Source organism: Carcharodon carcharias, chromosome 3, assembly GCF_017639515.1.
Source record: "Carcharodon carcharias isolate sCarCar2 chromosome 3, sCarCar2.pri, whole genome shotgun sequence".
NCBI classification, from domain to species: domain Eukaryota; kingdom Metazoa; phylum Chordata; class Chondrichthyes; order Lamniformes; family Lamnidae; genus Carcharodon; species Carcharodon carcharias.
In genome coordinates, this window is record NC_054469.1 from 187,349,180 (window position 1) to 187,493,358 (window position 144,179).

Consider the following 144,179-nt stretch of genomic DNA (forward strand, 5'->3'; position numbering starts at 1 on the left):
CCAGCCAGATTTCACCTGAGTGTTATTGACCCAGCAGGACTGCAATCTTTGGCATTCACTTTGATTTACTTGTGAGAACACATCTATTAAACACACTGTTATAAATACAAAGTTTATAAGATTATTATGCTTTGGGACTGTCTCTTTAATTTAGTGTAAAATGGAAGGATGAAGGGGGTCATTTGACATGCTCTGAATCCTGCCTGACAACAGCTTGGGTGGCTTGATAATTAAACGTTAAAAGGGGGTCCAGTTTGTTTTACTGGGAAGAAGATTCAAGATGTTTACATATGTAGACGATGGCAGGAGCATCTATGATGACTCTGGGTAGACTATTAGTCTCCCAAGCCTCACAGGGAGGTGTTAGGAGTATCAGGTTTTGTAAACGGTTAAGCTTTATACTGTCTATTTAATTCCAAAATAGAATGGAGTTAGGGATCTAGAGGATAACTAATTTGCATTTGTGCCTGGACAAAGGCCCATGTGATTTACAATGCCATGGAGATGGGCTTTGAGAGTGGAAGAGTCCATAGCAAGCCTTCTTCTTCTTAGTCAGTCGGGACCGAAGATGACATTCTTCCATTCGGGGTTGTGGCTCCTGAGGTGACTAAAAAATCCAATGCTGGATCCGCACACTCTGCCACAGGTGGGTCAGGTAGTGTTTGAGGAGGCAGGTCGGTGGGATGCTCAGATTTTGGTCCGCTCCTTCCAATGTTTGCTCTTGGCCTCCACGTGGGCCTGTAGGATACATGCGAAATGGTTGGCACCTTCGTAGATGTTTCTTCTTCAGTTTACGTGGTCTTGAGCAAGAGATTCCCAGAGATCGGCGGGGATGTTGCATTTTTTCAGTCAGGCTTTGAGGATGTCCCTGAAACATTTCCTCTGCTCCCTTAGTAACCTCTTGCCATGATGAAGCTCAGAGTAGAGAGTTTGTTTTGGAAATCTTGTGCCCAGCATGCGGATGATGTGGCCCGCCCAACATAGCTGATTAGTCATGACCAGTGCCTCAATACTGGGGAAGTTGGCCTGAGAGTGGACACCGATATTGGAGCACCTATCCTGCCATTAAATTTGCAGGATTTTGCGGCAGAATCACTGGTGATATTTCTCCAGGGTTTTAAGGTATCTGCTGTACATTGTCCAGGTCTCAGATGCAAACATGGGGGCAGCACTGCAGCCTTGCAGACCATGAACTTCATGCTGGATTTCAGGTCTTTTTCCACAAACACTCTTTTCCCCAGATGGCCGAAGGCTGTACTGGCACACTGCAGGCGATGTTGAGCTTCATCGTCGATGCCTGTCCTAGCAGAGAGGAGGCTCCCAAGATATGAGAAACGATCCACATTGTATAATAGTTCACTGTGGATCTTGATAGTTGAGTGGAGGGTGGGGCAGGGGTTAGTGTTGTGGAGCAGGAGCAGACTGGTTGAGGGTCTTTGCCTTCCAGATGTTTAGCCTAAGGCCCATTCTTTGTTACGCCTCTATGAATGTGTCATTGATAGTTTGGAGCTCAGCCTCTGAGTATGCGCATACGCAAGTATCATCAGTGTACTGCAGCTCAATGGCAGAGGTTGGGCTGATCTTGGCGCTGGAATGGAGGCAGCGTAGGTTGAATAGTTTCCCGCTTGTCCTGTAGAGTAGCTCCACTCCAACGGGCAGCTTCATAGAGATGGGGTAGAGTGTTGTGGTGAGGAAGATGGAAAAGAGTGTTGGTGCGATGGCACAGCGTTGTTTGACCCCAGTTTGCACTCGTATTGGGTCTGTGGCAGATCACTTGGTAAGGATCATGGCTTTTATGTCATCATGCAGCAGGCAGAGGATGGTGACAAACCTCTGCGGGCAGCCAAATTTAGGGAGGATGCTCCACGATCCCTTCCTGTTGATAGAGTCGAAGGCCTTTGTGAGGTCAAAAAAGGCCATTAAGAGAGGTTGCAGCTGCTCTCTGCATTTTTCTTGACATGCCTCACTGTGAAGAACATGTCCACTCTTCTTCTTGATGAATGAAATCCGCATTACCATTATTTCAAGAAAAAAAGAAATAGTAATATTTTTCTTCTGGTAATATCACTGTCATATATTTTATTTACTGGAAGCTGTAAATATAGTAATTGCAGTAAGAGCCAGAGTGATGCAAGAGTCTAAAACCAACAGTAAGAAGTGTTTTTGATATGTTAATGAGTCAAGAGGAACTTCAATCAAAGTTTTACATAAAGCAATAACAGGAGTAGTTTTGAATTGAGTTGTTTTAGTTCAAACATGCAGGTTATAATAGGTGTAAGTAAGGTAAAGATAGGGCAAGTTTGTTTTTTATAAGTCTCAGAGTGAGGGTGAAGAAACAAGTTTAATCAATTCTGGGAAGAAAGCATTTCTGAAGAGCCTGGTTGAGATAATAGAGAGATCAAAGAGAAGGAACGCATTTAAGGAAATACTGAAGTCTAGGTAGAGGGTAACAGAAGGCAGCAGGGTAGCTGGTTAGATCTCCCAGCAGACAATGTGAATAATGCTAGACCGGGAGAGCCAGTTGCTGTCAGCCTCGAGGACATCCCAAAGGAAAAGGCACTGTGTAGTAAAAATTACTGGAGTTCTATAAATTTTAAAATCTATAAGGATAGTTGCTGAACAGAAAAGTGGAAGGTTAGCTGGAAGGGTAGTTAAGATCTTGTGGAACCATTTTAAAGTACTGCTTACTGTGTGAAGCAATTCTTGCGTTTAAGTGTACTTTTGATTATTGTTTGCTTTTTAAAAAATAAACACTTTACTATAAAATCACCAGAAGTAGTCAGGGAAATCATTTTCTGATTTCAGAATCTCTACCCATACTATACAAATTGCAAAAACAGTTTTGGCAGCTGTTTCAAGTCTCCCTTTGGGATTTGGGCAGCTCGGCATTTACCATCAGCCATGCCATAACAAAATTAGGGGCTCGTCTGGGATATTAAAAGAATGATTCCTTGATTGGCTTGGAATTGGTGAATTTAAAGACAATGAGAGCGAGTGAGGAGTATACTGAACCAGCAGTGGTATTGTGAGGTTCTACAGTGGGAGACTGCAAAATGGCTTTGGCAGTTGCTAAGACTTGTCTGGGAGTAGAAGATATAACCTTAGATGGTTTACAAAAGGTAATTAATGCTTAGTTAATAGAATTGGCAGATAAGTTACCAATAGCATTACCTGCAGGGGTAAGGGAATCAGACAAATTAAAGTAATAATGCAGCATTTGAAATTGGAAGGAATGCTAAAGAGACTATATTTTTTAGGGGTCAGTCAGTTGAATTAGCTAAGATCCAATTGCAAATGAAGGAGCTTGAACATGAAAAGGGGCTGAAAAGTCTTGAGTTGGAGGCGAAAGAAAAGGAGCAGGAAAAGGAGAGCGCATTTCAAAGAGAAATGAAAATGTGAAAACTTGAACTCTAGAGGGAAAAATTAGCAATGGAGGAAAGGGAGAAGAAAAGAAAATGGGAATATCAGCTTAGAAAGCTGGAAGTTTAAAAATAGATCTCAAAGGTTGAGGGCGGGTCTGAGGATGAAACGAGCATTTCCTATCTAAAACCTAGTACGGAGATGTTTAAATTTGTACAAGCTTTTCTGAGTTTGAGGAAAGAGATGTTGAATCCTTCTTTATCTCATTTGAGAAAATAGTTAAACAGGTGAAATGGCCAAAAGGAATTTGGACATTGCTATTACAGTCTAGGTTGGTGGGTTGAGCTCATGAGGTATATGCATCGCTGTCAGAAGAAATATCTGGGGAATATGATGCAGTGAAGAAGACTATTTTGAGTCCTATGAGTTGGTTCCAGAGGTGTACAGGCAGAAATTTTGAAATGTGAGAAAATAGCCTGGACAGACTTATATTGAGTTTGAAAGAGTCAAAGTAATTTTGACAGGTGGATAAGGGCATGAAAAATAAAGGGAACCTATGAAGCCCTTAGAGAAGTAATTCTTTTGGAAGAATTAAAAGATTCACTTCCTTCAGTAGTAAGAGCCCATGTAGAGCAACAAAGGGTTAAATCTGCTAGGCAGGCAGCAGAGTTGGCAGATGATTATGAGCTGACCTATATATCAAAACCTTTTTCTCAACACACTTTTAAATCTGAGAAGGATAGAAAATGGGAAGGTGAGAGGAAGGTAGGTAGTCAAGGAAGAGAAGGAACAGCTGGAGATTCTAAGGAGATTTCACCTCAGACTAGGAAGCCGAGAGTGGAAGAGTTGTAAGAAAGCTTAAATGTTTTCATTGTAATATGATTGGCCATACGAAGTCAATGTAGTTGGGGTTACATCGGAAATCTTGTGGAACTACGAAAGGGGCTGTAAAGTCAGACGATTTAGAACAAGACAAACTGGTAGGATTTGTTCAAGTAGAAAAACAAGCACATCTATTAGCCGAAGGAATGAAAATGGGCTCACAGCCTTTTCAAAGGAATGTTGAAAGGCAGGTTGCAGACATGTTTAAAGATTTCATCGTCTTTTCACATGTACAAGGTGGGGTTGGCAAAGATGTACAAATTTTAAGGGATACGGGACAGAGTCAATCCTTAATGTTATGGGATAGTGATATTTGTTGTCCAGAGGGAATTTTGCAGGAAAAGGTATTAATAAGGAAAATTCATGGAGAAGCAAAAACTATTCCATTGTGTGAGCTGAATTTGAAAAGTAGCTTGAAAACAGGTGAAGTGATTGTAGGAGTAGTGGAGAAATTGCCTATTTCGGGTCACAGATATTGGTGATGCCTACTGTAGTTGGACAGCCTGTGGAAAAGCAATCCACAGAAGTACTGTGTGCGTGCCGGTAGGGGGGCATTTAGGAATGAAGAAAACCCAAGCTAAAATACAGAAACAAACATCCTGGTTTATTTCCAGACTGTGTATGGCAAGTATGACTAAACGATTTCTGGCTCCAAACTCAGTCACAAACATAGTAAACCTTTAACAAAGGAAATGCCTGAACCAGTAACATGATCACAGACTTATAAGTTGAGACAGGAGGAGGAGGAATCTAGAAGACAGGGCAAAGAGACTGAAGTGCAATTAGCTGATATTATCTTTCATAAGATTGTTCAGGAAGAGAGAATGGAGAGAATGAAGCTGAAGTGTTTAGCTCAAGGAAATTGATAGAGTTACAGTAAAAGATCTGAAAATAAAGCAGTTATAACAAGCAGCTTACTCAGAGACATAGGCAAAGTGTATTCCAGAATGTTATTACTTTAGGGATCATATATTAATGAGGAAGTGGAGATTTTCTCATATTCCGGCGGATGAGGGGTGGGCAGAAAAATACATCAGATAGTAATACCGCCTGGATACAGGAAGGAAATTCTGAGAGTAGCTCATGAAGTTCCAGTAGGGGGGCATTTAGGAATAAAGAAAACCCAAGCTAAAATACAGAAACAGTTTTACTGGCCTGGACTACATAAAAATGTAGGTCCTGTTGAACATATCACACATGTCAGGTGATAGGAAAACTTCAAGCAGTAATAAAACCTACATCTTTAATTCCTATTCCAGTATTTGAGGAACCTGTTACTAGGATCCTAATTGATGGTGTAGGACTCCTCCACAAGACATAAAGCAGAAATCAGTACTTGTTAACAATCATGGATGTATCTAGCTTTCCGGAAGCGATACCATTGAGAAGGATAGTAGAAGAATTGACCAAATTCTTTACCAGATATGGTTTGCCAAAGGAAATAGTATCAGATCAGTGTTCAAATTTCATGTCACAGTTGTTTAGGCAAGTCATGAACAGCCTAGGGATAAAGCAATTTAAATCACTAGCTTACCATCCTGAATCACAAGGGCATTAGAGAGATAGTACCAAACTCTAAAGACTATGATAAGGGCATATAGTCAGGATTACCCACAAAGGGGGAGAGGAATTTCGCTCTTATTATTTGCTATTAGAGATGCACCTAATGACTCAACAAAGTTAATTAGCATATTGTCATGAAGTGACAGGACCACTCAAACTAATTCAGGAGAAGTTCATGAGTAAGAATTCAGAAACCGCACTCTTGGACAATGTATCAAAGTTCAGGGAAAGATTGAACAGAGCATGTGAATTAGCTAAAGAGCATTTAAAAATATCACAGCAGATGATGAAGACAGAAGCAGATAGGAAGGCAAAGACTTGTAACTTTGGAGCTGGGGAAAAATTGTTAGTTTTGTTGCCAGTATCAGGCAAACTTAAAAACCAAGGTTTAGTGGGCCTTACTAAATTGAAAAGAAATTAAATGAAGTGAATTATTTGCAAGAACTCCAGATAGAAGAAAAACCCAGAGGATATGTCGCATAAATATGTTCAAAAAGTACTTCGATAGGGAGGATAACCAAAAAGAAGTATTAGTATTGATGAATCAAGAAAAGGAAGTAGGGATGGAAGATTCTGAAATTGACTTTCCTCAAATTCAATTGGACAATGAGAAAGTGCGAAAAAATTTGAATGAAACACTGAGTTACCTTCCAAATAAGAATTGAAGTGACTTGAGAGAGCTGTTGCAGTCACATAGAACTATCTGTGGGGATAAATTGAAAAAAAACCAGAAGTAGCTCTACATGATGTAGATTTGGGGAATCAAGCAACATCCTTATAGGTTGAATCCAGTAAAATTATCGCAAGTGCAAAAAGAAACTGAATTTATGCTTAAGAATTACATTATTGAGTTGAGTTGCAGCAATTGGAGTTCACCTATTGTGACTGTACCGAAGCCAGATGGAACACAAAGGCTGTGTGTGGATTATTGACAAGTAAACGCAGTGACAAAAGCGGATTCATATCCTATTCCATGTTTGGACGACTGCATTGAGAAAGTGGGACAATCAAAATTCATTACGAAGATTGACTTGCTGATAGGATATTGGCAAGTACCTCTATTGGAAAGGACAAAAGAGGTTTCGGCTTTTGTAACACTAGATGGGCTCTTATCAGTTCAAAATCATGCCGTTTGGAATGAAAAATGCGCCAGCAAACTTCCAGAGACTAACGAATAAGGTTATTGCTGGACTGAGTCACTGTGCTGTGTACATTGATGATCTGGTGGTATTCAGTCAACCATGGGAGGAACGCCTACAGCATCTGGGAGAACTAGTTGATTGTCTACAAGAAGCTAATTTAGTGGTGATCTTGGCCAAGAGTGAATTTGGGAAAGCACGGGTCACATACTTAGGCCGTACTGTCAGACATAGCCAGGTGCCCCTACAAGATGAAAAAACAAAGGCGATTGACGATTTCCCAGTGCCTTCGATAAAAAGGGAAATTTGATGATTTCTGGGCATGAGTGGTTTTACAGGCAGTTCATGCTAAATTTTAGCAATGTGGTTGTACCATTGACTGAGCTCTTAAAAAAGAATGAGAAGTTCAACTGGACATCAGAATGGCAAAATGCATTCAAAAATCTGAAAACTGTGTTGACAACAGCACCAGTTTTAGTGACACCAAATTATGCCAAGCAGTTTAAATTGGCTATTGATGCAAGTTACATGGGTATTGGTGCTATGTTGTTGGAAGAAGATAACGCAGGTATTGAAAAGCCTGTGGGATATTTTTCAAAGAAGTTAAGTATTCATCAAGAAAAATGTTCCACCATTGAGAAGGAAACATCGAGTTTGGTACTAGCATTGCAACATTTTGAAATTTATGTTACCAACAATTCACCAAAAATAATTGTTTACACTGACCATAACCCATTAAGATCTTTGGAAAAGTTTTAAAACCAGAATGCTAGACTGTTTAGATGGCGTCTATTTTTACAACCATTTAACTTATAAATTATACATGTGGCTGGATGAGAAAACCTAATTGCAGATGCATTATCAGTGGTTTTTGGTGTAAGGAAGATTGGACATGTGAAACCTGGGAAAATGGATTGAAATAGTTTCTATTTTTACTCAAATCTTGGGTAAATTATCATGTTAATGCATGCATCTTATAATGTAATAGTATAGCCTATTGAGATAAGTAGTAATTAACAGGAAAGAGGTTGAGAAAATGAAACTGTCTTTTTGAATTATGATGTTTCATTTTCTAAAAAGGGAGATGTTAATAAAACAAGAAATTGCAATATTTTTCATCTGGTAATATTACTGTCATATTTCTTATGTACTGGAAGACAAGATGTTGGGGGCTGTAAATATGGTAATTGGAGTAAGAGCCAGAGTGACTGTAAGAATCTAAAAACAAAAGTAAGAAGTGGTTTTGATAGTTAATGAACCAAGAAAAACTTCAGAGTTTTACATAAAGCAATAACAGGAGTAGTTTTGAATTGAGTTGCTTTAGTTCAAAAGGGGATATATGTTGGTTGTAAAAGGTGTAAGTAAGGTAAAGGTAGGGTAACTTTGTTTTTTATAAGTCCAAGAATGAGGGTAAAGAAACAAGTTTAATCAATTCTGGGAAGAAAGCATTTCTGAAGCGCCTGGTTGAGATAATAGAGAGATCAAAGATAAGGAAATTCTGAAGTCTAGGTGAGGGTAGCTGCTTAGATCTCCCAGAAGACAATAGGATAGCTGGTCAAACCTCCCAGAAGACAGAGTGAACAAGGCCAGACTGGGAGAACCAAAACAGAAAGTGCTGGAAAAACTCAGCAGGCCTAACAGCTTCTGTGGAAAACCAGTTAACGTTTCAAGTCCATATGACTCTTCTTCAGAGCTACAGAGAAGTAGAAATGTGATGAAATTTATACTGTTTAAGGGCGGGGAGGGGGGGTTGTGTGGGGGGAGGGGGTGTGGAGCAGGTGAAGCTGAACAGAAGGCCAACGATAGGTGGGGGGGCAAAAGAGAGACAAAGATGTCATGAACAAAAGGACAAAGGGAGTGTTAATGGTAGTGGTAAGGGCTAAAAAGGTGTTGATAATGGCATTAAGATAGGAAAGCAGAATGTGATAATAGCAGGACAAGGATAAGCATTCTGAAAAGAACAACATGAACAAATAACAGATGGCTCTTGTGGGTGTGGGATGGGGGGAGGGTGGTAGTGAGGAAAAAAGGATTGAAAATGGGACAAAAAGGGAGATAAAAAAGGGGATAAAATAATGAATGAATAAAAATAAATAAAACAGGATCAAAAATAAAATTGAATTTTGAAAAAAAAGGATAAAAAAGGGGTGAAGCTGGAAGAGAGAGTTCATGTTCTGAAGTTGTTGAACTCAATGTTAAGTCCGGAAGGCTGTAAAGTGCCTAATCGGAAGATGAGGTGCTGTTCCTCCAGTTTGTGCTGGGCTTCACTGGAACATTGTAGCAGACCAAGGATGAACATCTGGGCAAGACACAGGATAGTGTGTTAAAATAGCAAGCAAGAAGAAGTTCTAGGTCACGCTTGTGGACAGACCGAATCTGCAAAACGGACACCCAGTTTGCGTTTGGTCTCTCCAATGTAGGGGAGATTGTATTGGAAGCAGCGAATGCAGAAGACCAAATTGAAGGAGGTGCAAGTGAAGTGCTGCTTCACCCAAAAGGAGTGTTTGGGCCCTTGGATGGTGAGGAGGGAAGAGGTAAAGGGCAGGTGTTGCTCATTCTGTGATTGCATGGGAAGATGCCGTGGGAAGGGGATGAGTTGTTTTCGGTGATGGAGGAGTGGACCAGGGTGTCCCAGAGGGAATGGTCCCCACGGAATGCTGACAGGGTGGTAAGGGGAAGATATGTTTGGAGGTAGCATCATGCTGGAGTTGGCGGAAATGGTGGAGGGAGAACCAGTTGCTGTCAGCCTCAGAGGACACCCTAAAGGAAAAGGCACTGTGTGGCAAGAATTACTGGAATTATACAGATTTTAAAACCTATAAGTATAGCTGCTGAACAGAAAAGGGGAAGGTTAGCTCTGAGGGTAGTTAAGTTAAGATTTTGTGGAACTGTTTTAACGTTCTGCTTACTGTGTAAAACCATTCTTGCGTTTAAGTTTACTTTTTTTTTGCTTTTTTAAAATAAATGTCTACTCTATTATAAAATCATCACAAGTAGTCAGGGACATCATTTCCTGATTTCAGAACCTCTCCTCATACTATACAAATTGCAAAAAACATTTTGGTAGCAGTTTCAAGTTTCCCTTTGGGAGTTGGGCAGCTCGGCATGGGTGAGGTCTGTATATTTTTGTCTGGTGAAGCAGGCAAACAAAAAACTATTCTAAGAGTTACACTGATTGTGATAAGTGATGCAAAGCTCTCTCTAAAAGATATAATTAAGGATATAAATAAAGGTTGTTTAACCACTCTGTTGCATAAAGTTAGATTAAAATATGGTTTAATTTCTGGTATTGTAACTGTGAGAATTGTGTCAAAGTTGCCTCTTAATGATGTTGATTTCATATTAGGGGATGATCTCGCTGGAGATAAAGTCCTGCTGTCTCCAATGATGTCAGAAAAGTCTAATGAAATGGTAAAAATTGAAAACATGTCAAATACACCAAGTAACATACAGAAATCTGTGACTAGTTGTACTCCTACTGTGAAAATTATAGTTCCTACCAAAGGTGTGTTCAAAGAGTCAGAAGTTCAGACTGCTGAAGTTCAAGGAACATTGAAACCTCAGACCTCATTGAAACAAGGAGTTACAACAGCTGGAAATGAATTGAAGCTGTCTGAATTAGGCCTGCAGGCAGACCCTAAGCCACAGGTATCAAAGCAAAATACAGCAGCAGCATGCCATTCTGATTGAAAAACAAGGGAAGACAGTGCTTTAAAACAAAATGACTTGGCTTTAACTAATGCTGATACTGGGGAACTACTAGAAAGAATTCAAGTTATGGAACTCAAGTTATGGAAGTAAATTAAAACTTCAGAATGATGAATCTTTTGCTCATGTTCAGCACAGTTTGTATTGATTGGAGAAAATAATGCAAAATAACTAGTGAACTGACAGAAAAGAGTATTAGGATTTTTTGACTGATCATTGACGTGACCTTAAGGAAATTCTTAAAACAGCAGAGGAGGACCATACTCCTGCATTTAAACAGGAGGAGATGATTCAGTTGTTTAGCTGGCTCAGGCTTTCTTTATTAACCTGGGCAAGAGAAATCATACAGCCATGAAAGGGAATGTAGATCCGGAGTTAAATCCTGAACAAACTGGTTCTCAGACTGTGTTTAAAAGCCAACAATCTTTTGTCAACGCATTATCTGATTCTGAAGAACAAAAGGACATACTGAAGCCACATTAAAAGAGCTGTGACAGAGGAATTTGTCTCTTTGTACACAAAGAGCTGAACTCCCGAGGTAAGGTGAGAGTGACTGCCCTTGACATCAAGGCAGCATTTGACCGAGTGTGGCATAAAGGAGCCCTAACAAAGCTGGAGTCAATGGGAATCAGGGGGAAACTCTCCGCTGGTTGGAGTCATACCTAGCACAAAGGAAGATGGTTGTGGCTGTTGGAGATCAATCATTTCAGCTCCAGGACATCACTGCAGGAGTTCCTCAGTGTGGTGTCCTCAGCCCAACCATCTTCAGCTGCTTCATCAATGACCTTCCTTCCATCATAAGGTCAGAAGTAGGGATTTTCACTGATGATTGCTCAATGTTCAGCACCATTCATGACTTCTCAGATACTGAAGCAGTCCACGTCCAAATGCAGCAAGACCTGGACAACATCCAGGCTTGGGCTGATAAGTAGCAAGTAACATTTGTGCCACACAAGTGTCAGGCAATGACCATCTCCAAGAAGAGAGAATCCAACCATCGCCCCTTGATGTTCAATGGTATTACCATCACTGAATCCCCCACTATCAATATTCTGGAGGTTACCATTGACCAGAAACTGAACTGGACTAGCTATATAAATACTGTGGCTACAACAGCACGTCAGAGGCTAGGAATCGTGCGACAAATAATTCGCCTCCTGACTCCCCAAAGCCTGTCCAACATCTATAAGGCACAAGTCAGGAGTGTGATGGAATACTCCCCACTTGCCTGGATGAGCGCAACTCCTACAACACTGAAGAAGCTCAACACCGTCCAGGACAAAGCAGCCCACTTGATTGGCACCACATCACAAACATTCACTCTCTCCACCACCGATGCACAGCAGCAGCAGTGTGTACCATCTACAAGATGCACTGCAGGAATTCACCAAGGCTCCTTAGACAACACCTTCCAAACCCATGACCACTACTACCTAGTAGAACAAGGGCAGCAGATGGATGGGAACACTATCACCTGGAATTTCCCCTCCAAGTCCCTCGGCATCCTGACTTGGAAATATATTGCCGTTCCTTCACTGTCACTGGGTCAAAATCCTGGAACTCCCTTCCTAATAGCACTGTGGGTGTACCTACACCACATGGACGGTGGAGGTTCAAGCTCCCTTCTCAAGGGCAACTAGGGATGGGGCAATAAATGCTGGCCCAGCCAGCGAAGCCCACATCCTGTGAATGGATAATTAAAAAAAACCTAATGGAATTGAAAAATCACAGGGATTGTTAGCAAGTAAAAGTGTGGTTCTTAACAAACTTACTGTGACTAAACTAAATGTGCCATTCTTTAGTCAAAATAACTGGAAAACTGCATAAACTGTGCAGAGTGAGAAGGGTGACATTCTGCAATGCTTAACATAAGGGAAAGCCATTAGCAGTGATGCAAACTTTAATTAATATGAAAGAAAGAAATTAAAGACATACACGACAGGCTTTAAATCTTAATTGTCACATGCATTTGGTGGTGAGGAGTTACTAGGTGTAGGCATGTGGTGTGGATTGTGTAATGGTGAAATGTGACAAGGGGCAGAATATTACTTGTAGTAAGTTAGCTGTTAAAATGTGTAAAATGTTATAAGTTGTTATGTTTGAATTTGTACCTGGGAAAAGTGCCCATGTTGTTCTTTTTGGCATGGAAATGGGCTTTGAGAGAAGAGTCCATAGAAAGCCATTGCAGTATCAGCTTACAGGGTTTTCTAAGGTTTCACTGAACCTGACAGAAACAGGTCAGTATCAGGAATCTGAGAGAAAGAGGAAGGACAGAGAGATAGAAGCAGCCAATCTCTGTTGTTCACCACTCAGAATGGAGGTGGGAACCCACGCTCGGTGTGAAGAGATCAATTGGTGATGATTTATAGGAGACTGGAAGATTCGCATAGTTTTGGCTAGAGGGAGGAATCTCCAGGATAACCCACAATGTGAAAGTCAGTTCAGGGACGAGAAGTTACCCAGCTGGAAAAGGAAACAGGAAGCAAGGCATCGGGAGCTGAGAATAGCTTTGAACTGGTTCCTGGAAAATGAAGTACCCACTTAAGGAACAGAGTAAAGTATAACCATGGAGAGGGATTTCCCATTAAATGGGAAATATTTTCTGGGGTTAAAAGTAAAAGTTGCCTGCTGAATGGTGTTTCGACAATTTTGCATTTAGTTTGTTACGGTAAATGTCTTAAAATTTGAAACCTTGTCACGTGAATCTTCAAGTTAATCACTGGAAATTTTTACAAGTTATCAGTCTTTACGAGCATTGCAACAACACAACCTTGAATAGATCTTGCTGCCAATGCATGTACACATCTGTCCAGCAGTCTCAGTGTCCCCAATCAAAGACCATGGCTTCCATTCTCTATTTCTTCCTGCTTTTGCAGCCATGCCATCAAAGAGTTTGGGATCATGGCTCAGTGATATTAATAAATTACAATGTGCAAATTCACAAGTGAAATAATCCTCAGTGAACCACTCAGTGCACTGAACAACATGGTGACTTTCACTCTCAGCTGCATCTACGCAGTGCTCCCTTTGTGGCCTCAGATGAGGTGGAAGCAGCCAGCACACTTGTGTCTGCTTGCTGCTGAGATGCCAACGGCAGCCGTCCTTGTTCAGGAGGCTCCAGTGGAGACACCTCCAGAGGCAGCTGCACCAATGCAAGTGCAGCCAATTTCACAGAGTCCTGCTGCGTAGATGGTCCCTCAGTCAAAGGGTCTAATGAGGCTGAGGATGGTGATGCTCGTCATGAGGGGTGGCATCTTTATCCTCATCGATGACTGCCTCGGCCTTTGGGTGGTGCTCAAGATTTCTAAGGGAAACACCACCTGGGGCGCAACTGCATCCACTGAATACCTCTTTGTGCCATCAGTGTCATTGACTGGTCAATGCTGCAGAGCTTTTCATGGATTCTGTGCATGTCAGTGCACTGCTCCTGCACCCAGTCTGAGTGCTGCCACATATGGTTCTCCATGAGGTCAGCCACTCTCTCAATGGAGGAGCTCATGCATACAATGTCTGAGCTAAGGTGGTGCTTGTAAGCTGAATGGGCTGCTCCATTTTCAGTGCATGACTCCACACTGTCTCAGGGAACTCTGATATATGAGTGCATATCTTTCACTGTTGGCCAAAGTTGAGCCATCTTGCTTGTGACTGCCAAGGCCTAACATCAGCAGCCAGCTGAGCGTGGCTGTGTCTGTCCTCCATCCTCTGAGGGGGATTGCCTACAACTGTCTCTGACTCCTTTACTTCCTCTTGCTCACTAGTACTACACTGTTCATCCAGTGTCCCCCATCTAATGGTGTGTGAGGATCCACCACTTTGAATGTATCTGTGCTGGTGGAGGGTGTTCTCGAAATATGTGGTGGTTTAGGTTCTGCTCTTTCAGATTTGTCCAAGGCCACTGATGATCTTGCTGCAGCAACATGTTCCCTGTCCCAACTGGTCCTGTGGGAGACACAAGAATGAGACCATGAGAACTAGCCTCTGACAGCTAAAGTCTCTACAGACCTGATGCAGCTTGGTCTTTGGCATATTGTCAGAAGGGGAGGAGTGCTCCAACCCCTTCATCCATATATTTCAATTTCTTTTTACCCTCTCCTTCAAATATTCCCATCTCTCCATCGTAAAATTGGTCATGCAGTGCCACCCTCATAATGCCATTGCTGCCACCTCCATAGCAGTGAGGATGGTAAGGTGGGGCACTCTTCCTCCTGTGCACACAATCTCCTTTACATTCTGTACCCTATTCTTCTGCAAGGACAGAACATAAATAAGGCAATGCTGGCATTTCTCACCAATGCTAATTGTTTGTTTAAACAAGAAGCTTCATTTATCGGTGTTGACCAACAGCTTTAGGGCTCTGAACCTTGCTGAAGGGTCAGTAATTACCATGGGTACACATTCCTCCCATATTCAGGAGCATAAAACACCCTCAGGCTGCTCAGTTCGTGTGTCTGCAGATCTGGAGGCCTGTCATCTGGGTGTCACATTGCACTCACATTGCCAGAGGGAAGGTCATTCATTAAGTCTCTTGCAGCACTGCACCAAGGCCTTCCAGCTAACACTGCAGCTAATGACATCTCCTTACACCTCCATCTAGGCCCCCTTAATGTGGCTGGGTCGCCTTCTCCTGCCACCCTCCTGGAACCAGACTCTATGCCTCTTGCATACTGCCTCCAACATAACCTTAAGAGCTGCATCATGGGGCAGCCCTGTCATGGATGCCTGGCCTCTGCCCATCCTCCTGCTGACCACGATCTTACATAGCTATGCTAGACAGTTACCGCTAGAATGGCTGCCATCATGCCTTTAAATCAGGCCTGTACCTTGAGTCTCACCTCTATCCTATGCCTGCCAAACCCACTTTCCAACCAATTAGCTGCCAACCTCAGACAAAATCGTCGTGACTACTTCCCCTCTCCCATTTTGGGATCAGGAGACCCGAAGTTAGGTTCTGACCCAAAACACAAAATCCTACCCATAACATCATGTTGTAATGTAGGAACTGTGGCAGCCAATTAGTACACAGCAAGCTCCCATAAACTGCAATGTGATGACAACCAAATAATCTACTTTTTGTGATATTTGTTGAGAGGTAAATATCATCAAGGACATCAGAGATAACTCCCCTGCTCGTCATTAAAATAGGGTCATGGGATCTTTTATGTTTACCTGAGAGTGCAGACAAGGCCTCTGCTTAATATCATCCAAAAGATGGCATCTCCAACAATATAACCTCCCTCAGTACTGAACTGGAGTGTCACCCTTGATTGATAAAAGGTGAACCAGAAGGAACTTGGTCCTTTTACATCTAGAAACTCCTACATTTCAAATTTGAGGCTGGGGTTTCAACACATAGGGCAGAATTCAATGCCCTCCCCTGTGGCAAGTTTGGTGGTGAGGGGCATTTAATCAGGTGAGAGGATGGCGGTTACAGACACGCTTCCTTCCAACCTCCACCCCAATTAAGTCCATAGCAGCAAAGTTCATGGACTGCCTTCCCACTCCACCGCCAGTTGAGGCCTTCAAACGGGCAATTAATGCCCACTTAAGGTCCTCATCTCACTGCTGCTATATTAGCCCAGTGGTGGGTGGGGTGGCTCACTATACAGGTGCACGACAAGCAAATCCATGTTGGGTTACTTGCAGGCTCCCAAGTTGGGGTGGGTGTGGAGGGTCTCTCACTCAAAAATATTCAGTGCCTGATTGAGGGTAACCATACTGGAAAGGGGGCAGGGCCACTGAGAGTCACCCCCTTTCTCTACTGCCAGCCCCCCTCCCCCACGTGATCCCACCCTATGACCTATGTCCCACCATCACTCACCTGTGGCCATGGATATAGTGATGATACCAGACTTAGATTAGGTGCCATACTGGCAGGAGCCACTGCCTCCCGGTGACTCTGCCATTCAATAGAGCTACTGGCCTCTGATTAGCCACAGTTCTCAGTAGGTGGGATTTCCACCTCTGACATCCATGATCCCGGGGAGGCCCATGACTGTCCAGTTAAGTGCCAGAGGAGCACTTAATTTTCCAGAACTTTCTTAAAAAAGAGGTGATGCGGGGCTCTCTAGCCAGTGGTCTAGACCTCCATCACCTGCATTAAATACCACTCACAGTTGGCGATGAAGGTAACTGTGTATCATTGTAACTGTGTCAACTGCACTTGACTTGGTTGGGCAACATTAGTTGTCAATTGTACAAAAGATGGAAAAGTGTTCTGCTTCTTCAAAGGAAGCCTTTACATCAATGAGTTTCAGCATTCACAAAAGCAGCATTCTTAGGCCTGTTAAAGCATCGTGCTAAATTCTTGTCTTGTCTTTCATCCATCCTTGTTCCAAGGTTTGGCTGCTCTATGAACAATCTTTCTCCACTGAATTCTATTCTCTACTGCCCTCTCTGCCTGTCCAATAGCGAGGCCAGTTCACATTCTGATATTATCTATTCATGCCATCTTGGGTCTTCCTTGTGCACGTTTTCCAGGTGTTTTGCCTTGTGTGACCTCTTTTTCCAAACTCTGCTCTCCTGTTCACATCATGTGTCCAAAATATGTGAACTTCCCTGTCTCAAACAAGTTCCTCTTAATACCAGTTTTCTCAAGCACCCACTCAACTGTCTGCTTCGCCGTCTATGACACACTTAACATCCATCCAAGTCCTTTCATTTCAAGGCTGCATTTGCTGCCAGCGCCACAGCCAACACCGGGCATGCGCAGTCGATTCTGTTGCTCCCTTATGTCACAGCGAGCGACAGTGTCGGCAGCAGCCAGGACCAAAAATGGTGCCGCTCAAATAATCACAGCTGTGTTTTCTCCTCTGTTTAGGCAACAATCAAAACCATCCCCTTTTTGTATAGACAACTTAAAATGCTGTCTTTAATGCCCTTTAATGCCAGCCTACGGAGTCTGAACTCAGGGGACTATTGGGTGTATACATACACAAACCTAAAAATACCAGCTGTAATTTGTATAACCACAGCCCATGCAAGCTGCAACTGAATACCAGTACAATACTGTGATGCTATTTTCCAAAGTCACCTATTAAAGTCGACTAACACAACATTCCATTGAGTTTTAAAGGCAGAAGATTTCTGTTCAACTGCTACTCTGACAAAGATTCTACATCTGGAACTTTTCATATACCAACAGACTTATTGTGTGTTTTGAATATTTTGGCTTTATTTCAGATTTCTTGTATTTGCAATTTTTCATATTTGAATTAGCAGCAGACTAGTCAAGTGGTCAGAAAAAAACTGGCTACTTTGGTTTTAGTATTTTATTTTTAAACCAGGCATTTCATTTCATGGAAGTGTAATTTCAGTACAAAATTTGATAGCAGGCTTGAAGCTCAGTCATGAAATAAGGGGTGTTTCACACAAAGTATCTTAATGGCTCTTCATCAGCTAAACAATCTTCAAAGTGTCATAATGTGTCATTATTGCTTGATTGCCAGAGATGTGCACAGTATGCCAGGACACGTTATTGTTACTATTGTTACTTAACATTGGAATTTGGAATGATACCTGTCCCTGTCCCTAATTAATTAATAGATAGCTTTATTGTTCCTCAGGCTAAGCCTAAACTTTCAACCATATTCATTACAGGCAATGTGTCCATACAGATAAAAAGTTTTCATGCACGCACAGAGATGTACTTGCAAACTTGGTCCAGCAGAATGATGTCAAGGTGTTCCACACATGAGTGGGCCAGTGCGCATGCGCAGACCAGCCATGTTGTGTTGGCAGGAGTTACAATGTTGTTTCAAATGCTCTTATTTGAGCCTCATCACTCTTCTCGATGGTTCAGCTTGCGCAACCATACATTGTCACCGGCCACACAAAGGCTTTCGGAAGATGAATTTTCGTTATAATTGAGATTCTGTGGTTACTCCATACTCTTTTAAGTGAGTTCCCAGCACCATGAACCTTGTTAAGTCTAGACCAAATTTCTTTGGTAGACTCTGAATTTTCCTGATGAGTGACCCAAGATAGCGGAAGGTATCAACCTGTTCAAGCTGAAACCCATTAATCAGGATCTTGCAGATCTTTGCACCCATCTCCATCACCTTTGTCTTGTCGATATTGATCAGGAGAGTGTATTCCCAGTTAACTTGTTTAAGATGATCCACCAACTCTTGTAGCTCCTCTACTGAGTTAGCGAGCAGAATAATGTCATCAGCATATTGAAGATTTGGAACTCACTGCCCATCAATCAGTATCCCACCTTTTTATCCATCTAGTATTCTCTCTCATAACCATTTCTGCTAATAATACATATGGTGAGATATGGCTAAATTAGCAATAGAAATAGCCCTGGAATTTCTGCCAGTAAATTGTAAAATACCGTATAAATTGTACTCCAAAAAGCAGAAAGCTTGACTGATATGAAATGCCATTTTACAATTGTTCCTTGGTTAATTTTAATGCTCAGTTGATGCACTTGAAAAAATATGTATACCTGGGGCTGGCTACAGATTGTTATCAGTAAAGAGATACTGAGCACACTCTATACTGCTCTCTCATGTTGTAATCTGACCTCAAATCTCAATGCTTTTGAACACAGCTGCCTATTGTGCAGTTTTAGCAGTTACAACACTATTATTTAATTGCTGACAGCACATTTCAGGAATATGCTTGCCTTGTGATTTTTCATTCATGGTGATGACGAACATGATATTTGCTTATATATCCTAGCAGCTGCTAGTCATGGGTACAATATGAATACAGGTATGATAATATAATAGATAATAGTAGCATAGTGTACCTGTTATTGGATTAGTATTCTAGAGCCCTGGACTAATGATCCATGGCTTGAGTTCAAATCCACCACAAGATTAAATTTGCAATAAAAATCTAGGGTAAATTTTTCAACTCAGCAGGCGGGCACATGCCTGACCTGTGCCTGACCTACTCAAGCATAAAAGGATGCACATTGATGTCGGGTGTGTATCCCGACATCAACACGCAGTCGCGTGATATTTTGTTCAACGGGCGCATGCTGGAGTCAGCAACATTCATGCCAACAATTAAAAGGCTTAATAAGGCCATTAAATTATCAATTAAATAGAATTTTCCTGTCCAACCTTATAGGCAGGATGAGGTTTCCTAAAGCAAATAAAGATAAAATAAAAATTTTAAAACTTAATTAATAACATGTCCCTGCTCATGTGGCAGAGTCACGAGAGGACATGTTTCATTACGTTTTTATTTTCTTTATTTTTTTTTATATCTCTTCATCTCCCTTGGGCAGCTCTGTGCCTCAGGGAGATTATGAAGCGCGCACTTGCACATATGCGCGAAGGTTGTGTTCGCCCAGCTCACATTCCCCCCCACCCCCCCCCACACCCCGCCCACACAGGCAGCGCTGCTGCTCGCGTTTCACACCGTGCTGGCCTTAATTGGCCTGCTGGCATGAAATCGCGGTCTGGCCCCAACCGTGAGCAGCAGTCGGCTTCCCAACCGCCCCCGCCAAGCTCGCCTGACATGGGTGAAATTCTGCCCCTAGCATCTATAATGGCGACCGGATGAACATGCCAGATTGTTGTAAAAACCCACCTGGTTTACTAATGTCATTTAGGAAAAGAAATCTGCCATCCTTACCTGATATGACCTACATGATTCTAGTCCCACGCAAAGTAGTTGATTCTTAGCTGCCCTCTGAAATGGCACACACCACTAATTTATACTAAGCCCCAAATCAGAAGTTCAAGAATGTGGCTCACCACCACCTTCTCAAGGATAACTAGGGATGGGCAATAAACACTGACCTTTTCAGCAATGACCAATTGCTTGATGAGTAGAAAGGTAACTGTATGACTCCTACCCCTTCTGCAGAGCCGATGATTTTGGATCTACAGGGCCTATTAATGATCTAAGATTGTTATCTGTGAAGTACTGTCCATGAGTCATATGTATTCATACAAACTATAATGTTATCTCTGGAGAAGAATCTGCTGTCATGGTCTGCAAAGTAATAGCTAAGTAGTAGCCTGTCCAATGAGTCGGTAGTGACTCATATGGGATCTGCAGCAGATTCATCTGCCATAACTTATAGGCATAGTAAAAGAAGCTCTTCAGAATGTCAAATCTTTAACATGCTGGGATATCACATGGAGATGATATTGAAGAAGGGATTCATAAACCTCCTTGCTGTTCAAAGTTTGGCAAGTTCACGGAATAGCAAACATGTAGGAAGGATGTGATTGCACTGGAGAGGGTGCAGAGGAGATTTACCAGGATGCCACCTGGGCTGAGGGTCTGAGCTATGAGGAAAGATTGGATAGGCTGGGATTGTTTTCCTTGGAGCAGCGAAGGTTGAGTGGGAACCTGATAGAGGTATATAAGATTATGAGGGGCATTGGTAGGGTGGGTAGGAAGGCATTTTTTCCATTTGTAGAAGAGCCAATAAATAGGGGGCATAGATTTAAGGTAAAAGGTAGAAGGCTAAGAGGGGAGTTCAGGAGAAATTTTTTCACCCAGAGGGCGGTGGGGGCCTAGAATTCTCTGCCTGTAAGGGTGGTTCAGTCAGAAATTCTCATAACATTTAAGAAGTACTTAGATATTCACTTGCGATGTCATAGCCTCCAGGGCTATGTGCCAAGCACTGGAAAATGGGATTAATATAGTCAGACCCTTGTTGACTGGGATGGACATGATGGGCCAAATGGCCTCCTTCTGTGCTATAAACGTCTGTGAGTTGAGGGGGAGCCCAGCAGCAGTCAATGTCCAGAGAAGTTACAGATTAGGAAGCTGGCTTTCAAGCCAACACCATATTAGGGTTAGTTGGCGGTGTCAGACACCAGTAAAGGGAAGTATGAGAGAACCAGAATTCCAGCAGGTTGTCAGTGAAGCCCTGCAGCCAGTCAGTATGTTGAATTTTTCCACAGGGAATCAGCTTAGAAGAAGCATGTTGGCTTAGGTTAGGTGTCTAATTCTGAAACAAAGGGAAGCATTTTGAAAATCAAGTTTTTCATATGTCACACAATGGATGGAATGAGTGTACCATACTTGCTCCATACATTGTGCTAAGTATTTATATGTTATTGATAAGAACAAAGCAGGAGTCAGTAAAAGAATAGTAATGGAGATACTGAAAGAGGCTGTGTAGGAGTATTTTGGGCACGATTTCATTGTACATATTAATTAGTCTAAGAAATGATACAGCTATAACACTGGTTATATGGAATTTTTCCAAAACCAAAATTGGAATGTGAGCTCATGTGGGTGGGTGTCGAGACTCTGGATGATATTTAACCAATGACACATAAATACTCAGCATGATATATAGAGCAAGTGCAGTGCATTTATTCCATCCATCATGTGGTCTATGAAAAATTTGATTTGCCTCAGCCAATCAGGTGGCCGCCACTGAGACTGCTGTCCAATTAAGGATGGCAGCCCACCTCCCAGTGCGATTGATGGAGGTGGCCACTGCTCAGGCTAAGTTGAAGAGGGCGCATTTGAAGGGCAGGCAAGTTTTTTATTTGTTGTGTGGGAGCCAAGCAGACAAGCCCTGGTGACTGGGGAGGAGGTGTACCTTGCAGTGGCAGCTGGAGCCACTGGAAAGACCATTGCTGCCGGGAAGCCCCTTTATGGGCCTTGAATAACCATAAAGGAGGACCCCCTCCCATGGTTTACCCGACAGTCTCCCCACGTGGCGATGGCTCCTCCTAACAATGGCAAAATGCTGATGTGGACAAAGAATGGTAAATAATTGGCCAATTAATTAGTTCAGTTGGCCATTTGGCTCTGATAGGTGGCCGACTATGCTACTGAGTTTCCTGCCACTGAGAATATCCCAGACTCCCCCTGCCAATGCTTCTCACTGCCATTTCACGAGGCCTCCCAACTCCCAGCCCATCTCCAGAGGGCTGGCAAAATCCAGCTTATTGAATGACATCTTGAATTAGTTCCTTGTAGGTAAGATTGGCACAAGTTTGAAGACGGTGTTAGAACTAATGGGGAAGCAGGAAGCATAAAGGTGTCATTCTCTGCTTGTTCGCTGCTACATAAGTGTAAACTATTGTTATATCAAGGGCACCAGCATTATGCCGAGAAATAATATAAATGTAATCTCTGGGAGTTTTCAAAAATCCTGTAAATCTGTTGAATTGTGTTGCTCGGTCAAGTTGCTGCAATTGGTTAGAGATCTGCTCAATGATATATTGGTGGATGGCAAGCTGGCTGAGATCGTAGACATCTCCAGCCAGCCTGAAAGGTGCTGTATAAAAAATGAGGACCAAGGTGACCTTGGTGACCACCTCCAGTCCTGTAGGCATTTAATTATTGTCCAAACGTCACCCTGAAGGACATGGTGCAGTTACATCACCAATCTCTTGCTGTGCCTTGGTCTCCTTAAGCACAGCCCTTCCACTATTTTCTGGTAAACATAAAAACATAATAAATAAGAGCAAGATTGGGCCATTTGGCCCCTTGAACCTGCTGTGCCATTCAATAACAGGCTGTGGCCTAAACCCCACTTTTCTGCCTGCCCCTCATAACCCTTAAGTCCCTTGTCAATCAAAAATCTGCCTAACTCAACACTGAATATATTCAATGATCCAGCCTCCACGACTCGCTGGGGAAGAGAATTCCAAACACTAATGATCCCCTGGGAGAAGAAATTCCTCCTCACCTCCATCTTAAATGGGTTTCCCCTTATTTTGAAACTGTGTTTCCTAGTTCTAGATTCTCCCTTGAGGGGAAATATCCTCTCAGCCAAGCACCTTCGGAATCTTATATGATTCAATAGATCCATTCTTCTAAACTCCAATGAGTGGTTGTGCCTGGTATATTAGAATAATTGTGTTGTAGACCAGCAGGATGTTGAATGTGCATCAAGGCCAAATCTTGCCTACTGGTTTTCTCCTTATAATTGCAGTGTCCAAAAACCGTATAAACTTAAGTGTGCAATACTTCACCTTAACTGCTGAATAAGAAAACTGCATCCCTCTGCAGCAATATTAATTGAAACGGAGGTCTAGCAATATACCACACTTATTATCTGTTAGCACTGGAAATACTGTTGTGGGAGTGGTAAGATAAAGGAGGACATAAGTAATATTATGGCAGTCCGTTGATTGATGGTGAATAAAGTTTGAAACTCAGCCTAAATGGATTCACTCAGTTTCAGCCTGTGAGCAAACATGAAGGGGGGTACAATGAGACACTAGGGTATAGCTTTTATGGCAGGAGGCAAAGAGATTTTTCTGAAGATGGGTCATATGGACTCTGTTTAACTCTCCACAGATGCTGATAGACCTGCGGAGTTTTTCCAGCATTTTCAGTTTTTGTTTGAGATTTTTCTAATGTTCAGCTGGAGAAGTTAATGGCTTATCTTAATGAGAAGTTAGTCAACACAGTGGTGTCGTGGCATTGAGGTTGATGATGGGAGATAGAATTGGAAGTTGTCTGCATTGATATGGAAGCTGACCTCTTGCTTGTGGATAATATTGCCAATGGGCAGCAGATGGACAAAGATCAAGAACCAAGTCTTGAGGTGGGAAGAAAAACCATTTTAGGGAATGTGTGCAACACCTTGGGATTGGCAGGAATAAAACCAGAATGTGATAGCGCCATGGAAATGGGACACGCGGGAGAGATCATGGGGGAATTTGGAGTCTTTGGCCATGTCAAATGCAGCAAGATTAATTACACTAACTTTTAGCTTCATCATTGTACTGCACCAAAGTCATTTCCCCTTGGGATCAATTTGGCAGCATGAAAGAAACTGGCAGGAAATGTGTGCTCTACTTTGTCCTCAATCTAACTACCCGGTAATCTGCCAATAGTGCAGACTTTAGGGTGAGCATGACAGTAATTTCTAAGCTTAGAACTCTTGTCAAGTTACACAAACTCCATTATACTTCAGTCTCCATTACATCCAAATAAAGCATATAGTAATTACATTTTAGTATTGCTAGTTTCTTCCTCAGCCTGTTGCACAAGGTGCAGTTCTTTGAAATAATGCTGCTTTGCTGACTGATATGAGCTTTAGTAGTATTGCACTCTTTTAGAATGTCCTTAGGGGATTTGTTCCAGATGTGACATACAACAATGAATTATTTTGTTCTACTGAAAATACCTGCTCATCAATTAGTGAATGATTACATATTACCCCTTTTCTACTTCCAATAGAAGCAATTTCCCAATCTGCTGCACCTGTCTGTTTCCAAATTTGGTCTGTTTTATAAATCTAAGTCTAAGTAAGGTGTGCAGAGACTGGCAGCAGCTGGAATAACCATGCATGCACTGCAATTGCTCATGGTTGTGTTCAAATCTTCATAATTGTGGCTGCAGATATTCCCTCATGTCTATCAGGAAAATTTGATTGTTGGCGGATCCAAGAAGGCCAAGAGTACCGTGGACCCATGGAAGGACAAAATCTGGCAGCAAGCCCAACCAATGATGATCATTTATGTTTACCTCTTGCAGCAAATCTCACAATGGCTGCTGGTGGAACTTAAATTCAATTAGAAAAAAAAATCTGGAATTGAAAGCTAGTCTCAGAAATTGTGACGATGCAACGGTTGTCGAAAAAATCCATCTGGTTCACTAATGTTCTTTAGGGAAGGAAATCTGCCATAGTTACCTGTCCTGGCCTACATGTGACTCCAGACCCACAGCAATGTGGTTGACCCTCAACTGCCCTCTGCAATAGCCTAGTAGGCCAAGGGCAATTAGGGGTGAATAACAAATGCTGGCCTTGCCAGTGATGCCCACATCCCATGAAAGAATAAAAAAAGGTATTTTTTCCTTAGAAAAGGGAATTAATTTGTGACATGGCACCTCTTGTTTCAGCAGAATCTTTACAGTACAGAAGGAGGTCATTCAGCCCATTGAGTCTGCACTGGTTCATTGTAAGAGCATTATACCAATCCTAATCCCTTGCCTTATCCCGTAACCTTGCATATTCTCTGTTTTCAGATAGCAATCCAATTCCTTTTTGAATACTTTGATCGAATCTGTCTCTACCACCCTTTCAGGAAGTTTGTTCCAGACTCCAACCACCCTCTGGGTCAAAACATTTTTCCTCACATGACTTCTACTCCTTTCGCCAATTATTTTGAATCTGTGCCCTCTAGTTCTTGATGTACTCTTGAGTGGGAAGCGTTTCTCACTATTTACTATGTCCACACCCCTCAAGGCCCTGAATACCTCATTCAAGTCTCCTCTCAGCCTCCTTTTCTCCAAGGAAAACAGTTCCAACCTCTCAAATCTATCTTCATAGCTACAGTTGTTTACCCCTGGAATCATTCTTGTGAATCTCCTCTGTACTCTCTCCAATGACATCACATTCTTCCTCATGTATAGCACCCAGGACACAGTACTCCAGATAGGCCTAACTAGTGTCTTATACAGGTTTAACATGACCTTCTTACTCTTCTACTCAATGCCCCTATTAATAAAATCTAGGATACCATATGATTTATTAACTGCTCTCTCAACCTGCCCTGTCACCTTCAATGACTTATGTACATCTACACTGAGGTCCCTTTGTTCCTGAAACTTCTTTAGAGCTTCTCGCTTTATTTTATACTGTCTCTCCATAATTCTTCCTGCAAAAAATGAATCACCTCACACTTTTTGCATTGAACATCATCTGCCTCTTGCCTGCCCAATCCACCTACATGTCTATGCCCTTTTGAAGTTCAAGACTATCCTCAGCACAGTTGACAATGATTCTAATCTTCGTATCATCCGCAAATTTTGAAATCATGCCCTGCACACCAGTCTAGGTCATTAATATATATCAAGAAGAGCCAGAGTCCCAACACTGACCCCTGGGGAACTTCTCTACAGACCTTTCTCCAATTTGAAAAACAATCATTTATCATTACTCTCTGTTTCCTGTCACTCAGAAGATTTCTTATCCAAGTGCCTACTTTTCCTTTTATCCATGAGCTAGAATTTTGCTCGCAAGCCCATTGTGTGGCTCTGTATCAAATGCCTTTTGAAAATCCACATACACCACATCAACAGCATTGCCCTTATCAACCTTCTCTGTTACCTCCTCAAAAAATTCCAGCAAGTTAGTTAAACGTGATTTTCCCTTAATGAATCCATGCTGGCTTCCCTTAATTATTCCACACCAAGTCTAAGTGACTATTGATTTTGTCCCAAACTATAGTTTCCAGACGTTTCCCTACCACTGAAGATGAACTGACTGGTCTTGCTGGTATCATTCTTGCATCCCTTTTTGAACAAGGGTGTAACAATTGCAATTCTCCAGTCCTCCAGCACCACCACTGTGTCTAAGGAAAACTGAGAGATTATCACCAGTGCCTCTCACCTCCCTCAGTATCCTCAGATGCATCTCATCTGGTCTTGGTATTTATCAATTTTAAGTAAAGATAGCTTTTCAAATACCTCCTCCTTCTCAATTGTAAATTCCTCAAGTGTACCAGTTACCTCTTCTCTTCCTTTGTAAAGACAGATGCAAAGTATGCATTTAATCCCTCTGCTGCTTCTCCTGCCTCCATATGGAAGTCTCCTCTTTTATCCCTAATTGGCCCTACCCTTTCTTTTACCACCCTTTTATTATTTACATGTTTATAGAAGACCTTGGGATTCCCTTTTATGTTCGCTGCCAGTCTCTTTTCATGTTTCCTCCTTGCTTTTCTTATTAGTTTTTTCACTTCCCCTCTGGTCCTTCCATATTCAGCCTGATTCTCCATTGTGTTTTCTACCTGACATCTGTCATACGCGTACTTCTTCCTTTTCATCTTCAGCTCTATCTCTCTCATCGTCCAGGGTGTTATTTATTTGTCCTACCTTTCCCCTTCAATGGAATACACATTGACATTGCCTGCAATACTATCTCTTTGAAGGTAGCCCATTGTTTAGCCACTGTTTTTTCTGCCAACATTTGATTCTAATTCATTCGACTCAGATGCATTCTCTTCCCATCAAAATTGGCTTTCCCTCAATTAATTATCCCTGCTATGGATTGGTCGTCGTTCTCCTCCATGGCCAACCTAAACATTATGATTACAATGGTCACTGTCCCTTAAATACTTTTCCACTGACATTTGATCCACTCAGGCCAACTCTTTGTCCAGAACCAGGTCCAATAGTGCCTGCAACACTGGTTGGATCGGAAACACACTGCTGCAGAAAATTATCTTGAACGCACTCCAGGAACTCTTGCCCTTCATGTCCCTTTGCACTATTCCTATCCCAGTCTATATTTGGATAATTGAAGTCACCCATTATAATTGTTCTATAATTCCTACACCTCTCTAATTTCCTTGCAAATTTGTTTCTCTACATCCCTTCCGCTACTTGGTGTCTATATACTACACTAATCAATTTGATTGCACCTTTTTCATTCCTTACCACTAGCTAGAGAGATTTCATCCTTGATCCCTCTGGAACATCCTCTCTCTCCAGTACTGTAATACCATCCTTAATCAATACTGTCACTCCCCCACCTTTTGTTCCTTTCCTGTCTCTCCTAAATACCTTGTACCCAGGAATATTTAACACCCAGTCTTGCCCTTTTTTGAGAATGTACACGCAAATTTCCTTGCGGCCTGATGCACCAATCCAGGGTAAAGGGTGTGGGAGAGAACTGGCAACTTTGAAAATTGGGGGACCAGAAATGCCGCTCTCCACCCCAAGGGGTACTAACTTGGGAATCCCATTGGGAGGTGAGAGTGAGCAGAAGTGTCATTCCCCCTATTTATGGGCTGGCATGAAGGTGACAGGTGTATCACCTGCTAGAATTTTCACGATAACCTAGAGGTTGTGAGTTCTATACCATCATAGCAAGTTGTGAAACCAAATCCAATAAATCTGGTAATTTATGGGCTGGCACCACATCAAATGAGGGTGAAATCTGCTGTCTTGTTATAAAAATCCAACTGGTTCGGTAATGTCCATAAGGGAATCAAAACTGCAACTCCTCTACAGTCTAGCCGATGTGTGGATCCAGTGCTACACTAAGGGTGGAACTGTCCCAGATTTGCACTAAGTGCAGTAGTGGGCAGATAAAACATTGTTTTACCCCTGGCCGCAATGGCAGCTTTTCATGCCATACCATCCCAAACTCACCACATTAATTATGTATTCCTGGGATACATGTCGTTTTGATGGTAGGAAGGCTCCGATTCACCTGCCACCACCATCACCTAGCTCCTTCATCACGCCAGGCACCACATTTAAAGTACAACCGCACTCAGTTCTTCCAGCCCAGGACAGCAGCAAAGAAGACATGGCCCCGAAAGGCAAGAAGACTGCAGCCCTCTAGCGCCTTTTGGACACCATAGAGGCCCATTGTGATGTCCTCTACCCCCACTCTGGTCACAGGAGGGGCAGCAACATTACCAGTCCAGCTTGGTAGACGATGGCAGTGGTGATCAGTGCAAATACTGCACAGAAGAGGCTGGTCATCCAATGCAGATAGAGGATGAATGATCTCGTCCATGCAGCCAGGGTATGGCAACCATCTCATCACTCTTAACTCATGCACCCAAGCCTATCACACATTCACTGGCATCTCACTCACTGCCAACTCAAGGGACATCACCACCCATTCTCACACACACACCCTCACATGTCCAGCTGGCCTCACATCGTCTGGAGACTGCCTCCTCAGCCCTCACCATCTTGAGGCCACTTGCACAGATCAACATGTGTCCCCACGCTCCCCCTGGGATAACCTCCTTCCCCAGTACAGCCCTCATCCTGCAGGCTCTTCCCTTGCCTGAGGCCACTTCTCCCCCTCCCCCAAGCAAGACCTTGCCTTGCAGCCATTAAAAAGCCCACCTACATATGGTTGATCTGGTAGGTAGAGACCTACCTGTGAGCCCCCCTAAAAGTGATGTGGCGCTGATGACTGCGAGTGCTGACAAGGTAGGCAAACAAAGCTTGAAGTCTAGAGCATAGTACAGCCCGCCAAGTGTTGTTGTGAAACATGTTGGCATGTTTTCCAGCCAATGTGGCAGAAAAATCCAGTGGGGAGGAATGAGTCCAGAGGCTGGCCTTATAATGATATGATGATGTATTACAATGAGGTTCCCGCCATCCGACAGCAGGGAACACAGCCCGCCATTGGCAGGCAGAGCGGATGATTGCAAACTGGTTTCACGCTGTCATGAAGCCAATTTTTGGACTTCTCACTATAATGTCTGCTCACGCCACTGAACACGCCTGATGCTGGTGGGCACGGAAAATTCTGGCCTACATCTCTCACTCTTAATGCCCTCTGAAATAACTTGGCAAGCCAAGTGTTTCTAATAAGCATCTACCATCTTCTCATGGACAAATGGGGATTTGTTCTTGGGATGTTTCATGTTGGCAAAATGTAAGGTGTTAAAATAGTTAAATGTGATATTGAAAGAGAAATGAGATATTTAGTAGCTTCAAGGCTCAACATGCCTAAACAATGCACATTATTAATCAACAAATCCAACTAGCTGAATGTCAAACTGCTTAGACAAAACAGTGGAATACAAGCCAAAGTTGTGATCAAATTATATAATGCTCTGGTCAGACCACAGAACATTGTGTCAAGTTCTGGTTAAAAAACAGAAGACACTCAAGCACAAAAGGTGAGGTAGTGCAGAGAAGAGGTAAAAGATGATCTCTGGTGTCAAGAGCCTGAGTGATGAGGAAAGACTGGAAAGAAAGTGACTGAGAGGTGCTATTATGGCAGTATACAAGATAGTAAATGGATGGAGCCAGCGGTTGGACAGATTAGAGCTTGGGTTGGGGGTCCTTGAAGGAAAGTGGGGAATGGATTGGACATGGGTCCTGCAGCACCAAGAGCAGTAAAAGCAGAAACATGATGAGTGGCAGCAGGAGGAGGTTTTATAGAGGAACAGCCTGTGAAAGGGTAAGCAAAACCTGGGTATTTTACTGTAAGTAGTGAATGATAGTTTCCACAGGTGGGTGTTTGGGGAATGAGGGGGTGCAGATCAACCAACTTCACTGGAAGAAGAAAGCGGGAGTGAGAACAAGGGTTATCACCAGTGGCTATGATGAGGCAGAGAATTAAACAATTTCAAAGGTAATGGGATATATTTGAAAAAGGAGGAAAAAAGAAAAAGGGCGGAAGAGCATGTCAGCATTGGCCAAATGGTCACCTGCACTCTAATTTCTGTTAATCTATGAAACTACTATTGAGTCCAAGTCCGGGGATGGTTTTAAAATGTTGGCACTCTGCTGACTTTAGAACAATGTGTCAGGTCGTCCAAACTTGAGTCTGCTGCCCTTTGTACAGTATTTCAGTTTCGTTCAGAACAGTCTGTGCCAACTGGTTTTGATGTGTGAAGTGCAAGTATAGATCAACTCTGGCTAAGGCTTCCAATTCAAAGTTGTTATCTTCATACTGAATCTAAGTCCAAACCAAAGTCCAAGGGGACAGGGATATGGCAGCTGTTTTCAAGTGGCATTGACTAAGGACCCACTGACAAAAAATACAAAAGCGAAATACTGCAGATGCTGTAAATTTGAATTAAAAATAGAAAATGCTGGAGATCAGACACATCTGTGGAGAGAGACAAAGTTAACATTTCAGGTCGCTGGCCTTCTGATCAGGTCATCGACCTGAAATATTAACTCTTGTTTCTCTCCACAGATGCTGCTGGACCTGCTCAGTATTTCCGTCATTTTCTGTTTTTATTTAAACCTGCCCACACTTTTTACAGTGGCGTTCTGACTGTAGCTACAGAGTGAAATATCAGTGGGCTATAGGGTTACTAATAATTACAGGTAGGTTATCAGGACGTTATACCAGTTACATGCAGACTTTCATAGTTAGTGTGTTCCTGTTGGTAATGAAGGGAATCTGTGTGCTACCAGTATTACTCTTAGTCAACAGTGAAATTTGAGTGAGTTACTATCAGTTATTGGTGTAATCAAACTTCTTCCCACCCACTCAATCCCCCTCTTTTTACTCCATCCCCATCTTTGGTTTCCCTTCTTCGCCTGCTTGTGGGCACTATTCACTGAATTTCTCACACAGCTTCTGGCACAAAATCACAAAGATACTTGACAACAGGGACTCCAGCCTTTATATGATAAATGCAATAAGATGCTACTGTGATCAGACATGTGATCCAACCTCTAGGAAAACCTCCAACCAGAGTTCATTGGCAACCCTGCTTTCAATGGAGGTCCAGGCAGTGTGGGGGAAGGGAAAGCCTGGAATCTTTTAAGTGCCTGGCTTCTTCTGCTCCACACTGACACTTTGGTGGAGGTTTGGCAGAGATCAACAGAGTTTCTGACAAAATTATGTTAGTGGAACAGGAGAAATGCTTGATATATATTAATAACCTAGACCTTGGTGTACAAGGAACAATTTCAAACTTGGCAGATGTTACCAAACTTGGAAGTATTGTGAACCATGTGGAGGATAGTGTAGAATTAAAAAGGATATAAACAGATTGGTAAAACACTGGCTCAGCTTCAACCAGGGGTAAGAGAGGCCAAAGACAAAAAGGTCTGAAAATCAGTGGCCAAAGACACAAAAATCTGAAATTTTTTTTGCAACAAGGAATCATATAATTATAGCACTTTTTATGATCTGTCGTGAAATGCAAATACTTTCAGGCCACTTCAAATCAGTGGAATTATTAGATTTCATGTGGGTAGAAACATTCATCTCTCTGTTTACTCATCAATGTGTTCATACAAACGAGAGACAGTTCGGGTGCTTCACTACAGGACTGGATTCAAGCGATCATCTCAACTCATTGTGCACCAGCGACTTCACACTGTGGAGAGGCCATTCACCTGCTGTAAATGTGAGAAAGGATTCACTCAAACATCCATCTCTGTTTACTTTCTATTTCTGTCAAGGCTGTGGACCAACACATTTGTATAAAATCAGCAAGGTGACCTCAGCATTTCACTATTCAATGCAGTTAATGCATGTAGTACAGGATGAAGTCCAAACTAACAGCAGAACATGACCTTGCTGGATTATGTACATGCAAAGTGAAGCAGATGACTACAAGCAGTGCTTCACAAATTATTTTCCAATATGACCCCATTTTAACTCACCACAACCTTCTCAAGGTCAATTGGGGATGGGCATCAACTGCTAGCCATCCCATGAACGAATTGGGGATGGGCATCAAAAAATCTTGAAAATTAACGTGAACCAGATGCCAGTAAAACAAAAACAGCAATAAAGCAGCACAGTAACTTTCAGAAATAATTATTAAATTTCACACATTATACATCATGTAAATATGACAATGGGCAGAATTTTGCCCTTGACGGGTGGGAAGGCCCAACCGACTCGGCGGCGGGCAAGCAGCCAATTGCCGCCGCCGAAACGGGCCGCGCCATTTTGCGTGGGCGGGCCAATTAAGGCCTGCCCAGCGGGTTAGCGACTCATGTGTAGAGCGGGAAAATCATTGTGGAGGCGGGCATGTTCAGACCGCCGGTTCCAATGGGGAACCAGCAGTCTGCATAAAGAGTGACCAGGCAGCCTCGTTGAGGCAGTGCACCATGGCCACTGACAGAGATCAACTTGCTGCTTTCAGGGCACAGGAGGAGGAGGGGGAAGGAGGAGGAGGAGGAGGAGGAGGGGGAGGAAGAGGAGGAGGAGGAGGAGGGGGGCAGGCTGCAGGATAACAGCGGGGGGCCACTGTGCCCCTTGCTTCTCAGCTGCATGCCTTGCTGTCCTCCTTGAAGAAGTGTCCAACTGTCAGGATATTTTGCATCCAGAGGCTGGGAGGAGGAGGGCCCCCCACGTCACCAGCCAGGCTTGGCAGGAGGTGGGGGGGGGGGGGCAATAAGCGCCCATGACGATTCAATGATTTGCTGCAGTCTGGAAGGGTGAGTACCATGTCAGCTTTGGCCATTTGACCCAGCAAGTAGCCTTAGCCTTTGAGCACACCCTCACCCCAACGTCTTATTGTCGTTACTGCATTGGGAATTTGGCGCACACTGGGTGGGCAAACAGATAGTGACCATGCGTATATCAGCCTTAGTGATTGAGGAGAAGATAGGTTCTCCCCGCAGCATATGTTTGTCACATTTGAGTGGTCTGGGGGCAACCTGCAGGGGAGGCAGTTAGGCACACATTCAGAACTCCAACACATGTGCTATTGATGGTGATGAGATGGTGGAAGGGGAGCCTCAAGGTGTCGTGGCCAAGAGCCATCTGCTGGCCTCAGCGCCGCACCTAGTTGCGCCTCCTTGCCATGGGTGCTAAGACCCGTGTGTTATTCAAAATGATGGACACCGAATGTGTCCAAGGTGGCCGTTGGGGAGGGGGTTGGGGCCAGCCATACTATTTTCTGGTGACTGACCTCCAGGAGTGTGGACAGAAACCGCTGGAGGCCTCAGATGGTCCTGTGTGGTTGGGGTGTGGTGTGCACGTGCAGAGTACATGAGCGATCAGCCCCAATAAATCCTCTTCTCTGTTTTGCAGGCAAAAACCAAACACAATCTCAGGGAGCGCCAGAGGACTGGTGGTGGGCATGCCATGCTCCAGCGCCTCACCACCTATGAGAAGCAGGCCATGGAGCTGGGGAGGAGGCAGGCGGCCAGGTCGGCAGGTGTCAGTGAGGCTGGGGTGCAGCGGCCAGGTATTTGAAGTCCACAGTTCCATCTACTCTGTTTCCCCACCATCCAAAGCAATCGTTAATGCAGCAACACTGCTCATTCACAAACTGATACAGTCAGACGTGTGGGTCATACACAAAGGTCCCTCGGCCCCTTGAGGATGCGCATCTCTAGCACCTTCCAAAGTCGCCTTATCCCATTTGTGAACACTATCTCCATGGCCTAACATGCCATGGCATCGCTGCTGCACAGCCAAAGGCGTTTTGCATCTTAGGAGGGTTGGTACCTTTCACCCAGTGCGTCCAACATTACTCTGTCCAAAAGGTCCTCAGCACCTCACCTGTCAACCTCATGGCACTCAACTTAAATAAAAGCCAACACGTTACTCATTCCTGCACCAAGGGGAAATGTTGCCTTCTGTCCACCCATTTTATGCCCCTCATAACAGTTTGAAGGTCAATAATGTGACCTGTCAATCTCCTCTGCTTCACGGCAAATGTCGCAAGTGAATGCAATGTTTCCTCATCACCACAACTCTCCAGGCCAGGTACCACTGCACTCTCCGCACTCCAATGCCAAATAACGTTCCATGCGGCATTCCTTAGGCCATCTGACCAGCCTGTCTGTATGCGCATTTAATATTTGGGCCTCCTCAAGACTATTTTCCACCCCACCAATGTTCTTCTCTTTAGGGTCTTGAAAGATGAGCGACTTATGAGGCTGGGGGGAAAGGGATGAAAGGTGTTACTGACTGAATGCTAACTGATGCACTGTCCTTGTTGTTAATTTCAGCATCACCACCGTATGGCAGCAGCAAACAAGATTGAAGAACCCTCTCCACACCTGAGGGTCAAGATGTGCAACTTGCAGCACATCATTTCAGCCAGCCAGTGACAAACACTTCAGTGGGGAATGTAACGTCAGCTAGTGTCCCAGGCACAGTGGAGAGGGCACTTCACAATCACTGGAGGAGATGGCAAGGACATAGAGTGCTGATGGTGCTAGCAGCTGGAGGACTGCAGAGGACCAAGCATGTGCTGAATCTGGCAGTGATGATGTGCCTCTGGAGATGTCAGCCATGCAGCAGCTGGAGGACAAGCGGCAGGATTCGTGGGAGCATCTGGCAGGGTTGCATGAGGGTGTGCTTCAGTTGGTCTCTGCGGTGGAGGAGTCCAGGCAGAGTGTAAGTGAAGGCATGAACATCAGGACAGAGCTTCACGCTTCCTCCACTGAGAGACTGGCGACTCTCATGGAGAGGGGCTTCAATCGGATTGAGACTCTTCTGATTGGGTTACGCTTTGACCTGCAAGCCCTCACAGCGGTAGTGGCCACGGGTGGTCATTCCCAATGTGGGAGATGTTCTGGGCACCAAGTGTCAGCGCTCGGTGCCCATCCATCTGCGGTGAGCAGGGAGGTCCAATGTGACCTTATGTTGGCGCAGCAGCTGCCTGTCTTTGCTGCAAGCTCCTCTCAGGGCGCTCCGGATGAGGGCAGCAGCTCCTCCGCCCCTCTGCCAGTGACCGTTGAGGCTGTGACAACTGGGGAGGTGCCAGTTCTGGAACTGGCCACTCCCTCCCTCCCAGGCAGGGCCATCACAGGCTCCATGGGCCAGAGGATGCCCGCCAAGGTTATCGAGGCAAACAGGACAGCAGTGTCAGCAGGCTGTCTCACAAGCCACTCTGAGCGATGGGGCAGAACCTAGATGTAGCACCTGCAAACGAAAACATAAGGCACATTAGGCACTCCACGGGTATGTCACTGGTGATTTTGTGTTGGCCTTAGATTAGGGAACAAATAGTTATGTTTGTAAGAGAGATATTTCTCTTTGATGTTGGACTGAATAAAGTCCACTTTTCGGACCATGGCTGAGGATGTTTCCTTGTTGCTGCATTTGTATGTTTCACAGATGAGTGTTTGAGTGGACATTGATGTTTCTGCACTAAGCCCTTATCTACAGCTGATAAGGTGGAAGATGTAGCACCTAAGTGTCACGTGTGGAAGCGCCAGGCAACGCTGTTCCTGCTGATCGATGTGTGTGGAGCTAGCTGAAGGTTCACTGGATTAAATTGTCCCGGGGTGTCTCTGCCTCCTTGGTGTAATAGCGGGTCGGCGTGCTGCCCCTCATCATCGGCCTGTGCTTCCTCATCCTCTGAGCCACTGCTGGATTCCTTATGTGCAGCCTCATCCACTGCATCAAGGTCTTCATCGTCAACTGCATCCCCCCTTTCCAGCGCAAGATTGTGCAGAGCGCTGCATGCTACCACTATCAGAGAGACGCGATCTGGGAGGTACTGGAGTGCGTCCCTTGAGCAGTCCAGGCAACGCATCTTGAGAAGACTGATGGCTTTCTCCACCACAGCTCTTGTGGTGCCGTGGCTCCTATTGTAGCACTCCTCAGCTTCTGTTCTTGGACGGTGGAGAGGCGCCATGATCCACCTTCACAGGGGCTAGTCCTTGTCACCCGCCAGCCAACCATCCAGTCGAGCTGGAGCACTGAAGAGCCCTGGCACCTGGGAGTGTCTGAGGATGTAGGCGTCGTGGGAGCTGCCTGGGTACCTTGCACAAACTTGTAGAATCTGCATCCTGTGATCACACACTATCTGCACGTTCATGGAGTGGAAGCCCTTCCTGTTGACAAAGGCACCGGGCTCACCTGCTGGTGCCTTGATGGCCACATGTGTGCAGTCTATAGCACCCTGGACACGGGGGAAGCCAGCAATGGCCGCGAAGCCTCTGGCTCGCTGTGCCTCACTTACCTGGTCACAGCGGAAGTGGATGAAGGTCAATGCCCAACTGAACAGAGCGTCTGTAACCTGCTTGACACAAGTGTGGACAGCTGATTGGGAGACACCGCAAAGTTCACCCACCGAGCCCTGGAAGGAGCCAGAGGCATAGAAGTGGAGGGAAACTGTGAGCTTCAGAGCCGCTGGCATGGGATGTCCACCCACACAGTTAGGGGAGATCTCAGGGCCAATTATCTGACAGATATGGTTGACTGTTTCCCTTGAGAGACGGAGCCTCCTTCGGCACTGCACCTCAGTCATATTGAGGTAGCTGCTTCGCCACCTGTATACCCTGGCAGCAGGATAGTGGTGTCTTCTGTGGCCCCTTCCACCTTGGACAACCTCTTGGCATTGCACCCCTTGTGCCTGCGCCTGGCCTCCCAAAGGTGGCTCCCCTGGAGGCTGATTGTCCACTCCTGGCCTCCTCCTTATTCTATCCCTCCCTTCCTCCTCCTAGGAGCTGCCTCCAGTGGAGATGTCAGAACCCATTCCCAGATTAAATGGAGGCCTCTGGAAAGCTGCAGGCCTGATAAAGATTACTGTCTGCAGACTGGTGAGCTTTAAAGTACACAGAAAGCTCTTGGAAATCGATCTGAACTGCTAACAATCACACAAGCAAGTTTAAAACACTTTCGGCATTAAATACTTCAGGAAAAACATGAATAACCCTCTGAGTCCACATATCCTACCAGTGCACGAGTTTTGATAAAAAATCACCTACTCGCCTGCCCGTTGGGCCCATGTGCATAGCCGAAGTTCACAAGGGCCTCTCAAAATCCTCGTCGATTGGCAAGTTAAGGGCCTTAACAAGGCCTTTAATTAATGGCGGGCACGCATTGTGCTGCATAGCGCACCAGCTGACCTAATTATCATGATGTTGTGCGCTGACGTCAGGACGCGCGTGTGACATTTTAAGCACTGACATGCGGGCTCCGCCACCCGTACATCAGTGGGAAAATTCTGCCTATTGTGTTTTTAAAGTATTTTGTATAAATATTATTTTATATACTCATGCAGATTTCAACCAAGCTCTCCATATTTCCTGGTGACAGAAGACTGAGTGAAGTCTCTCTCCCCGCCAACCACCAGCCCCATACACATTGTAATCAGCCCCTCTCCTCCACCGCACACACACACACCCCACTCTGTTCAATCCCTCTCCCCCACTTATTCACTTATCAGCCCCTGTTCCCAAACACTGCCCCCCATCACTCGCTCAATCATAAGCCTGGCTTTTCCTATAGCCTCACAACAACACTGAGCCACCCTGAGACCCTGCAAACCCCTTCCTAGCTAGGCCATCATGACTGAAAGTTGGGAATAAATATTGCTGAAAATCAGAGGCTTTTGATCCAAGCACATGCTGGGTGCATGTTTTTTGTTTTGCATTTCTTCTTGGTGATAGTTTCCTATGGTTATTGTTGTTTGTTGCTGCAATTTAACAACCAGAAAACTAAAGTGGTAATGTCCAGAAAACCTTCGCCAATTCACCACAGGCCAACAAAATTTAGGCTCTGCTGCTCCCCACCCAAGGAAACCCTGAAACCCCCGGAGACTTGGCTCCCCCCACCGGCCACCAACTTGGCTCCTCCCCCCCATCCACCCGGAGACATGGCTTCTCCCCCCCTCCCCAGAGACTCAGCTGCTTCCCTCTGCCTCAAGTCTACGGAAACCCTGTGGCTCCATGGAGGAGCCAACAGCAAGCACACCTTCCTGCTGGGCTGAGTGATGGCAGCCAGCTCTGCCCTGCTGAATGGAAGCTCCCCTGGGTCCTGCTCCTGATCTCATTGCTGGCAAGGTCGGGAAAAAAATTCAAAGGGCTGAATTCTGTCAAACAGTGGAAATATCTCACCCTTGCCTCAGCTGGAGCATTACATCCGGTTTTGAGCCCTGCACTTTGATGTGAAGGCATTAGAGGGGCTGCAGAAAAAGCTCCAGAGATGATCAGAAACTTCAGTTACATAGAAAGATTGGAGAAGTTGGAACAATTCCCTTCAGAGAAGGTTGAAGGAGATTTGGTCAAGGTATTCAAATCATGACAAGTCTGGACAGAGTAGATAGGCAGAAACTGTTATGATTGGTGGAAGGAGAGAGAGCCAGAGGGGCACAGATTTAAGATAATTAGCAAAAGAAACAATGGCGACTTGAGGAAAAACCCTTTTCACACAGTGGGTCATTAGGATCTGGAATGCACTGCCTGAGAGTGTGGTTAATTGAAGCTTTCAAAAGGGAATTGGATCATTCTCTGAAAAGGAAAAAAAAATGCAGGGGAATGGCACTAGGTGACTTGATCCTTCAGAGGGCCAGTTCAGACACGATGAGCCCAATATGGACTCCCTCTGTGCTGTCACCGTTCTACGATTCAATGAAATAACACCTCTCTCACAAATGGATGCAGCAATGTGGGGAATGTTGAACTCTTCTGAATATATGAATTCAGACAAATTCAATGGCATTCCCCGTTTTAAAGTATCTTGAGGAAAAGAATGATTTGACCAGGTTTGAGCTTTATGGGAGCTGGCGGCTAGCTACGGTTTCAGTGAAATTGCAGAATTGTAACATTCAGGTGGACTAACACAAAAGCAATAATACTATCGGTGCTGGAAATACTCAGCGGCACCTGCGAAGAGTTCACATTCCAGGCGCATGACTTTCAACACCTTGTTGTTATCTCAGTTCAGGAATTACCAGCTTCCTGTTACAGCGTGTTCACGTGTTCTAGTTTCTCCGAATATGGGACCGGGGACAATACCCTGGCCTTCTGTAGGTTATGGGTGGAGCTGTGTATGTGGGAAGGAGTCGGGGCAGCCAATACAGGACGGACAAGAAATGGGGTGGAGTGTCGAGCAGCGGCAGGGTGGCTGGAAACTGGCAGCGCGGACAATGGGAGAGTCGAGCCTTTAAAATCGGGTTCGAAAAGGGGGACGCAAATGAATGCGGCAAAGTGGAGCTTCTTACTGTGCGCCACTGTGAGCGCTGTCATCTGCCTCTGCATCTACATCACCAGCAAAGTCAAGCGCCCCGTGCCCCAGGGCTGGAAGTTTGACTGCGCTGAATGCGGGGACTATCCGGACGAGCTGTGCACCGCGCTTTTCCAAGGGAAGGCGGCAGCCCTGGTCCTGGGAGCCGAGTGCGAGCAGATCCACCGGCCGGAGGCGACGGGAGGCCGCCCGGTCAACTGTTCCCGGCTGCTGGCCTCGCACTCCTACATCACGGAGACGCTGTCCCAGGAGGAGGCGGACTTCCCCCTGGCTTACATCCTGGCCGTGCACAAGGACCTGGACACGCTGGAGTGGCTCTTCAGGGCCATTTACACCCCCCAGAACATCTACTGTATCCACGTCGACAACAAGACGTCGGAGGGCTTCAGGCAGGGGGTTCAAGGGCTGGCCGACTGCTTCCACAACGTGTTCCTCGCCTCCCGGAGCGAGAAGGTGGTGTACGGCGGCTTCTCTCGGCTGCAAGCGGACATTAACTGCATGGAGGAGCTGGTGCTCTCACAGGTCAAGTGGAAATACGTGATCAACCTTTGCGGCCAGGATTACCCGCTGAAAACCAACAGGGAGCTGGTGCGGTTCTTGAGGAGTCGGTGGAAGAATAAAAACATCACCCCGGGGATCGTGCAGCCCGAGCACATGAGGCACAGGACCAGCCATGTTCACAGGGAGTACATCTCCCCGGGCCAGTCCTATGTGATAAAGACACAGAAGAGGAAGGCGGGGGGCGTGCCGCACGGCCTCAAACTTTACTTCGGTTCCGCTTACTATGTCCTCACCAGAGAGTTCGTCAACTTCGTGCTGACTGATCAGCGGGCGAAGGACTTGCTGCAGTGGTCGAGGGACACGTACAGCCCCGATGAGCATTACTGGGTCACCTTAAACCGCATGGCAGGTACACATACAGATACACTGGCATTCAGGCAAAGGGATGTAGAGCTCGGGACTTAACCAAGTTGTGAAGGAAGAGAAACCTCCCTAAGTCCCAACTAAGATCAAGACTGTCAATGAAGTGTTGTTAGAATCAGGAGTTCTATTTATAGTCACAAAATGTTAGAGTGAAATAATCTAAACTCGCCCAAACACTTTTTTTATTTCCCAGGAACTAATTAATTTCCCTTTTAAAATAATTAATGGCATCTGTTTCAACAGCAGCTTGTACCAGAGGATTCCGGCTTCTAACCGCCCTCTGAGTGAAAATTATTTTTCCAATCAAGCCTTTAATTTTGTAGCTGTTTTAAATTTTTATCCTATTTTAATATGATTTCTGTGAAGGGTACAACTGTCGGAGCAAAAGTTGCAGTTTTGTGTTGCTTTATTTATGTTTAGAAATGGCACTGGCTGAGGTGCTGCAGAGCGTGGCATGGAGTCGATGGGCCGAATGGCGGCTCCCTGTGCTGTTAACCATCCTATGATTCTACCTCCCATTTATATAAAAAAAATGCGGTGAAACCATAAGCCAAACGTAAGACAGGGGATGCGAAGAGGAGGAAGATTGAGGTTTTTTTTTAAACTTTGCCCTGGTTTCCTAGCTAGCTACCGGGGTTGTAATTCTCAGAATGCAATGCAGTAATCAGATGGTTTGTGACCACATGTTTATACTGAATTCTGATTTAAATCAGTCATCTGCAGCCCTCTGTGGATCAGAGTAATTGGTGAACTGTTGATCTCGACTTCATACGCCCCCTCCCTTAATACTGACTGCATAGAATTTGGAGCAGCTTGTTTACTCTGATCCTAATGAAAATAATGGTGTTTTTCAGTGAGCAAATTTCCAACAAGGACCGATTTCTTTTCCATCTCTGGGATGCACCCGATAAGAGTCCATAGCTTTCCACAGCCATACATTCTGTTCAGATATGTTTGCTGAATCTTGAGGTGGCAGCATAACAAATAACAGAAATCAACTACAGTAAACTCATGTTTTGGCCGTGATGTGATACCCGTTGACACAGTAGCCCGACAAGTACAGAAATACACTGGGCACTTTGTTTATCTGGTACCGTTTCCCACACATTTGCTGCTAACAGAGACCAAATAACAGCAAGTTGTATTTATCTAGCACATCCACCATGACGAGATGTTCCAAAGTGAAAAATGCCAGTCTGTCTTTTTACATAAATGCTTTCATGCCCAAAGGATATCCCAAAGTGCTTTTCAGCCAATGGGGTACTTTTTGAAGTGTATCACTGTTGTAATTTAGGAAACACCACAGCCAATTAGTGCTCGGCAAACTCCCACAAACAACAATGTGACAATGACCAGATTTGGTGATGTTGATTGAGGGATAAATATTGGCCAGGACACTGGGGATTACTCCACTGTTGCCCTTCAAAATCATGCCATAGAATCTTTTATGTCCACCTGAGAGGACAGATGGAGCATCAGTTTAATAATTCCATAAGAGACACCAACAGAGCACTTCTTCATTACTGCACTGGGGTATCAGCCTTGATTTTTGAGCTCAAGGTCTGAAGTGGGACTAGAACTCACAATCTTCTGACTCAGAAGTAAAGTGCTACCCACTGTGGATGGCTGGCACATAAAGGGGGTTAACAGACACTAGTCAGGGGTGGTGGGGGGGAGGGGGAGGGGAGGAAGAGTTTGAAGAGAGAAGCTTTCAGGATGATTTCTTTTGTGACAGAGAGATGCATGAAGAAGGAAGGATTTAAGAGAATTCCAGAGTTGTGGGACATAATGGCTGAAGGCTAAGCAATTTGGCCTTTGATACTCAAACTAGGAGGAGGCTTGTTCCAAAGCATTTGTTTATTCGTTATAAAAAGGAATTAAAAAAGAAGTTATAATTTATAGTAAATAAATGTTCAGGTACAACCTGTCAAATATTACGGTTTTGAGGTGGGTGATTTTAAATGACCTCATTGTTGTACATCAGGTGCACAGCCTTGCTCAGAGAAATGTAATTTTCTATACTTGAAGTCATTGAGAACTTGATTTTGTGCCTATATTGCAATTAATTTCAATATTTCCAAAGCTAAATAGCTACCTAACAACTCCTTTACATCCCACAACACGCACAAAGTCAACTAATAATTCCTATGATATTATCCCATAAATATAAAGTTACAATAGGGGACATTATGTCCTATGTAGCACAGTTGCACACGTTGCTGACATTAACATCTGTGAATGTGAAAGACTTATTCTACAGATGAGACTGGAGAAAGTATTTTTCTGACTTTTACCAATGGTAGAAGAGAGTGTGTGGAATGCAGAGTAGGCTAAAGATAGAAGAGCAAAGATACAAAATCGAATATGGGGTTGAAGAAGATCAAAATGCTAGGATGGAGCAAAGCCATATAGAGATTAAGCAATGAGGCAAAGCTCCACGAGAGTAGCACATGGGGGAAAGTGAAATGGTTTTTTGCTTTTGACAGTGTGACTTATTTTAACATTGCGGTGACATCTGTTTTACGTTTTGTTTTATTTTGGATTTATTTTGTGAAATTTGATCGAAGGCGATTGGCAACAGTTTGATCCCTGACCACATGATCTACCTCAGTTGTCAAAAATAATTACATTAAATGTAACTATTTGATATTGTTATGTTCCTGAATTAAAAGGAATGTTCTTTGTCCCAAAGAATAGCATGACACTCCTGCCACAGTTAAATTATTTTCTGTTCATAATGAAAATCTAAACACTAATAGTTCATTTTGTGCTCCATAAAAACATTATTGTACACACCTTATAGATAAATGGAAACTAAATTCACCTTTTCAGTTGAAGCAGGTATCACTGCTGTTACTGACAGCACTTTCTACTTTCTGCCTAGGGAAGCACTATTTTCCCTGTTCATGTTGACTCCCATTAGTCAGTGACCATTGCCTTGGGGAGGTTGTCCCCTGTGCTAATGGGAAGGGGCAGACAGGCCAACATAATGGGAAAGATGAGGAGAAGCTCTGGTCTACAGAATCGCACAGCAGCGTGGTGTAATTCAAGAGAAATGAGGTGGAAGGAGATAGAAATTTTGATGTGGCAAAAATAATTTGTGTAATTTACTATGTAAATAGGACATCACTCCAGGACCAGCAAAAAGATTTAGCTTTTGATATATGACTCCCAGGACATTTCAAAAACTCCATCGAGAGTAAATTGAGAGCCATGTATTTTTTTAGGCCCTTTCAGGGTTATGTTCTTTGTAATGCAAAGACATAATAGACTGCTTAAGTGTCAGTATATTCAAGCAAATGGTACAAAGGTGACAACATAGTATCAATGTGAATGTTTTCAGTCAATGTCCTTGAGAATACAAATGCACACAGATCTTTATTCTCTCCTTACTAGCATATCAGTGACATTGACTGGAAGTGTTAGGTTACAATTTATTATTTAAATTTTTTGGGTGAATTCTGCGCTCATCAGATGAATAATTTGAATGCTAGATAATGGAGCACCCCCACATCTGGTGCAGCTGGTGGGATCTATGTTCTGCTCCAACAATGTGCCCCCCCCTCGCCCCCACGCCCACAAGGACATTCCTACTCCAACCCCAGTGTGATTTTTAATTTCTGTTTTCCACACCAGCAATCCTTGTGCCCTAATTAATTGTGGAGTCAGTTTTTGCTGTGCCTTTTCTTAATAGGTCAAATCATTCCAAACTAATTACCTGTAGGATATTTACACTTTAAAGCAGCTGTAAGATAGACTGAACTCCATATCAGGCTCCCAGACTAAAAGGATAATATTCCCAGTCCACCATGGCACCCAGTTCTTAATATGCAATTTTGTGTCAGATGCAGACTTGCATATTTTTTATATACTGTTCAATTGTTGTCAAATAATAGGACACGGTATCAAATGACTTATTCAGTGAATATGACCTGGTGTGATATTATGGAAATGTGATCTTATGTGGGTCTATAGATATTTGTCGGTTATATTCTGTTTTATAAAAGGGAACTTAAAAGCCATCTTATAAATATGCTTGTAGTAAGAGAAAGGTTGGGGCTATTTAGGGAGGACGAAGGAGATCTTTTGGAGGCAGAGGGTGTGGCTGGGATAATAAATGAACACTTTGGCAACATCCTATTCTTCAGTGAAGACAAATGAAGTGTACTGTAGTAGTAAAGGAGGAGGCAGTAGCAATATTTGATATGATAAAAATAGACAGGATGGTAGTTCTCAAAGTAGAAATGTCGCCTGGTCCAGATGGGGTGCATTCTCGATTGGTGAGGGCAGTAAGGCTGGAAATTGGGCTCTGGCCACATTCTTCCCATTCTCCTTGGATGTGAAGGTCATACAAGAAAACTAGAGGATTACAAACATGATACCCTTTTTTTAAAATAAAAGGATAGAAGGATAAACCTGCTAGTGCTGTTGAATGTTTTTATAGACTTTAAAAAGTTGTTTGACAAAGTACAACTTAATTATCTTGTTAGCAAAATTAAAACTCATGGAAGTAAAAGGACAGTGGCAACATGAAATCAAAATTGACTAAAGGAACAGAAAGTAATGGTTCATGATTGTTTCACAGATTTGAGGGAAGTAAATAGTGGTGATCCTAAGGGATTGGTATTAGGACTACTGTCCCTTTTGATATATATTACAAGGACTTGGATAAACAGGGCAAATTTCAAATTTTTCAAATTATATGAAATTTGGAAATTAGCAAACAATGAGATGGATACCGACGGACTTCAGGAGACAGATTGGTGAAATGGGCAGACCCATGACAGATGAAATTTGATGCAGCGAAGTGTGAAGTGATACATTCTGCTAGGAAGAATGAGGAGAGATAACAGCCTGGATTTTAGCACTTAGTGGTGAAGGAACAGCTTTCACCATTCTCTTTGCTCACAGGCATTTTGCGGGCTTTTCAACAGATATTTCTACTATTCTGGCATGTTTTGCTGCAGTGCCCTCTACAGAGGATCTGTGGTGTCTGCACAGGGCAAGCAACAATCTTTAATCAGATTGAAGAAATTTAAATGAATCGTACAGGGTGCAAATTTTTTTTAAACTGGGAAATATAACATTTAATCTTTCTTCCTGCAAATAATTTGATTCAGAAAAACAGATGTGATTAAGGGAGTGTGCACAAAGAGACAAACAGAAAAATAACATTTAAACATATTATTTCTTTCAAAAATCGGCAACATTAATTTTCTTCTGAGGGAATGAGTCTCCCACATTCAAAATTGTTTTCAGGGCCAGAGAGGTGGTTCAGTAATTATCACTTAACTATACTGTTTAAAAATTCATTTACTCCTAAACTTAACAACCCTAATTTTTCAGCCATCTTTAGTGCAGGACCCTTGGTAAATACCCTCAATTTCACACCACTACTGTGATTTCAGTGCTCAGTCTATGGACGAGGACTGCAACAGCACACCCTGTGGTAGAACAGAGCTTCTCTGACAGCAATTTCTGGATATCCACATTTGAACTTGGCTATAAGATTTATCCTGTAAAAACAGTGAGCACTAGTAGCCTTGCTATTGTTACTACAGCAAGATCCAAGCCAGTTATGAACAAAATAATATAATTTTAAAGTGGTTGAAGACAGACCTTAGGGGTAAATGCACACAAATCTTTGAAGTTGCCAGGTGCATTGAGAAGGATGATTTAAAAAAAAATGTGGGATCCTTGAATTTATTAATAGCGGAATAGAGTACAAAGGTAATGAAGTTATGTTAACAACAGTTTGCATTTATGTAGCACCTTTAACATTGTTTAAAAAGTCCCAAGGCATTTCACAGGAACGTTATAAAGCAAAATTCGACATCAATCCACATGAGGTATTAAAACAGGTGAGCAACAGCTTTATCAAAGAGGTAGGATTTTAAGAAATGTTGAAGAGAAAGGGTAGAATGGCTGCCAATTTTAGGGTGGGAATTCTAGAATTCTGGGCCTAGGCTGCTGAACTAACAATACCAGTAGTGGAGCAAATAAAGCTTGGAATTCACAGTGTAATCTGATGAACGCAGAGATTTGGAGGGTTGTTTGACTGAAGAAGGTTATAGGGATTGGACAATGTTGCAGGGTAGAAGTAGGTGAACTTGGTGATTGTGTAGTGAAAGGATTTGAAATTTAGAATTCAATGACTCTGGTCAGCTCAATATTGAGCTGCTTTATTGATACATATGGAGTAAGCCATTAGCTGCTCTGTTTCAGTGCCTCGCTCATGAAGTTATCACAAGAGATATGATTTTGAAGTAAAATTGTACCTTGCTCACAATCTCAGAGATGGCTTTTAGATCTTGGGGTACATGGTCGGAAGCTCATCTCGGGGTCAAATACAACACTGAGGTTGTGAAGAGTCTGTTTCTATGTAACTATGACTCTCTTAATTGGGTCTCTACAGAGAGTCAGTTCTGGTTAGTTACTCCTGTGGTGGTTTTGTGTGTTTTGGCCAACCACAGTAACAAGTCGTGCCTCCCCAGTGGTAACTCCAATAGTGCTTTCAAGTGTCTATTGGTGGCTAAACAACTTGGGAAAAACAAGAGATCGGACGGCCATTAATCCGTGTAGATCAGATACGTAGTCTCATAACAGTATCAGCCTTCAAAAATGGAGAACCCAATTGGTTCAGAGAAGCCCGGTTGGGAAGCACCCGGATAAACAATGTCGTCAGTAGCAGCGTACTGTGCAAAATGTCAATGCTACAGAAGTGCTAGCCTTATCCCAGCCAGGCAAGCCGCAAAATCCTCCTCTACCCAGATTGAAGAGGAAGACCTGAGACTCAGACAATATTACTTACCCTATTGGGAACTGAGTCCGGGAGCCGAGCCAGACCAGCACCCCAGATGGACATTGACAATATCAATGTTATAGAGGAGCCCAGATGGGCCTATTTAACATTGATATGACCAAAATGCACCAGGTTAAGAACATCTGTACCAGGTGCATACTCTGCAATAAAAGCGGAGAATACCATGCGATTGCTTGCCACTACCCAAAATGTAGCGGCAATGAGCCACCCAAGCAGATGGGGGCTTACCAATGCAGCTGAGTGCGAAATGAGATTTACAACCAAGTCCAGACTCAGCCAGCATGAGAGGAATAGGCATGCCAACCTGTGAAATGAGAACCGCCTAGAAGCCCAAAAATCTAATCCATGGTAGGAAAGAGGGCTCATAAATGGTTTGAGGAAGAAATCAAACTTCAAGAATCAGAACTGAAATTTGAACGATGCAGGAACATCAACAAGGAAATAGCAGCATTCTCAAGACAAAGACCTCCAAACAAATTTCAAATAAATGTAGTGTTTTGTGGCACATTTGGGCAGAGGCCTAAGAAACAACAGTGGACAATCCTACAGAAGACCTCCCTGAAGGCATGCCAGAGGGAGAATCCAGCAATCCTGATGGGCAAGTCCCTTGCCCAAAAAGGGTACTCAACACCCACCCCCCCCCAACTTCTCCATCCAGTATCCCAAGGCATCGGGGTATTGATGACTAACCTACTCAGGCTGAAGAACTAATGAATGTTTCTAATGACTCCGAAAGTAGGGCTGTGGCTATTGGGCTAGTGGAAAGCATCACCAAAATCCTGATGGGCAGGGACAGACCCGCACGCAAAGCCAAAGGATCCCCCGAGAGCTCAGGAGGAAAGTTAAGGAAGGAAAAGTGTTGTGGTAACACCAGTGCAAGAAAAAGATGTGCAAACCAGAAAGCATTATTCAGAGCAACCCAGCTTCTCTACAAATTCAATAGGCGTCAACTTGCTAGACAGATTATGGGGGTGCCATCTACATCTTTGTGCTCTCTTACTATGGAAGAGCTGGAGCGGAATTTTCTTAAATTGCCAACACCCAACAATAAAGCGAATCTTAGTAAATTCGCTAAATATTCTGGTCAGAAGGACAACAGATCACTGATGAGGAGTGAGTGCTGCAATCCAGGGGATTGACGAGAAAAGCGCAGCAGGCCCAGATGGGATGAACCTGGAAGCTATCCAGAATATTAATAAGAAAGTTGCTATGAGACTTACTCGATTCCTCTCTCTATGGTTGAAATCCGGCATAATTCCGGACGTCTTCAAGGAGAGCCAAATGGTCCTAATTCCGAAGACTGAGGACTCAGAACAGTTGAAAGACATCAACAACAGGCGCCCTATCGCCATAGGTCAATTGTTGCTTTGCCTTTTTACGAAGATCATGGCAAAATGACTTGTGTGACAGTCAAAATTAACCCCAGGCAGAAGGGCTTCTTGGCAGCAACTCCTGGATGCAATGAAAACATCTTGATTCTCAAACATCATATAAAGAGCTTAAAACAATTGGTTTTTGTTGTCTTTTGCTGATCTCACCAAAGCATTCGACTCTGTGGGACATAAATTATTTGTCAAAGCATTACACAGAATGAGTTGACCTACAGACTTCATTTCATTGGTTGAAGATCTGTATTCTGACAACACTACAGTGGCCGAAGGAAACAGAATCAAGACCTCTGCAATAAAAATCGCAAGGTGGGGGCAACTCCCTATCACCAATTTTATTCAACATCGCATTGGACCCACTGGTATGCTCCCTGGAGAAGGCCAACTTGGGCATCTCTATGCACCTGGGTGGCAGAAAAGTCAACTGTTCTGCATTGGTCTTCGCTGACGATATTGCCCTCCTCCTAAGCGACTCCCATGCTGGGATGGAACAGAACCTTAAACTAGCCCAGTCATTTTGCGATAATATGGGACTAAAGATCAATGTCTCGAAAACCAAAGGTTTCCACTTTACATATAAGGAAAAGACCTTTTTATACAATCATGGTTAAAAAATGGAAGTTAAGGAGTGAATCGGTATCCTATATCCCCCCCGACAGGAGAGATCAAGAAATACATGGGTTCTCGGATAGATTCTTGGACAGGCTTGACCAGAAGGGGATTGGGAGGAGAAGTTTAAGACCTGGACAGAAAGCTTACAGGCAGCGGCTCTCTGGCCAGTACAAAGAATTGAGATCTTGAAAACACATCGTCCCCAGGCTGTATTTCCAATTGATCCTCTCTGAGGTATCGTAGAATATGCGAGACAAACTGGATCAGATTATCAAAAATGCTACGAAGTAGTTCTTACTCCTCCCACACCACATAACTGATGACCCCCTGTGCTCTAGTAACAGGAACGGAGGGCTTGGCATGCCCAAGCTCAAATTCCAGCTGCAATTATTTGTAAACTTGTTGCACTTGAAAGATCTATGGATATGGTATCCTTCGAATTCCGGGGCGAGAGAGATAGAATTAGAAGATTGAAAGAACTTCAGTTCTCAAGGAAATTGATTTCCTACAAGAGAAATATGGCTGTACCTCAGCAGAGGAAGATGCCACTGAATCTATCTTGGAAGCCACAACCATGCCCAGGCCAGACGAAAACCAATGAACAATTACGGGGCTTGGAGGGATTGGGAATTTGCAAAATGATCAAGGCTTATGAGCCAAGGAGCTGGCATTTCATATTACAAAAATGACGAGATCTCAAATACTTGGATTAAATCCATCTACCATATCAAATCATCCCGCTTTATCAATAGTTTGTTATTATGGACTAATTTGCATCCTACACAGTTGACCTTGACTCGGGTTCAGCCACACATGATTAAAAGTTGCAGGAAGTGCGAGGCCCCTTGTGAATTCCTCGCTCATATATATCTGGATTTTGCCAGTTTGTCAAGAATGCTAGAATTAAGCAACATGATAAGATACCGCATGAGTTGCATCAATATGACGCCAGGTACTGCTGGCCATCGGACCTGGAGACTAGGCTTATAGCCATAGATGGTTCCTTATGGAAACCTGACATCATTTTCCGGAAGGGAACAAAGATTGCTGTGGTTGATGTGACAGCACATTATAAGGATGATGATAAGACCCTCAAAGCTGTGGAAGGAAAAAAGTCAAAAGTATAAACATCTGGAATCAGAAACTGTGGAATTGACAGGAGGTCTTGAGCCCAAATTCTTTGGTTTTGTACTAGGTGCAAGAGGGAAATGGCTTGAACTGAATAACAGCCTTATGCGGTTCCTGAACATAGAGCGATGTAAGTAATTTGCCCAACGAATATCCAGACTTGTGATATCCTTAATGCTCAATTTTGCAAATTTTTAGTGATAAAAAGTGTTAAGATTCCTTACGTCGCTCAGCATTGCGCTGGTAATGACACATACCTGTCCTTGGTATCAATGTGCGGTGTCCTGATTTCAGATAGCATTGCATATCCCAACCCTAGTCCTCAACGTAGCATCAGTGAAGCCAGTCCCCCCACCCCCCAGATGTGGAATGCTAGAGGTCTACAAAATGTGGACGAGCCATGTAAATAATCGGATAAGGTGCTCATGTGCGTGTATTTAAATAGCCAGGGAAAGGATTGTAGCTGCGGAGGGGGCTGAAAATGATGGCCTTTCGTCTTCTCTGTATTTAGTTGGAAGAAATTTCTGCTCCTCCAGTACTGGATGTCAGGCATCCTGAGACTGGTTAGGCCCCAGCTGGAGTATTGTTTAGTTCTGGGCACCAGAAGGATGACAAGGCCTTGGATTGAGTGAGGGGGGATATATTAGAGTGGCACCAGGGATGTGGGCCTTTGGTTCTGTGGGGAGACTGGCGAAGCTGAGGTTGTTCTCCCTAGAATCATGAATGGTCCAGATAGAGGAAGTAAAGAGAAACTGTTTCCAGTGGCAGAAGGAGGACACCGATATAAGATTATTGGCAAAAAGAACCTGAGGTGACATGAAGAAACTTTTTTTTTCCCCACAGCGTCATGAAAATGCAGACACTAAATTGACTTGAACTTTCAGTCCAAGATGGCTAACCCTAGTTTGCCTTGTTATACCTTCCCCATTCCGATTAATTCGAGTGGAGTCAGTCTGTCTGAAAAATCCATCAAAGACAATGACTTCAGGTGAGTGTGAAGGACTCATATATCTCCTGTCTCATTAGCAAGGCATCTATGGCAATCACCTGAGAGATTCAACTTTCGGAGACCATGTTTTCTCAGCAGAACGGAGGACAAACATTTTAGGGAGAAGACCTAAGTGGGGCCCCTCCTCCCTACATTTTTCTCCAATCCACCTAGTTATCTCTGAGCCCTGTTTACTGTCTGTGATCTTCAAGGGAACCCTGATGCAGACATTTTTTTTAAAAGAATCCAAACCAGTAGTCTGCCTTTGAATTGGGAGCATTGAGACCATTGAGTTCAGCCTGAAGACAGCAGAGTTCCAAAACTACAGACTGTATACCTGAGTGGCCAAACCATGGCTTGTGAGCCTTGTGTGGCTCTTTGACACAAAGCGTGTGGCTCATTCCTCGTGCTGTGAAACTCGTTAAATCGCGCATTGGAGAGAGGGAAAAAGAGCTGGGTGCAGCCTTGACCATGAGCAGCTTCAGAGGGAGAGAACCAGGGAGCAGGCAGCAGCTCTGGGAAGAGGGAGGGAAAGAGGGTTAAGATCAGTGATTCGCTCTGGCCTCGATGCGAGATTTCTTTCATAGTTTCCCGCCAGCCTTACGTAGGCCTGTATGACCCTCAGCATCAATTTCCTGGCTCCTTAACCTGCCCCCTCACTCCTGACCCTCCAACTTGTAGCCTCTGGAGGAAACTGTTTAATACAGAACAGGAATTGGGACACAGGTACTCAGATTTAAATTTGTTCAGTAGGGTGGTTACAACTTTTTTTTCAAGTAGAATCAGTCATGTTTTTTAACCTCCTGACTGATTTTCCAAATTGGAAGAGCAAAGCTGTCAAAGACAGTTAAGCAGTGAGCATGTGCTAGCTCTATTGTGTGTCAGTGAAACAGGTTTGTTTTTGCCACAATCTGAATTGTGTGAAGGAAGCCTGGAAGGTAAAGGAAAAAGCTGAATGTTGAGAGAAAACCATCATACACACATGAATGGATGAAAATTTGCCTCACGTCTACAGCAATAAACCCTTCACAAACTTTGTGGATGAAAATGGCAATGTCAAATTGTAAGAATATACTTTTAATGCTATTTGCACTTGCATTCTTGTTGAATATATTTACTCACCAGAAATGTGTACAATAGTAATAAAAAGGTGCCTGTATAGGTTATATGTGCCTTGTGCCTCTCAAATGCCTGAAGATTATTGTATGCGACTCAATGCTTCAGAAGGTTTGGCCGCCCGTGCTGTACACTGCGCATGTGTGTTTGGGTTACCCCTTTGTTCAACTGATGAAAACCTGTCCTGTTGGTTCTTCTATGATCACAGTACATAAACCATTTAAGTACAATTGGCAAGTATGTCTTTTTCAAACAAAAAAACTTGTTGCAGTCAAATGAGGAGGGAGCAGAGGGGAGAGCCATTCGATCCAGCCTCACATGGTTGTAACAACAGTGAGCTGCTATCTCGAATTTCACTACCTGAAAGGGTGCAGGAAGCTATAGTAACTTTCAAAGGATGCTTTGATAAATACTCATGTGGAAAAAGATTGCAGGACTACAGGGAAAGAGCAGGGAACTGGGATTAATTTGATAGCTCTATCAAAGAGCTGTTCCAGACATGATGGGCTGAATGGCCTCCCTCTGTGTTATCATTGAGGTTCAATTTCATCCCTCCCACTGAACTTAGAAACAGCCAGGGGTTGTAATCCATATCGATACCAACGATATAGGATGCCCTGCAGCTGCTCAGTGACATCCTTGACCTAGCACCAGGGAGGTTCCCTGCCTGCAGGTGCAGAAATGTCTTAGCTATTCCCCTTACAATAGAATCCCATTTACAGCACAGAAGGAGGCCATTCAGCCCAACGTGTCTACGTCAGTCAACAAAGATCTGATGACACAAATCCCATTTTCCAGTGCTTGGCCCATAGCCCAGGAGGCTATGGCATCGCAAGTGAATATCTAAATACTTATTAAACGTTACGAAAGTTTCTGACTCAACCACCCTTTCAGGCAGTGTGTTCCACCCTCTGGGTGAAAAAATTTCTCCTCGACTCCCCTTTTAGCCTTCTACCTATTACCTTAAATCTATGCCTCCTTGTTATTGACCTGTCTCCTAATAGAAAAGGTGCCCTCCCGTCCACCCTATCTATACCCCTCATAATCTTATACACCTTTATCAGGGCCCCTCTTAACCTTTGTTGCTCCAAGGAAAACAACCTCAGTCTATCCAATCTTTCCTCATAGCTCAGATCCTCCAGCCCAGGTGGGATCCTGATAAATCTCCTCTGCAGTGCAGTCACATCCTTCCTATAAGGCAGTGACCAGAACTGCATGCAGTACTCCAGTTGTGGCCTAACCAGTGTTTTATACAGTTCCAGCATATCCTCTCTGCTCTTGTATTCTACACCTCGCCTAATAAAGGCAAGTATTCCCATATGCCTTCTTAACCATCTTAGCTACCTGCTCTGCTACCTTCAGGGATCTGTGGATATGCACACCAAGGTCCCTCTGATCTTCAGTATTTTCCAAGGTCCTACCATTCATAATGTAATCCCTTGCCTTGTTAGCCCTCCCCAAGTGCATTACCTCACTTTTCTGGGTTGAGTTCCATTTGCCACTGCTCTGCCCACCTGACCAGTCCATTGATATCCCCCTGCAGTTTATGGCTTTCCTCCTCACTATTTACCACCCTGCTAATTGCCCTCAGAGAGACCCTGAATTATCAATTCCCTTTTATGTTGCGAATTCATTGCCAAGTAGAAAAAGTAGCAGTGCCAAGCAAATTGCATATTTCTGGTGTCAGAACATGTGCACGAATCAACCTCCAGTGGTACAATGTTGCATGTACTTTGACTTTAATTACAGACCAACCTTTTGGGGTAGGAAACACAGTGATACATTTCCAATCTACCTCGATGTAGCCAAATAGGATTTATTTGGAAAATCTACAATAGTGGCATTTCCAGGATTGGAAAAAATATATACTTCAAATTAACTAAGTTGCACTTTTCCTTTTAACAGATGCACCAGGAGCAGATCCTAATGCTGAGTGGGAAGGCAATGTAAGATCAATTAAATGGCTGGACCAAGCTCAAGTGAACCACAATGGTTGTAAAGGTAAACTCAAATATAATCCACATTGCAGCAACATTAATGCTTGTAGCATATTAGTTAAGCATTGTTGCTGTTTTTTTTGCCAAAAAAATTCAATGAATAATTGTGGGAATACTGATCACGTTATCTGGATCTCAATGATTTCATAGCCCTGTGGTGGTTGTCACGAGGATTTAAATAAAATGTAATGATGGGCATGCAAACTTGTTTTTTTCCCCCCCAGGTGGTATACAAGACTTGGATGAAATACCACTTAGTCTGTTAGTGGTATTAAACAGCGAGGTGCTGTGTTTGGCTTTAAAATCATAAGCTCTGCTGAGATCAGCTTTGTTCTCGTGTTCAATTACTGGGAGCTCTATGTTGAGTGCACATCCATAACCTATGCCTTTACTCTTTGTATAGTAAACTTGTCTGTTTTTTATTTATGTACTGGACTTCAACCTATGTCAGTTAAATAATACACTTTTATATTGCTGTTAGCTTAGACCTGATTCAGCTTGCGTCAGCTCCCAGTCTTCTATATTACTAAGTCCAGCTACTTTCTCCTTTGCCTGCCCTGCGAGTAACCATCCTGTTACAGTTGGAACATTAGCTGTGAACAGGAGTAGGCCATTTAACCCCTCGAGCCTGTTCTAACCTCAAATACCTGCCCGTCTGTACTAATTATTGCAGCAGCTAACATCCCTTTGAAATGTTTGAGGTCGATTTACATTGAATTTTACTTGCATTTAAATTTGGGCTCCTATATTAATCTGAAGGTGGTTTCCAAGCCGGAAGGATGAGTAGGATGGAAATCCAGAATTCTAATGAGCAACTCAGAATATGGAATTGTTTCAAGCAAGGTCATCAAATGAGTCCATGCAGGCCATGACCACAGCTGTGCAACTTTTGGATATCACCTTATCTGCCACCTTAATTAGGAACAGATTCCTTATCCATGGCCTTAAAACTTGTCACAGGCCTTCACCACCTGTTTGAGTAGTAGGACTGATATGGCCATGTTCCAGGATAAGGGTAATAGAACAGAGGCATATGGGACTGGAAACTCCACCTCACTTACCAGCTGTTTTCACCACCCACCTCCAAAACACCACAGTTGTCAATATCTGACATGCTGTCTCATCTCAATATGGCCACACCTGTCCTGCATGAGTGAAGATGGAGCAGTTTGTGATGAGGCTCCTCAGGCCCTAAAACCTAGAGACTGTAGACCAGGGGTCAGCAACGTTTGAACCTAATGAACTGTCTGTTTTTTAAAAATTGCTTAAAATAAAAACAATTGGAAATCACAAGTTGAAAATTCAACATTCCAAACCAATTTCATGACAAATTGTTACGTGCCTCTGGTAGAGCGCATAATTTACATATACAATATATCTATTTCACTTATGCATTAATACATCACTGCTCACTGATGCTCAGTTTGGGTTCCGCCAGGGCCACTCAGCTCCTGACCTCCTTACAACCTTGGTTCAAACATGGACAAAAGAGTTGAACTCCTGAGGTGAGAGTGACTGCCCTTGACATCAAGGCAGCATTTGACCGAATGTGGCATCACGGAGCCCTAGTGAAACTGGAGTCTATGAGAATTGGGGTGGAAAGCTTTTCCATGGTTGGAGTCATACTTAACACACAATATGGTTATGGTTGTTAATCAATCATCTCGGTTCCAGGACATCACTGCAGGAGTTCCGCAGGGTAGTATCTAGGCCCAACCATCTTCAACTGCTTCATCAATGACCTTCCTTCCATCATAAGGTCAGGAGTGGGGATGTTCGCTGATGATTGCACAATGTTCAGCACCATTCGTGACTCCTCAGATAGTGAAGCAGTCCATGTCCAAATGCAGCAAAACCTAGACAATATCCAGGCTTGGGCTGACAACTGGCAAGTAACATTCACGCCACACAAGTGCCAGGCAATGACCAACTCCAAGAAGAGAGAATCTAACCATCGCCCCTTGACATTCAGTAGCATTACCATCATTGAATCCCCCACTATCAACATCCTGGGGGTTACCATTGACCAGGGACTGAACTGGACTAGCCATACTGTGACTACAGGAGCAGATCAGAGTCTAAGAATCCTGTGGATAGTCACTCATCTGACTCCCCAAAGCCTGTCCACCATCTACAAGGCACAAGTCAGGAGTATGATGGAACACCCTCCACTTGCCTCGATGAGTGCAGCTCCCACAACACTCAAGAAGCTTGATACCCCCCAGAGCAAAGCAGCCCACTTGATTGGACCCCATCCACGAACATTCACTCTCTCCACTACCGATGCAAAGTGGCAGTAGTGTGCACCATCTACACGATCCACTGCAGGAACTCACCAAGGCTCCTTAGACAGCACCTTCCAAACTCACGATCACTACAATTTAGAAGGACAAGGGCAGCAGACACATGGGAACACCACCATCTGGATGTTCCCCTCCAAGCCACTCACCATCCTGACTTGGAAATATATCTCCATTCCTTCATTGTCGCTGGGTCAAAATCTGGGAACTCCTTTCCTAACAGCATTCTGGGTGTACCTACACCACATGGACTGCAGCAGTTCAAGAAGTCAGCTCACCACCGCCTTCTCAAGGGCAGTTAGAGATGGGCAGTAAATGCTGGCGTAGCCAGCGAGCCCCACACCCCATGAATGAGTAAACAAAGAAAAAAATGAAATTAAAATAGACTTGATGTAAGAGTATATTCAAAATAATTTCTTGTCTCAGACATATTAGAAGTGATAATGGTCGCAACCATAAAACCTGTTTCTTGAACCAAAGGAATTATCTATAAGCATGGTGTAGCTATACCACTCAAACAGGTTTATTTAGAGCACAGTGACGTTTTTCGTCAAAATAATCATTTGAACCCATGAAACGCTGCATAAAGATTAGCCTTTTAGCTGCACAATAAAAACACATCTCTTTCTTTTCTTCACTTAATAATTTTTAGGCATTTTTCATGTCCATATGATCCATCTGGAAAAGATTGGGAACCATGAATGAGATGTTAAAGGGCTGCTTGCGGCTCCAGAGCTGCAGGTTGCAGACCCCTGGTGTAGGCCAAAAGTATCTCTGTAATCAAGGCAGCCTGGCTCTCTTTTCTACTTGTCACCTGAAATGCATCATGTAGAAGTGGTAAGAAGCAGAAGTTGAGGAAATTGTCATTCAGTAAAGGTATGCAGTATGGGTATTTTGATAATGCCACAATACATTTATTGTTCAGTACCACTTTCATTTCTTATCCATTATTGCGCCCCATGTGCCAAACTGCCCTTTCACTTCTTTCATGATGAATGTTAACATATGACAGGGCCTATTGCAGATGTGCAGTGGATGTTTGATGGACTGTTAACTGCAAAGAGTGGGGAAGGTGGAGTGTTGATGGTGGGTGTTTGATATAAGATAAAACTTTGCAATGTAAAGGGTGAGTCTAGCAATGCGCGATCATCTTCCTCCTTCTGCTCCTCCACCCCTATGTTTTCCTTATCTAAAGATAAATGATGAGCCCCAATGTCGTCCTCGATCTGCAAACCTTCCTCCTCTGAACTACTCTCTTGTGCATGTGCTGTTTTCCCCCCAGTTATCACTGCGTGGGTCAAGGTGATCTTCCTCTTAAGTGCTGTCAAATAAGTCCATGATGGCTCCTACTCTCATCAATTTGAAATCCTCATTGTTGAAGAACACTCTACAAGCATGCACTGCCAGTTAGTTGCCAAAGAAAATTGAGGTAGCAGCTGCTATACTGATGTTTTATTCAGATGGGACAATGACTAGTTTAAATAACTACCTGAACTGCTGCTCAATCTCACCTCTGTTTCACTGGGTACTTTCCCCGAGCCCCTGGGAACCCAAGCTGGAGATGTTAAGGAGGGGAACTTTAACCCCCAAGAATGGGTGGGGGATGTGGAGGGTGGTTGGTCAAGCATCTCTTTCAAAACTTTGGAGCCTTTCAAAGTGAAAAAATGAGAATGGGAGGTAGGTTGGATGTGTTTGACAGTACAGCAGAAGAGGAAGTCCATTACTATCCATAGCAGTGCTGTGGTAGGATCAGCATGTGCACAGGAGAGGGATTTAAGTCACAAGAAGCACGATACATGTTACTGGGAACACAGAGGCTCAGCTTCATGACCTTTCGGACAACAGTGCTTCTGCAGGCTGTGGTTAGCAGGTCAGACTGTCACAGATTTTTGCAGACTCCTAGAAGATGACCTAATACTTGCTGGACCTGGCAGATGCACATTAACAGTGACTGTGAAAGTCGCACCGGCCCTCAAGTCTTTGACCTATAATTTCTTTCTGGGTGCTCCTGGAAACGTATTGAGGGTCTTGCAGTCCACTGCACGTAAGTGCAAAACAAACTTTTATAAATTTCTCTTGTGATGACAATAGCTAGAATGAGCAAACACTTAGTTTCTCCTATTTGATTATTCCCAGAATATACCAGGTACCAATGATTCACACATGTGACAATGTGAGCACTGACACAGCAACCAGGTGTTTTTATAATCCACAAGTGATACTCCTGAAGTGTAACCACAAGAAGTTGTTCCTGGATGTATGTACCAGATTTCCTGGGTGCTGCCATAGTGCTTTTGTATTGAGGCAGTCCAATCTTTTCATTACAGAAAGCAGATTTGAGGGCTGACTGTTTGGAGACAAGGGGCTACCTCTTTCACGCATGGCTCATGACACCTGGGAGAAACCCCACCAATATCATTGCAGCAAGAGCCACATGACCACCAGGTGTTTCACAGAGCAAGCATTCAGAATGTAGAAGATGCACTTTAGACACCAAGATGGATTTTGGAGTGTTACAATCCCAGTGGGGAATTCATAAACTAAAATGACCCAATGACTGCCATACAAAGAAATTACCAACAAAAGTTCACTTATTGTAACTTTTACTTTAACATGAATCAGAATCAACACAAATTAAATATGAGTTAACAGGAAATGATACTTCAAATGAAAATGTAGATTTTACTTTAAATAGTCAATACAAGAAAAAAGCATCTTACACAATTACAAACATCCACATCACTACCTGCACAAATATGGCACCATGTGCTATCTCTCAGTCTTTCAAACTCAATTGATTCGACTCTCTAGTCACATTCACCAGCAGGCATATTCCATCCCAGGACCCTGGATTTGGTTAATACTGACCAGGCAAATGTCTGTGAACCCTCTCTTACTTGGGTCACGTCATTTTTGACAGCGTAGCTTTCCACAGTTCTTTTCAACTGACCAACCGACACACCTAGTTCACGATCTGGTCCTCTGATACAAGCTGTCAGTTCTTTCCAGTGCCTGAGCTATTCACACTGCTTTTTAGGATTCATTCCCTTTTAGTTTGTTTGTACATCACTTCCCCAAGACCTTCTGAAATTCTACTTTCTACTTTCACTTTCTGCCATACAGAAAATTGACCTTTTCATAGCTTTGCTGGCTTCACCACGCACAAATTCTGTTTTCCTCTTTCTGTCTCTGCTTCCACTTTTTGTCTCCATCTGTGTGCTGGTCACATTCTGCCTCCAGTTCTCCTATGTTCTTTACAACCATAGCTTCTTTGTCTCTTCTGTGTGTACCTTCTGCTGCAACTCTCCTTTGCCTGCAGCTGTCCTTTGTGTCTGACCACATGGCATCTGTCTTAACTTCCTTCCTGGACACCCTGGTCCACTCCTCCATCACCCCCATTCCTCATCCCCTTCCCATGGCACCTTCCCATGCAATCACAGAAAGTGCAACACTTGCCCCTTTACCTTCTCACCATTCAAATCCCCAAACATTCCTTTCAGATGAAGCAACACTTCACTTGCATCTATTTCAGTTTGATTTACTGTATTCACTGCTCCCAATGTGGTCTCCACTACACTGGGGACACTAAACGCAGACTGGGTGACCGCTTTGCGAAACATCTTCACTCAGTCCGCAAGCCTGACTCAGACCTCCCTGTTGCTTGCTATCTCAACATACCATCCTGCTTCATGCCCACATATATGTCTTTGGCCTTTTGCAATGTTCCAGTGAAGCCCAACACAAACTGGGGGAGCAGCACCTCATCTTCCAGTTAGGCATTTTACAGCCTTCCGGACTTAACGTTGAGTTCAACAACTTCATACCATGAGCTCCGTCCTCCAACTTTATCCCTTTTTTAATCCAATTATTTTTAAAATTTCATTTATTCATTTTATTTTTCGTTTATTTTTTATCCTTTACCCCAACCTGCCCCTCCCACCAAACAGGGCCATCCATCACTTGTTTTTATTTTTTGCTTTGACAGACTGCTGATCCTTGTTCTGCTATTAACACATTCTGCTTTCTTACCTTTATGCCACTATTGGCATCTTCTTTAGTCTTTAACACTACCATGAACAATCCCTTTGTCCTGTGCCCATGACATTATTGTCAAATTTCTCCTTGGCTCCCAATAGTCTCGGACCTTCTATTTTGCTTCATCTGCTCCATCCCCTCTTAAACATATAAAATCTAACACATTTCTACTTCTCTTTAGCTCTGACGAAGAGTCATATGGACTTGAAATGTTAAATCTGTTTATCTCACCACATATGCTGTCAGACCTGCTGCGTTTTTCCAGCATTTTCTGTCCTTATTTCAGATTTCCAGCATCTGCAGTATTTTGCTTCTATCTTAATTTATTCCATTGCTGACCAATAATCAGCAACTGATCTAGATAATATTCACAACTGGGAACAGTGTTAAGGACACGGATTGTCTAGACGTATTCTGGGGAGAGCCAGAAATGTCTGCAGGTCCTTGTTTTTTCATGTTGCCTGTCCTTCCAATAGCACAGTTCATTCTCTTTTTTATATATATAGCCTTCTAGTTTCCAACTCTCATAATAAGAGCCTCTCTGGCCTTGTTACTTATTGTTGAAGTAGCCAAAGGCTTGACCTTTCATTTTCTATATCTGTTCTCTTTTGAAGTAGACAGAAATCTGTTATTTGTTGCTGTATTTTTTTTCTATTTCAGCGATGGAAGTAGACAATATCAGTTTATGCTAAAGGTTGTAGATTGGGCTTTTCAATAGTAAAAGGGTGAAAAGTTCATGGCATTCAAATGATGCAAAACAATCCTGTATTTTTTTTTATTCTTTTACGGGATGAGGGCATTGCTGGCTAGACCAGCATTTATTGCCCATCCCTAATTGCCTTTGAGAAGGTGGTGATGAGCTGCCTTCTTAAACCGTTGCAATCCTTGTGGTGTAGAAAGTAGAAACACCCACAGTGCTGTTAGGAAGGAGTTCCAGGATTTTGACCCAGTGACAGTGATAAAGCTCCAAGTCAGGATGGCCTGTGGCTTGGAGGGGAACTTGCAGCTGGTGGTGTTCCCATGCATCTGCTGTCCTTGTCCTTCTAAGTGGGAGAGGTTACAGGTTTGAATGTTGCTGTTGAAGGAGCCTAGGTGAGTTGCTGCAGTGCACCTTGCAGATGGTACATGCTGCTGCCACTGTCCATCGGTGGTGGGGGGAATGGATGGTGAAGGTGGTGTATATGGTACCAAACTAGTTGGCTGGTTTGTCCTGGATGATGTTGAGCTTCTTGAGTGGTGGAACTCCACTCATCCAGGGAAGTGGAGAGTATTCCATCACACTTCTGACTTGTGCCTTGTAGATGGTGTACTGGCTTTGGAGAGTCAGGAGGTGAGTTACTCTCAGCAAAATTTCCAGCCTCTGACCTGTTCTTGTAACCACAGTATTTATTGACTGGTCCAGTTCAGTCCCTAGTCAATGGTAACTCCAGGCTGTTCATAGTGGGGCAATTCAGCAATGGTAATGCCATTGAATGTCAAGGGGTGATGGTCATATTCTCTCTTGTTGGGGATAGTCATTGCCTGGCACTTGTGAGGCGCGAATGTTACTTGCCACTTATCAGCTGAAGCCTGAATGTTGTCCATTGCTGCATATGGACATGGACTGCTTCAATATCTAAGGAGCCGCAAATGGTGCTGAACATGGTGCAAAGATCAGCAGACATCCCCACTTCTGACTTTGTGATGGGGGGAAGGTCATTGAAGTAGCTGAAGATGGGTTGGGCCTAGGACACTATGGCCTGCATGGAATCATTTGAAAGCCTTGCTTGCAGCTTCATGGAGGTGGCCACTCTCCATGGCAGACATTCTGCTGTTCCCCTCCCTCACCCTGGCTTGCCACTCCTTCCATTTGCCACACCCTGCTCTCTGTTCCTGCTCCCTGCTCCCTTCACCGCTCCTTCTCTTCGTCATTCCCTGCGACCAGGAGGAGGGAGCGGGTCATGAGGGTTGGGATCTGGAATGATGAGCGGGAGCCACATCCACTGGCCAAAGAGGGTACGAGGATGGGTGCTGGCCTGTGAGGATCCTGTGAAAACAGGCCATTTTCAATGTAGGCAGCTGCCTAAAAAGCCACTGAATATGAAGTCACTGACTGCATTGCATCCTTGCATAGTAGAGGTTAGGAAAGTGACTTAAAGGCATTATTACAAATATATTCAAATTTACTTGAAAACCAAATAGAGCCAGAGGACTGGCAGACAACTAATGTTATTCCTATATTGGAAAAGGGAGTTAGAACAAATCCAAGGAATTATAGAACATATAGCTTAATGGTAGGAAAGATAATGGATTCTTTACTCTAAGGTGTAATAAAAAAGCAGCTGGAAATCAAAAATTGAGTGGTCAGTGTAGATTTCAAAAGGAAGGTCATGTTGAAGAAGCAACAGAAAAGATAGACAAGCATATTGCAATTGATGTAATATATTTGGATTTTCAAAAGGCCTTTGGTAAGATATTGCATGAGAGACTTAAGTCCACAGTCAGAGCATGTGGAAATCAGGGGACGAGAAGCAAAATGGCTGGCAATTTGGCTACAATACAGAAAACAGAGGGGCGGGATTAAGGGTAGCTACTCAGATTGACAAAGATGGGAGGTGGTGTTCAACATGGATCGGTGTTGGGACCACTGTTGCTCACAATTTACATTAATGATTTGAGTTCAGGAATAGGAAGTACAATTTCCAGATGGCACCAAATTGGGAGGTGTACAAAGGAAGTATGGTTTTAATGAGAACCATTCAAAAACTTACAGAATAGATATAAAATTAACAAATTAACTTCAATATAGATAAGAAGTAGTGCATTTGATAGGAAGAAGAGGAGGCTACATACTGCTCGAATAATAGTCTGAGTTGACAGAGGAGCAAAGAGATCCAGAGATACAAATGCACAAATCGCTAAATGTAGTGGCCCAAGTTAATAGGGTGGTTTAAATAAGCAAACCAAACTTTTGTTTCTCGAGGAAAAGAATTGAAAAGCAGGAAAGTTATATTAAATCTGTGTGGAATCTTGGTTAGACCACACCTGAAGAGTATTGTGCCCAGTTCTGGTCTCCATATTATCAAAAGTTCATGACATTCAAATGATCCAAAACAATCCTGTTTTATTCGTTCACGGGATGTTGGAATTGCTGGCTGGGCCAGCAATTATTCCCATCCCTAATTGCCCTTGAGAACTGAATGACTTGCTAGGCTATTTCAGAAGGCATTTAAGAGTCTACCATATTGCTGGAGTCACATGTAGGCCAGACCAGGTAAGGACAGCAGATTTCCTTCCCTAAAGGCCATTAGTGAACCCGATACAGAGGCTTTGGAGAAGGTGCAAAAAGGTTGCAAGCATAATTACCAGAATTGAACTCTAGAAAGACTGAACAGCTGAGACTCTATTCTCTATAAAAGGAAAGGCTGAGGGGTGACCTGATAGGGGTCTTCAAGATGATGAGGGAGTTTGACAAGGTCGACTTAGAGAAAATGTTTCCACTTGTGGGGTAGCCCGAAGCTTGAGGTCATAAATATAAGATGAACACTATTGAACCCAATGGGAAATTCAGGAGAAGCTTCCTTACCCAGACTTTAGTAAGAATGTGGAACATGCTATCACAAGAAAGAAAGGTGGGAGGAGGCTCACGTGGAGCATGGCACTGGCATAGACCCAATTGGACCAAATGGCTATTTCTTTACTACAAACAATGTACATGTGCTGGGGATTGCATTTTTGTAAACTCAGTACTGTAGCCTTGGTTATGTGCCTTCTGACTGATAATGTATTACAGCATATAAATGGTTGGAGACTCATGTTGTACTCTTCCCCACTGATCCGTTTACAGTGTCTTGGTTGGGCATACTGACAAAGAGTTTTGAAACACCAAGTGTCACACCAGTCAAGGCATAACTAGAATGAACCATCAACGCCATTTCAGTCACACAATCACAGAATATTACGGTACAGAAGAGGCCCTTCAGCCCATTGAGTCTGCACCGACACGTGAGAAACACCTGACCTACCTACCTAACCCCATTTACCAGCACTTGGCCCATAGCCTTGAATGTTATGAAGTGCCAGGTACTTTTTAAAGGATGTGAGGCAACCCGCCTCCTCCACCTTCCCAGGCAGTGCATTCCAGACTGTCACCACCCTCTGGGTAAAAAAAGTTTTTTCTTTCTTGTGATAGCATGCTCCACATTCTTACTAAAGTCTGGGTAAGGAAGCTTCTCCTGAATTTCCTCACATCCTCCCCTAAATCTCCTGTCCTTCAGCTTGAACTTATGTCCCCTTGTGACTGACCCTTCAGCTAAGGGGAACAGCTGCTCCTTGTCCATGCCCCTCATAATCTTGTACACCTCGATCAGGTTGCCCCTCAGTCTTCTCTATTACAACGAAACAACCCAAGTCTATCCAACCTCCCTTCATAACTTAAATGTTTCATCCCAGGCAACATCCTGGTGAATCTCCTCTGCACCCCCTCCAGTGCAATCACATCCTTCCTATAATGTGGCGACCAGAACTGCACACAGTACTCCAGCTGTGGCCCCACCAAGGTTCTATACAACTCCAACACGACCTCCCTACTTTTGTAATCTATGCTTCAATTGATAAAGGCAAGTGTCCCATATGCCTTTTTCACCACCCCACTAACATGCCCCTCCGCCTTCAGAGATCTATGGACACACACGCCAAGGTCCCTTTCTTCCTCAGAACTTCCTAGTGTCATGCCGTTCATTGAATACTTCCTTGTCAAATTACTCCTTCCAAAGTGTATCACCTCACACTTTTCAGGGCTAAATTCCATCTGCCACTTATCTGCCCATCCCGTTTATATCTTCCTGTAGCTCAAGACACTCAACCTCACTGTTAACCACCCGGCCAATCTTTGTGTCATCAGCTAACTTACTAATCCTAACCCCCACATAGTCATCTATGTCGTTTATATAAATTACAAGTAATAGGTGACCCAGCACAGATCCCTGTGGTACACCACTGGACACTGGCTTCCAGTCACTAAAGCATCCTTCTGTCATCACCCCCTGCCCCCTAAACTAAGCCAATTTTGAATCCACCTTATCAAATTACTCTGTATCCCATGTGCATTTGCCTTCTTTATAAGTTTCCCATGTGGGACCTTGTCAAAGACTTTGCTGAAATCCATATCAACTATATCAATTGCACTACCCTAATCTACACACCTGGTCACCTCCTCAAAAAATTCAATCAAATTTGTTAGGCATGACCTCCCTCTGACAAAGCCATGCTGACTATCCCTGATCAATCCTTGCCTCTCCCAGTGGAGATAGATTCTCTCCTTCAGAATTTTCTCCAATACTTTCCCTACCATTGACATGAGACTCACTGGCCTGTAGTTCCTTATCTCTACAACCTTTCTTAAATAGCGGAACCACATTAGCTGTTCTCCAGTCCTCTGGCACCTCCCCCGTGGCCAGAGAGGAATTAAAAATTTGTGTCAGATCCCCTGTGATCTCCTCCCTCGCCTCCCTCAGCAGTCTGGGACACAAATCATCCGGACCTGGAGATTTGTCCACTTTTAAACCTGCCAACACCTCCAATACCTTGTCACTCCCTATATCAATTTGCTTAAGAACCTCACAGTCTCTGTCCCTGAGTTCCATACTTTCATCTTCATTCTCTTGGGTGAAGACAGATGTGAAGTATTCATTCAACACTCTAGCGATGTCCTGTGGCTCCACCCATAGATTTCCCCCTTGGTCCCTACTCTTTTCCTGGTTCTCCTCTTCCCATTGATATACTTATAGAATATCTTGGGATTTTCCCTACTTTTACCAGCCAGAGCTCTCTTCATATCCCCTCTTTGCTCTCCTAATTGCTTTCTTAAGCTCTACCCTGCATTTTCTGTACTCCACTAATACCTCCGCTGATTTGCTCCCCTTAGACCTGTTAAAAGCTTCTTTTCCTTCTCATCGTATCCTGAATATCTCTGGTCATCCATGGTTCTCTAGGCTTGTTACTCCTTCTTCCTAACACTCTAGAGGGAACATGTTGAGTCTGTACTCTCCCCATTTCCTTTTTGCACACCACCCCCACCATTGCTCCTCTGTAGATTTCCCCACAAGTAGCTGTTCCCAGTCTACCTCGGCCAGATCCTACCTTATTTTACTAAAATCCACTCTCCCCCAATCCAAAACATTTTTTTGCAACTTGTCTATTTCTTTGTCAATAACAAACTTAAACCGTACCATGTTGTGGTTGCCATCGCTAAAATGCTCCCCCACCATCACCTCAGCCACTTGTCCGGCTTCATTCCCCAGAATTAGGTACAGCATTGCACCATCCCTTTTTGGACCCTCTACATATTGAGCTAAAATGTTCTCCTGTACACATTTCAAGAAATCCACTCCATCCAAGCCCTTAACACTGTCTATCCCTATTATTGTTTTTACACACCTCCGCAAATTCTGCACATATTTGCTCCTCAATTTCCTGCTGACTTTCCGGGGATCTATAATAAGCTCCTAACAATGTGGCTGCCCCTTTTTTTATTTCTAAGCTCTACCCACAAAGCTTCATTCGATGCCCCCTCCAAGATATCATCTCTCCTTACTGCAGTAACTGACTCCTTAACTAATAATGCAATGCCTCCTCCTCTTTTACCCCCTCCCCTATTTCACCTGAAGATTCCATATCCCAGAATGCTTAGCTGCCAATCCTGCCCCTTCCTCAACCAAATCTCAGTGATGGCTACTGAATCACAATTCCATGTGTCAATCCTTTACTCATCCATTTTACCTGTAATACTCCTGGCATTAAGGTAGAGGCCATCCAGCCTTGTCTTACTCCCTTGAAACTTAATGCAGCTGTGCTCCCTCTGACTTGATTGTTTTACTGTATTATGTTGTGTCCCTGTTCTGCTAACATTCTGTGTCCCCTCCCCCTGCTGAATTAATTTAAATTCCCCCCAACAGCACTAGCAAACCCGCCCACAAGGATGTTAGTCCCCCTCTGGTTCAGATTTAGCCCATTCCTCTTGTACAGGTCTTACCTTCCCCAGAAACGGTCCCAGTGATCCAGGAATCTAAAACCCTCCTTCCTGCACCAACTCTTAAGCCACATATTCATCTGTACTGTTCTCCTATTTCTGAGCTCATTAGGACATGACACTGCGAGTAATCCAGAGATTACAACCCGAGAGGTCTTGCTTTTTAGTCTACTGCCTAACTCCCTGAATTCTTGATGCAAGACCTCATCCCTCTTTCTACCTATGTCATTGGTACCAACATGTATCATGACCTCTGCCTTATCACCCTCCCCTTCAGGATGCCCTGCAGCCATTCAGTGACATCCCGGACCCTGGCACCAGGGAGGCAACACACTATCCTGGAGTCATGTTGATGGCCACAGTGGCGCCTATCTGTTCCCCTGAATATAGAATCCCCTATTACTATTGCTTTTCCTCTCTTCCTCCCCTCCTGTACAGACAGGCTGCTTTTGGTGCCAGAAGCTTGGCTCTGTCTGCACTCCCTGGAGGAACCAGTGCCCTCATCAGCCTCCAAAATGGAATACCAATTTGCGAGTGGGACCCCCTGGGACTCCTGAACTACCTGCCTGTTTCTCTTGGACTGCCTGGAATTCCCTTCCTTCTTCAAGTCCCTCTCTAAACGTGCTATCCACGATGCTCTGAGACTCGCAGATGCTCCACAGTGTCTCTGAAACTGAGCTTCCAGGAACTGCAGCTAGACACACTTCCTACACACACGGCTCCCCACATGGAGCACAAGGAGCACACCACGGCTTTGAGCTCTCCTGCCATGACGTATCACTTTAAATTAAACCTTTTAAATCAATTATGCTAGGGTCCTTCTTTCCTGATCCTCATTACTATAGAATTTACAAACTCCCCAAAGGGGAGAGAGCTACATAAAACAGCCATGATCAACAAAACGGGTGAGTGAAAACATAAAACTAAAGGAGGGAACATATAAAAGTGCAAAGAATAGTGCAGATCCTGGAATGAGTGGTTGTCTTATGAGGATAGGTTGGACAGGCTGGGCTTGTGTCCACTGGAGTTTAGAAGAGTGAAGGGTGACTTGATTGAAGTATATAAGATCCTGAATGGTCTTGACAAGGTGGACGTGGAAAGGATGTTTCCTCTTGCAGGTGAGTCCAGAACCTGGGGAATGCCGTTTTAAAAATAGGGGTTGTCCTTATGGGACAGAGATGAGAATTTTTTTCTGAGGGTTGAGAGATTTTGGAACACACTGCCTCAGAAGGCAGTGGAAGTAGGGTCATTGAGTATTTTTAAGGCAGAGGCAGATAGGTTCTTGTTAGGCAAGGGAATCAAAGGTTATTGGGTAGATGGGAATGTGGAACTCAAAACTCAAATAGATCAGCCATGATCCTATTGAATGGTGAAGCAGGCTCGAGGGGCTGAATGGCCTACTTTTGCTCCTATTTCATATGTTTGTATCCAGGAAACTTGGTGGGTTGTTGGGGGGGGAGGGGGGGTGGTGGTGGGGAGGATGGAGGCGACATAAAGAACAGCAAAAGAGAACAAAAAACAGAAAAGATTGCAAGAGCTGCAAAAAGAGAATACAAAATGGAACTTGGGGATATCAAGGCTAACATGAAAGATTTTTTAACAGTTATATTAAGGGTAAAAAAGCAGCCATGGTTAATATCAGCCCTTTCAAAAACAAACGCGTGTAATGTTGCAGATGTAAAAAGGAAATGGCAGACTCGTTGAATAATTACTTTGTGTCACTCTTCAGGAAAGGGATAATATGCTTGACATTCCAAGTAAATGAATAATGAATCAAAGAATTGAACTCATCAAAGTTAACTAAGTAAGGAAAGAGTATTAGGGAAAATTATGCCACTACTGACTCACAAATTCCCAGGATAAGGTCAAGGGTTTGCAAAAGCTAGGTCATGTCTAACAAACCTAACTGAATTTTTTGAGTAAGTGGCCAAAGTGGTAGATGGGAATGTTTATGGATATAGTTTAAAAGGACTTCCAGAAGGTATTCAATAAGGTTCAACATAATAGATTGTTAGCTAAAATTAGCAGTCATGGAATTGAAGGCAAATTATTGACCTGCTTAGGGAATTGGATAGGTTGTAGAAGATGGATCATAGGGATAATAGGTTTGTCACTTTCAATTAGAATACAAGTGATGTCCCATAAGAATCTGTGCTCGGACCTTAACTATTCACTATGTTTATTAATGACTTAGATAATACAATAGAGAGCCATATATCCATATTTAGTGATGGCACAAAGATTACTTATATAGTAAGTAATGTAGATGGGAGCATGAAATTACAAAGAGTTGATAGAAAATGGTCAAAACGATTGCAAGTGGATTTTAATGCAGCTAAGCATGTAGTCATCCATTTTGAACCAAGAAAGGATAGATCTGAATTTTATTCTAATGAAGAGAAGCTAGCAAGAGTGGAGATCCAAAGAGATTTAGGAGTCCATGTGCATAGATCCATATAATGTATATGTCAAAACAAAAATATAAACAAAAAGGCAAATGAAATATTAGCCTTTGGGACTAGAGGGTGAGAATATTAAGAGGAGGTAGTTTTATTGCAGCTTTACAAAGCCCTGATTAAACCACATCTGGTGTGTAGTTCTGTGTACCACACCTTAGAAAGGACATATTTACCTCAGAGTGCAGTGCAGAATCTCTGGAAGGTTACCAGGTTAGATCAAGAGGGAAGTCTACATAAACTAGGTTTGTATTTCCTGGAAAAATTAAGGGCTGCTTTGATGAGTTTTGTTTTAGGGTTTTGAAAGCAATTGACAGGGAAGTTAAGAGAAACCTTTTCTGCTGATGGCGAGTCTAGGGCAAGGATAGAGAACCTTAAAGTCAAAGCTACACTATTCAAGAGAGAGGTTGGGAAACACTCCTTCATTCAAAGGATGGTAGAAGTGTGGGACACTGTCACATTAAAAGAAACAGTAGATGCTAGCTCAGATGATAATCTGAGATTGGTTGATTTTTGCTAGTCACAAGTATAAAGGGAAATGGAGCTAAAGCAAGATAGGTGGAGTTAGGATGCAAATCAGTCATGATCCCATTGAATGGTGTAACAGGCAAAAGAAACTGAATGACCTATTCCTGTTTCTAATAATGGTTACGTACTTAAGAGGAAGCTAGATAAACAAGGGAGAAAGGAATGGTAGGGTTATATGTGTTATATCCAACAGAGGGCACTGGTGAGAAGTGACTGAAGCATTCTGGGAGAAGTCAGCGCAGCCACTGCGACTCAGGAGGGAATCGAGGAGAAGGACTCTTGCACTCAACAGGAGGAAGGGCATCCAACAGAGGGTGCTGGTGAGAAGTGACTGAAGCATTCTGGGAGAAGTCATCGCAGCCACCGCGACTCAGGAGGGAATCGAGGAGGACCCACTGTCAAAGAACGGAATAAATTAATTATCTAAGTCGAGATGGCTGGGCAGATGATGTGCTGTAGCTGTATGATGTGGGAGCTGGCAGATCCCATTGCAAGCTGCAGTGACTACATCTGCAGCAAGTGTTGGATGCTGGAGTAACTCTGGCTCAGAATTGATGAGCTGGAGTCCGCGCTCCGGACGCTGCGGCACATCGGGAGGAGGAAAGTTCCCTGGACGCTTTGTATCAGCTGGTGGTCACACCCAGTAGATTAAGTACCTCAAGTCCAGTCAGTTGTCAGGGTCAGCAGGGTATGACTGCAAGTGAAGCAGGTAGAGGGATCCTGTGTTCAGGAACAGAGGAGCCTCAGCTCTTGACCTTGTCCAACAGGAACAAGGTACTTGCTCCCTGTGTGGATGAGGAAGAGGGCTGTAGGGAGGATGAGCCAGCTGACCACGGCACCATGGCACAGGAGGCCATTCAAGAGGGGGGAGCAAAAAGACAAGTGGTAGTTGTAGGGGATTCTATAATTAGGGGAATTGATGGCATCCTTTGTAAGCAGGATCGAGAGTCCCGCATGGTATGTTGCCTGCCCGGTGCCAGGGTGAGGAACATCTCTGACCGGCTTGAAAGGATATTGGAGAAGGAGGGGAGGATCCAGTTGTTGTGGTCCACGTTGGGACAAATAACATAGGTAAGACTAGGAAAGAGGACCTGTTTGGGGATTATCATGAACTAGGAACTAAATTAAAGAACAGGGGTTATAATTTCCGGATTACTACCCGAGCGATATGCAAATTGGCATAGGGACGTGAGAATAAGGGAAGTAAACACGTGGCTAAAGGAGTGGTGCAGGAAAGAGGGGTTCCATTTTGTGGGGCACTGGCATCAGTAATGGAACAGGAGGGATCTGTACCATTGGGACGGTCTCCACCTGAACAGATCTGGGACAGTGTTCTAGTGGAAAGGGTAAATAGGGTAGTCAAAAGGACTTTAAACTAGGAAGTGGGGAAGGGGGGGGTACAACTCCAAGAAGTATGACTAATGGGAAACAAAGCAGCAGGTTAACTTGTGGGACGGGGTGGATTCAACTTCATAGAAATTTATGAAAAAACTGAAAAGAAAGGAGAGCCCAGGAGAGGCTATTAAAGTCTCCAGAACACAAAATAGGACAGTGTGTTTGGAAGGGGCTATGAATCTAACTTCAAGCGCATCAGATAAAAGGATGACAATGAGAAAGAAGGCCGGGAAATACAGGACTGAAGGTGTTGTATCTGAATGCACGCAGTATACGAAATAAGGTAAATGAGCTTGTGGCGCAGATTGAAATTGGCAGGTATGATGTGGTGGGCATTACGGAGACATGGCTGCAAGGGGATCAGGACTGGGAGCTAAATATCCAAGGATATACATCCTATCGAAAAGATAGGCAGGTTGGCAGAGGGGGTGGGGTTGCTTTGTTAGTAAGAAATGGAATTAAATCGATAACAAGAAATGATGTAGGGTCAGATGATGTAGAATCTGTATGGGTAGAGTTGAGGAACCACAAAGGTAAAAAAAACCATAATGGGAGTTATGTACAGGCCTCCGAACAGTAGTCAGGATATGGGGCACAAGATACACCAGGAGATAGAAAAGGCGTGTAAGAAAGGCAAGGGTACAGTGATCATGGGGGATTTCAGTATGCAGGTAGACTGGGAAAATCAGGTTGGTAGTGGATCCCAAGAAAAGGAATTTGTGGAATGTCTACAAGATGGCTTTTTGGAGCAGCTTGTGGGGGAGCCCACTAGGGAACAGGCAATTCTAGATTTAGTGATGTGTAATGAGGCAGATTTGATAAGGGAGCTTAAGGTGAAGGAACCCTTAGGAGGAAGTGACCATAATATGATAGAATTTACCCTGCAATTTGAGAGGAAAAAGCTGGAATCAGATGTAACGGTATTACAGTTGAATAAAGGCAACTACAGAGGCCTGAGGGAGGAGCTGGCCCGAACTGACTAGGAGATGAGCCCAGCAGGAAAGACAGTGGAACAGAAATGGCAGGAATTTCTGGGATTAATTTGGGAGACATAGCAAAAAATCATCCCAAGGAAGAAGAAGCATACTAAAGGGAGGACGAGGCAACCATGGCTGACAAGGGAAGTCAGGGACAGCATGAAAGGTAAAGAGAAAGCATACAATGCAGCGAAGAGCAGTGGGAAACCAAGGGATTGGGAAGCCTACAAAGACCAACAGAGGACAACTAAAAAAGAAATAAGGAGGGAGAAGATTAAATATGAGGGTAAACTAGCCAGTAATATAAAAGAAGATTGCAAGAGTTTTTTTTAGATATATAAACGGTAAGAGAGAGGCAAAAGTGGACATTGGGCCACTGGAAAATGACACTGGAGAAGTAGTAGTGGGGAACAAAGAAATGCTGGAGGAACCGAATAGGTACTTTGCGTCAGTCTTCGCAGTGGAAGACACGAGTGACATCCCCAAAGTTCAAGAGAGTTGGGGGGCAGAGCCAAGTGTGGTGGCCATTACCAAGGAGAAGGTGCTAGGAAAACTGAAAGGTCTGAAGGTGGATAAATCACCTGGTCCAGATGGATTACACCTCAGAGTTCTGAAGGAGATAGCTGAAGAGATAGTGGAGGCGTTAGTGGTGATCTTTCAGGAATCAGTGGAGTCGGGGGAGGGTCCCAGAGCTCTGGAAAATCGCTAATGTAATCTCCCTGTTTAAGAAGGGAGTGAGGCAAAAGACGGGAAATTACAGGCTGATTAGCCTGACCTCGGTCGTTGGTAAGATTTTAGAGTCCATTATTCAGGATAAGATTTCAGAATACTTGGAAGTGCATGGTAAAATCGGGCAAAGTCAGCATGGTTTCATCAAGGGAAGGTCATGCCTGACAAATCTGTTAGAATTCTTTGAGGAGGTAACGAGTAGGTTATAGACAAAGGAGAGCCAATGGATGTTATCTACTTGGACTTCCAGAAGGCCTTTGACAAGGCGCCGCACAGGAGGCTGCTCAGTAAGATAAGAGCCCATGGCGTTAGAGGCAAGATAGTATCATGGATAGAAGATTGGCTGTCTGGCAGGAGGCAGAGAGTAGGGATAAGGGGGTCCTTCTCAGGATGGCAGCTGGTGACTAGTGGAGTTCCGCAGGGGTCAGTGTTGGGACCACAACTTTTCACTTTATAAATTAATGACCTTGATGAAGGAACTGAGGGCATCCTGGCTAAGTTTGCAGATGATACAAAGATAGGTGGAGGGACAGGTAGTATTGAGGAGACGGGGAGGCTGCAGAGGATTTGGACAGGTTAGGAGAATGGGCAAAGAAGTGGCAAATGGAATACAACGTGGGCAAGTGTGAGGTCATGCACTTTGGTAGGAAGAATAGAGGCATAGACTATTTTCTAAATGGGGAGAGAATTCAGAAATCTGGAGTGCAAAGCGACTTGGGAGTCCTAGTCCAGGATTCTCTTAAGGTTAACTTGCAGGTTGAGTCGGTAGTTAGGAAGGCAAATGTAATGTTGGCATTTATTTCGAGAGGACTAGAATATAAAAGCAGGGATGTGCTGCTGAGGCTTTATAAGGCTCTGGTCAGACCACATTTAGAATATTGTGAGCAATTTGGGGCTCCGTATCTCAGGAAGGATGTGGTGGCCCTGGAGAGGGTCCAGAGGAGGTTCATGAGAATGCTCCCAGGAATGAAAGGCTTAACATATGAGGAATGTTTGAGGACTCTGGGTCTATACTCAATGGAGTTTAGAAGGATGAAGGGGAATCAAATTGAAACTTACAGAATACTCAAAGGCCTGGATAGAGTGGACGTGGGGAAGATGTTTCCATTAGTAGGAGAGATTAGGACCCGAGGGCACAGCCTCAGAGTAAAGGGAAGACCTTTTAGAACAGAGATGAGGAGAAACTTTTTTAGCCATAGAGTGGTGAATCTATGGAATTCATTGCCACAGAAGGCTGTGGAGGCCAGGTCATTGAGTGTATTTAAGACCGAGATAGATAGGTTCTTGATTGGTGAGGGGATCAAAGGTTACGGGGAGAAGGCGGGAGAATGGGGTTGAGAAACGTATCAGCCATGATTGAATGGCGGAGCAGACTCGATGGGCCGATTGGCCTAATTTCTGCTCCTATGTCTTATGGTCTTATGGAGGTTGGGAGGAGGCTTATGTAGAAGATTGGTACAGCCTATTTGGGCCAAATGGCTTGTTTGTGTACTGTACATTCTATGTAATGTTGGAAAATCAATCAAGATTGCATATAAGCGGTATAAATTGGGTGAATTTGATCTGAAAACTGGGTGGGGATTCTGATTTCTGCTCACTTTGTGCAGTACCCAGCATAGATTCTCAGCTATGGTGGAATATAGGTGACCAAAAGCGTTTCAACGATTGGATTTTTCAGGTCTAGATTTAACCCAGGAGTTCCAGAAAGTCAGGTATAGACATCTGAAGGTACTGCCACCAATGGTGTGTGAAGGGAGCAAGAGAATACAGATGAAAGCCACCGAGGGCTGAAGGGCATGTTAGATGGAACATAAGGCTGGAGGATGTTGTAGCAGTGGGGTGCGCAAGGCTATGGAGATATTTGCAAGAGAGGGCAAGAATTTTCAAGTTAGCATTCATGCACAAGAATCCAATAAAGGTCACCTAGTATGGGCACTATTTATAGTAGGACAGGATATGACTAGCTAGATTCTGGGCGAATACCTGAATTTTCACTGGAATGGAAGGGCTCTGTGCCTTAGCCAAAATGGCGCCGGAGTCCTGATTCCAGAATTCCCGCCCCAGAACTCCTTACATCCTCTTCATAATTTACTTTCCTACCTATCTTTGTGTCATCAGCAAATTTAGCAACCATTCCTTCAGTCCCTTCATCCAAGTCATTTATATAAATTGTAAAAGTTGAGGCCCCAGCACTGATCCCTATGGCACACCACTCGTCACATCCTGCCAACCAGAAAATGACCCATTTATGCCATCTCTCTGCCTCCTTTTAGCTAGCCAATCTTCTATCCATGCCAATATGTTATCCCCTACACCATGAGCTTTTATTTTCTGCAGTACCCTCTGATGTGGCACTTTATCAAATGCCTTCTGGAAATCTAAGTACAGTACATCCATCACTTCCCTTTTATCCACAGCAGATGTGACTTCTTCAAAGAACTCCAATACATTGGTTAAATATGATTTCCCTTTTACAAAACCATGTTGATTCTGTCTCATTGCCTTGAATTTTTTTAAGTGCCCTGCTATAATATCTTTAATAATAGCTTCTAACATTTCCTATGACAGAAAAATCTGACAATCCGGGCACTTCCTCCTGAGTTAGTTAGTGGAGTCAGGGAACTTTTCTGATTCTGCGCTCCAGACTCGGGAGCAAAAATTTGCCCCAAAGAGTTTATGGAGACTGGGCAAGGTGGGCATTAGAGAAATCATGCCTAGAGGTGACAAAAATGAGGAAAACGGGAGTAGTGCCATACAGTAGCAAACAGGGCCACGTTCCTCACAACCATCCAATGCAGCACCATCACCATGTCCATTAGGAAGTTGGGTACTGGCCTATCCTCTTACTTGCCTGCAGATTCATGTTAATTCTTAACCCTGTCCCCTTTCAGCCTTGTTGAAGGCAGCCTATAGGTTGAAGTGCCTTTGAACCTTTCCTAAGGTTGTAACAGTTTTCAGCCCTATTCTGATCCTTCCCTTAAATTTTAACAGTATGGAATTACTGATCTCACCATGAATATGCTCTCTTCATGAAGCTGGAGCAATACATTGCTATGATGATAGCTGAGGATAGAAAATTGCACATTTCAGTTTGGCTATTCTTTCAATCTGTTTCTGATCATTCAAGATTTAACTGCAACCATATTGGAAAATCTACTTTCTCCTGCAAAACCTGTATATAAAACTTTAAAAGTATAATGGGCCAGTCAGATAGACTTTGCCAGATCGTTTTCTGACCAGGTGCCACACCAACATTGCTTAGCAGCCTTCCCAAGAATCTTAATGCTTATAAATCCAAAGCATTATTTCAAATTAAATCATGACAGTTTGATAATGGAGCATAGTAGGAAAAGACAAATTTTGGCCTCATGTCAGGGACACCAATAGTGTTACAAAAATACCAAATAAGGGGGAAAAGGGTGTGGGGGGAGGAAATAAATACAATAACTATCACTAGACAAAAAGTATTAGGGAAACTAATGCGGCTAAAGGCCGATAAGTCTCCTGGACCTGATGGGTTGCATCCTCAGATAAGTAGTTACACAAATTCTGAATGCACTGGTAGTAATCTTCCAAGAATCAGACTCTGGAAAAGTCCCAGAACATGGGAAAACTGCCAATGTAACGCCCTTATTCAAAAAGGGAGGGTGACAAAAACCAGGTAACTATAGGCCAGTTAGCCTAACATCCGTCATTGAGAAAATGTTAGAGTCCATTATAAAGGATGTCATAGAGCATTTAGAAATGCATAATGTAATCAAGCAGAGTCAGCATGGCTTCGTGAAGGGGAAATCATGCCTGACAAATTTATTAGAACTCTTTGAGGAGGTAACAAGCAGGATAGATAAAGGGGAACCCGTAGATGTTATATATTTGGATTTCCAAAAGGTGTTCGATAAGGTTCTGCACGTAAGGCTACTTAATAAGATAAGAGCACATGGTGCTGGGGATAGTATATTAGCATGGATAGAGGAATGGCTAACTGATAGAAGACAGAGTTGGGAAAAGGGGTGTATTTTCAGGATGGCAACCTATAACTAGTGGAGTGCCACAGGGATCAGTGCTGGGGCCACAATTATTTACAATATATATTAATGACTTGGATGTGGGAAATGATTGTACCATCACCAGATTTGCGGATGACACAGCAATAAGTGGGAAGGCATGTGGTTAAGATGACACAAAGAGCCTACAGAGGGATATAGATACGTTAAGTGGCGAAAGACTGCAGAAAGCTGCATCACAGAGGGATTTGGAGGCCCACGTGCATGAATCCCAAAAAGCTAGCATAGGGAAGGCAAATGGAATGTTGGCCTTTATTTCAAAGGGAATGGAGTATAAAAATAGGGAAGTCTTGCTGAAACTATACAAGGCACCATTAAACCACACCTAGAATACTGTGAGCAGTTTTGGTCCCCTTACCTAAGGAAAGATTTACTGGCATTGGAGGCAGTCCAGAGAAGGTCACAATGGTTGATTCCGGGTATGGTGGATTCTCTTATGAAAAGAGGTTGAGTAGGTTGGGCCTGTACTCATTGGAGTTTAGAAGAATGAGAGGCAACCTTATTGAAACATCTAAGGTTCTTAGGGGGTTTGACAGGGTAGATGCTGAGAGGTTGTTTCCCCTTGTGGGAGAGTCCAGAGGGCATAATCTTAGAGTAAGGAGTCACCCATTTAAGACAGATGAGGAGGAATTTCTTCTCTGAGGTTAGTGAATCTGTGGAATTCTTTACCGCAGAGGGCTGTCGAGGCTGGCTCATTAAGTATATTCGAGGCTGAAATAGATTTTTAATCAGTAAGGGAATCAAGGGTTATGGGGAAAAGGCAGGGAAGTGGAGTTGAGGATTATCAGATCTGCCAAGATCTCGTTGAATGGCGGAGCAAACTCAATGGGCCGAATGGTCTACTTCTGCTCCTACGTCTTATGGGCTTAAATACTTCACAAAAGATTTGACCAACAGGTAAAACGGACAAATGGCAGTGGAACGAAAATCTCTAATCATTTAAGAGCTAGTTGAATGCTGTGATGGTGGAAAGAGAAGGGAATGTAAGGACAGACTTGCTGAATGACCTTTTTCTTATCTGTTTCTACCTGGTGATCTTTTGATTTGAAGCTGGTACAGTGGCATGTGTGCTGCAATTTTCTCCCCAAGGGGGAAATAACTTCAATCCCAGTTCCTGCAATCCGGTGTTCACTGTAGGAAATTCCCGTGCATTAACATTGGATGCAACTGGAATGCTTCTCCATGCATGTATAACTGTCCTGTACTTGTCAAATCTGACTTGGGCAAGATGTAAGAGGGTAACTTGCACCCTATGAAGCCTATCTGTGACAAGGAGTCAAAACATTTTGGAGATGAGAGGCGGGGACAAAAAATATTTCTTAGGTGAGATACTATTGGCTGTCAGCTATGGGATGTAAGTCATGTCAGAGGAAGAGGGGACAAAACTGGTCTGTGATAGGAAACATTAATTTTAGGGGAAATTTTTTGCATGTAAAGTATGGCATTCATTTAGTTTAAAAACCAAAGTTTTGGGTGTTTCCTCCCAGCTAGAATAGCCTCTTGGTAGATGTGACCTTATGGGTATAGGAACATAACATTGGAACATAGGACTCAAGAGCAGGGGTAGGCCATTCAGCCCTTCGAGCCAGCTCTATTCAGTAAGATCATGGCTGATCTGGTTGTGGTTTCAACTCCGATTTCCTGTCTCTCCCCACCTATCAAAAATTTAACTGTACCTTGAATAAATTCATGACCCAGCCTCATCTGCTTTCTGAGGAAGAGAATTCCACATACTAATGACCATCTAAGAGAAAATAATTCTCCTCATCTCTGTCTTAAAAGGGAGACCTCTTATTCTTAAAGTGGAAACAACCTCCCAGTATCCAACCTGTCAAGTCCCCTCACAATTTTATATGCTTCAATAAGATCACCATTTGTGTATGAATGTCGATGGGCTGACTCATGTTAACCCTGTGATAGGTCCCTTAGTGATTTCCGTTGAGACCACAAGGATTGATATCCCTTTAGATTCTGGATGCCAATCTTGGAAAGTTGTTTATGACTTTTGAAATGCAGGAAAAGTCAAGTCAATAGAAAGCAAGCACTTCTTCCCAACACAATATTTATCTTTTTAAAAAGTAGGCATTTTGAATGTGTTGTATTTTCTATTCATTTAAAGTATGATGTAAGCCCAATCAAACCACTTTCTATGATTTCTTTAGCAGGCCTGCCCAAATTAGTATCAGAAAACACTCCTAACGCTCTTGGCTACACAACAGAAGGTTGATCTCTCTGTCAAATAGTCAGACAGGACTTGTTTCCCAACTCTTATCACAAGGTGGTGCTCCTCTTCAACAAAGATATAAATCATACTGAGTCAGGAAGTCAATGCTATTCACATCTGAACCAGGAGGCTTCACATAATTCATGTCCAAACTGATGGAAAGTGGGAGGCTCGCTGAGAATTGATGCATCTTATAAAACAATTTACTAAGGACAGACATGCTGCACACTCAAGTTGAAGTGCAAACACAAGAAAATATCCTGTATAATGTTTATGTGCACGATACATGAGAACACAAGAAACAGGTGCAGGAGTAGGCCATTCAGCCCACTGAGCCTGCTCCACCATTCAATAAGATTATGGTTGAACTGATTGTGGCCTTAGGTCCACTTTTCTGCCTGTCCTACATAACCCTTGCCTCTCTTGTAAATCAAAAATCTATCTAACTCAGCAATGAGTATATTCAATGACCCAGCCTCCTCAGCTCTCTGTGGAGGTGAATTCCAAAGATTAATGACCCTCTGAGAGAAGAAATTCCTTCTCATCTCTGATACATAAAGACCTTATTTTTAAACTGTGCCCCCAGTTCTAGCTTCTCCATGTACTGTACTCATGTTTTTTTTTGGAATGCACAAGTGATTTATTTAAGTCCATGACAACTTAAAGGGTCCAACTTTTGCACAGCTTCTGCAGGGACTTTTGGATGTTGTGTAGCCACAGAGCTTAGAGGGAAAATTAGTCATGATGTGAAACCCAAAGAACAAACAACATAAAGTGACTATGTTTTTCTCTTGCCGGAAAGCAGGTAAATAAGCGTGTCAAGTCAAATATGAATTCCACTGAAGCTAATTTTATAGATGGTATTTGTCTTTTAAAATTATCTGCATGAAGCAGTGATCTTACAACTTTTGAAGCATTTAAAAATTTGGCAATATTGGCTGGTTTTATTGTGTGATACCTGAGTGAGTGCTAGCTGTTTCTGGAAGCACTGATCTTCACAACCAGCTGGATGTAAAGCTACATGCCTCACTAAAGCTAGCTGCTGGGTACATCTATTTCAGCAGATTGTTCCAGGCTGCTAGATTTGGAAATTTCTGGTAATTTTCTGTTCACATTGCAGCTTACTAAATCCAACTCGTATTACTTGTAACTGGCAGTAGTGACATAGGTTTTGCTTAATGTATAAGAAGCTATCAAGCCACTCCCCTTACATCTAATATAAATCTTAATCATTTCAACGTTTTGTTTCCCTTCTCCCATAATTATGCCCCACACCTTCCCCAGTGCAATGATATTGTGAATGTTTTGGAATATTTATGCAGATGTTGGGGAGGAGCAGGAGGGAATGTCAGAGAAGTTAAAGTAAAATAGTATTATCTGCAGAAGTTCACAATACGTGTTGATGGATCTACCAAGTATGTCAATCGCCATTTTCCAGAAACTACACATTCAATTATGTAGGCCATAGCTCAACTGGGAGCACATTTGTCTCCGACAGATGGCTATGGGTTCAAATCCCATCCTAGAGAATGGAGCATAAAATCTTTTAGAGCAGGAGGATGATCACACAACACAGAAGGCAATTTGGGATTTCACCCACAGACTAATTGATGGGGATTATATCCTCCAACCATCTGGGGTGAACTCTTTGCTTGAACCTCCCATGCCAGGTTCCTTGTCAGGAGTGCCCATCCCTAATTGCCCTTGTTCAGAGGGCAGGAGTCAACCACATTGATGTGGGTCTGGAGTCACATGTAGGCTAGGCCAGACCAGGTAAGGACTGCAGATTTCCTTCTTTAGTGAACCAAATGGGTTTTTACAACAATCAACAATGATCAGACTTTTTTTTTTATTGAATTCAGATTTCACCATCTGCTGTGGTGGGATTCGAACCTCGGTCCCCAGGGCATTACCCTGAGTCTCTGGAATATCAGCCCAGTGACAATATCACTATGCCATCTCCTCCCCATCCCCCTCCTATAACTGATCCCCTGGTTGATCAGTTAAAATTTTATTTAGCATTTTATCAATCTCTGAATGACTCGTTTCACTAAGTACATTGTTTTTTTTATTATTCATTCATGGGATGTGGGCTTCGTTGGCCGGGCCAGCCTTTACTGCCCATCCCTAGTTGCCCTTGAGAAGGTGGTGGTGAGTTGCCCTCTTGAACCGTGGCAGTCCAAGTGGTGTTGATAAACCCACAGTGCTGTTAGGAAGGGAGTTCCAGGATTTTGACCCAGCGACAGTGAAGGAACGGCGATATATTTCCAAGTCAGGATGGTGAGTGACTTGGAGGGGAACTTCCAGGTGATGGTGTTCCTATCTATCTGCTGGCCTTGTCCTTCTAGATGGTAGTGATCGTGGGTTTGGAAGGTGCTGTCTAAGGAGCCTTAGTAAATTCCTGCAGTGCATCTTGTAGATGGTACACACTGCTGCTACTGTGCGTAGGTGGCGGGGGGGGTGAATATTTGTGGACGTGGTGCTAATCAAGCGGGCTGCTTTGTCCTGGATGTTGTCAAGCTTCCTAAGTGTTGTGGGAGCTGCACTTGCCGAGGCAAGTGGGGAGTATTCCATCACACTCCTGACTTGTGCCTTGTAGATGTTGGACAGGCTTTGCGCAGTCAGGAGTTGAGTTACTCATCGCAGGATTCCTAGCCTCTGACCTGCTCTTGTAATCAGGTATTTATATGGCTAGTCCAGTTCAGCTTCTGGTCAATAGTAACCCCCAGGATGTTGATAGTGGGGGATTCAGTGATGGTAATGCCATTGAACATCAAGGGGAGATGGTTGGATTCTGTCTTGCCTGGCACTTGTGGCAAGTAATATCCGTGCCGCGTTTGTCAGTCCAAGCCTGGATGTTGTCCAGGTCTTGCTACATTTGGACATAGCCTGCTTCAGGCCTAGCATCTTTGTGTGAGTGTTCGGCAGCAGCGGGGTGAGGAGGCACTGGAGCCCTGATATGTCCCACCCTGGTTGGGGTGGGCCGTGCACAAAGAGAGTCTATGTACAGTTTGTACTAATCAATGCTCATGTCTCATTTTCAGGAGAAGAATGCTCATAATGCTGCAGAGTGTGCGAGGATAGGCGGAGGCCAGGCACACATCGCCATTCTTAGCCGGTTCGAGCAGGAGGTCCTGCATTTGGGGAGGCGCCATGCGCCCAGGTCCACTGGTGTCGATGAGACTGGGGTGCTCCAAGCAGGTATTTATGCCCAACAGTGAGTTCAGCACTGTTCTCCCAACAGCCATAGTAGTGCTAAACGTTAAGTGATTTAATTTTGCAACATGGCTTGACCATTGCTTACGAAATGATCCGGGTGACAGGGATGCACATTGACATTGTCTCCACATTAACTGATCCACTGTCCTTGTTCTTCCTTTCAGCATCAGCGGAGCAGGGCTGGGAGGAGGAGCAGCAGAGGCCCTCTCTCACACCTGAGGGCCCTGAAGTCTCAGCATCTCTGCGAGGCAGGCACCAGTGCAGATATTAGCACCTCGATGGGAATTCGAACATCAAATTGTGTCCCGGGGCACGGTGGTGAGGGCACTTCACAGTTGCTGGAGGAGCTGGCAGAGACAGAGTGCCCATGGCACTAGCAGTCAGAGGGCTGCAGGGGACCAGGCATATGCTCAGTCGGTGGCTGGTGATGTGCCTCTGGAGTCATCTGCTACGCAACAGGGGCAGGAAATGCGGCCGGGTGGGTGAGATTATCTGGGTATGATGCATGAGGCTATGCTTCGCTTGGTGTAGATGGTGGAGGAGTCCACGCAGACCCTCGCCAATGCAATGAGCCTCATGTCCGGGCGCCACGCTTCCTCCATGGAAAGAGTGGTGTCTGTCGTGGAGACCCCCTCCAGGAGACCCGTCTGGGCTCCCTGGGGGTGAGCTCTGACCAGCAAGCCCTCACATTGGCATTGACCTCAGCTGGTCATTGCCAGTGTGGGAGATGGTCTGGGCATCAAGTTTCCCAGCTTGGTGCCCATCCATGCACGGTGAGCAGGGAGTTCCGAAGCGACCTCATGTCAGCGCAGCAGCTGCCTGTTGTCTCTGCGGGCTCGTCTCACGACGCTCTGGATGAGGGCAGTAGCTCCTCAGCCCCTCTCCCAGAGACCGTTGCATCTGGTGAGGCTGCAACGACTGGGAAGATGACAGCTGTGGAACTGGCCGCTCCCTCCCAGGTGGGGCCAGCACAGGCTCCACAAGCCGGAGGACGTCCTCCAAGATCGTCAAGGCCAACAGAGTTAGCAGACTGTCTCAGATGCCAGTGCCGGCGAGGGAGGAGCACCTAGACACAGTACCCGGAAACGTAAACATAAGGCACCTTAGGCACACCACAGGTTTTTACTGGTGCTTTTGTGTTGGCCCAAGATGAGGTCCTTATGATTTGTTCTGAGTTGTAACACTATTGTCTTTTCCTTTTTTGCATAAGTTTGTTTGCTTGACATATTAAATTCAGATATGTCACCATGGCTGAGGGTGCCTCTTTTCTTCTGCATGTGGATGGTTTCCAAAAATGTAATGAGTGTTTTGTTGGACATTCAGCTTTATTAACAAGGCCCTTAGTTACTGTTCCTAACCTGGCAGATTTTGCACTTAGGTGTCAAGTATGGAGCCTACAGCCCAGGCTTGCCCTGGAAGTCCATCTGTGGTGTGCTAGCTGAAGGTTCATTGGGTTAAAGCCTCCTTAGGTGTCCCTGCCTCTCTGCAGTATGCCTGGGTCAGCGTCTACCCCCTCAGCATTCTCCTGTGCGTGCTCATCCTTGGACTCACTGCTGGACTCATCGTGTGCAGCCGCAGCCATTGCGTCTACGTCTTCATCATCCACCGCGTCCCCCCTTTCCAGCGCAAGATTGTGGAGAGCGCAGGATGCAACCACTATCACCAACACATGACCTGTGGGGTACTGGAGTGCACCCCCGAGCGGTCCAGGCGTCGGAAGTGCATCTTGAGAAGACCGATGGTTCTCTCCACAGCCCTTGTGGTGCTGTGGCTCCTGTTGTACCGCTGCTCAGCTTCTGTTCTTGGATGGCGGAGAGGGGTCATGAGCCACTTTCTGAGGGGGATAGCCTTGTCACCCAGCAGCCATCCATCCAATCAGGCTGGAGCACTGAAGAGCCCAGGCACCTGGGAGTGTCTGAGGATGTAGGCATCGTGGGAGCTGTCTGGGTACCTGGCACAGACTTGTAGAATCAGCATCCTGTGATCACACACTATCTGCACGTTCATGGAGTGGAATCGCTTCCTGTTGACGAAGGCACCGGGCTCACCTGCTGGTGCCTTGATGGCCCCATGTGTGCAGTCTATAGCATCCTGGACGTGGGGGAAGCCAGCAATGGCCGCGAAGCCTCTGGCTCGCTGTGCCTGACTTACCTGGTCGCAGCGGAAGTGGATGAAGGTCAATGCCCATCTGAACAGAACGTCTGTAACCTGCTTGACACATATGGACAGCTGATTGGGAGACATCGTAAAGATTACTCACCGAGCCCTGGAAGGAGCCAGAGGCATAGAAGTTGAGGGCAGCTGTGACCTTCAGAGCTGCTGGCATTGGGTGTCCACCCACACAGCTGAGATCTCAGGCCCAATCATCTGATCGATATAGTTGACTGTCTTCCTTGAGAGATGGAGCCTCCTTTGGCACTGCATCTCAGACATATTGAGGTAGCTGCTTCGCCGCCTGTATACCCTGACAGCAGGATAGTGGTGTCTTCTGCGGCCCCTCCTGCCTTGGTCCACCTCTTGGCCCTGCGCCCCTTGTGTCTGTGCCTGTACTTCAAAGGTGGCTCCCCTGGAGGGTGAATGCACACTCCTGGCTTCCTCCCCCTTCTAGCCCTCCCTCCCTCCTTAGAGGAGCTGCCTCCAGTGGACAGTTCAGCTTCCATTCCCAGGCTAAGGGAAACCTGAAACCTGCAGGCCCAGAAAAGATTCCTCACCACAGAGTGCTGACCTGAAGGTTAAGACCCCAGACAAAGCAGCTGGTATGCATTTTGAAGTACTGCAGATCATACAGGCAAGTTTCAAAACTTTGAAAAATAAATACTTGACAGAGCACACTCGCAACCCCAGTGAGCCCTCTTATCCCGCCCGTGGATGAGGTTTATACAAATGTGTCCTGCCTGTTGCACTCCTGCGCCGACCCAAAGATTGCACAGGTGCCAAAAAAATCAGCGCCGATTGGTGAGTCAAGGGCCTTAAGTGGCCCGTTAATTAATGGCGGGTGCGCATCGGACATCACTGCATGCCCGTCCAACTAAATATCGCAGTGACATTGGGACCCTCACCTGACATCACCACACGTCATCTAACGCACAAATATGGGGGCAGGCCCCCACACGCGAACGGGAAAATTCTGCCCTTGGAATTCTGTGCCCCAGAATGTGTTGAATATGTTCAAGACTGAGATAGATAGATAGATTTCTACATATTAAAACATCAAGATATGCAGAGAGAGTGCAAGAAAATGGTGTTGAAGTAGGTCATCCATGACTTCATTGAAGGCAGAGTGGGCTCAAGGCTGATTGGCCAATTCCTGCCCCTATTCTTAAGTTCTTAACTAGTCACTTCTATTAGCCTCGTATAATTCCCTTCAACTACACCTACCTCTTTTTACCAGGATTTTTAACCCTTGACAAGTAGGATGAGCAAATTGCTTATGTGATTTCAGATGATTTGTTTTTATTACTTCTCATCACCCAATACTATTAATATTTGTGTCTCACTCTTGAGAAACAGCAGGTTTTGTTCAGGGGATACAATAATATCCTGACTGGGTAAGCTGCAGATGCAACGACTTTCCAAAAATAATTGTTTTGTCATTCTCCATGTCAAGTTTCCTTTGTATCTTTTTCATGGAACATTTACTCAACAGCATAGCTATAATGCCAGCTATTTTAAATGGAATTACAACACACTTTACTAACCTTAATGTATTGTCGTTGCCAAACCTGAAACAAGTATTCTTTTATATTCTTTGACCTTTTGTTAACCTTCACTACTTAGGGAAACAAGATAATGTTTTAGCCAGTCATGCTTATAGTTGAATGCAAGCACCATCTAAAATTTTTTTTTGAGGCAGCAGACATGTGATCCAACAGAGTCATTATCTCCAACATCTACATACCAGTTAAAATCAATTGCCTGTGCATAATCCAGTAGTTTAAATGCTAATACTGATCCAGGATCCCCAAATTGAATTATCAATCTTTTATACAATCTGTTAAAGTCTATGATAAATTCTTCTATAGAATGGCCATCTGTTTCCTGAAATCTTAGGGAAGAATTTTCCCCCCTGTTGGGGAGAAGTGCAGGAGCGGGCGTGCTGCCATTTTATGTGGGCGGACAAATTAAGGCCCGCCCAGAGTGACATCCACCAGGAAGTGCTATGTGAGGGGAATTCCCTCAGCCGAGAGTGCACTCTTTCCTGCATGCGCACGAAAGAGCACACTCATCTCCCTGAGGCTAAGTGCTGCCTCAGGGAGATCAGTGCCAAATTTAAAAATGGTGAAGGGACAAAAATAAAACTTCCTTGACATGTCCCCTCATGTGACATTGTCACATGAGTTGGGACATGACCATCACTTTTAATCAAACATTTATTTAATTTTTAAAAACCCTCATGAAACTTTATCCCACCCGTGGATGAGGTTTCATGTGTTTTCTGAAGCCTGCCAGGGCTCCTGGCTTGCCCGCCAACCTTAAGATTGGATGGCGAGGTCCATTAATGAGCTTAATTACTTTTCAAATGGCCTCAATAGGCCGTTGACAGGTCGGTGGGCACCCAGCTGATTCGGCTGCGCCCCCACCGACCTGAAAATGGAAATGACAGGGGGTGATGTCGGGAGTTCCGCCTGATGTCATCCCACATTATTTTACATGGCGAGTGACCACCACCCCCCCCCCCCCTTTCCCTCCCCACCCCAGGTTCGCCAACCTAAATATCCTGGCCTATCACATTCTGGCAATGTCTCATAGGCATTTAACAGATCATCTTTCTTGTAAACTTCGTCCATGAATTCTAACAATGTCCAAACCTTCAGCATGATCCAACTCACAAAATACTTCTGATTTTACTTCTTGTAGTAAGCGACAACACTGCAGCCATACCTTGTTTTCTCTTTGGTAGCAATACAGCCAGTGTCCACGAGTCCACTTCATTCTTCCACTGATCATATGGTTCAAATTTCAAGAACATCAGAGTACCCCAATCATTTGCACTTGCTTTTTGCCATTTTCCACAATGACCACTAGGATTTTAGTTTTTCTGTCTGAAAACTTTATTGTTTAGTTTTCAACCATCACCTTGAGTCAGCTATCCACTGCTGCCATGTTGATAAGAAGAAAGCCCAGTGGTGAAAGATAAAACAGGAGCCAATCCTTAGACAATTTTATAAGCTTTTTTTCACAGGAGGACACCTTACAGACATACACTTTCTAAACTCTCACCCCAGTTTCAATCTATTCCTATTTATAGGAGACCAAATTAATTCTTGGTTAATGCCCAGTACCTGCATCTAATTAAACACAATAACTATGCAACTAACAGCTTTGTAGTGTTACGTAAGGAATTTCCAACACATACATATTATCCATTGTCCTGTTTTCTCTCTCTAACCTTGATACATGTAGTGTCTGTCACATTATCTTTAGGCATGTCAGACCAAACTAAAAACAGTAACCCATGATATATTGTAAGGTGCTTAGCAGTAAATTTAACTAATGTGAGCAGGCTTTTCAGGAAGTCGTCATTCTTTGCATTGTTATTGTGCCTTAACAAAAAGACTGACCTTGATTTTTTTTTTGCTATAAATTCTAGTACATCAATTTTTGTTTCTATTGATTAACATGGGTGGTGATTGTCCTTCACCTACCAGGTTGGAGACAAATGCAGATTAATTTTTAAATTGTGACATTAAGATTGTATTGTCATAGCTGTACACTTACCACTATCACTGTGCATAAATTAAGATGCCTTTTTCATCTGTTTTGTTTCCTTCAGGTCACTATGTTCGTAGCATCTGTGTGTATGGGCTGGGAGACCTGGAATGGCTTGCCCAAAAGGACAGTTTATTTGCAAACAAATTTGAAGTCAACAGCCACCCACTGGTGGCACAGTGCATGGAGCGGTGGTTAAGGCCAAAGACTTTGTCTCAGTCTGAAGTACCTATTCAGCAAGGATGGCACATTAAGAATAACAAGTGTTTCTTTGACATCGAAAACAATGATTGTAGCATCCCTTTGATGTGATGGGCAGATCCTTGATTGTACAAGAAGCAAGGAAAAGAAAGAGTTTCCATATCCCACATCCTTTTTTTTTAATCCTAAAAGGAAACTAGTTTTCCGTCAGTGGTTAGATAGAAAAATGTTTTCTCATCTTTTTCCATTTAGAAATGTGTTGCTTCCCTTGTCCTCCAATTTGTATCTCATTGAAAGTTTTATATTTTTCTTCTCATGTGTAAATTCTGTGTTGAACATCATTTGTGAGTGAAGAGGATGAATGGATGGCCAAAACTCCCAAAGGCCCTGCCAAATATGTGCATTCATCTGCTAGAAGATATAGAAGAGCAGCCATGATTTTATTTTCTCCTTTCTTCCACCTGCTTGTTGCCTCCTTTGCTTGGTACCCCTTCCAATGGATGGGAAAGGAACGTTGCCAATATGCTGAAACCATAAGTTATTTTCTGCAGAATACATTGGCAGTATCCTCAAGCAGACAACCAAAGGAACAAGATGCATCCAATTCTGAAAACCAGAGCCACTGAAAGAATAGTAATTTAGAAAGTGAGCTACTTGAACAATCGAAAAGCAGTATATTAGAATGCATTAGGAATGTTTAAGGAGGATCAGGTTAGCAACTCATAGACACTGGATGGTCTGAGAAGAAATGGAGCTTGTTCTGTTTAAATATCTGATGCATAATCCAAGGAATTCCAAATTTTATAATGCAGTATCTATGGTGGGCAAACATTGGAGTCCATTGTTAAGACAACAATTTAAGCAATTTAATTCAAGTTAACATATCAATGAATGGAAACTAATATTTAACAAATTTTATTGGTGTTTTGTGAGGATGAAACAATTAATTAATGAGGTTAAGAAACTGGACATTTTATAACTTAACTTTCAGAAAGCAAGTGGTATAAGTTTTATCACATGAGATTTACAGCTATAATGAAAGCCAAAGATGTTAAGCTTCATGTAAGGTGGAGTACTGCATTAATTTTATTATTAATAGGAAATAGTATTTAACCATTGTTTTAGTTCTAATAGGTCACTTTAGACCAAAGGAGTCTGGCCTTGGAGGTGCTACCATTTCAGATATTTATCATATGATAAAAATACTCCAAGTATTGTAAGTAGTAATTGAGCAGATAAATCACGATTAAGATTGAAAAATGTAACAACATTGAATATTGACAAATTAATTGCTGATACGGAATATAGAGAAAATCATCTTGTATTTATAAAGCACCTTTACTGTAGATGTAAACCCAAAGGCACTTTGGTGTGTTATTGTTCACTCAGGGAGTCAGAATTGCTGTGGCAACATGTAGTCTGGAGCTATGGATAGTGATGGTAGAGGCTCCAAAGTTCTTTCACATGACCGACCAGGAATCTCTCCCACTGTTACTGCCTGTCTTTGGCATATGTTGGAAGGATTTGCAGGTTGATACTCAGCTTGTTTGTCCATATTATGAACGCACCTTCCTTTGCCATCGAGTCCCAGAGTGGGACTTGAACCCGGAGGGTCTGCTTTAGAGGCAGGGACATTACCCACTGTGCCACAAGACCACCAAAGGCACTTTACAGAAGCATAATTCAATAAAAATGAATGCCAGTCAAAAATTGAGATATTACAAAGGATGTTACAAAGTTTAGTCAAAGAGATGGGTTTAAGGAGGGTCTTAAAAAAGAAGCAAAGATTTTAATGAGGGAGTTCCAAAATATAAAGTCTAGTTGGCTGAAGGCGCAGTCACCACTGGTGGGGTGAAGGAAATGTGGGATGTTAACAAGCTAGGAGTCCAAAGAAAAGATTTTAAATGCAAGGATGAGAGCTTTACATTAGGGAATTGGGAACCAGTATAGATCATAAAGGATAAAAACAAAAAAACTGCAGATGCTGGAAATCCAAAACAAAAACAGAATTACCTGGAAAAACTCAGCAGGTCTGGCAGCATCGGCAGAGAAGAAAAGAGTTGATGTTTCGAGTCCTCATGACCCTTCGACAGAACTTGAGTTCGAGTCCAAGAAAGAGTTGAAATATAAGCTGGTTTAAGGTGTGTGTGTGTGGGGGGCGAGAGAGAAGTGGAGGGGGGGGTGTGGTTGTAGGGACAAACAAGCAGTGATAGAAGCAGATCATCAAAAGATGTCAACAACAATAGAACAAAAGAACACAAGTGTTAAAGTTGGTGATATTATCAAAACGAATGTGCTAATTAAGAATGGATGGTAGGGCACTCAAGGTATAGCTCTAGTGGGGGTGGGGAGAGCATAAAAGATTTTAAAATATTTAAAAATAATGGAAATAGGTGGGAAAAGAAAATCTATATAATTTATTGGAAAAAAAAAAGGAAGGGGGAAACAGAAAGGGGGTGGGGATGGGGGAGGGAGCTCACGACCTAAAGTTGTTGAATTCAATATTCAGTCCGGAAGGCTGTAAAGCCTTTTACAGCCTTCCGGACTGAATATTGAATTCAACAACTTTAGGTCGTGAGCTCCCTCCCCCATCCCCACCCCCTTTCTGTTTCCCCCTTCCTTTTTTTTCCAATAAATTATATAGATTTTTCTTTTCCCACCTATTTCCATTATTTTTAAATATCTTAAAATCTTTTATGCTCTCCCTACCTCCACTAGAGCTATACCTTGAGTGCCCTACCATCCATCCTTAATTAGCACATTCGTTTTGATAATATCACCAACTTTAACACCTGTGTTCTTTTGTTGTATTGTTGTTGACATCCTTTGATGATCTGCTTCTATCACTGCTTGTTTGTCCCTACAACCACACCCCCCCTCCACTTCTCTCTCTCTCTCCACCCCCCACACACACACCTTAAACCAGCTTATATTTCAACTCTTTCTTGGACTCGAACTCAAGTTCTGTCGAAGGGTCATGAGGACTCAAAACGTCAACTCTTTTCTTCTCCGCCGATGCTGCCAGACCTGCTGAGTTTTTCCAGGTAATTCTGTTTTTGTTTTAGATCATAAAGGACAGAGGTAACTGGTGAGCAGGCTATTGTGCAGGCTTGGATAGAGATAGTAGAGTTTGGATGAGTTGAAATTTAGGGAGTTTATGGTTAAATAAGGTGTTGCAAAACAAAAGTTTTGAGTGTAGTAGTTGACCTAATGTTGGAAGAAAAGTCAAATTAAATAGCAGAAAGTGCAGAAGCATTTAGAATGTTTTAGAATCTATAATTCCATTCATGGAACGAATATAAATCCAAAAAAGGTTTGTCACAATCTGTTAGCTTATTGGTGAAACAAAACTTGAAGTATTATATCTATTTTTGATCAATAATTGCATATGGCCGATGCACTGAAAAAATTTCTAAGTGAATAAGAATGATATCAGGTCTAAAGGGAGTCAAAAGGAGCTGAGTCTTACAAGTCAGGTTACATTTATGTTGCAATTCTACTATCAGTGTGAAGTGGTGTTCCTTTGTACCAATTCTAAATTTGTCTTGTAAATCCTAACCTGACTCCCAAGTGAACTTTTTTTTAGAGTGAGCTTGGGCTCTGACTCCTGATTCACCCTAAAACCTTTTCTTAACGCTGTGCAGTGAAACCATTTGACGTAGATGCTACTGCTATAATATAATTTTGACTTAATTATGTGGGGGGATTGTCAAAGCGAATATGAGTATATTCTTTGTACAGAAGGAACAGGAAAGATTTTATGCAGCGTTGTGTTAGTAGTTGTAAAATTGGACATGCTGTACACCATGTATAGGGAATGCTCACTGGGGATCTGGGTACATTCTTCATCCCACCATTCTCCAAAAATAAGTCATACTTTATTTTGTGTATTTTCCATATTTTGTGTAGAGAATTGTATTTATTTTAATATTTTGTGCATATACTTCAAATGGGAGCATATGACTCATGGGAGAATATACCCCACAGAGATGGACAGGAAATTAACAGTTAATCATTTGCACTGTGACAAACTATTAACAAAACACTGTAGTTCTGAGTCTAGAAATTAATGTTGCTTATGATTAGTTTTATATTCCTCTATCTGCCATTTTATTGTAGGTGCCAGCTGATTTATTTTAAACATGTTAATACTTAAATTCACCCATGAAGGAATGTTGTATGGATGTGTTAAGTGTTCAGCTGCTAATATTACCAGATGAATCAGCGATAATCCAATATACTTTTTAATAATACTAATTGTCCCAAAGCTTTATGAACTTGCTCAGCAATTGGTGGTTGACTGGACGTTAAATGCTTTGTCACCTTGTGCTTTTCAAAGCAAGTCTGATATACCCTTTGTATATATGTAATATATATATATAAGGATTAAACAGAGTAATCCAGAATTTCGGGTTGGCCTATTTTGCAGCCAGCATGAATTCAATAAGTTTTAAATGGGACTCCACTGGCAACTAGTGGTTAAATAAGCGCTGATTGGAAAATTGGTCAAATGTATGTAGAAGGTACATTGATTAACCAAAACATTCCTTTAAACTTCATTCTGCATGGACTTGTTCATGGGCTGAATGGACATCTTCTGTGCCGTAATGACTTGTGACTATATTTTAGTCTCAATTTAGATATCTATCACTTATTAAATGTACTTAAAAAGTAATTGGGTTTTTTTTGTTCATTTACGGGATGTGGGCATCACTGGCTCGGCCAGCATTTATTGCCCATCCCTAATTGCCCTCGAGAAGGTGGTGGTGAGCTGCTTTCTTGAACCGCTGCAGTCCATGTGGTGTAGGTATGCCCACTGTGCTGTTAGGGAAGAGTTCCATGGTTTTGACCCAGCAACGGTGAAGGAACGGTGATATATTTCCAAGTCAGGATAGTGAGTGACTCGGAGGGGAACTTGCAGGTGGTGATGTTCCCATCAATCTGCTGCCCTCGTCCTTCTGGATGGTAGTGGTCGTGGGTTTGGAAGGTACTGCCTAAGGAGCCTTGGTGAGTTTCTGCAGTGCATCTTATAGCTGGAACACACTGCTGCTACTGTGACATGACTTCTGTTTTGAGGGTTACATACACCAGTTTTTCAGATGATAGAACAAGTTGAGAAGTCTGTTTCTCAAAAATAAAACAACAGGATCCATGGCTTTCTAAACCAGTCATAGAGCATTGGAAGCAAGGAAGTAATGCTAAAGTATTATGATAGAATACTCTCCACTTGCCTGAATGAGTGCAGCTCTAACAACATTTAAGAAGCTAGAAACCATCCAGCACAAAGCTGCCTGCTTTGATTGGCACCCCATTGCCACATTAAACATTCACTCCTTCCACCGTTGGTCCACAGGGGCAGTAGAAGGCACCTTCCAAACCCACAACCTCTACCGCCCAGAACGAGAAGGGATGTGGGCAAGGGGGATCATCATCACTTGCAAGCTCCCCTCCAAATCTCACACCATCCTAACTTGAAAATATATCACTGTTCCTTCATTGTAGCTGGGTCAAAATCCTGGAACTCGCTGCCTGACAGCACTGGGTGTACTTAACACTGTCGTCATAATTGCTGTCAACTGTCCCTCAATTTGAGGATAATGTCTACTCAGGGTCGCGAGTTTCTGCTATGGTTCTTCATGTGACTGAACAGGCTCATTCTTGACCACAGCTCTTTGGACACATTGGGAAGGAGGTAGAGGGATCTGGAGTGCAGGATTTGCTTCCTTTTCTTCTCTGCTGCCAGTCTGCCTCATCATTAAGGTGTTTGGACTCAAAGCATTTTGGCAGCTTGATGGACAAGTTGTCGCCATTTTGAATGAATGGTAGCAATCTCCTCCCAGTCATTAATGTCAACGTTGCCATGCTTCAAAGAGAGCTTCAAAGTATCTTTGAAGTGTTTTCTTTGTACTCTCCTGAAACACTGGCCATTTGAGAGCTGAGAAAATGGGACTTGGTGGGGGAAATGCTTTTCGCCAGCCAAACACAGTGTCCATCCCATTGTAGTTGATTTTAGTAGAAGATATGAGCAGGAGTAGGCCATTTGGCCCTTCAAGTTTACTCTGCCACTCAATATGATCACGGCTGATCCTCTAACTCAATGCCATGCTTCTGCTCTCTCCCCATACCCCTTGACTCCTTTAGTGTCTAGAAATCCATCTGATTCCTCCCTAAATATATTGGCCTCCACAACCTTCTGTAGTGGGAATTTCCTCAGATTCACCACCCTTTTGAGTGAAGAAATTTATTCTCCTCAGCTTTAAATGATCTACCCCATATCCTAAGACTGTGACTGCTTGTTCTAGACACCACCCCCCCCCCCCGCCCCGGTAGGGGAGACATCACCTCTGCATCCTGTCTGTCCAGCCTTCTCAGAATTTTATATGTTTCAATGAGATCCTCTCTCATCCAACTCCAGTGAATACAGGCCTAAATGACCTAAAGTCTCTTCATATGACAATCCTGCCATCCCAGAAATCAGTCTAGTGAGCCTTTGCTGGACTCCCTCTATGGCAAGTATATCCTTTCTTAGATAAAGAGATTAAACTGCACACCCTACTCCAGGTGTGGTCTCACCAAGGCCCTGTACTGCTGCAGTGAGACATCTTTGCTCCTGTACTCAAATCCTCTCGTAATGAAGGCCAACATACCATTTGCCTTCCTAACTGCTTGTTGCACCTGCATGCTTGCTTTCAGTGATTGGTGTACAAAGACACTTAGGTCCCTTTGTACATCAACATTTCCTAATCTATCACCTTTTAAATAAAACTCTGCCATTCTGTTTTCCCTACCAAAGTGGATAACTTCATACTAATCCACGTTATAACAACTGCTATATATTTGCCCTCTCCAAAACGCCTTGCGGCCTCTTTACATCCACACATTCCTACCTAGTTTGTGTCATCAGCAAACTTGGAAATATTACATTTGGTTCCCTCATCAAAAATCATTGAGGTATGTTGTGAATAGCTGAGGCCCAGGCACTGATCCCTGCGGTACCCCACTAGTAACCACCTGCCACTCTGAAAAAGATCCATTTGTTCCTACTCTCTGTTTCCTGTCTGCTAACCAATTTTCAATCCATGCCAATGTATCACCTCAGATCCCCTTTGCTTTAATTTTGCACACCAACCTCTCGTGGGAATTTCTCAAAAGCTTTCTGAAAGTCCAAATACACCACATCCACTGGTTCTCCCTTATCTTTTCTGCTAGTTATGTCCTCAAAAAAATCTCCAGTAGGTTTGCCAAATGTGATTTCCCTTTCATAAACCCATGTTGTCTTTGTCTAATCACATTGATATTTTCTAAGTATCCTGTTATCACATCCTTTATAATAGATCCTAGCACTTTTCCTGCTGCTAAATGGCCTGTAATTCCCTGTTTTCTCCCTCCCTCCTTTTTTAAATAGTGGGGTTACATTTGCCACCCTCCAATCTGCCAGGACAATTCTAGAATCTATTGAGTTTTGGAAGATGAGAACCAATGCACGCACTATTTCCATGGCCGTCACCTTTAGTCCCCTGGGATATAAATTATCAGGCCCCGGGGATTTATCGGTTTTCAGTCCCATTAATTTCTCCAGCACTTTTTTTTTACTAGTACTAATTTCCTTCAATTCCTCCTTCTCACTAGACCCTTGGTTCCCTAGCATTTCACAGAAGTTATTTGTGTCTTCCTCCGTGATGACAGAACTAAAATAATTGTTTAATTGCTCTGCCGTTTCCTTGTTCTCCATTATAAACTCTCCTGTTGCGGACTGTAAGGGACCTAAGTCTTCACTACTCATTTTCTTTTTACATAGTTATAGAAGCTTTTACAGTCCGCTTTTATGTTCCTTACATGTTTACTCTCATACTCTATTTTTTCCCTCTCGATCAACTTCTTTGTCCTCTTTTGCTGAATTCTAAACTGCTCCCAATCCTCAGGCTTGCACTTTCTAGCAACTTTGTGACTCCTCTTTGGATCTAATACTATCCTTAATTTCTTTTTTTAGCCATGGTTGGGCCGCTTTTCCTGTTGTGTTTTTGCATCTGAAAGGAATGTATAACTTTGCAATGCTTACGTTTGCTTCATAAATATTAGCCATTGCCTATCCACTGTCATGCATTTTAATGAAGCTCCCCAATCTATCTTAGCCAACCCATCCCTCATACCTTCGTAGTTTCCTTTGTTTAGATTTAGGACTCTAATTTTGGATTGGACTACTACACTTTCTATCCTAATGAAGAATTCTGTCATGTTATGGTTGCTCTTCGGTAAAGGACTCCACATAACAAGATTATTAATTAACCCCCTCTCATCGTACAATATCAAATCAAGGATAGCCTGTTCCCTTGTTTGTCCCTTGACATACTGGTCAAAAAAACCATCTTGTGTACACGCCACCATATTTATCCACCATAGTATTATTGCTGATTTGGTTTGCCCAGTCTATATGTAGATTAAAGTCACCCATGGTTACTGTAGCATCCTTGTTACATCTCTAATTTCCTGTTTAATGCCGTCCCCTGCCTTACCACTACTGTTTGGAGACCTATAGACAACTTCCATTAATGTTTTCCGCCACTTGTTGCTTCTTAGCTCCACGCAGACTGATTCTACAGCTTTTGATTTTCCGAGTCAATATTCCCCCTCACTACTGCACTGATTCCATCCTTAAATAACAACGCCACTCCACCTCCTTTTCATTTTTGCCTGTCCTTCCAAAACATCAAATACCTTTGGATATTCAGTTCCCAGCCTTGGTCGCCCCTGCAGTCGTTCTTGGTAATTGCAATCATATCGTGCCCGTTCACATCTATTTGTGCTGTTAATTCATCTACATCATTGTGAATACTCCGTGCATTCAGATACAGTGCCTTTAGACTTGTCTTTTTAACATTTTTGTACATTTTTTTGGTACCATGGCCCTATTTTCTGCTAGCTTTTGTTTCCTGTGCCTTCCACATTTGCTTTCTACTTTTCACTTTTTTTTCTATCTTTCTTTCCCTCTCTTGTGTCTCCCCGCTGAGGTTCCCATCTGCCTGCCACTCTAGTTTAAACCATCCCCCACAATACTAGTGAATACCCCTGTGAGAATATTGGTGCTGGTCCTGCTGGGGTGCAACCCGTCCAGCTTGTATGGGTCCCATGTTCCCCAGAATCAGTCCTAATGTCTTAGTAATCTAAATCCCTCCATCTTACACCATCTCTCCAGCCACGCATTCATCTGGTCTATTCTCTTATTCCTGATCCTGCTAGCACATGACACTTGGGGTAATCCTGAGATTACTACTTTTGAGGTCCTGCTTTTTAATTTATTTCCTAGCTGTTGCTGGACCTCATCTCTCTTTTTACCTATGTTGATACTGATATGGACCATGAGCTTTGCCTGTTCACCCTCCCCCTTCAGAATGTACTGCAGTGACAGCCTTGACCCTGGCATCAGTGAGGCAACATACCACCCTGGGGTCACATCTGCGGCCGCAGAAACATCTATCTGTTCCCCTTACAGTAGAATCCCCTATCACTATTGCTCTCCCACGCTTTTTTCTTGCCCCACTCTGTGCAGCTGACTCACTCGTACATCCACAGACTTGACTCTTGATGCATTCCCCTGAAAAACCATCTCCCTCCGGTAGTAACCAAAACACAAAATCTGTTAGGAAGGGGGATGGATCCACGGGACTCCTACACTACCTCCCTAGTTCCTTTACTCTGTCTGGCAGTAATTCATTCCCTTTCTACCTGTGCACTCTTTACCTGCGGTGTCACCACCTCACTGTACGTGCTATCAACGAAGATCTCAGCCTTGCAGATGCTCCGCAGTGACTCGTGTCGCACCTCTAGATCCGAAACATGGATTTCGAGTAGCTGCAGCTGGAGCCACTTCCTGCATACCTGGTCGCCCTGGACATCAGAAGCGCCCCTGACTTCCTACCTCGCACAGGAAGAGCATTCCACGTGGCTGAGCTGCCCTGCCATGACTTACCCTTAAATTATTCTCTTTACTTTTCCTTCCTCTAGTTTAAAGAACAGTAAATATATACTAGGCACTTTACTACTTTTACTCAAATACTACTTAATCCAAACTGAAGGCCAATTTTTACTTTAAAGACGGGACAGTACAAATCACCTGGTCCTACTTACCAAGGCTCCTGCTCCTCTCGCGCTGGCTCTTGGTCCCTCTTGATGAATTCATGTTTCCCCTGTGATGTTGCTCTTGGATGTTTTCAAAAATTGGAGGGAGGTGATGACATAGTGGTATTGTCGCTGGACTAGTAATCCAGAGACCCAGGGTGATGCACTGGGGACCTGGGTTCAAATCGCGCCATGACAGATGGTAGAATTTGAATTCAATAAAAATCTGGAAGTAAAAGTCTAATGATGACCATGAAACCATTGTCGATTGTTGTAAAAACCCATCTGGTTCACTCATGTCCTTTAGGGAAACAAATCTGCTGTCCTTACCTGGTCTGCCCTACATGTGATCCCAGACCCACAGGAATGTGGTTGATTCTTAAATGCCCTTTGAACTAGGGCGCAACGAGGGATGGGTAATAAATGCTGGCCTGGCCAGCAACACCCACATCCCATCAAAGAATATCTTTTAAAAATCACCCCTGTCGTGCAGCTTTTAATTTCTGGTCTAGTGGAAGGTAGAGAAAGGAGTGCCTCCCTTCCACTCCTCACTGAACTCCCTTCTCACCAAACACTCAGTGACTCCACTCTGCTCCAGTGCGCTCCATCCCTGTAAGCATTTTGCGTGAATGCTTGTGGAACTGGCTTCGAGAAGGGCACTAACATTTGTTCAATGGTCCTCCCGTTGAATCCCAAAGATGCAGTGGAGGCATTGCCGATGGAATTTCTCTCGATGTCCAGTGTGTTGCCAGTACACAGTCCAGGTCTCGCTGCAGTACAGGGGTGTGGTGACAATAACTGCTCTTAACACTAGGAGTCTTGTTGACTTGTGGTGGTCTTTGTTGTCAGACACTCGCTGCCACATATTGTAGAAGGTTGAACTGGCATAGCTGATCCGGTGATGGATCTCCTCATCAATGGCGGCCTATTGAAAGAGGTAGCTGCCAAAGTATGGGAAGTGCTCAACATATTCCAGAGTCTCTCCTTCAACAGAAATGGAAGATGGAATATTTGACTGACCAGGTATTAGTTGGTTCAAGTTTAGTTTTGGCAACATTCAAGGAAAAGCCAAGTCTCTGGTATGCAGAATTGAAGAGATCGAAAGTGGCTTGCAAATCTGGTGAAGAATGGGCAATGACACTGCAGTCATCTGCAAACTATAGATAGCTTATGTACACCTATAGTGGTCAGTTAAGTTTCAGCACAGAGGCAACTGAGGTTAAAGGGTTTTCCATCCAGGCAGTATTTGGAATTGTCAACCCTGCAGGATTTCCCTGGAGGCTCCAGGAATTAAAGGTTGATCTTCAGGACACTACTGTAAACAAAGGCCAGGAGAAAAATCATAGGGGTATTAAAAATTTCTTTGAGCACTTTTGTTTATTAGCTATAAACATATCAGAAAAGGATGTTTGGCTGTGAGAGAGGAGTTATTCAGTCAGGTTACTAAATGTCTGTTCCCTTTGCAATTGACATGGGAAGGTAGAGTGTCACGAGGATGGACATGTTGGTTGACCCACAGGGGAGTTTGGGAGCAGGTTATTTGGTCATGTGATGAACCCTGGTGGTATTTAAAACACCTGAGGACAGTTGATCTTTGATGACGTGAATAGCCACTGTCAGGTAGATTGTAAATAGTATGGGGGCTATCACAGCCTTGACATGGGTCCAGCTTTTGGAGGTGTCTTTCTGATCACCCTTTCAAGATGGCTGCAGTCATATCATCATGAAGCAGTTGCAGGATTGTGATGAAGTTTCTTGGGAATACAAATCTCTGGAGCACAACCCACAGATTTACTGTATCAAATGGTTTGGTCAGGTTGTTGAATGCAAGGAAGAGTTCCTGGCATTGCTGTTGACATTTTTCTTGGATTTGTCTGGCAACAAACACCATGTTGGGTTCCTCAGGAAGGTTGAAAGCCACACTGAGTCCCTGGGAGGATTTCCGCAGCTACTGAAAGTAGGCGATTCAGGAGAGTGCGTGTCAGGATTTCCTCTGCTATGGATAAGAGGGGCATACCTCAATATTTTCCACAGTGTGATTTACCTCTCTTCTTGATGATAGTTACAAATGTCCAATGCTGCATTCCTGAGGTGTGGGGGTGGGGGGGGGGGGGGTGCAGTGGCGAAGGGGGAGAGACAGAGTTATTTTTCCACCCAAATCTATAGGATGAGTGCATGCAGTCCTGAACTGAGCATAAGCCCACCAGCTTTGAAGACCTCAGCTGGAAGCCAGCAGGGTCACAGGCTTTGTTTTTCATCCATTTGCTTGTTACAGCTCTCCCGATTGTGGTTCACCCATGGATTCTACTATAGGCTACTGGGGGATAGCCTGGAGAGTATCAACTGTCACAGTGTGTTTACAGTTGAGGAATTGTTGAGAATGTTCTTTCAAATGTTGATGGATGGCGAGATGGCATTGTCTTCCTTAAAAAGAGAAACACCATCCTATGAGAGAAGGGGATTTTGTCCATTTGATGCACACAGACTGCAGGCAGCTCACCATCACATTCTCAAGGGCAACCAGGGATGCGCAATAAATGTTGGCATTGCCTACATCCCACAAAAGAATAAAAAAACTTGTAAAGTACTGGTTAAACTTTAGTTGCAGTATTATGGCTAATTCTAGGCATCACATTTTAGGAAGGATGTCAAAGGTTTGGCGAGGGTGCAGATGAAATTTACTAGAATTATAGCAGTGATTAAGGACTTCAAATAGCTGGAAGGTACAGAAACATATTGTTCTCCTTAAAGGAGAGAAGGTTAAGGGGAGATTTGATAGAGGTATTCCAAATCCTGAAGGGTTTTGATACAGCAAATAAGGGAAAACTTTCCAGTGGCAGAAGGATCAGTAACCAGCGCTCGCAAATTGTAGGTAATTGCTGAAAGAATCAGAGATGATCGAAAACTTTTTTTCCAATTGAGTAGACTGTGTGAAAGGTTGATGGAGGCAGCTTCAATTCTGACTTTCAAAAGGGAATTAGATAAATATTTGAAGGGGAAGAAAATGTACAGAGCTGTAGGGAAAGAGCCTGGAGTGGGACTAATTGGACAGCTCTTACAAAAATGTAGCATGGGCACAATGGGCTTAATCCTGCGCTGTATCATTCTGATTCTAATTTATGGATGAATGTATGTGAGCACTTTTAAGCATTTTTGCTGTGTAAACTTGAGGAATGGAAGCTTTTCTGTTGAATTACCATTCATTCTAGTCTTCTCACACTAAAATTTTATGTAAGCTTTATCTGAAAACTGTTTCCCACTCCTTAATGTCCCAGTGAAGGCTAAGGGCTATTTTCAGGACCCCTTTGTTTTCACTTGACTGTGCAAAATAGAAATGATTCTAATGATGTCAGATTAATCAAAGTCAGGGATATAATCCACAGTTTTCCCATAGCAGAGATGAAGTCCCTGAATAAGAGAAGATTGACTGTTCAAACTGTGCTGACCATGATAGTGCACAGCTTGAACACAGAAGAAAGGTCAGTTATATTATGTTTAAGGGGGCACTCTCAGTCTATGCAGCAAGTTGGACAAAATAAAAGTAATTGTCTAGCTGCACATGGTGAATGTGACTACCTGTTAAGCAAATTAACTGCTCAATGTTATTGTGAAAATATTGGGGAACGTGGTAACAATACACTTTGTAAGGTCAGTGATGTGCTTTTATTTAAATGATCATAAATCATTGAAAATCACCTTAGATCTATGCACACGTCATGCGTCAACTTTTTCCATAAATTCCTATGTGTACATTTAGAACAAAGCTGCCCATTTGAACATATCACACTGCAATCATACCTTCTCACCACTGGTGATGCTGTCGGATCTCTATTGTATTTCCCAGTTCCTTGGGCTGTGATGCAGAGAAACTCCTGGGAGCCATCCCAACTGTACAACCCAAATATTACTTGTTTTGCCATTGAACTATAAGTAATGCAAAATCAAAGTATTATAGAAAAATAAGACAGTATAACTTTAAAATGGAGACTATTGTGTATGTGAGCACTGGTTCAATTATTCCTATCCAACTAACCTCCATTCCCCTGAAGAGCACACATGGTCTTGATTCTTATGTGCAGCATCACCAGAGATTGACTGACTAGTTTTTAGTATGATAATTTCATGAAGTTATTTTTTTAAATGGGAATACAATAAAACTCTATTTATCTTTTTACTGAGAAAATGCACCCATTCAAAATATTATTGATTATCAGTCGCATAATTAATGTTAAACCGTGGATTGCAGATCTTATTGCATGAGACAGGTTACACTGATTGTTCAAGATTGACTTAAGGCAAAATTTTACCTTTGAAAATTTATATTATCGGAATCCATATATTTTACATGAAAGCTGGAAAATAAAATATAATGAGAAATAGAATAAAAATATTAAACAATGTGCACATGTACTGGTATACATGCAGTGTCTAACATTCCCATTTGGATTTACTGTGCAAAAATTAAGGGAAAACCCAGAGGTCCAAATGGAATCTCTTCACTAAATCAACACTACCTGGAATTGCGACATCGGTCCCAAGAAAAGTAGTGTTTGAGTTCAAATAAACCGTTAAAAAATGGCAAGAATGCCCTTTTTTTTATAGGTCAGCAACAGGCCTCTTCTCCAAATTCTTGGCACATAGCACAGTTTGCTCTTAGCTAAAATAAAAACAGGAAGTGCTGAAAATATTCAGCAGGCCTGCAGCATCTGTAGAGAGAGCAGCAATTACTGTTTCGAGTCTAATATGACTCCTCTTGAATTCTGAAGCAAGTCTGAGTTTGGAGTTGCAAAGGCATGAATAAGGATTTTTGCAGTAGGTGGGCTGAGATAGGGATTGAGGCAGATAATACCATGAAGATGGGCATTTCTAAGATGGAGAGGATTAGGGATTGGAAGCTCAATTGGGAATTGAATAGAGTGAGAAGATTATGAAGAGTCCAGTTCAGCTTCAGAAACTTACTGCTGATGATAAACACTGGCCTAGCATTCCTGATTAATGTTATTTTAATGGTGATGTTTAAATATTACCGGTTGAAAATCTGGCCTCATACAGAAAATTGCCACATTGTGTAGGGAAATGCAAAACGGGTAAGATAACTATCTCAAGCCTTGCATTATGGACTTTTCACCAGGTTTTGCAGTAAGAAAAAGTGTGTATTTGGTCAACAGATGTAACTAAAGGCTGCTATATAACCATTTTAAAGTAAAAGGAAATGTGGATGGGAGAGGTATGCCAGTCACAATTAGCAATCCTGAATAGCATTTTATTTTGCAAAACACGAGAATACATTACATTCTAAATACTTTTCTGAATCATTTTGTTCCTTACCTTTAATCAAAAGTTGCCTTTATCAAGGCCTCAATATCCATTGTGAGAACCTGAACACTCAAGTATTATTTAGAGGCTTCAATTCAGTATCTGGATTTTCTATGAATTGAGAAAATGTGTCTGAGCTTTCTTTCAGTTCTTGTTGAATTAGGCAACATTATTCAAACATTCACTTCTTTGTCAGATATGTATCTAATTTGCATGAGTTACTGTGCTGCACTGAACAGCTGCTGCTAATTAACCAGATGGAATCGTTTGCATTAATGTACTACTTAGATTATTGAACAATTTTGGTTCTGAAATGTAAGAGTATCAGGGAAAACACTGATGGTACAATAATGTTGAACTTGCTTACTTTTGGTCTGTATTCTATAAATCTTCAGATATTTTGTTCACATTGCACTTGTACAATAAATGTTTTAATAATCCAAAAAAGGTATAGCCTCTCTGGCTGTCTGTCAGGGGTCATGTGATGTTCTGGGAGGTTCCAACCGATGAGCCCTAAACACATGGAATCCGGGGGCGGTGAGGGGGGGGTGGGTGGGGGGGGTGGCGGGGAACAACGGGGCTTCCTGATGAGATTCCTGAGAGCATGTAGCACCTGAAAAGCTCTATGTAATAAAGTGTATCTGTTTCTTGTTGAAACCTGTCCGCTCTGTCAAGTCATTACATTTGGCGAGGAGGATGGGATAGCTCCGACACTGCAGCTCGCCTGGTTACCGTGAGTACATTGAATCTTGAGAAAAGACTACTCACCAGTCATGCCACTCTTCGGCAGAATTGATCCTTATTATGTGACTATGGAAGACTGGAGCCAGCATGTAGAGCATCTCAGATTTTATTTCATAGTGAATGAAATTACTGTGGAGGAAAAGCAGAAAGCCATCATTTTGAGTGTATGTGGCTGTAAGATATACAATCTCATTCACAACCTGACGGCCCCGAGTGCGCCTAATTCTTAGTCCTATAATGAATTAGTGGACCTCGTGAAAACGCACTTCCAGCTGAAGCCATCCGTAATAATGCAGTGTTTTAAATTTAATTCCAGAGTTAGGGCCCCGGAAGAGTCCATCGCAATCTATGTAGCGAACCATAAGCGGTGGACAGAACACTGCGACTTTGGAACATGTTAAATGATGCTATGGGACTGATTAGTTTGTGGGGTTCAGGACGATGCTACACGGCGTCATTTAATCACTGAGGTCGACATTGACTTTAAATGCGCCCCAGGAATCTCCTTCACCATGGAAAGTGCTGTGACATTCTCGCAGGCTTTGCAACACATACAACATGGCACCATTGTTCAGGGAACCTACTGTCGGGCGTGGGACGAAAACCAGACCCACAGCACAGAAGCGAGATGCAATGCCTGCTGTTAGAAAGATGGAAAGGCCGAGTAGAAACGCTTCAGCAACAACTCCAGGATTAATTTGTTATAGGTGTGAAGGTGACCACTAACCATATGAGATTGTTGCTGTAAGGCCAGCCTTCATGAGCGAGAGTTATGTGGTCAGAACAGCCAATCAACACCAAGCAAGGGGAAGCTTATAAGGGGCGGAGTTTTCCTAGTCTGCAGGATGTATTGTAAGAATTGCTAGAAGCCTGCAGCTAATCCAGCAGCTCTGTAAATAAAGTTTACTGTCCAAATAAAGAAGCCTCTCGGTAGTACATCTGCACATCTGGCAACAAGGATAAATGATCCTGGCGCTCCCTCTCATCCTACAACCGTGAGTATCCTGTTTTAAAGAAGGGAAAAGATATATACTCACTGGGATGCCTCTCTTTGGGAGCATTGACCATTTGACTCCTCCAAGGAGGACTGGACTCAATGCATCGAGTGGCTCGGGTTTTATTTCCAGGCCAACGAAATAGGGGAGGAGGCAAGAAGCAAAGCAATTCTCTTGAGCGTGTGTGGGAATCAAACCAACCTTATTCGCAGTTTCACAGCCCCAAATCGTTTGGTAAGGTCGTGGATTTAGTGAAGGGCCATTTTCAGCCCAAACCATCAGTCAATATGCAAAGATCCAAATTTAATAAGAGAGTGAGGGCACCAGGTGAATTGACCGCAACTTATATTGCTAAGCTGAAGCAATCGTTAGAGCATTGTGATTTCAGAGCGACTTTGAACGACATGTTACAGGATCGGTCAGTTTGTGGCATGTGCAACAACGCCATTCAGTGTCAGTTACTGACAGAAGTCAATATAAATTTTAAACGAGCAATGGAGATAGCAATGGCCATGGAAAGCACTGAAAAAGATCCGCAGGGGCTACAGAGCTTGCAAAATTGCGCCGTTTACCAGTTAGGGTGGGAACCTGCAGCCAGGCATGACACCAGAACTGCAGAAGCAGCCGCAAAGCAGGAATCATTCCCAATCACCCAGAAATCAAAAAAAAAAAATACCAGAGGCAATCAGACAGCGAACCTGAAGTTGAAATGTTACCAATGTGGGGTTACCACACTCCTGAAACATGTAGATATAAGGAGGCCCAATGCTATTACTGTTGCAAATGAGGACATTTGATAAAGCAGTGCAGAGCTAAGTCCAGACTGCCAAGCAACCGGCCAGCAAAGATGTTATAAGCACATAATGTGAAGTAACCTGAAATAACTGATTCTGACGTTCACTCTCTTAATCTAAAAGCAGTCATGGCAAACCCTATTACTGTCACACTCCATGTAAACGGGAAGCCTCTAGTTATGGAGGTGGATACAGGGGCATCAGCCGCAATGATGGGTGAGCACCCATTTCAGTATTTGAGAGAAGGTATCCAACCCTTGAGCCTGGAGAGAACTTCTGCCTAGTTGCAGACTTACATGGGAAAAACCATAAAAGTAAAAGGCACTGCCATGGTACCTGTGAGCTATGGGTAGTAGTCAGCCCAGCTCCCAGTAATAATAGTGACTGGGGAAGGACCAAGCCTTCTGGGCCATGATTAGCTAAAAGAAATCAAGTTAAATTGGTCCAAGATTTTTCAAGTGCAGGCAGGAGGACTGCTAGAATTGTTTAAAAAATAAAACCGCGTCATTCACGATGAATTAGGAAAAATCAAAGGCTTACAAGCCAAGATTTATGTTGATCCAGAGGCAACTCCGCGATTTTCTAAGGCAAGACTGGTACCATATGCCTTAAGAGAAAAAGTGGATGCTGAGTTAAACAGGGTGGAGGAATTAGGCATTATACAGCCAGTTAAATTTTCGGAATCGGCAGTACTTATCATCCCCGTACTGAAGATTGATAAGGTGGTCCGCATTTGCAGCGATTATAAGCTAACAGTTAACCAGGCCGCCAAGTTGGATAAATATCAAATTCCAATAATTGAAGACGTGTATGGCAAAGCTGACAGGAGGTCAATCCTACACTAAGTTGGATATGAGCCATACGTACCAGCAACTCGAGTTAAATAACACATCCCGGGGGTATGTGCCTGGCAACTTCTGTTGCATTTGGCACTGTTGACACTGTGTGACTAACTTCTCGATATCTATCTATACCAGGCCACTACACGTAACTCCTGGCGAGCATTTTCATTTTAGAAATGCCCAGGACAAGTGTTGTGTAATTCAGTTAGGAGCAATTCCTGCCTGGTACAGGAATGACTACTCTTGCTCCCCAGAGTATGATGTCATCCTGACAACTCAATTCGTATTTGGAGGTGAAAAATGGTTTAATTTCCTCGGAGACTGGCTCATTTAATCACCTTGTAAGTATTTGGTCTCTCACTTTGGACAGAAGCAGATCTCAATTGGTCCAGTTCCTGATCTGCTTCGTTCTGATGGGTGATGTGTCAAAAAAAAAAAATTCAATGCAAGGACAATTTCTTGGGGTACAGGAGTACACGAGATACTTTCTTGCACGGGTAGGCGGCTAAGGGCGTCTGTGTTCGCTTTATGTGTTACAACACAAAGGCCTATTCCTGTATATGCGCCTTCCTTTTGGTGTGTCCTTGACATATGCAATATTTCAAAGGACGATGGAGAGTTTGCTACAGGGACTACCATGGGTTGTAGAATACCTTGATGGTGTTCTCATAACTGGATCGACAGATGCCAAGCATTTAACAAATTTAGAGTCAGTATTAAAAAGATTTCTGGAAACTGGAGTCCGCCAAATAAGAAGGAATGCACTTTCCAAGCCACTGAGGTTACCTATCTGGGGCACCATGTAGACGCACAAGGTTACAACCAGCGGAAGAAAAGGTTAAGGCAATAAGGGAGTCACCTTCCCCCACAAATATCACTGAATTCAAATCATTTGTAGGCATGGTAAACTAATATGGGTAATTTTTACCCAACTTGTCGATTTTACTGACCCCCTTGCACATATTGCTGAAGGAACACCATTGTTGGTCCTTGGAGGCTCCACAGGAGGCAGCCTTCAACAGAGTAAAACAGCTGCTGCACTCCTCAACCCTGTTAGTCCACTCGACCCATCTAAAGAATTGATTGACCTGTGACGCCTCTCCATATGTTGTTGGTGCAGTGTTGTCCCATGACATGGACGACAGCTCTGAGAGGCCGTAAGTTTTATTTATCAAGAACCCCCACAGTGGACAAAAAAGGTTATTTGCAGATCGAGAAGGAAGGACTGTCAATAGCCTACAGAGTTTTAAAAAAATTCAACAGTACTTACATGGCAGGCATTTTACTATCATTTCTGATCATAAACGGCTTTTTGGTCTTTTCAAAGAAAGTCAAGCTATCCCGCCGATACACTTTGAAGCACTGATCTGGGATACACATAGCGAACGCATACGCCCTTAGCCGCCTCCCCGTGCAAGAAAGTATCTCGTGTACTCCTGTACCCCAAGAAATCGTCCTTGCATTGAATTTTTTTTAGATACATCACCCATCAGAACGAAGCAGATCAGGAACTGGACCAATTGAGATCTGCTTCTGTCCAAAGTGAGAGACCAAATACTTACAAGGTGATTAAATGAGCCAGTCTCCGAGGAAATTAAACCATTTTTCACCTCCAAATACGAATTGAGTTGTCAGGATGACATCATACTCTGGGGAGCAAGAGTAGTCGTTCCTGTACCAGGCAGGGAATTGCTCCTAACTGAATTACACAACACTTGTCCTGGCATTTCTAAAATGAAAATGCTCGCCAGGAGTTACGTGTAGTGGCCTGGTATAGATACAGATATCGAGAAGTTAGTCACACAGTGTCAACAGTGCCAAATGCAACAGAAGTGGCCAGGCACAGCCCCCCTACATCCTTGGGAATCGCCTGGCCGACCATGGATGCGGATCCATATAGACTACGTGGGTCCATTCCTGGGCACAATGTTTTTGCTCATCACACACTCAAAATGAATGCAGATTTTTGAGGTGGAATCACCTACGTCGCATGCTACCATCGATAGGTTACGCCAATGCTTTTTGACACTCAGGTTGCCCAAAGTCATTGTGTCAGACAATGGAGCCATATTTACAAGTGCTGAATTTCAGAACTTCACCAATCTAAATGGCATTAAACACATCTGAACTGCACCTTACCACCCAGCATCAAACGGACTAGCCAAGAGGACCATCCAAACTTTCAAGTCAGGACTAAAAAAAATTGTTGGCAGGAACCTTGGAAACCAAAATCTCACTCTTCCTTCTTAGCTACTGCATGACTTCACATGCAACAACAGGAGTTCCACCAGCAGAGCTGCTTGAGAGGCGTCATCTCAGGGTGAGACTGAGTCTCATATTTCCAAATTTGCCTAGGAGGGTGGAGAAGAACCAAGGTAATCAGAAAATAAGCCATGATTTGCGTAGTGTAGCCCAGAAATGTATAGTAGATGAAGCTTATACTTAAGAAACTTCAGGAGCAGCCCAGGTTGAATCCCAGGAATTATTGTCTGAGACCCTGGACCCCTTTCATACCAAGTCGATGTGGAAGGCAGGATCATTCGTAAACACATGGATCACCTGAGGAGCAGGAAGACACTTCCACAATCAGCGTCACAAGGAATGTTATCAAACCCATAAATACTGAAATACCTGGTCGACCTGTTAGACATAACTGCTGTCTCCATTAAATCAAATAGTGATGAACGGCCTGTGCCAACAGAGGTATCCATTATCGCAGTTCTTGTTCGTGTCGATCCTGTAGGAGAGCCTCAGGCTATAAAGTTTCACCGTTCTACTCGGAACAGAAAACCTTCTCAACGACTTGATTTGTAATTACTGGATCTATGTATATAAGTGTATAATCTGAATTCATGACAAAGTTCCAGTGCGATTATTTCTAAGATTTTTCATTTTATTTTCTATTTACCTGTATAAAGTAATTTGTGTAAATAAGGAATGTAAAACAAGGAATAAAAGGAGTTGGGGGGAATGTGGTGATTTTTGCTTTAAGGCCAGCCTTACTGAGTGAGGTCAGAACAGCCAATCAACACTGAACATGGGGAAGCTTAAATGGTGGAGTTTTCTTAGTCTGTAGAGTGTATCGTAGCCTTACTAGAGGCCTGTAGCTAATCCAGCAGCTCTGTAAATAAAGTTCATTGTTCAACTAAAGAAGCCTCTTGATAGTACATCTCTACACTGGACACTTGTAAATTCAAGGAGGCAGAATGTCGTTACTGCCATTAGAAAGGTCACGTAGTAAGGCAATGCCGGGCAAAGTCAAAACAGCCTGTAAAGCAGTAAACCAACATGGCTAAATTGAAAAATACAGCAGAACCTGAAGCTGCTGATACTCATATCTATACCCTGTATAACCAGCTTGACTGGTTTGAGATATTTCTCCTGAAATCAGGATGAGTTCCTGAACTGCTAAGAAAACACGACATGGTATTTTGGGATGAAGTAGGAAAGTTAAAAGGCATGCAGGCCGAGATATATGTGGATCCTCAATTGACACCACATTTCCTTAAGGCCAGACCTGTGCCTTATGTGTTGAAGGAGAAGGTGGTTGCAGAACTCTGCGAGTTAGAAAAGCTGGGCATCATCCAACCTGTCCATTTCTCTGAATGGGCTGCACCCATAGTTCCAGTGGTTAAGCCTGACCAAACCATGGGGACTATAAATTGACTGAATAAGGCAGCAAAACTAGACAAGTACCCCATTCCAAGGATAGCCAACTTATATGCAAAGCTGGCTGGAGGCAAGTCCTGTACAAAATTGAATATGAGCCATGCCTATCAACAATTAGAACTGGATAGCACATCGAAAGAATATGTGACTGTTAACACTCTCTTTCTTTATCAGTACATTCGCCTACCCTACTCTCGTCTTGCATGCGCTATCTTCCAGAGAACATTGGGGAGCCTTTTGCAAGGAATTCCCTGAGTGGTAGTATTATACCTTGATGATGTTCTAATCACAGGGTCAACCAAGATGGAATACTTGGCCAACTTGGAGGAGGTGCTAAGAAGGTTCATGGAAGCCAGGTTAAAAAAGGAAAAATACACATTTCAAGTACCAGAAGTTATTTACTTGGGTTGCAGGGTGTACCCTGTGGGTTTGCATCTGGTAGAAGAGAAAGTTCAAGCAATAAAAGATGCACCCTCACCATGCAATGTAACTGAACTCAAGTACTTCTGGGTGTGATCAACCACTATAGCCACTTCCAGCCTAACTTATCAACTGTGTTAGCACCATTACACTTTTTTAAAAAGAATTCACAACAGGAAGCAGCCTTTGTGAAAGTAAAGAAACTGTTCCATTCATCGTGTTTATTGGTACGCTACGACCCATCAAAAGAGTTGGTATTAACGTGTGATGCCTCTCCTAATGGCATAGGAGCCATGTTATCACACAATGAAAAATGGATCAGAAAGGTCCATTGGCTGTGTCTCAAAAACCCTCTCCATAGCCAAGAAGAGTTATTCCCAGATAGAAAAGGAAGATTTATCAGTGAATATTATGAGTGTGAAGAAATTCCACCAGTGCCTACATGGACGACATTTCACCATTGTGTCTGAACATGAACCATTAATGGGCATATTCAGTGAGGATAAGGCCATCCCACCAATAGACTCAGCAAGAATACGATGTTGGGCTCTGGTATTCTCTGCATATAAGTATACTTTTATGTACCGTCCTGGCTTACACATTGCAAATGCAGACGCACTCAAGTTGTCTCTCGTTACCAGACAGCATTGTACATGCTCCTGTTGCATAAGAAGTTGTGTTATTACTGAATTTCTTGGATTCTTCACCTGTGTCTGTGAAGCAAATTAGGAATTGGATAAACAAAGAGCCATCATTGTCGAAAGTCAGAGACTTTGTTCTGGAAGGATGGTCAAATTCGCCTGTATCTGAAGATTTGAGATCATTCCATGTCAAAAACACAGTGTTAAGCTGTCAGGATAGAATTTTGTTATGGGGATCAAGAGTTGTCATCCCATCACCAGGAAGAGGACCACTCTTGGCAGAGCTTCACAGTGCGCATCCAGGCATATTAAAGATGAAAATGCTTGTGCAAAGCTATGTCTGGTGGCCAGGCATTGGCAGTGACTTTGAAAGAGTGATCAAGCACTGTCTCCATTGTCAGCAACAGCAGAAGTTGCCTGTTTCAGGTGCCCCCTTCATCCATGGGAATGGCCTGGTCGACCTTGGGTTAGACTACACATTGATTATGTAGGGCCAGACTTAGGTACCATGTTTTTGTTGATCGTAGATACACATTCTAAGTGGATGGATGTATATAATTTCAAATCACCAACATCAAGTGCAACTATCGAGAAGCTGCGTCACTATTTTAGCATACATTGCCCACCTGAAATCATAATTTCTGACAAGGGTACAGCCTTTACCAGTACAGAGTTTCAGAAATTCATGAATCCGAATGGAATCAGACATATTAAAACAATCCCTTACCATCTCTCATTGAATGGTTTAGCCAAGAGAGCGGTACAAACTTTTAAGTCTTGTAGGAAGAGGTTATCAGAAGGTTCTCTAGGATCTTGACTTTCCTGCTTTCTTCTCAGTTATTGTACAAGGCCACATTCAACTACGGGTTCAACGCCGTCTGAGTTATTGATGAAACACCACCTATGTACCAAATTTAGAGGGAAATGTAGAGCAGAATCTGAGTAATCATAAATTGAACCACGATATACACAGCAAAACTCACACATTCAATATTCATGCAAAATTTCTGAAGTGGACTTTGTTGGGTTCCTGGAATCATTGTCTCAGAGACTGGTCCATTATCTTTCCCGGTACAAGTGGAGGATAGAATTGTCTGTAAGCACGTAGATCATATTTGTGGTAGATTGTCCAACAACCAATTATTCCACCTGTGATTAACATCAAAACGTCAATTCCTGAGGCGATAAACCAATCTAGAATAGACACGCCTGATGTCTCTGTAGAGTTGCCAAACCCAGAACTGGCGCTTTCTAATGACGTGTCTCATGCTGCAGATCTAGATCCTGTCAATCCTGTTGAGGGACCTCAAGTGGTAGAGCTACACCACTCTAGCCGTATAAGGAGAGCACTTCAGAGACTTGATCTTTAATCACCTGAAGTTGTACATACGCATATGTTGTTGGATATTCAAATGTTTCCCTGTAAATAGAAATTGTAAAAAAAACTGAAAAGTGACAAGATATAGTAACTGAAGCTATAACCTCTTCTGCTGCATATCTAGGGTCACATGATGTTCTGGGAGGCTCCGGCCAATGAGCCCTAAGCACGGGCTTCCTGACGAGTCCTGATTAAGCATGTAGTGCCTGAAAAGCTCTCTGTAATAAAGTTTATCTGATCCTTATTGAAACCTGTCTGCTCTGTCGAGTCATTACATACTGGGTGCTTTATATGTTTGCGTACGCACAGTGGGTGCTTATATAAAGAAAGCAAAGGACTTGCTCTTGTATAACTCCTTTCACAAAGGACATTAGAATAGATGGGCTGAGAACAAGGAAGATGAAAATATTCAATAAGATAATGGAATGTAAGGCAGATAAAATGATTTTAGAGTTTATTGGAAATCTTTTATATTAGTTTTTGAAAGGAGTGTTGATGCTAAGATTTCCTCTCTTGGGACTGTATGCATATTATTCTTACCATATCTTGATCTTATTGAATGGCGGAGCAGGCTCAGGGGCCAAGTAGCCTGCTCCTAATTCGTAAGTTCATATGTACATCAATTCCATAGGGATAGTCAGTGCAATGGGTTGCAAAGTGGAGGTTTCTTCAATTTGTCAATAGAGAAACCATGCAGCTGGCTGGTTGTGCTGTCTGCCCACAAGGAATCGACATAGTCCACAAAGCACCAATTTGAAGCAGCACTATGTGACCCATTTTTTTTCCTCCCTATCACATTTCTGTACACTTGGTCATTCATTTTGTCTTAATATTCTCTATTTTTTTGGCCTGCATTTTTAAAATTTCAACTTTTATTTTTTTCTCTTTTCTAAAGACTCTAATGCTTTTTAGCTATTTATTTTAACCTTCAACTCTTTTACTGATCTTTCTTCCTCTGCCTCCCAACCTCTCATCATTTTTCTAGGATTGAAGCTGCTTTATTTTAAAAGGATTTTCGTTATCTCAAAATAAGTTTTAAAAGGTCCATTTCCTAATCAGTGGAAAGTTTTAACTGTGAAGATTGACATGATTGCAGCACCCAAATCAGATGTGACATGAAAATACACAGTAGAACCAGTGCCTGCTGTCTGTAAGTAAATTTGGCATCCAGCATCTGTCATAAAGCTGCATAAAGAATTAACCCAGTTCTTGCACACACGTTGGGCTGTAACCTCTGAGCTTCCTGGTGCCGGATTTGGGGGGTACTACTAGCAGTAGTAAAGCTTATTTGTAGTAGTATGGTTTATTTAATTATAAATTAATTCAGTAAAATAAATTAACACAGGATGGGAGGGCAGGCGATGTGTTGTGGCTGCTGTATGTTGGACTGGTGGACAGCAGTGTGATCCACAGCAACCACATCTGCAGTAAGTACCTGTGGCTCGAGGAGCTTCGGCTCAGAGCTAGTGACCTGGAGGCTGAGCTACAGACACTGATGCATCAGGGAGGGGGAAGGTTACCTGGACACTTTGTTCTAGAAAGCAGTCACACCCCTCAGGATAGGGTCTTTGATCTGGTCAGTGGTCAGAGATAGGAGGGTGTGACTGAATAATGTGGGTAAGGGGATTAAGAAGGGAGAAGTGGAGGAGCTTCAGCCCTTGCAATTGCCCAACAAGTTCAGGTTCTCGCAGCTTGTGTGGATGAGAATGGGAGCTACAAGGTGGATGAGCAAACTGACCATGGCACCGTGGGGGGAGCCATTCAAGTGGGAGAGTAAATAGGAATGTTGTGATAGTAGGGGATACCATATTCAGGAGGATAAACACAGCTCTTTGTATCTGAGAGCTTGAGTCCAGAAGTCATGTTTACTGATTTACAGATTCTCAAAACATTTCTATCTGACAATCTCACAGCCCTAACTCGCTCTGACTCTTTCTCTCACCCTACTCTCTCTTTCTCCCTTGTACTGTGGGATGCTGCTACTGAAGGGCCAGAGCAATATTTGTTTTCATATTAATTAAACATATTTCAATTTAAAGGCTTTCTGGGAGGCTGGGCGCAGCAGAGTGACATCTGTGCGGACCAGTGCACATGCATAGTTGGCCATATTACATTGACAGGAGACACAGTGAATTACAAAAGTGACTGCACCTCAAAAAGTCCTGAATTGGTTGTAAAGCACTTTGGGATGGCTGGTAGTTGTGAAAAGTGCTACATAAATACAAGTCTTTCTTTATTAAAGTGAGGTTCCTCTCTGGAGATGCTATGTTGTTAGCAGCGAATGGAGCACTGCTTGGCATCCCTCTGGAGTTCTTCAAGTGATCACAGAAACTCAACAATCCCTATTGGCCAAACAGCAGGTGGCAACAAAGCACATTGAGAGGGGAGAGTGTGGTGAGAGGGCATATGGGGAATAAATTAGTAATCACGACTGGCACACAGTGTTCTTGAAAGCTTATGTGCCAGCTGGAGAAAACACTAAAATGCAAGAATGACCTTTTAAAGACTTGAAACACTTAACCTGTAAAATGTGCAGGCCTTTTCTTATTTCTCTCTCACACAGGTCTGCTCAAGGCTTTCATGTTGCCAGGTTTCCATGGGTATGCTTAGAACTTGCCTTAGATCGTGGATGCTAGAAAATGGCACAGCATCATTTCCAACCTTCATTTACATATGCAAATAGTGCTCCTGTCTGCTTCATTACTCTGCAGTTCCCAAAACAAGTCGGTCTAATTTCCTCTACATTTCCCAGCCCCTTCTGACCCCTTAGAACCACAAATCTAAAAGAAAAATTGGCCTGTGCTCTCTTTGATTGGAGAGTATTTTAACCACTGTAGTGATACTTTCTGGTATAAACATTGGTTCAAGCCTCTGGAGTACATTTTTAACAGGATTAAAGCATTGCTTGAAGCAGTCTAGCCAATCAATTACTTTTCTCAAACCACACAAACCTCTGTGTCAATTTTAGCAATACAACTACTTCTGCAGCTTCTGTGCATGCACTATTACTTAAACATTGGTGCAGTTTGTCTGGTTATCAGAAGAGCTCCTACTATTGGTTCATGAACAACTAATTTCTTTGTTTTAGTGAGCAATGGGCTTTTATATTTGACTAACACCATTAGATCTCCGAAGGGTCAACATGGGTAAATGATTGGCTACCTCGATACTGCAGAGCAGTTAACTGGGTAATGCTGGATTTGTTCTTTTTCTACAGGTATTACCTGACATCAACAATTATTGTATGGCTGACTAGTCTATCATTAATTCAAGTTAATCCTTACAAACAACCCTAGGAACTAAGCCAAGTACATGGACAGTTTAATCAGTGTTATAATCAATTACTGTATATGATGAAATATGTGTGTTTTGAAAAACATATTTTAGCTTTATATTGTTAATAGAGTCACAGTTTCATAGTTTTCTCCTACCTGCATATATCTGAGCTACATTAAATAAAGGAGGTGCCAGCATCATTACATCTTAGACTTAACTGTGGACAATCTTTTTCTACTCAGAATCATTCAAATCCTTTCTGCATCTCTCTGTATGACTAAGTTTGCTGCCTTTATCAAACCCAAAACTAGATAGGAGGTAGAATAGAACTGGAGGAAAGGGTGGGAACATGTGGTTGAGGTCTAATGTTTGCTAATGATGCAAATGAATTAAAAGCCTTAATTTGAAAAGTAAATGCGTCTACACTGAAACCAATGTAATAAAATGAAAGAATGAATTTCTATTATTTCAAAATCAGATTTTCAGTGTCCAGCTTTCATTTCAGAAATAAAAATGAGGCAGCAATTCTAAACATCAATAATCATGCCAAGATTTTTTACTCATGTGGGATGTTACAGGCACTTGTTTTTCAAAGGTGAATGTTTGTCTTCTGTGTGGGTCCATTTCACAACCTGCCCAATCCATTGCTGTTGAGGTGGGCAGCACACAAACTGGGTGCCACCTCCTCATTTGTAACATTGGTTACAGCAAGGAACCAAACAGTGTTTGCAGAGTTCTTCTTAAAGGCAGTCTGCCCCTCTTAAAAGGAAGCTGCACAGAATTAGAAGAGCCTGCTATTGAATATCATTGCTGCAGTTCTAAACAAGGGGCAGAGGGAGGGCTCCAGGTAGATGGATGTGGTGCAGGATGCTTTAGTGCCCACCTGGAGGTGAACAGGAGGAGCGATACCATGTTTCCATGGTGAGCCAGGAGGCCCTCAAGGACTGTCCTTAGAGGGGAAGCGGAGCAGGTGGCCAGGAAGGCCAATTCCCAGACTCTGACCCCAAGGACCTGGCAGTAGTACCACAACATGTGCAATGGCCTTACATGTGTAACCAAGGTCAGTAAATGGATCTTCACATAATATCTCCTTCCTGCTGCTCTACCAATTTCTCATGCCTCTCAATACACCAGATCTCTATCACCCTGACATTAGCAGCCCCAGGCCTAACAACTAGATATTTCACCTCACCTTTGAAATCATTCCAATGCTGCTAGCCTCATTACTAGCTTCTGCAGCTTCCACATTCCACATATGTCCAGCTATTCAGCTGTAGTGGTCATGTCATTCAAACACCATGCAACTGACATTCTTGTATAATAAAACTAAAATACTGCAGATGCTGGAAGTCTGAAATAAAAACAGAAAATGCTGGAAAAACTCAGCAGGTCTGGCAGCATCTGTGGAGATAGAAACAGAGTTAACGTTTTGAGTCCAGTATGACTCTTCTTTGGAACTGATGTGAGGCAGAAATGTGATGGGTTTTAATGATGTTGGAAAGGGGGGGAGAGACAAATAGAGCAAAATAGAAAGTCAAGGATAGGCTACAGATCAGAGGAGATTAAATGACAAAGATGTCATTGGAACACAAGACAAAGCATATGGTAATGATAGTATTCAAATCTAAAGCTTTGGTCCAGGGTAGGTATTAATAGCAGAATAAAGTTCAGCACTGCCTAAAAGCAAAATGGCAGGTACTAATGGCAGAGAAAGGTTCAGCGATGTCTGAAAGCAAAAACATGACAACAAGATACAGTCTAACCCTTGGGCCGGTTGCAAAAGAATTCGAAATAGAGGACTGGATTCATGATCTTAAATTGCTGAACTCAATGTTGAGCCCAGAAGGCTGCAAAGTGCCAATCAGAAGATGAGGTGCTGTTCCTCCAGCTTATGTTGGGCTTCACTGGATCATTACGACAGGCTGATGACGGAGATGTGGGCATGAGAACAAGGTGGTGAATTGAAAGGGCAAGCAACCAAAGGTCAGGATCATGCTTGTGGGCAGAGCAAAGGTGTTCCGCAAAGCGGTCACCCAGTCTGCGAGTTGTTTCCCCAGTGTAGAGGAGATTGTATTGTGAGCAGCGAATACAGTAGTCTAAATTGAAAGAAGTGCAAGTAAATTGCTGTATCACCAGGAAAGAATGTTTGGGGCCTTGGACAATGAGGAGTGAGGAGGTAAAGGGGCAGGTGTTACATTTCCTGTGATTGCATGGGCAAGTGCCATGGGAAGAAGATGAGGTGTTGCGGGTGATAGAGGAGTGGACTAGGGTGTTGCAGTGGAAATGTCCCTTCGAAATGCTGACAGGGGAGGTGACCCTTCAACTTGTGACTCATGCATCCTATTTGGAACATGAAAGATTAGAAAGGCTGGTTTGTTAATCCAAAGCAACAGTTCCGTATCTAAAGTCTATAAGAGTCAGCTTTCTGATGAGGTACTGTTAACTCCAGGTGGGCTAATTCCAATTCAATATAGTATTATACTGGCTAATGTTTTACCTTTCTGCTTCTATGCATTATTTAGAAATGAAATCTGGAACAGTAGTTCAGTGATGTAAAATTGTGCTACAGTGTAAAAGATGTCTGTCATAGCTCAGTTGGTAGCACCATCGCTTCTAAATATGAACTTTGTGGGTTCAATCACCAGTCAAGGACTTAAAAAATCAAGTCTGATACTCTGGTGCAGTGCTGAAGAAGTGTGGCACTGTTGGAGGTGCTGTATTTTGTATATTGCTCCCTCAAGTGGATGCAAAACATTCCATGGCACCATTTTGAAGAAGAATGGGGTAGTTATCTCCAGTGTCCTGGTCAATATTTATCCCTCAATAGCATCACAAAACAGATTATCTGGTCATTATTACCTTGTTATTTGTGGGAGCTTGCTGTGTGCAAATTGGCTGCTGCATCACCTATATTACAATGGTGACCACACTTCAAAAAGTACTCCATTGGCTCTGAAGTACTTTGAAATGGCCAGCGATTGTGAAAGGCACTAATTAACTCAAGTATTTCTTTACTTCTTTTCTATTTCTCACCATAGTAAGGATCCAGAAAATCATCCTTGGTAAATTATTTGTCATAATTGGGATTGATTACTAGATCTGGTTCATGCTAATACAAAATTAACAAAGAATAATAATATAAGTTTTACTTCGCAATAAATGTGACTTGTTTATGGAAACTGTTGTTAAGCTGTTTAACAACAAAAGACAGTTTTTTTCATGCAGCATCAGGTGAATGACAGCAGAAAAGCCACATACCTCAGATATATAGGATGAAGAATTTCAATATCTTTCATGAAATTAATGGCCTTGTCTGAGAAATTAAGGGCGTTGACTTTTGAAGGGAGACAGTGCAGATTCACCAGAACGATACCAGGCTAAAAGGATTAGGATATGTAAACAAGTTGCAAAAAATAATCTTGAATTTGCTCTATCATTTGCATATCTGCAAAGATAGTTAACATTTTGTTTACTTGCTTGGATAAATGCCAACCATCTAGTTGCTAGGTTTCAGTTTGGGGCTCAATGAGCACACATGACTTATGCCTCTGTTTAAGGTCTCATCCAAAAGATGGCACTTCTGACAGAGCAGCAGTCCTTTAGTGCTCCATTGGCGTGTCAGATTTGATTTTTGTTGTCAAGCCCTGGACTCAAGCTTGAGCCCACAAACTTCTTACTCAGAGACAAGAGTACTACCAACTGAGCCACCTTTGACACTTCAGGTGCACTTTTACATCATTCGAATATCTTCCAGATTTCATTCATAAATAATGCATGGAAGCAGAAAGGTAAAATATAGTTATATAAATTAGAACAGGCCCACATGGAGTAAGCATAATCTTTTCAGAAAGCTGGCTAGCAAAAAAAAGCATCCCAAAGGGAAATATATACCCTATTGCTGATAATATCTTCCCAAATAGTTTGAATCAATGTGCAATCTAACCATTTAGCTTAAAGGCAAACAAATCCTTCTGAAACAGAATCCCTCCCAGAACAATGATAGGGCCCCCCTTGTCCTCACTTATCACCCCACCAGCCTCCACATTCAAAGGATCATCCTCCACCATTTCCGCCAACTCCAGCATGATGCCACCACCAAATACATCTTCCCTTCACCCCCCCAGCAGCATTCCGCAGGGATCGTTCCCTCCGGGACACCCTGGTCCACTCCTCCATCACCCCCTACACCTCAACCCCGCTCCCATGACACCTTGCCATGCAACCGCAGAAGGTGCAACACCTGCCCCTTTACTTCCCCTCTCCTCACCACAAGCATTACCCAGACCTCCCTGTCGCTTGCCATTTCAACACTCCACCCTGCTCTCATGCCCACCTGTCCATCCTTGGCCTGCTGCGTTGTTCCAGTGAAGCTCAACGCAAACTGGAGGAACAGCACCTCATCTTCCGACTAGGCACTATACAGCCTTCCACAATGAATATTGAGTTCAACAATTTTAGATCATGAACTCTCTCCTCCATCCCCCTTTCTGATCCCCCTTTTTGCCAATAATTTATATAGATTTTTCTTTTCCCACCCATTTCCATTATTTTTAAATGTATTTCCATCCATTGTTTTATCTTTGCCTTTTAGCCTATTTCGATCCCTTCCCCCCACCCCACTCCCACTAGGGCTATCTGTACCTTTATTATCACATTCCTTAGCTAATATCACCAGCTTCAACACCTCTTTGTCCTTTTGTCTATGACATCTTTTGGTTATCTCCACCTATCACTGGCCCTCTATCCAACCCTACTTGTCCCCCCCCTCCCTTAAACCAGCTTATATTTCACCTCTTTTCTATTTTTCCTTAGTTCTGTTGAAGAGTCATATGGACTCGAAACGTTAACTGTGTTCCTCTCCGCAGATGCTGCCAGACCTGCTGAGTCTTTCCAAGTATTTTTGTTTTTGTTTTGGATTTCCAGCATCCGCAGTTTTTTGCTTTTATCTCAATAGTTCTGAATATTTCTCATTTTATATACGCATAAGTGAAGTTGTCTGCAGTAATGTTTCTAAAATAGAATCTCTGGGGTAAATAACATATCTAATCTCAGAACCAAAATAACTTTTGTGGTAGATTGGTATCTGAATGAGGCAGGTGCAAACTGCTGCATGTATTGATTGACCAGTCAGGTTAATAATACAACTTGAATGGGTAGATCTGTCATTGGGATCTGGAACTCTTCCCACCTGGGACCAGATAATACAACAGCCCAATGGTCCTGTTGGTGGCTGATTCTTAGTGGACTTAGAGTGAGAAGCAACTGTAATTAGGTTCAGTTTTCTGTGCACCCTTGCCTTGCCTCACTAAGCCATGGCTAAGCTGTACATGGATAAGTACAATGTCTCCCTACAAGGAGGGAGAAAGAGAGAGTGTGTATTTCTTATTGTGCAGTCAAAACCTTACAGCTAAGTGCAAACTTTTCAGTTTGGAGACCCAACCACAGTGATGAATTTCCTTGTATCTGACATCTGACTGACCAAAACTTAAATAATTTCTATAATGAGGACAAACTATAGCAAATACTCACAATGCAATGACAATACATAACAATGCTGACTCCTGGCTTTTTTTCAAAAATATAATTGTACACAAAAAGTGTCCTATTGATTCAGTTGAAGCAAAAGGTTCTTTCTCCAGAGGTCGTGTGTGCAAAGGTCTTAACTACAATGTGTCAACTTATTGCAAAAGCAATCCTGTTGCCTGCACCTGTTTCCTGGACTAGACATGTTCCATCTCTTAAGCATTGGAATGTAGCCCACTTGGGTTGGAGAAACTATGATCCAAACTTCTAGAATACTCTGGCTCTGGGGGGGAGAATAAGTTTATAAAGTTGTAAAAAAAATGTGTGGAATCCTGCGTTTTATAAATATGGACACAGAATAAAAATGCAAAAAGGTATTAAACCTATATAAATCATTGGTTAGGTAGCAGTTAGCATATTGTGTCCTGGTTTGGGCACGTTGCTTTCAAAAGTGATGTCAAGACTGTGGAGAATATCTAGAAGAGATTCACTAAAGTGACACCAAGGACGAGAGGCTTTAGTTAAGAGAACAAACTCAAGAAATTAGGACTTGTAAAACGGAGAAGGTTAATAATAAATGGGTATGTGGAGAAGGTAAGAAAATAAGTCTAAGTAGATCGATCTTTCAGAGAGCTGGCAGACAAAATTGTTTCTTCTACGCTTTAAAATTCTGTCATTCTAGATTGATGATTAGAAGGTGGAGTTATGATTAGCTGTGATACATTAACACTTTATTTGGTCCTAGATCTACAATCTACGTTTATTGAAAAAAACAAACCCCCGACTTCAGCTTTAACATTATATGACACACAATGGTCAGAAAGAAACTATCTGGTTTGCAATGGAATTGAAATTTAGCAAGATAAACAAGGAGATAATCAACATTTCCAGTGATGCTTGGAGCAAGGAAGGATCATCGTGAAATATTATCATTCAATAATAGTTTCAATGGAAAAACAAAATCAAAAAGTTACTCTATTTTTGGGGAGGAGTGTCAGCAGAAATGTTTATTCTTCTTAAAGATTTTGTCTATTGCAATGCACTTCCTTTGCATAGTTAAATGAATAGAAAATAATTCATAAGAGGTCAAATTGTAGAGATTCTTTGAAAGGAATAGCTTGATGAGCCCAAAAGTCTTAGGGCATAATTTTCCCCCCATTGTGGGGGAAGTTTAGGAGCAGGCACGCCTCCAATCGACCCCTCCAGATTGGGGGCGCATGCCACCCAGTGCAGGGGGGGAGGGGAGGGGAGGAATTCCCTAAGCCGAGAGTGCGCTCTTTCGTGCATGCACACTCAGTTGCAAAAACAATCCTGTTGCCTGCACCTGTTTCCTGAACTAGACATATTGCATCTCTTAAACATTGTTTAATTTAATTTAATTTAATCTGAGGCTAAGTGCTGACACAGGGAGATCGGCTGTACAATAAAAAAAATTGAAAAATAGAGAAAAAAAAATTCCCTGACATGTCCCTTCATGTGACAGTCACATGAGTTGGGACATGTTCATAACTTTTAAATACACTTTAATTACATTTTTTAAAACCTACATGAAACCTCATCCTGCCCATGGATGAGGTTTCATGTAGGTTTTAAAAAATGTAATTAAAGTGTATTTAAAATAAATCATTCCTTTTCCTTTCAAAGAATCTCTACAATTTGACCTCTTATGAATTATTTTCTATTCATTTAACTACACAAAGGAAGTGCATTGCAATAGACAAAATCTTTAAGAAGAATAACATTTCTGCTGACACTCCTCCCCAAAAATAGAGTAACTTTTTGATTTTGGTTTTCCATTGAAAATATCATCCTGCCCATGGATGAGGTTTCATGCTTTTTCTAATGCCCGCCAGGGCTCCTGGCCTGCCCACCAACCTTAAGGTTGGACGGGCAGGTCCATTAATTAGTTTAATGACTCTATCAATGGCCTCAATTGGTCATTGACAGGTCGGCAGGCACACAGCTGATTCTGCTGAGCACCCACCTACCTGAAAATTTTAATGGGGCGCAGTGAAGTCGGGAGTTCCACCCGACGTCATCCCACGTCATTTTACGTGTCAGCAAGCAGGCCCCACCTGCTGCTCGCCAACTGGGAATCCTGGCCTTAATCTCATTTTTTGTCATTTCACCAGTGAACTTGTCGTCATTTCACCAGTGAACTTGTTGATGGTTCTGCCATTTGGCCATTGTGACTTCGGCAGTTGCTCAAGATGTATTGTGTTAATAGGGTTTTCACCAATCGGGAGAAACCCCAAGGAAAATCCTTTTCTGTTTATGATATTACTGTTTGTACTTTCACTTGAGTGCTATTTGTACTGCTCTGTGCTGTTGTCTCAATAAGGAACCAGAACTATGTTTAAAATTGTACTGTAACACCAGACAAATGAATGAACACAACTTGTTAACGGAAGCTATTGGCACAGATGATGGGAATAGGAATTGTTTGTACATTTAAATTGGTTGTAAGGACTTCAGGAACTCGGGGCATCCCAAAGCACTTTACAGTCACTGAAATACTTTTGAAGTTTAGTCATGGAGGAAATGTGGCGGCCAATACATGCACAGCAAGATCCCACAATCTTGATTGCCTGTTGTAGATAGCATCTGATAGATAATCCCACTGACTGCAATGGAACTCCAACAGTCTAATGACTCTGGCATTACAATGCTCTCTCACTATTGCACTAAAGTGTCAGCCTTGACATAGTGTAGTCGATCTTGGCCTTGTGTGACTGTGTAAAATGAGTGACAGTGATGCAGGAGCTTGTTTTACATCTCTCCAGAGTTCTATTTCCAGAGTTTTGACTTAAAAACATTGAGATCTACCCTAATATTTCCATTTTAAAAAAGTGTTTTTCAGACTTGTCAGGAAAAATAGCTGAAAGAAAGGCACTTTCATTTTGTTGGAATGATGCCATATGGAAGTAGCTTGTGAAACATTTTGACGGCCTGTCACTAAACTGGCCTTGAAAGCTGCTAGCATTTCCTCTTCGTGGTCTGTTTGCTTTCCATTTGGAAGGAAACCAAAACAACAGTAAATGACTATTTTTAATTTATTTCTCTCTTTCAGTTCTAAACTTACATGGGTGCAAAAGGCCTAAATGGCCTGAGAGCAAAATGGTTAACAGCAGCTGAGACAATTTGTCATTGTCACAATTCTAGTGAATTTAGTTTTTGCTGGTTCCAATATTTAGATGTACAGTACATAACAAAACTCTTAATGGCCTTTGTGGGTGTTATACTTTAAACTATATGTGCATACATGTCACTTTGGTTTACTAAAGGTGTTTTGAACCTAGTTCAGAGACTTCTTATCTCTTTCCATTCAGTATGTCAAAAGACTCTTTAAGCCAGACTGCAGCTTAGAGACAACAACAAAGTTTGCACTCAGCTCCTTTAATGCAGCAAAACATGTCAAGTTGCTGAGCAATGGAAATCCTATACCAAGCAGGAGTTATAGGAGGTGAATGAAGGTGTGGTCATAGTGGTGTAGTCTGAGGAGGGTTTTGCGGGTGAGATGACAGGGAGCATTGATTGGAAGGGTTTAGGAAGAGAATTCCAGCGTGCTGGGATATGTGTGATGCTGTGACACTCATTTGACACTGTCACACAAGGCCAAGATCTACTACACTATGTCAAGGCTGACACTTTAATGCAATAGTGAGAGAGCGTTGTAGTGTCAGAGTCATTAGACTGTTGAAGTTCCATTGCAGTTAATGGAATTATAAGCATATAAAGGTGAACATTCACAGTAGAAAACTTATGATATGGCTGGGGTGTAGACCACAGAAGGCTCAGAAATAGGGTGGAATAAAGCCGTAGATGGATTAGAAAATGAGAATGAAGATGTTGAAAGCAATGCACTGAATGGTGGGTGAATAGGACTTAGTCCAGGATAGGATGCGATTTATGAGGTTCATGATGTCAGAGTTTGTGTGGAGCGGAGTTTGGGAGGCAGATGAGTAGGTCATTGAAGATGTGGTCTCAATGGGTGGAATTTAATGCTTCCCCCCAGGGGAAGACTGGGTGGTGAGGGGGGTATTGTTAGGAAATAGAGATAGTTTAAGTAAGTTATATTTGTATTGGTGGATATTATTATTGGAGGATTTTAGCTTTATTGTTTGTATTTCTGTATCAGTGTTAAAAAAGGTCAAATTGCGTTTTGGTTTCACTTTAAAAGGTGCTCGTATTTCTAATGAAGCTTTTACGACTATTGCAGCTTGGTTAAAAAACAAGAGTAGAAGAATAGGCTGTTGCCTAGCAACAGGGGTCCAGAGAGGCAGGTTCCTCCCACAAACACACACATACAAAAGTTAGAAACAGCAGTTTGTTTTAGAAACTGTTGGAGTTCTGTTGGTTTTGAAGACAGCTGCCAAACTGAAGCCACCTAGAAGGGTCAGATATCCAGCTCCAAGCTAAAGTTCGTTTTGAAAGTAGCTGCCAGGAGAGCCTGGAGCAAAGGACAGACAGCCAGTCCCAAGCTAGAGAAAAACCACAAAAATCCAAGGGAGTGGAACAGGGGAAAGTCCCAAGAAGACCTTCTAGTCAAAGGGAAGGACAGGAACCTGGGAACAGGTCCTGTTAAGTGAATTTAAGAGTGAGGGACATAGAGAAAGACTCCAAGCTTCAGGTTTAAAGAGACAAAAGCTGCTGAAAGCAGATTTAAAGTGAGAACAGCTTGCAAGAGGTAAGAAGGTCCAAAGAGACAACTGAAGATCTGTAACTCTTTGCTATGGGCATTTTGAAGCAGTGGTGCTGTTGACGGCTGAGTCGGTGAGAGAGAGTGTTTGGAAGACAGCTTGAATGCATGTGGTGACCCAGGGGAGAGGAACATCAGAAGGAGAATTCAAAACTCTGGAGGTGAACCCTTGTAGAAGGAGCCTGAGAGAAAGCTTCGGTTTTCGAGAAGATTCCAAGGTGAGGTCTTGGAGTGTGGAGATTGGAAACCCTCATGTGAAAGACGGAGTGCAGTGAGATGAGCTGACTCACAATGTGACAAGCATCTGGAGGGAGTTGAGAGATCTATAACATCTGGTTGAGGTGGCATCTGTCACTTGGTTTCAGAGCATGGTGTGTCTGACCACAGGGTGCTTATTGGTGCATGTACTATGTATCTACTGTGAACATTAGAGTATAAGATAGCTTTGTAACTTGTGCTATCCCTACAAATCTGTATATATCTGTAAAGGTATAGTTATGGATAAAGGAATATTATAATATCGTTCATCTTTTCTTGTTTAATAAATGTTTTATTTGTTTGTTATGAGTTCATCAGCTGACTCCCTGTGCCTCTGTTCAGTAGCCACTCTCCAAGTATCTAAACAAACAAATAAAAGTTAGGACCTATCAAGCTGGGTTCCACCCTGGGACCAAGCTTGTCCAGGAGCAATCTCAGCTGAGATAACAGTATATATTCAGGTGGGAAGACCATGCTGCCTTCCAGACTCCCCCTAAATAAGTCCAGGTGGAAAGGATTGAGGACAGCCTTCCAGCCTAGAGGCCAATTGAGGCCCTGCCTCTGCTGGTATTCAACCAATGACATGTGGAGGACATGTCATGTGGGCAAACTGCCAAGTAAACTCTGGCGGATATGCCTGTGGCCTGGTGGCGCCCATTCCCAATGGAGAGATCTGCCAGTGACAAGGGCTGCCCATGTGTGAAGACCCCCACCTGCTCATAAAACGAGCTCCGGTGATTCCGCCTCACCTACCTTTCCTCCAGAGTCCCAGCAATGACCTTCAGTCAGGGTCTACTACAGTATAGGCTGGCAGCTCTAGGTGGTAGGAAATTCCCTCTGAAGATGCTGAAAATCCCATTGCCAATCAGGTAACCAGGAGACCTGGACTGGTTGCAGGGTGATTATGTTGGCATTGGCTCTCCAGCTGGTGGGCCAATCCAGCACCATGGCCATTACATTTCACCCAATCTTTCTCCCCATAATGCTGGAGAAAACTCAGTTCACAGGTACAAAGGAGCAAATAAAAAGGGTGAAGATCTATGACAGCAAAAGTCAGCCGCCTTTGTGTTGCTCTAGGACTTTCAGGGCTTCCCCTGAGGGAGAGGCAGAGGCAAATCAATAGCCTCAAAATGAGGGAAAGGAGCATAATGATGCCTCATACCTAATTTTCCTTTGGATAAAGAAGTTGGCTGCTTCTTTATAGTGATGTTCGAAGAGTTTATCAGTAAACTCCACACCTTGCTTCCTCAGATCAGAAGACCTGAAAGGGAAAGACAGCAAGCCAACATAGTAGGAGTTGAGCAGGAAATCATGGTTGCGTACTGTTGACTCCGCCCTTGGTGAGCAAAAACAAACACCAGTGGAATTTGGTACCAAGGTTGAGAATTTCTAATGGGAGCTGAACAAGATGGCTTCAATCTTGCCAACATTGAATTGAAGGAAGTTTTGGCTTATCCAAACAATTTTGAATTAGCTTAGGTACCACCGCATCATTAGGGGGTTGGTATTGTGGCAGAGTTTTAACATTGAATGTTTCCAGCTCACATATGAAAATTGATCCAATAGTTACAGGTAATCTTACCAAAGACATGACATTTCAGTGAGCATCCAGGATGGAATCCTGGGGCATGGGGTAAGTCAGGGGCTCCCAACTCTTTTTGCTTCTGAAGCCCCTCTCCCCCGTCTAATGTTATAAAAACTATACAGGCCCTTTGTAAAACAACAGAAGTATTTTTTCATTATAAAAGCAGTTATACAATTAAGCATATACATGTATTATTATTGTATTAAGTATACGTTACTTGCTTGACCAGTAAAATTTGAAAATGATTGGTACTGGTCCAAACCGGAATTCCATGTTAAGATACACAAGACCGGTTCAGACCAGTACCAGTCAGTTCTCAAGTTTTACTGGTTTTTCCATTGTGTGAAACTTGTTGCTGGTTCTGAAAAAAAATTCTCCCAAGGCGTGGAACTATCTTTGACAAGTATATGCACATGTTTATGTCAATGTCAATGTTTATCCTGGTTTGGTATTTTGTTTTCATTAGTGTCATTGTTGAAAATCCAGATTGGCATAAGTAGATTATACAAAATGGGACCAACGTTTGCAGCCCTGCAGGAGAAGGAGTGCTGAATTCATTGGACATTCACACTGAAGTGTCACCAGCAACATCTCACTGAACTTGGGCCTGAACGAGCTGTTTGCTGAAATGTCTAACAGCTCTACCAATAGCTTTGATGAGGGAGAAGGTGGTAATTTAGCTTTAATATTCTCAGTAAAGGAGTTTGTAGCCCACACATGTGTAGCAGATCATTTCGTCCTGAGTTCTGGAAAATAAGTATTAAATTTGTTGAGTAGGCCAGGAGCTGAATTTTTAGGCCCTGCTGGATGAAAGCACGAAGATGGGCGGGCACTTAAATTTGCACCCCTGGCATATGTGCCAGTTTACCAGCACTATCCCACCCCTGAGACACTTTTCCAGGAGCAGGATGAGGAGGCAGCATAGCTACTCACCCGCAAACGTCAAGTAGCCCATTTAATAGTAAATGGCCTATTATCAGCTCTATTGTCAGAGGGTGACTGGAACTTTTCAATTTGCCTCCAGGTCCCAGAAGGCTTTGGGAAAAATTGCGGCTGCCTGGAGGTGGTTTTACAACAAGGCAAGTACTCCAGATAGGCTAAGAGGCTCAACGATGGCTTCGCTACTAAGGGCTTTTCTTTTTAATTTTAACCTTAAGAATGTTGGAGTGAGGGCACCTCCACTTTAAGGTTCTCTCTCTTTCTCTTTTAACTACAAAGACATCCTGTTGCTTCTTCTGAGCTGGAAGGCCTCCTGTTGGCCCTCTATTTTTGAATGCCTGCCCCCCACCCCCATCCTTCCATCCTTGATTGGACAGTGAGCCCACAGCACCGCACGCCTCCGGCCCCCGGACATCAACTGGGGAAAAACTGGGCGACTGTCCCTCACACAGGACAGGGTTGTGATGCCATTTGAGCCTGACAGTGGGATCCTTTGAAGCTCACAAGAAAAATCCTACGCTATAAACTCTAGTTTGGTTATGTCAAGGTCAACGCTTTTTTCTCATAAGTAAAAAAATGTAAGATTTCTAACATATCCAAGTAACATTACCTGTCTTTCCTTCTCCCAACCCCTTCACAAATAGGCAGTGGTATCAATACAAAGAGCATGAGTGCCAGACTAGGTTTATCCATCCATCAGGGTAGCACATGGCTATCAGTCTAAAGCTCCGAGCCTGAGGTATGAGAAAAGCCATGATAACACCTTCAGTTATTTTATAAACTCAGGCTGAATACACTGATCCTGATTACTGTCACTTTGTCACATGCCCAGAGACTGGAAAGTCTTTTACTTTCCGCATGCCATTTTCTGCCCCTGACCCCACTCCACTCCAAGGTCATGTGGCACATGTACTTTTTCCATTGCTGGCATCAATCCCAGTCTCAAATGATTAGGTAATGCCAAGCTTGGGTTTTATAAGCCTGCTGATTGTAAAGGGAAGGGACAGATAAAGGGGTTAAGGAGTTGTTCAGTTTTCAGGTCCTGCATAAGTATGAATTACAGGAGGAAGCTGTGTGATGAGGACACAGGACAATGCTTTGAGAATGTTAAAAATGCAGTTATAGTAAAATTGTGTTTCACATTTCACTTTTAAAGAACTACCAAAAAGATTCTGCAGAAAATGGGTACATTACTGCATAGCTAGGAAGGATGTTCTACTGAGACAGTTTGAGGAGTTAGGGTTCAAATTAAAAAGCAGAATCTCAAAAGTAATAATCTCTGGATGAGTCACTTGCCAATTGGCAATGGGATAAAGGGATCAGAAGGTTAATTGCGTGGCTGGAGGAGTGGTGTGGGAGGCAGTGATCTTAGGCCACTGGTACCAGTACAGGGGAAAGAGGGAGTTGTTCTGTTAGGATGGGCTTCACTTGACCTGGGGTAGGACCACTGTCCTGACAAATCAAATAACTTGGGTAGTAGGCTGGGCTTTAAAAAAATTAAAGGGGAAGAGGGTTCAGAAAAGGGTAAATTTAATGGCAGCAAATGAAAATCTGCAATTAAAAGTCTAATGAGGACCATGAAACCATTGTCATGAAATGATGACCATGAAACCCAAATCGTTCACTCATGTCCTTTAGGGAAGGAAATCTGCTGTCCTTATCTGATCTGGCCTACACGTGACACCAGACACCAGACCCACAGCAATGTGGTTGATGATTAAATATCCTCTGAAATGGCCTAGCAAGGCACGCAGTTATACCAACCTGTTAAAAAGCCTAAAAGGAATGAAACCAGATGGCATCAACCTTGGCACCGGAAACGACAACAGCAATCTCAGCCCTGTTGCCCCTGCAAAGCCCTCCTTACTAACATCTAGGGACATGTGCCAAAATTGGGAGAGCTGTCTTATAGACTAGTCAAGCAAGAGCCTGACATAAGCATCCTCATGGAATCATGCCTGACAGATAATGTGGCTGGAGGAGTGGTATGGGAGGCAGTGATCTTAGGCCACTGGCACCAGTACAGGGGAAAGAGGGAGCTGTTCTGTTGGGATGGGCTCCACTTAACCTGGAGTAGGACCACTGTCCTGACAAATCAAATAACTTGAGTAGTAGGCTGGGCTTTAAACAAATTAAAGGAGAAGAGAGTTCAGGTGCCATCCCTGGGTATGTCCTGTCCCACTGGCAGGACAGGCCCAGAAGAGGTGGTGGCACAGTGGTATACAGTCGGGAGGGTGTTGCCCTGGGAGTCCTCAATATTGACTCTGGACCCCATTAAGTCTTATGGCATCAGGTTAAACATGGCCAAGGAAACCAGGAAACCTGCTGATTACCATGTACCCACCCTGCGCTCTACCCCGCATACACTACCCCCCCCAAACACCCCCCTCCCCCCACCCCACCACCCAAGCTGATGAATCAGTGCTCCTCCATGTTGAACACCACTTGGAGGAAGCAGTAAGGGTGGCAAGGGTGCAGAATGTACTCTGGGTGGGGGACTTCAGTGTCTATCACCAAGAGTGGCTCGGTAGCACCACTACTGACTGAGCTGGCTGAGTCCTAAAGGACATAGCTGCTAGACTGGGTCTGCAGCAGGTAGTGAGGGAACCAACATGAGGGAAAAACATACTTGACCTCATCCTCACCAGTCTGCCTGCCACAGATGCATCTGTCCATGACAGTATCAATAGGAGTGACCACCACACTGCCCTTGTGGAGATGAAGTCCTGTCTTCACATTGAGGATACCCTCCATCGTATTGTGTGGCACTACCACTGTACTAAATAGGATAGATTTCAAACACATCTAGCAACTCAAGAATGGGCATCCATGAGGCACAGTGGGACATCAGCAGCAGCAGAATTGTACGCAAACATAATCTGTAACCTCATGGCCCGACATATTCTCCAATCTACCAATACCATCAAGCCAGGGAATCAGCCTCATTCAATGAAGAGTGCAGGAGGGCATGCCAGGAGCAGCACCAGACATACCTAAAAACGAGGTGTCAACCTGGTGAATAACAGCCAGCCAGCGTGAAACACGCGCTGCAGCACTGCTGGGTGGGAGCAGGAGAAGCGCGAGCATGGAAGTGTGCACATGTGTGGGGGTGCATGCAGTAAAAGCTCCCTGAGGCACAAGGCTGCCTCAGGGAGCTGAAGATTTTTAACAATAAAAACAAATATATTAAAAATAATGAAACCTGTCCCCTCATGAGCAGAGGGATGTTAAATATGAGAGTTAAAAATTTTAAATGTTTTTATTAATCTGGTCGAAACCTTATCCCGCTCGTGGATGAAGGTCAGTCAAAAATGCAAAGGCCAGTTGGCTTTTCACCCGCCCACCAACCGAATGGTTGGACAGGCAGCAAAAAGTTCAAGTCAATTGGGTTCTTAAGGGCTATAATAGGCCGCTTAATTAATGGCAGGCACATCGCTGACTGCTACACGCACCTGCTGACTGAAATATTGTGCAAGTGCACGATGATGTTGGGACGCTTGCCTGGCGTCATTGCGTGTCATTTTACACTCGTTCGGGTCGGGCGCAAGTTTGCGAGCGAAAAGTTCTGGCCCTGCAGTCCTGCCACATCCAGTCATGAATGGTGGTGGACAGTTAATCAACTCACTGGAGGAAAAGACTTCACAAATAACCCTATCGTCAATTATGTTGGATCCCAGCACATCAGTGCAAAAGATAAGGCTGAAGCATTTGCAAAAATCTTCAGCCAGAATTGCCAAGTGGATAATCCATCTCGGCCTCCTCCGGATGTCCCTAGCATCATAGATGCCAGTCTTCAGCCAATTTGTTTCAATCCGTGTGATATCAAGAAACAGCTGAAGGCACTGGATACTGCAAAGACTATGGGCCCTGACAATATTCCAGCTATAGCACTGAAGACTTGTGCTCCAGAACTTGCTGCACCCCTAGTCAAGCTGTTCCAGTACAGCTACAACACTGGCATTTCCCTGGCACTGTGGAAAATTGCCCAGTTATGTCCTGTACACAAAAAGCAGGACAAATCCAACCCGGCCAATTACCGCCCCATCAGTCTACTCTCGTTCATCAGTAAAGTGATGGAAGGTGTCATCGATAGTGTTATCTAGCGGCACCTGCTTAGCAATAACCTGCTCACTGACACTCAGTTTGGATTCTGCCAGGGCCACTCAGCTCCTGACCTCATTACAGCCTTGGTTCAAGCATGGACAGAAGAGCTGAACTCCACTTGTTGGAGGTGAGAGTGACTGTCCTTGATATCGAGGCAGCATTTGATCCAGTGTGGCATCAAGGAGCCCCAGCAAAACTGGAGTCAATGGGAATCAGGGGGAAAACTCTCCACTGGTTGTGTCATATCTAGCACAAAAGGAGGTGGTTGTGGTTTTTGGAGGTTGTGGTTTTTGGAGTTCAATGATCTCATGTTCCAGGACATCACTGCAGGAGTTCCTCAGGGTAGTGTCCTAGGCCCAGCCATCTTCAGCTGCTTCATCAATGACCTTCCTTCCATCATAAGGTCAGAAGTGGGGATGTTCGCTGATGATTGCACAATACTCAGCACCATTTGCAACTACTCAGATACTGAAGCAGTCCATATCCAAATGCAGCAAGTTCGGGACAATATCCAGACTTGGACTGACAAGTGGAAAGTAACATTCGCACCACGCAAGTGCCAACAAGGGAGAATCTAACTATTGTCCTTTGACATTCAATGGTATTACCATCACTAAGTCTCCCACTATCAGCATTCTGGGTGTTAACATTGATCAGAAACTGAACTGGACTAGTTATATAAATACTGTGGCTACAAGAACAAGTCAGAGGCTAGGAATCCTGCAGCGAGTAACTCACATCCTGACTCCCCAAAGCCTGTCCACCATCTACAAGGCACAAGTCAGGAGTGTGATGGAATACTCTTCCCTTGTTGGAGCTGCACTCATCCAAGTAACACTCAAGAAGCTTGACACTATTCAGGACAAAGCAGCCCACTTGATTGACACCCCATTCACAAAAATACACTCCCTCCACCACCAACACACAGTGGCAGCAGTGTGTGCCATCTATAAGATGCACTGCAAGAACTCACCAAGCCTGCTTAGACAGCACCTTTCAAATCCATGACCACTACCATCTAGAAGGACAAGGGTAGCAGACACATGGGGACACCACCACCTGCAATTTCCCCTCCAAGCCACCTCACAATCCTGACTTGGAAATATATCATCGTTCCTTCACTGTCGCTGGGTCAAAATCCTGAAACTGTCTCCCTAACAGCACTGGGTGTACCTACACCACATGGACTGCAGCAGTTCAAGAAGGCAGCTCACCACCACCTTCCGAAGGGCAATTAGGAATGGGCAATAAATGGCCTAGCCAGCGATGCCCACATCCCATGAATGAATTAAAAATGTCATCTCTATATTTTCCTTTCACTTACCCAGTGGCCGTCATACATGCATATGAACATATGGAACAGGAGTAGGCCACTTGGCCTATCGAGCCTACTGTACCATTCAGTAAGCTCATGGCTGATCTGATTGTAGCCTCAACTCCACATTCCACTGACCCCCTTGTTAGTCAAGAATCAATCTACCTCTGCCTTAAAAATATTCCTCCACTGGTCTCTGGGGAAGAGAGTTCCAAAGATTCACAATTCTCAGAAATAAAATTTCTCCTCATCGCTGTTTTAAATGGGGGAATCCCATGCTTTTAAGCTGTGCACTAGTCTCTCCCACAAGGGGAGACATCCTTTCAGCATCCACCCTGTCAAGTCCCCTCAGGAACTCACATGTTTCAATAAGATCACCGCTCAATCTTCTAAAAGCCAATGGCTACAGGTCCAATCTTCCCTCATAAGATAAAATATTTTTCTTCAACCATGAAAAAAATATGACCAGTGTAGATGTAGAGCAATGGATGTCAGTGAGAGCACTGGACTGTTAACTGTGTTGGAAGCTGGGATGGGCAGCATAGTTTCAGCATTGATGTGCCAGGTGGCTGCACTACTTTGGGGTGAACTAAAACATTTCTGAATGGGTCTGCACTGAGCATCCCTGGCAGCTAATTAACTGAGCTGCTGTAAGTATCCCGCTTAGATTAGGTTCCTCCTGTTACATCTCCACCTCCTCCTCCAAAGATGAGTGCGGTCATCACCTTCCTCCTCCTGCAGCTCCAGCCCTTTTTGCTGTACTACATTGTGCAAAACAGGCCATAATAATTTCTGGATACACTTGCTGGTGCATACTGAAGGGGGCCGCATATCCAGACAAAGACGTAGCACCTTCAGTATACCAATGGCTTATTCAATGGCTGCCCTTATGCTTGTATGTCTTCTGTTGTAACTTTCCTGTGAATCAGCGGTAGGACTCCTCACAGGTGTGATCAGTCACATCTGCAGAGAGTAGCCATTGTCTCCAAGGAACCATTTGCTGACTTTGCTTGTAGTTGCAAAGATCTATGGCAGACTTGACTGGTGCAGAATGAAGGCACTGTGGCAGCTTCCTGGGTATCTTGCGATGACATGTATGATAATCTTTCAGTGGTTATATATCTGCTGCACATTAATGGAGTGGGATTCCTTTCAATTGACACATATGATTTGAGGGTCCCTTGATTGCTGCATGTTTGTAACTTGCAACTCCCAGTGCCTATGGGAATCCAGCCAGAGCAGCAGATTCAAGGACCCTCCCATTCTGACAGGCCTCATCAATAGTGAAATGGGCATGATGGCAGCCCTGGCAAATACAGCATTTGTCACCTGGAAAATGCAGCTTGTAAGATTCTGCAGATGTCACCAGCAGATCTCTGGAAGGAGGCAGAGACAAAGAAATTCAGGGTTGCTGTGGCATTGACTGGCAATGCATGCCTACCTGGTTCTCATGGAAGGAGATCTTATTCCAGGAAAGTTTGAGCTTTCTAAGTTTTTATTAAACAAGCCTTGAAAGGGCATCATGATTGGAGGAAGTGGGTATGAATGATATTTCCCTTGTGTTTCTCTTCATAGCTCTTGCCTCCAATGCAGGGGGCTTATCATCCTGTCTTGCCTGCTCAGCCCCCTCCTCTACCTCCTTCTTGTCAGGTAAAGAGTGATGCTCATCTACAGCCTCCTGATGCGAGGCCTCCCCACCCCTGCATTGCTAGGTTGTGCCGAGAACAGCAGACAATGATGAAGTAAGAGACTATCGCTAGGGCATTCCAGAGGATTAGTCTAGGCAGTGGAATCTCATCTTTAAGAGGCCAATAACCTGCTCAGTTGTGGCTTGGGCTGACCCTTGGCAGGCATTGTACCTTTGCTTGGCTGCAGTGGAGGGTCCCTCATCAGTGTCATCCTTGAAACGGTGTAGGGGGCTGAAACAGCTGGGGAACCTGGGAATGGTGTGTCATGATTGCTCCCGGGGAAATGGGCACACACCTGCAGGATGCGCTTACAGTGGTCACATACTAGTTGCCAGTTCAATTTTGATTGGGTGGAATCCCTGCCTATTTATGAAGGCCACTGGCAAGTCAAATGGAGCCTGGACATCCACGTGGGTGTAACCTATTATACCTTGCACTTGCGGGAATGCTGTGACAGCAGCAAAGCTGATGGCCTTCTCCTCCTGACTGTCACGGTCAGTCCAGTATCGCACATAGTCACTGGCCCTCTTAAACAAGGCATTGGTCACTTCCTTGATGCAGCAATGCTGCCTGGGAGACCCCACAGTGGATCCTGGAAAGAGCTGGATGTGTAAAAATTCAGTGCAATGGTTATCTTCAGGTCCATAGGTGTCCACTGAATCCCATAGCTTGCAGTTGATCCTACAGCATAACACACAAATTGGGGATGGCCTTGATGGCCACTGTCTTCGCTGGCACTGTCGCTCTGACATCTGTAGATAGTTAAGACAAGTCCAGAACACTCTGGGCCATGGTTGGGCCCATCCTGGTGTGGGCGCCTGCTGCCAGTCCTCTGTGACCTTCTGGTTATCCTAGCCAGAAGCTGGTTGCTGCAGCAGTTGTGCCTCTGGAGCCTGGTCCTCCCTCCCTCTGTGTTACTCGTCATCAGCACAGGGGTGAGTCCCATGGCTGTTGGTGTCCCCCTTTATTGTGTGCTGCTATTGGAGGCAACGTCCCCTGTGACCCTGCCCCTTTGACCTGGAGGCAATACCCTCTGCGTGCCCTGTTGAGAGGCACCCACCCCAATCTGCTCCTTCAGCTCCTCTCATTCCAACAAGGGTTCCTGTCCTTCAGCTCGTGTGTGTGTGTGTGTGTGTGTGTGTGTGTCGGAAGGGGGGTGGGGGTGCGCATGAGCAAACAAACTGAAACTGAAAAAATAATGATGTAACTGTTGGACAATCTCTCAGTCTCTTGCAGGACTATGTGCTACTGAGATGCAACTGAAAATACCGATGAGCTGTGAAAAAAAGGCAAACAGCTGGCGCTTTCCTGCCCAACCATCCAAGTGTCTCTGAATGCTTACTGTCTGCTAACAGACAAAGAAACTTTCAAAGGCATGATTCTGAACACAGGACCCATCAAAGTTAATGGCACTTCTATATTCAATGTCTGCCAACTACTCCATAATACAACTTGGCCAACATCTTTATGCAGTGAACCAACAGATACTGTAGCATCTTTCAGGGCTGCCACACAATCAGGATATTTGATGAAAGCATTAGGAATTAAGTTATTATTGTAACACCTCAAGGTGGAACAGGCTTCGAAAAACAATTAGGCTTATACAGTCAATGCATGATGAGCTATTCAGAATCTAAATGGAAATCTTCTACTACCAGATTCAACACAAGTTACTAAATACTTCATAATTAACACAATTATCACAATGAGCCTGATTAATTTGAAACTAGTTATGAAACTACAAAAATACAACAATAACAGGTTATATTTATACCATGCCTTTCACATGATAAAACTTTCCAAGCCTCTTCAGGGAGCATTTTAAAACAAAATATGACACTGAGCCACATAAGAAGAATGTTCCCAGTCCCACGGTGATAAGCTTGGAGACAGCAGTGCCAGAAATGTAGTGGAGAGCTATGTCAGGATTGTTCCCCAATGTACTTCTGCTTCTGGGAATGTCTCCCACGGCGGGCAGGGATGTAGATTGGCTGCCCGCACCTCAGAGGCAAGCAGCCAATTTACACCCCAATTAGGGGCAATTTTCCGTCCAGCAGAACAGCATCCACGATGCATGAGAAGGCCGCCAACATAACACTGGAGGCAACTCCCTGTGGCAGTCTGGGAACAAATCAGAGCCGGAGATTTTATCCCCCAAAGAAGCATCAAAGACTGCCTCCATGGCACAAACGATCCAAACAAAAGGGTTTCCCCTCTGATCCAATTGGTCTGCCACAGATCCCCTCTACAATAATTCGTTATTTTTTCCCCTCCAACTGTGGCTCCATTTTGAGGCTCTCCCATGGCTCCCTTCCTGCCCCAGCAGTGCCCACCTCTATTGGTCAATGGAGTTACCAGCCCCTTGAATGGAACATACCAATCAGGAGCAGATGTAGGCCATTTAGCTCCTCTAACCTGCTCCACCATTCGATAAGCCATTTAATAAGAGGGGCAGCAGTCTAGGGAGTCAGCTTGCCAACCTAAATAGAACATTGAGCTTAGAGGCAGTCAATTAGGAGGCTGTCTCTGGCAATTTCACTGTGCCAGTCTTCCTGCCTACAAGTGAGGACTCAGGACCCCCAATAGGTCCCAATGCTGGGGTACCAAAGCCTGTGGGGAAATTCCTGCCCATTAAGTCAGATCACTAAAAGCATGGTCAAGGAGATGGATTTTAGGAAGTGTCTTAGGGAGGTAGAGAGGTGAAGAGGTGCAGGGAGGAAATTCCGGAGCTTGGGGCCTAGGCAACTGAAGGTGTGGCCAGCAGTGGTGAAGTGATTAAAATCAGGGATGCTCAAGAGGCCGGAATTAGATTAGCACAGGTATCTTGGAGGGTTGTGGGGTTGGAAGAGATTACAGAGATAAAGAGAGGTAAGGCCATGAAGGATTTTTAAAAAAGGATGAGATTTTTAAAATCAAAATATTGCTTGACCAGGAGTCAATGTAAGTCAGTGAGCACAGGGGTGACAGGTGAATGGGAATTGCTGCGAGTGAAGACACGCACACCAGAGTTTTGGATGACCTCAAGTTTACAGAGCGTATAATGTGGGAGACCAGCCAGGAATGCATTGGAGATAACAAAGAGCTTCACCAACAAACTGGGATTAGGTGAAGTTGGCAATGTTATGGAGTTGGAATATGCAGCCAGAAGCTCATCTCAGGGTCAAGTATGACACCAAGGTTATAAACAGACTGGTTTACTCTCAGAGTTGCAAAGGAGAGGATTGGAGTCGGTAGCTCGAGAGCAGAGTTTGGAGGGGAGACTGAAAACAATGGCTTCAGTCTTCCCAATACTTAATTGGAGGAAATTTCTACTCATACAGTACTGGGCGTTGTATAATAAGCCTGATAATTTAGCAAAGGTGGAGGAACCAAGAGAGGTAGGGGTGAGGTGGAGCTGGGTGTCAACAGTGTGCACGTGAAAACTGACATTGTGCCTTTGGATGATGTCACTGTGCGGCAGAATCAGAAATAGGAGGGGGTTTTGGGGGGACATCAGAGGTAACAATTTTGGAGCAGGAAGAGAAGCTTTGGGAGGCAACAACATACTCAAGGACTTAGGAGAGGAAAGGGATCTTGGAAATGGGAAGGTAGTTTCCTAGGAGGGTGGGGTCAAGTGTTGGTTTTATAAGGAAAGGGCCAATGGCAGCAGATGTAAAGGGAAGGGAGTCAACACATGAAGAAAGAAACCATTAGCAAGATTGGAAAACATGGCAATGAGGAGAAGAAGTTGTGTGGTCAGCTGTTTATTGGGAATATGGTCAAGTGAGCAGCAGATGAGTCTCTTGGATAAGGTGAGTTTGGAGAAGCTGTGAGGAGAGATTGGACAGAAACCCGAGAAAGCTGAGAGTTCTGGGCTAGGGCAGGAAGGATATTAGGGGAATATTGGTCCTGTGAACTTGTGGAAGGGATGAATGCAGCAGAGGCAGCTGATCAGATGGTCTTGATCTTAATGATAAAGAAGTCCATGAGCTCCTTGCACTTATTATTGGAGATGAATGTGGAGTAGACAGGGGGAAAGTTTTAAGAAGACAGTTTCCGGTAGAGAAAAGAAGCTGGGAGTTATTTTGCATTCCAGAATGATCCATGAATAGTGACCAGTTTTAGCAGGCAACAGTAGGCCCAATAGTGCAGTGTTCTTCGTTGTGTGGCCTGAGAGCCAGTGACGGAGGAGAGGCTGGCCGTGAGGTCCGCGGCCCCGGGGAGGGGAGGCTGGCTGTGAGGTCTGCGGCCCCGGGGAGGGGAGGCTGGCTGTGAGGTCTGCGGCCCCGGGGAGGGGAGGCTGGCTGTGAGGTCTGCGGCCCCGGGGAGGGGAGGCTGGCTGTGAGGTCTGCGGCCCCGGGGAGGGGAGGCTGGCTGTGAGGTCTGCGGCCCCGGGGAGGGGAGGCTGGCTGTGAGGTCTGCGGCCCTGGGGAGGGGAGGCTGGCTGTGAGGTCTGCGGCCCCGGGGAGGAGAGGCTGGCTGTGAGGTCTGGGAGTGAACTGCTGCAGAGCGGAGCCCCAGGTCGTAGGGTGGGATGGAGGGAGAAAGAGGCTGAGTGTGTATGCGGGAGTGAGCGAGAGACTGTGGGACTGAGAGCGTGAGTGAGTGTGTTTGTGTGTTTGACTGAGAAAGTGTATGTGTGTGTGTGACGGGGGGGAGTGGATGGCGGGGAGTGATTGAATGTATGTGTATTTGTGGGATTGAGAGTGAGTGTGTGTGGTAGTGAGAGTGTGTGTGAGTGTGTGTCTGTGTGAGAGAGTGTGTGGGACTGAGAGTGAGTGTGTGTGGTAGTGAGAGTGTGTGTGGTAGTGAGAGTGTGTGTGTGTGTGTGTCAGTGTGAGAGAGTGTGTGGGACTGAGAGTGAGTGTGTGTAGGACTGTGGGAAGGAGTGTGTGATGTGCATGACTGAATGTGTGTGTGTGATTCGTTTGTATCCAGGGAACGGGCCCGCTCCTTCAGGAGTGAGCCGATCCTGACAGTGGCCTCCACCCAGGGAGGCGCCACCTGGCATTTCGATTGTGTTGACTACTGGAAGAATTAAAGTGACAGCTACCATTGCAGTAGGATGTGGCATACAGGAGTGGATCACCAGCTCATTGGGAGAGAGAAGCACATTCTGCAAGTAAATCCCTTACCCCAGCACTGAGGTGCGGCCAAGTCAGTCCACTTCAAGCCTGCATTCCCCCAGAAAGAACAAGGTATTCTGTTTTTCGATTAATGTTCTTTCTTTGTGTTATTGCAAGCAGGAGTCAATCAGGCAATGGCCTCTGTTATAGTATTTAATGTGGCTCCGACATTGCAGGTTTTTTGCTAAAGTGGCCCTTGCTTGAAAAATAGTGAAGATCACTGGAATGGTGTTTAACGTGGCCTAGTGTGATTTGATGTGGATGGTTAAACCAGTTGTCTGTCATATCCTTTCAAGTCAAGATGCCTTAGATGGGAGTGCGATAAAAGGTGCATCAAGGGTTGGGTGAGAAAGAGTAATGGTTTTATTAGGGCAGCAAAGGTGGAGAAGAGGGTGTGGTTGAACAAATTAGCTGCAGAAATATTGTGGCGAATGGATGGCCAAAGAGTAGACAGCTAAGATTTTAAAAGTGCAGTTGTAAGTGAATTGGGGAATAGTTAATCGTTTTTTACCAAGGGAAGACACAGAAGGGGGTAGGGTTAGGGGAATGTGGATGGAAAGGTTAGGAGTGTGGAAAGGGGGTGGTGGGGTGGAGACATGAGGAGTGTGGAAAGGGGGTTTGGGGTGGAGAGGTGAGGAGTGTGGAAAGGGGATGTGGGGTGGAGAGGTGAGGAGTGTGGAAAGGGGATGTGGGGTGGAGAGGTTAGGAGTGTGGAAAGGGGGTGTGGGGTGGAGAGGTGAGGAGTGTGGAAAGGGGGTGTGGGGTGGAGAGGTTAGGAGTGTGGAAGGGGGATGTGGGTGGAGAGTCATACAAGGAAGTGAGCAGAAGTGGCCAAATCTGTGATTGATAAGATAGGAGTAACAAGACTATGTGAGATGGCAAGGTCAAAGGGGTGACTGTGAATATGGGTGGGGAGTTTACATGGTGGGGGGTGAGATTTAGGGAGGATAAGAGGACAGTAAACTTGTATGAACATAAGAAATAGGAGCAGGAGTAGGTCACATGATTCCTCGAGCCTGT

At 43.6% G+C, this 144,179-nt stretch overlaps 1 protein-coding gene across 2 annotated transcripts; it reads left to right on the forward strand.

Moving 5' to 3' along the window:
- Positions 1–39,785: 39,785 nt before the first annotated feature.
- LOC121275656 (beta-1,3-galactosyl-O-glycosyl-glycoprotein beta-1,6-N-acetylglucosaminyltransferase 7-like) lies at positions 39,786–91,753 on the forward strand. 2 transcript variants are annotated; one of them, XM_041183168.1, is made up of 3 exons: positions 39,786–40,840; positions 54,815–54,910; positions 59,534–59,650. In XM_041183168.1, the coding sequence occupies exons 1-3, from the start codon at positions 39,880–39,882 to the stop codon at positions 59,551–59,553; spliced, it is 1,077 nt and encodes a 358-aa protein (XP_041039102.1). In that variant the 5' UTR covers positions 39,786–39,879; the 3' UTR covers positions 59,554–59,650. The 2 variants fall into 2 exon arrangements, with proteins under 2 accessions (XP_041039102.1, XP_041039101.1); XM_041183167.1 differs by lacking the exon at positions 59,534–59,650 and adding an exon at positions 89,616–91,753 and having other exon boundaries at positions 39,787–40,840.
- The last annotated feature ends 52,426 nt before the right edge of the window (positions 91,754–144,179 follow it).

Bases quoted from the DNA above. Each gene is read 5' to 3' on its own strand.
- LOC121275656 (XM_041183167.1), top strand. From the start codon at position 39,880: ATGAATGCGGCAAAGTGGAGCTTCTTACTGTGCGCCACTGTGAGCGCT. The intron at 40,841-54,814 runs GTACACATACAG...TCCTTTTAACAG, and splicing joins CACCTTAAACCGCATGGCAG to ATGCACCAGGAGCAGATCCT. The intron at 54,911-89,615 runs GTAAACTCAAAT...TGTTTCCTTCAG, and splicing joins GAACCACAATGGTTGTAAAG to GTCACTATGTTCGTAGCATC.